Source organism: Staurois parvus, unplaced genomic scaffold, assembly GCF_062004578.1.
Source record: "Staurois parvus isolate SC_StPar_1 unplaced genomic scaffold, SC_StPar_1.0 ptg000708l, whole genome shotgun sequence".
NCBI lineage: Eukaryota > Metazoa > Chordata > Amphibia > Anura > Ranidae > Staurois > Staurois parvus.
In genome coordinates, this window is record NW_028318504.1 from 718,255 (window position 1) to 862,433 (window position 144,179).

Genomic DNA, 144,179 nt, shown 5'->3' on the forward strand with positions numbered 1-144,179 from the left:
GCCATAATCTCCCTTCACTTTAAGCCTTTGTGTAGGACCTTCTTAATGGAGCATTACCCCTCAAGGAGCCGCTGGCTGATGCCTGTCTTCTGATGCTGCCCTGACCTTGCAAGTTTCTCAACCCTTCTGACACTCTAGGTTCAGATATGGTTTATACCAGCCTTTTTCAACCTTTTCAACACAGAGGAACCCTTGAAATAAATTTTCAATCTCTGGGAACCCCTGTTAAAAATTACTATATCTACAACTCATGATACATTAGTGTGGTGGTCAGTAGGAAGAATGCTCCTTAGTCTTGTGGTCATTGGGAAGAATTACCACCTTGCAGATAGCTAAAAAAATCAATGGTGTCAGTGAGAACCTATCTGGGAGGCAGAAATTGATCCTTGCTCAAGGAACCCCTAGCAACCTCTGGAGGAACTCTAGGGTTCCATGGAACCCTGGTTGAGAAACCCTGGTTTAGACAAACAATGTTCACTAAACTGATCATGAATAATAACCAGCACAGAGTAAAAGGTCAATAGACACAAGTTTCAATAACCACAGTCGACCTGCCTATCTCAAAAGTTAACACTTAAGAGGTTACATTCTTTTTACAGCAATATACACAATTCAAAAAGACTATGCAATGGTAACCCAATACAGATAGCAATAAATGAGTCATGTAAGCAGACTGATTATCCACTGTGCATCAATGGTGCCTGTTGGGAGTGCAACACTGGTTTTGGGGAAGAGGCCTAGAAAACCAGCCAGCTCTCTTGCAACCACTGGTGCAAGGCAAAGGAACCAGGTGAATGCCCTTTATATACTGTATATATATATATATATATATATATATATATATATTTATATATACACATATACAGGATACAGGGCTTAAAATTTTGAGTCTAGTCCTACTAGCCAGGCACAAACCTTACTCTCCACCAGTTGCCCCACCCAACCTTGCCCAGGTCCGCCACTAACCCCACCCTCGGCCTGTCCTCCAACCCTGATCCCAGCCCTGCCCCTGACCACGCCCCCTTAAAGCTTATGAAATTACATTTTTCTTTAGAATAAAGAATCCAAAATATAAAAAACTGCAATTATAACATAGCTTTATTATGTCAATTTAAACATAACAGCAATAGCTTAATAGCAATAGGGTGCAATCAAAATATCAAGTTTTACAGCTTTAAACCTGTAGTGAACATTTTGTATTTTTTTTTGTTTATCTCCTGCATCTTTAAAAAGAGACTTTAGTAACTAAAGTCTCTTTTAAAAGATGTAAGTTTAGTTTACAGAACTATAGCATAAGAAAAAGTGCTTATTTTGATGCCAAAAAACATGGAATAATAGTTACTGTAAACATGTTGTATTTTTTATCTCCAGCAGAGACCTTAGAGAAGTGTGGCATTAAGAAAAAAGAGGAGGAGAGCGGACCTCTCCTACACCTGTTCCCCTCAGCTGCGCTGCCAGTGTAATGGCGGTGCCGAAGAAGCCGGAAACCGGAAGTTGGAAACTGGAACTCGGCTTCACAATGAGGCTTGGAGCGCAGGTGCAGCCGCTCCATCATCTGTGCTCGCCGCTCACCACACAAGAATTTCTCCTCGCATTTGGCGAGCGGCTTTTTCAAGCCCTGCATATATATACAGTTCAGTTCAAAATATTAGCAGTGTGTTGAAAAAAGTGAATAAAGCTCAAAATCCTTCTATTAGCTTTTATTTCCATACACACAAATGCATTGGGAACACTACACATTCTTTTTTTTTTTTTTTAAATTTAAATATTTATTCATTTTCCATATAAAATACATATTTCTTCATTACTCTCATATAACATATATAACCATCAGTTATATCCCTTTCTATCTTTATTCCCATTGCCCCCCACCCCCTATCTAATACCCCCACCCACCCAAAACCTACCCCCTCCTAATAATAAAACCACCCACTCTGCATTTCTCCATTACATCGTTTCCTGAGTAAGGGGGACTTTCACATATCCCTCTCTACTGCTTCATATATTTCACCTTGGGCACAAAATCTTCCCATTTTCCCCACCTCCTGTTATATAGCCCCATCTTCTCTTCTTGCATATAATACAATTTCTCCATCCTACATATTTGGTTCACTCTTTCTACCCAATCCTCTTCTCTTGGCACCTCTGAGCTATACCAAAACTTAGGTATCAGCCCCTTTGCCGCATTCAGATAATACCATATACCCGAATCCTTGTATTTGTTCACTGATAGTTCTGTACTATGTAATAGACAACTCTGGGTCCAATCCTTTCTTTATCCCAGAGATTATCCCGATTAAATGAACCATTGTCTCCCAAAACCTTGAATCTTTGGGCACTCCCACCATATGTGATATAACGTACCTATCTTTCCACACCCCCGCCAACACTCTGGTTTTTTTTCCCCACTCATCTTGTATTCAACGTTTGGTGCAATGTGCCATCTTGTTAAACATTTATAGTTTACCTCCACCTCTCTCATGCTTACGTTCTCATGTGTTAGTCTACAAATTTTCCTGTTTGTCTTCATCTAGGGAAAACTACACATTCTATTCCAAATCAAAACGTGAAGAAAAATATATCAAATTTGTGTTGTTCCTCTAAAAAAATTGAAGAAAAGTGAATATTAGACTGTTCAAAAAAATAGCAGTGTTTGTATTCTTCTTTACAAACTCAAACATTTACTATATAAACTGAAAAATGTTTGAAGATTTTGCTTTCCTTTGAATCACTTAATGAATATTTAGTTGTAGTCGCACTGTTTCTGAGAACTGCTGTACATCTGTGTTGCATGGAGTCAACCAACTTCTGGCCCCTGTGAACAGGTATTCCAGCCCAGGATGATTGGACGACATTCCACAGTTCTTCTCTATTTCTTGGTTTTGCCTCAGAAACTGCATTTTTGATGTCACCCCACAAGTTTTCTATTGGATTCATATCCGGGGATTGGGCTGGCCACTCCATAACGTCAATCTTGTTGGTCTGGAACCAAGATGTTGCACGTTTACTGGTGTGTTTGGAGTCGTTGTCTTGTTGGAACACCCATTTCAAGGGCATTTCCTCTTCAGCATAAGGCAGCATGACCTCTTCAAGTATTCTGATGTATTCAAACTGATCCATGATCCCTGGTATGCGATAAATAGGCCCAACACCGTAGTATGAGAAACATCCCCATATCATGATGCTTGCACCACCATGCTTCACTGTCTTCACAGTGTACTGTGGCTTGAATTCAGTGTTTGGGGGTCGTCTGACAAACTGTCTCCGGCCACTAGACCCAAAAAGAACAATCTTACTTTCATCAGTCCACAAAATATTGCGCCATTTCTCTTTAGGCCACTCAAAGTGCTCTTTGACAAATTGTAACCTCTTCAGCACGTCTTTTTTTCAACAGTGGGACTTTGCGGGGGCTTCTTGCAGATAGCTTGGCTTCACATAGGCGTCTTTTAATTGTAACAGTACTCACAGGTAACTTTAGATCTTCTTTGATCTTCCTGGAGCTTATTGTTGGCTGAGTCCTTGCCATCTTGGCTATTCTTCTATCCATTCAAATGGTAGTTTTTCACTTTCTTCCACGTCTTTCAGGTTTTGGTTGCCATTTTAAAGCATTTGCGATCATTTTAGCTGAGCAACCTATCATTTTCTGCACTTCTTTATATGTTTTCCCCTCTCCAATCAACTTTTTAATCAAGGTACGCTGTTCTTCTGAACAATGTCTGGAATGACCCATTTTCCTCAAAATTTCAGAGAGAAATGCACTGTAACCAGCATGTACAACATTTGCTGCCTTTCTTCCTTAAATAAGGGCAATATTTTCCACCTGTTTTTCAAAGAATGAATGACCTCACTAATAGAACTCCACACTGCTATTATTTTGAACATGCCCCTTTCAATTAGTGATTCAATTATACAGAATCAGCAGCATGCATGTCATGACTGTTGGGTCTGTTGGATTTCTATTACTCTACTACATCTGCTAGTAAATTATTTGCCATGTAGAAATATAATGTCTACCAAAAACAGTGATTGATCAGGTTAGTGATGCCTGACTGCTATTATTTTGAACACAACTGTATATATATATATATATATATATATATATATATATACACACATGCAGTAGGTGTCTGTTAGCAGTGTCCTTATTCAACTGATTCAACTGCGCAATGCAAAGGGTGGGCAACTGCCCTCCCACCAATCCCAATTCAGATACTGTCTCTGGCACTGTGTGATGAGCTGAACGAGTCTTTTACACCTCTGCTGGGGAAACGATGGTCGTGCAGCAAGCTGTTAGTGCACTGACAGCCGTGGCAGGTGAAGAAGAAGAGGGCTGTGAGGATCTCTGAACACTCAGCATAACAATCTGCAGTGCATCTGCACAGATGAGTGAGTAGTATGTCACTAGCACGGGCTGGGCCGCTGAATCTCAGTGCAGCTAGGTGCAGAACAGCAACATCCGACTGTCCTCTTTGATTTCCACGGACCAGGAGAGCGAGTCCACCAGATACATTCAAATTTATAGGCTTCCCCATAATCCCTTGTTTATTCAGCTCTGGGATTTGTAACTCAAAAAGTGCCTGTAGAATGCAGGGAGGGTTGGTTGCAGGACTACAGGTCCCAAGATATTCTGCTCTCTGACAGGAAGAACAATTCCCCCTTCTATAGACAAGAAGTGATGTGACTGGATCTCGGTCGTTAGGAGGCAACTAGATATTCTGTGATTCATTTTTGACAATTTTGTTTTATACCTAGCACCCTGCACAGGCACCTCAAAATCTAGCTACAAGCACTAGAGCTCAGATGATTGACTTTAGCTTAGCTCTAGCAACCCTGTTCCAGCTCTGCAGCTTAAATTGTAAACCTTCATGCCATCTGCAGAGCCAGAGTCTTCCCACAAAACCGCATCCAAAGTCGGATCCTCTCCACGGAGCTAGGTGCAGGGACAGTGCCTTCCCAGAGAGCCAGTTCCAGAGCTTTACCATTGAGGATGCTCCAGAGACAGCTCTAACAACCCAATTTCAGCTCTGCTGCTGTTTTGGACCCTAAATTGCAAGCCTTCATGCCATCTCCAGAGCCAGAGCATCCCCACAGAGCCACAGCCAAAGCCAGGGCATATCCGTGGAGCTAACTCTACAGACTGTGCCATTACAGAGAGCCAGCTCCAGAGTTTTACCACCAAGAAGCTCCAGATCTAGAGCCTTCCCACAGAGCACCTCTAGAGCTATCCTTCTCATGAAGCAAGCTTCAGAGCATCACATGGAGATAGTTCCAAAGAATCGCATTGAGCAAGTTCCAGAGGCTTCCCATAGAGAAATATGTGAAGCCAGCTCTAGAGCTAGAGTCTTCCTAAAGAGACTTCAAACAGAGCAAGCTCCAGAGCAGAATCCATCACATAGAACCAGAACCTCACCATGAATAGAGCTCCAGAACTAAAGCCTACCCCAGAAGTCATCTCCTAAGCCAAAGCCTTCCAACAGAGTCAACTCCAGAACCTCAGCCTTCCCATGGAGCCAGTTCTAATCCCAAAGTCTTTCCACAGAGCTAACTCCAGAGCAACTCCCACTAAGCCAAACTGCATTCCATGAGATACAGCATGATATTTCTTGTTTTAAGTGCAGACAGTAAAAACAGAAGGACCACTCTTCCAAAAAAGATGTTTTCACTTACTACTGGATGCTACAGCTCATGAGGGGCTTTGCCATCATGCAAAAAAATTAGTTATCAAAGTAAAAATTGTTGAAAATGAGGAAATGTTTAGGAGTCAAGACAAACTAACCCTAAGACTTGGTAATGCCCTTGGAAATAAGAGACAGTTGGCAGCTATGAAGGATAAACGTGACTGAAGTAGTGTAGTAAGTGCCAAGAACACTAGAAAGAGGCTTCTCTATTTAGCACCCCTAGCAGGTGCTTGTTATAAATATAAACAATCTCTGAAGATACAGGAATGACAGGAAGGGAAGTGCGCAAACCACTTTTTTTTCCCCTCAGGGGAAATTAATTTGCAGGAACGGAAATTAAAGTTCCTGTTAGGAAGCTGGTTGACAAATCAAACATTTCGGCTTCCTTGGACTGTCCTGTGTTTTCCTCTCCTGCTGTTGCACATCTGGATACAGGAATTCCAGAGAGATATATTTATGTAATGTAACAGTGATGTGTACCTAAAGAAATCATATTTGATGGTAGAAACCAAACATAAGATGTTGGTATACAAGTTAGCCTACTAGTCCTGTGCTTTTGACTTTCCTGTTGACCATTGCATAAAGTGACCTGTGCTTTCCACATAGGGGGCAACTGGCCTCTCTCTATTGCTGCTTATACTCAAATTCTCTTTGGCCCTAGTTGCTGCATGGGCCAACTGGACTGATTTGAAATATCTGATAATAATAATATAATAAACTATGTTTTAAATAGCGCCTTTAAGGGTAGCTTCTCAAAGCGCTCTACAAAAAAACAAACAAGAACTAGAAATGTCTAGTACTTGGGGGTGACAATTAGGTGATTCTATGGCTGTGCTCAAGTATGAACATAGTCTAAAGGATTCTAAAGGTCCATCCAGGTTAAGGTTAAGGCATATCCCCCCCCTTCCCAAATAATCCTAGTTATATACTGTAGCTAGTCAAGTTGAAAAAAAGGCACAAGTCCACCTAGTTCAACCAACAAAAAAACCCCCCAAATAATTAGAATGCCTCTATATGCACAATCCTATACCTCCAGTTCATTCAGAAGAAGGCAAAAAACCCCCAATAACATATGACCTTATCTGCTCCAGCAGGGGAAAGCTTAGTGCATATTACCCCCCCCCCCCTCTCCATCCCAAATAATCCTAGTTATATACTATAGCTAGTCAGGTTGAAAAAAGTCCACCTAGTTCAAACAACCTCCCCCCCAATAATTAGAACACCTCTATATGCACAATCCTATACCTCCAGTTCATCCAGAAGAAGGCAAAAAAAACCCAATAACGCATGACCTTATCTGCTCCAGCAGGGGAAAGGTTAGTGCATATTACCCCCCCCCCCCCATCCCAAACAATCCTAGTTATATACTGTAGCTAGTCAGGTTGAAAAAAGGCACAAGTCCACCTTGTTCAAACAACCCCCCCCCCCCCTCAAATAATTAGAACACCTCTATATGCACAATCCTATACCTCCAGTTCATTCAGAAGAAGGCAAAAAAAAACCCAATAACGCATGACCTTATCTGCTCCAGCAGGGGAAAGGTTAGTGCATATTGCCCCCCCCCCCTCCATCCCAAATAATCCTAGTTATATACTGTAGCTAGTCAGGTTGAAAAAAAGCACAAGTCCACCTAGTTCAACCAACAGAAAAAAACCCTGAAGAAATAGAACACCTCCATATGCACAATCCTATACCTTCAGTTCATCCAGAAGAAGGCAAAAAAACCCCCAATAACGCATGACCTAATCTGCTCCAGCAGGGGGAAAAAATTCCTTCCTCATCCCTTATGAGGCAAACAGAAAAATCCTCTCCTGCCATCCTAAATGAATACAATCAACCTCATTAACCAATAGAAATTCACATAATGGCTGTTGGTGGAAGGGGCCAGAGCTCCGCCAATGAAGCTCCTGGTTGGTATTTGCATATTGGTCATCCTGGGCTAAAGGTACATGCTTTCTTTTCTGGGGTCAGCTTTAATTGCTAAGCTTGACTACAAGTAGGCAATCCACACTGGAGTATGAAAGAGTCATTTTCAAGTCAAGCCATCGGTGTGCCTCCACTCTTGTACAGGAAGCAGAGGAAGAGCCTGCCCATATGGTGAAGAGTTTATTTGGAGCTGCTTAGGAAACACATTAGCTGTTTGGCATTAGCATAGGATATCAAGATGTTTAGTTAGAAATCAATCAGCTGGCTTTTGCCTTGTGTTATTATCTCTGTTTGCTTTTCAGTTTATTTTATTTTCAGACCAGTTGGAGGGAAGCTCTGTTATTTGTAGACGTCAATTCACCTGTTTCATGTTTTTTTCCTGTTTGGCATCAATTTAAAGTGAACCTGCCATATCCCTTTTTGAACTGAGTATATGGATAAAAAATATATCACATACCCTCTGCTGCCATCCTCAAGCCTTTCCATTGTTCTTTTAAGTGATGAATGTCCTTACAGTCCATAGAGGAGGTTAGGAGCTGGAAGGGGATGGGGTCAATCTTGACAAATTCAGCAGCCTATTTCTTTGGACCTTCTAATTTGATCGCAATTAATTTGCCTATGTTTGTGTCTAGTATACTTTAAACACTTACCAGCAACTGCAATGCCAGTCAATTAGTGCACCATCTGTCCACTGAGCAACTGATCAATACATTCTAAAGAATACAAGACAGTCATACTTGAATATTTATGTATGATAATATACGGCAGAAAATTTTATTGCACAAGTTGGGACGAGGCAAGCTTCAGATTTACAAGAATCTCTCTGGCCATTTTTTCAAAAATTTATGCCAAACTTTTTAACCAGTTGCCGCCTGGCCTATAGCCAGATGTGAACAGCTCATCCCTCCGGATGGACACCATATGGCATCCTTTCAGGAACGCACATTGCGCATGCCCGCAGGGCCGCACTGCGGCGCAATCTGTCACCGGCCGTGTACCTCGGACACCACCAATGACAGATCTGAGTACCGACCCCGTTGCCAGTACCATGTGACCTGCTGTGACCAATCACAGCAGGTCACATGACATTTGTATACAATGGATGGCTTCCTTTCATTCCATCCATTGTATACAAGTGTATCTAGCTGTGAATTGTCACAGCAATCACATGCACAAGCTGGGCCAATCACAGCCCAGCTGTGTCATGTGATTAGCCGTGGCCAAATCACAGCTAAGCACAAAAAAAAAATACCCTGAATGAATCGATTTCATTCAGGTAAATGCTTGCTTATAGCAAAGTAATTCTTTGTTATAAGCAAATTGTGTAAAAAAAAAAATAAAATACTGATTACATCCCCAAAGTAGTACAATGTTACCATGGTAACATTATACTACATTGGTCATAGTGAAATATGAAAAAAAAATCTTAAAAAAAGAGAAAAAATTTAATAAAAAATTTAAAATATTAAAAAAATAAAATAAAAATAAATGATCATTTCTTTGTTTTTTTCATACTGTCACCAGTCAGTGTCTCTGATCACTGCCATGCCAGTTATATGATGACGCTATACTGCACTGGTGACAGAATGTAAAAAAAAAAAAACTAGTGAAAATCATTTTTTAATTTATTCATTTTCTGAAAAATTATGACAAAAAGATTACAGCTTCAAAAAACTCGCCATGCCTGTTATGAAATATGTTGGACTGTCTACTTTGCAAAAAGGGGTCATTTGGCGGATGTCTGTTCTGTTCTGACATTCTTGGATCTCAAGAAATTAGACTGGCTGTCAGTACTTCAGGATTGAACAATTTTCAGATATATCCCATAGTTTGTGAACTCTATAACTTTCCTACAGACTAAATAATACATTCTAATTTGGGTTATTTTCGCCAAACAAATGTAGCAGAATACATCTTGGCCTAAATTTATGAAGAACAATTATTTATTTGCAAACTTTTATAACAGAAACAAAGAAAAACATGTTTTTTTTTTTCAATATTTTCGGTCTTTTTTTGTTAATTTAGCAAAAAATAAAAACCCCGGCGGTGATTAAATACCACCAAAAGAAAGCTCTAGCTGTGTGAAGAAAATGATAAAATGTTAGTTTGGGTACAGTGTTGTATGACCGCACAATTTTCATTCAAAATGTGAGAGCGCTGAAACCTGAAATTTGGCCTGGGCAGGGAGGGGGTAAAAGTGCCCGGTATGGAAGTGGTTAAAGCCCAACTCAAGTCAAAAAAACTTTCATTCTTATAGTTTAGCCTGGAGTTGGGAAGATCATGATCATGTGATTCTGTGTCCCATTGGGAAAAGCTTCCCTCACTTCCTCCTGTATGTTATTTTTAAAGGCAAATTTGTCTTTATAATTTTTACACAAATTTAACAGAACAAAGCATGACAAATAAAAACAACATGTACGAGTAAGTGAACAGAAAACCCTCACAGGTGTGGCTATGATCCATGTGGATGGATGAAAATGATGCTATACAACAGCAAGAGGGAAGGATCAATAACCCATATTATGGAGATATAGCAAAACATAGTTTCGGGGGGTATCCCTGGGCGAGATGTATGGAACAAAATGAGTAACCTGTCTAACCAAGAGTGTAAACCCAAACTGAGAAAATGAAGGAAAAAAAAAACATAAAAAAAGAGAAAAAGAAGCCAGTGGAGTGGTAAGGATAGTGAATAGTGAAGGGAGAGAAGAGAGGGGGCTGGGAGATGGAAACGGCAAAAAGCAGAATCAAGGTGGTTTCCCACCTGTATCCCACCGGAGTGACCCTGCTGCTCGCATCCTGGCACGGACCGCAGAGCCCAACCGGTGGACAAGCCAAAATGAAAATGAATCGGGGGAGCAAGGCTCAACTCCACTAGGGAACAACAGGGGAACACATATCTCGGAGAGTCGAAGAAGAGGAGAAATGGAGCCAGACCAACCACAGTAACTTATGTTTATCATAGGCATCATTGGCAAATGTCAGCATTTCCTCCATATGCATGATATAATTAAGCACAGAAACCCACATTGGAAGGAGTGGCTGTTTTCCAAAAGAGGGGTATCAATTGGCGGGCCGCACAAACAAAGAAATGCAACAGACTTTTCTTCTGCACTGCTAGTGAGCCTGATAATATAGAGAGGAGAGCAATTTCCAGCGAAGGGGCCAAGGACTCACCATAGATCATGTTATATACAGCAAAGATGTGTCGCCAGAAGGGTTGTATTTGACAACAATCCCACCGAATGTGGAGCTGTGTACCAACAGCTCTATTACAGCGCCAACAGAGATTAGGTGTAGAAGGAAACTATTTTTGTAGGAAGAGGGGGTCCCTGTACCATCGAGAAAGAAACTTATAGTTCTTTTCTTGTGAATAGCAAGAAATAGACGATTCATGAGTGAAGTGGAATGACGTGGACCAATCCTCAGCCGATATGTCTTTACCTAGGTCTCGAGCCCATGCCTTGGTGTAGGGAGGGAGTTCAGAATGAAGAGCATTGTGTAGCACTTTATAGAGGGAAGCTAGGACGTGTCTCTGTGGTTCAGAGAGGGAGCACAGCCGTTCAATCTCAGAAAGTGAACGATGAGTGTTGGAGGAAGAGTGTAAGTGCTTGCAAAATGGGGATAGATGTAAAGTGGTCAACCAATCCCTAGGCTCACCCAGAAGGAGCGGAAGACCCAATTGGGGGCAGATAAAGTCTCGAGCTACAGGCCAAGAGGCGTGTGTAAAGGGTCCAATAGTAAAAAAGCTCAACCCCTGAGGAAGAGTGGGGTTATCAAATAGGGGTGATAAGGGAGAGGGATCAGATGATAAAAGAGCAATGATTATTATTATTATACAGGATTTATATAGCACCAACAGTTTGCCCAGCACTTTACAATATAACGGGAGACAATACAGCAACAACACAGTTCAATATAAAAGGGACAGGAGGACCCTGCTCCTTGGAGCTTACAATCTAGAAGGGAGGGGCTAGTGGTACAAAAGGTAGTAACTGTGGGGGATGGACTGGTTGGAAGAGTAGAAGATTCCATTATTAGCTGAGGGCAGGATAGGCTTCCCTGAAGAGGTAGGTTTTCAGAGATCGCCTAAAAGTGAGCAGGGTAAGCGATAGTCTGATAAATTGGGGTAGAGAGTTCCAGAGGATGGGGGAAGCTCTGGAGAAGTCCTGCAGACAAGCATGGGAGGAGGAGACAAGAGAGCTACAGAGTAGGAGGTCTTGCGAGGAGCGGAGAGTACGGTTTGGGTGGTATTTGGAGACAAGATCGGTGATGTCATTTGGGGCAGAGTTATAAATGGCTTTATATGTTATTGTTAATGTTTTGAATTTTATTTGTTGGGCAATGGGAAGCCAGTGGAGGGTTTAGCCGAGAGGGGTGGCAGATACAGAACAGTTAGCAAGGTGGATGAGTCTGGCAGCAGCATTCATGATGGACTGAAGAGGGGATAGCCTGCGATGAGGTAGGCCAATGAGGAGGGAGTTACAATAGTCAAGGTGAGAAATAACCAGGGAGTGAATAAGTTGCTTAGTGGTTTCCGAGGTTAAGAACGGGTGTATCTTGGAGATGTTGCGGAGGTGAAGTCTACAAGATTTGGACAGTGATTGAATTTTGGACTGAAAGGACAGATGGGAGTCTAGGATTACACCTAGTACCCTGGCATGAGGGGAGGGACTGATGATTGTGTTATTGATCTTGATGGAGAAGTCAGGGGAGGGGGCACAGGCTGGGGGGAATACTAGGAGCTCAGTTTTGGAAAGATTGAGTTTGAGGAAGTGGAGTAACATCCATGCCGATATGTCACTTAGTAGGTGATGCCCTGTTTATACCGCAACCGCATTACAGCTAAAGTCAATGGGGACAGGCCAGGAAAACGCCGATAGTCCCAGTCATACTCCCATGGTAATGCCCAAAGATCAACCTGAGAAAGATCTTGTTCAGTCATACAAGAGGCTTTATGGAAGGGTCTGGGAAACTAATCAAGCATCCGGGCAAGTAACGTGGCTCTGTAATATAGCACAAACTCCGGTAAACCCACCCCCCACCGAGTTTCGGGTAAGTAAGTAACCTGTGTTTTAATCTTGAGAACCCTCGGTGACAAATAAATCTAATCAAAAGGGAGCATAGAGAGAGGAAGAAACTCCTAGAGACAGTGATCGGTACAGTCTGAAAAACGTATAGTAACTTAGGTAAGGTATCCATCTTGAGAGTGTTGAGGCGGCTGAACCAGGGCAGGGCTGAAGAACCCCATGAAGCCAAATCTTTTTGGATACGTGAAAGTAAGGATAAATAATTAAGGGAATATAGAACATTAAGATTGGCCGAAATCATGACCCCCAGGTACGTAATAGCCTTTGGTCGCCATTGAAAGGAGAAATTAGAGCATAGGTTCGCCAGCACATGGGCAGGTAAAGAAATATTTAGGGCCTCCGTTTTAGAGATATTAAGTTTAAAGTTACTGAAGAAATTAAATCTACGAAATTCGTGGAAAAGACTGGGGAGGGAAATAAGTGGCTGTTGAACGTAAACTAGAAGGTTGTCGGCGTATAAGGATCATTTGTGATGTACGGAGGGAGTGTGGATGCACAAGATTGAGTCATTAACTCGTATGGCTCTCGCAAGATGTTCCATTAATAAAACAAAGAGAAGAGGCAAGAAGGGACAACCTTGTCTAGTCCCATTTGATTTAGGGAAGGGCGAAGAAACCGTTGTCTGTTATTTTTAGAGAAATGTGAGGATGAAATTTCCCGAGCGGGCAAAAGCAACAATATAAATTGTACATAATTGCTAACTTTACCCTAACGTTCAGTTCACCCCATGTTTTTCAATGCATGCCAACACATGTACATGGGTGCTGTCAGGGCTCCCGGTAAGATCAGAGATGTGTGAACTGACACAGGGAAACGCAGGCTCAAGTATGGTGTAACAATATAATTTATTAAAGGTTATACACAAATATAAAACGCACAATATAACAAAAACAAACCTCCAACTGATAACGGAATGAACACAGACAAGAGCAGTCAGGGCTGGTGAGGTGAAGTGGTCAGGCAGGCCGGGTCAGGAACCATTGGGCAGACAAGACACAAAGGAGCAGGCTGAAGAGTGGTCAGGAATAGCCGAGGTCAGGACAGGCGGAGTTCGTTATAATCAGAAACAGGATCAGGCAGGAAGTAGACAGGATGCAGGTACAGGGGCTCATGGGAAACATACACCAAGGCACTGACTGCAGGCCTAGCCACTCCTTAAATACACCTCCTGCAATCAGCCTCAGGTGATGACTTGATTGCAGGAGTGAGCTTCTGGCTGCTGAGAGCACCCGCTGGCCAGACCTGGTACTGTAGCCCACACGGCAGGTGAGTCCCACCACCAGTGGTGAGTCCATTCCTGACAGGTGCTAGATTACATTTGGGTGATATTTTATGACAAAGACACAGCATAAGAACAAATGCAAAAATGCACACAAGTGCGCATGGAAAGGTGGGAATCCAGCTTGTAAATAAGTCCTTGGATTCAACTTGCACATCCTATTAGAAATGTACCCGTCTTTGTAATACAGGAGACCAGGGAGTCTACTTTGTCTGTCAGCTTTTGTGCCATTCGTTCTTCCCCATTTTCTTTCTTGGCTTTTGCTTTCCTATCACCCCTCTTGCTTTCCCTCTCTTATGTAAACACTAATATGTAATTAAATAACTAAAGTTCACAATCAAATGCATGTATAAAATGTTTCATTTATCTTGTTCTGAAAATGTGACAGTTTGTTGCATAATACGTTTATTTTCTTCTTTATGAACAGTTCTTTATGAACAAGCATATGTTTAAAGTGAACCTGTGCCCACACTATGTACACTAAAGTGTTTACATTTTCTGAACAATTTGGAAAATCACTTTAAAATAAGCCCTCATTCATCTCTACAGCCACAGACGCTGGGGAGAAATGAATCTTTATATCTGAACTCTGGACACAAAAACTTTCATTTAAATACAGTATATTCTTCAATAGCCCCAAAGGGTATAGACCCACTTTGTGTGCACCAAATGTCTTTACAAACCCAGATATGACCTTGAAAAAGTAGCAGTGATATCATCAATATGCTCTACATAGCCTGTGCAGAGAGGAGAGCTGTGGGAGAGGCCTTGCAGGCTCCACCCACTACAGGCTGCCTGCATAAAACTACAGGAAGGGGCGGAGACAAGACCAGTCCCCAAGCAGCAGTGTCTGGTCTTTATTACAGGAAGCTCCTACACAGAGGTAAAGTTTCACACTGGATTATTGCACCGATCTGAAAGACATACAGAAAACCAAAATAAAAGTAAGAATACACATGCCTCTTGTATTTAGACAATATTTGTTTATCCTGGCGTTCAGCTTTAAAGTCCACAACAGAGGCACTGAAAATGTAAACACACACTAGGTGTTTCTAAGCTGTTAGATACCAACTGACACTTTAGTAGAGTTTTTGTTGTGATCTTTAACCACTGCAATACCAGACACTTTCACCCCCTTCCTGCCCAGGCCAATTTTCAGCTTTCAGTGCTGTTGCTCTTTGAATGACAATTACTCAGTCATGCAACAATGTACCCAAATTTTTATGATTTTGTTCACATAAATAGAGTGGTGGTATTTTGGTGGTATTTGATCACTACGGGTTTTTTATTTCTTACTAAATAAAGAAAAAAACATGTTTTCATTGTTTATGCAAATAAATAATTCTTCATAAACTTGGGCCAAAATGTATGAAGAGTCCACAAACTATGGTATATACAGCATATTTGAAAATCAATCAATCTTGATGTACTGATTTTTTTTGAAGTTGTATTTTTTTCAGTCACACTTTTTAGGAAAACAAAGAAATACATTTTTTTTTCACATACTTTCAGCAATACAGTACAGCATCAGCATATACCTCATGTGGCCGTGATCAGGGACACTGATTGGTGACAGTATGTTTTAATTTTTTTTTCTTCAATGTTTTTTAAATTATTTTTATTTTTTTTATTTTTTACAATTTTTGTCTTACATACTGTGACCAGAGCAGTACAGTGTTACCATACTAACACTGTACTACTCTGGAGAGGTGATCAAGATTTTTTTTTTTTTTACACACTATGACATTATTGATATGATGATCACTGTTATAAGCAACCATTTGTTGTGAATGAATCAATTCATCGAGTATATATTGTTGTGATAGTCTGTGATTGGCCATAGCTAATCATATGGTACAGATGGGCTGTGATTGACCCTGTCTGTACCATGTGATCACTGTGACCAATCATAGCAAGCAATACAATAGTACACAATGAATGGCTATGAATGGAAGACATGCATTGTGTACAATTTCCATATGATCTGCTGTGATTGGTGACAGTGATCACATGGTACCAGCATCAGCCCAGTACACTGATCTGTCATCCGCTGTGTCCGGTGGACACAGTGGGTGACAGATCGCGTCTGTGGGGCACACATGAGGCGTGGTCCTGGGAGGACATCATATGACGTCCACCCAGAATGGCAAAACAGTTAAGGATCTTTGAGAATTAATTAGTTCATAGTACAAACAGCTAGAAAGGTAAGTGGGACTTGTTTTAAAGAATTTGCAAATAGTTTAATGACTATATTCTGGGCACAGATGCACTTTATACATTACATTTTTTATACATGCTTGTTTTGCATTATACGGTTAGTGGACATTGGTGGTCAGTGTAGTACCCCCTTACATCAGCGGTAGATGCCTGCAGTTTAAATCTAGAAAATGCTAATTTTCTGAGCTTCAGTTCCAGATGTCTATCATTATACTGGTCACTGTAAAATACCCTTCATAGTATTGATCAACAAGAACATTGGTGTGCAGAAAAGTTCAAAGAATAAATATCTATGGTCATGTTTCACAATGCATCTGATATAATTTCCTAAGGGGCTGTCCATTAATCAACTGTTGCTTAAATAGTACACTTTGCATCCATTTATCTAGCATCCAAGAGAAAAATAAAGCATTGTTTCTGTTGTTTATGGCTTGAGTGCTGCTTAGATGGTTGGCTTGGCAACCTCCTGCGAATTCTTCTAAAGAGAGATGTGGGGTTCAGATTGTCCCTGCTAAGTGGTTAGAAAAACCATGTCTACCTTTTGGATAAGCTGTCTAATGAATTGTGCAGAGCTATCATGTTAACTACTCCATCCAGGAGTTCATATGACTGGGGACAGCAGCAGATAGGCCGCACAATTAGATGGCCTAGACAGATTTTTTTAGGGTGTAGAATTACATTCCTTGAGTTTCTACTCTCATGATTGGAAAATGCTCCATGCCATTACTTAGATTGTGAGCTCCAAGGAGCAGGGCCCTCCTAACCCACATGGAAGAAAAATATATTTTAAAAATATTCTTCCCAAATATATTGACACATGTTTGAAATGCTACAATTTTGGCCATATTCAATACATTTCAAATTCAATACATTTCAAAATATATTTAAATATATATTTAAATATATACAGTTGCAAGAAAAAGTATGTGAACCCCTTGGGATTACGTGGAGTTTTGCATGAATTGGTCATAAAATGTGCTCTGAACGTCATCTAAGTCACAACAATAGAAGAACACAGTCTGCTGAACATAATACTACACAAACATTAGATGTTGCCATGGTTTAATTGCACATAACATGTAAACATTCACAGTGCAGGGAGGAAAAAGTGTGTGAGGCCCTAGATTAATGACTTCTCCCAGAGCTAACTGGAGCCAGGAGTGAGCCAACCTTGACTCCAATCAGTGTGATGATATTGGATATGTTGCTGACAGCTGTCCTGCCCTTCAAAAACACACACCTGTTTTGGGTTTACTGGTTTCAAGAAGCACTGTCTGATGTGAACCATGCCTCGCAGAAAAGAGCTCTCAGAAGACCTACGATCAAGAATTGTTGACTTGCATGAAGCTGGAAAGGGTTACAAAAGTATCTCCAAAAGCCTTGATGTTCATGTGTCCACGGTAAGACAGACTGTCTACAAATGGAGAAAGTTTAGCACTGTTGCTACTCTCCCTAGGCGTGGTCGTCTTATATTTAAGGTTTGGTGGCTGATGTTTGGCAACTCAAACTTTCAGCTCCCTCCACAGATTTTCAATCGAATTAAGGTCTGGAGACTGGCTAGGCCACTCCAGGACCTTAATGTGCTTCTTCTTGAGCCACTCCTTTGCTGCCTTGGTCTTTTGGGTCCCTGTCATGCTGGAACACCCATCCTCGACCCATTTTCAATGCCCTGGCTAAGGGAAGAAGGTTCTCACCCAAGATTTGACGGTACATTGTCCCGTCCATCGTCCCTTTGATGCGGTGCAGTTGTCATAGGCAGCATTCCTCCTCCTCCAAACACGGCGAGTTGAGTTGAAGCCAAAGAGCTCGATTTTGGCCTCATCTGACCACAATACTTTCAATCAGTCCTCCTCTGCATTATTCAGATGTTCAGTGGCAAACTTCAGATGGGCCTGGACATGTGCTTTCTTGAGCTGAGGGACCTTGCTGGCACTGCAGGATTTCAATCCTTGTCGGTGTAGTGTGTTACCAATTGTTTTCTTGGTGACTGTGGTCCCAGCTGCCTGGAGATCATTGACAAGATCCTCACGTGTAGTTCTGGGATGATTCCTCACTGTTCTCATGATCATTGACACTCCATGAGGTGAGATCTTGCATGGTGTACCAGACCTAGGGACAATGACAGTTGTTTTGTGTTTCTTCCATTTGTGAATGATTGCACCAACTGTTGTCACCTTCTCACCAAGCTGCTTGGCGATAGTTTGGTAGCCCAGTCCAGCCTTGTGTAGGTCTACAATCTTTTCCCTGACATCCTTGGACAGCTCTTTGGTCTTTGCCATGGTGGAGAGTTTGGAATTTGATTGTCCTGTGGACAGCTGTCTTTTATACAGGTAACAAAATGAGATTAGCAGCACTCCCTTTAAGAGACTGCTTTTAATCTCAGCTTGTTACCTGCATGAAAGACACCTGGTAGCCAGAAATTCTGCTGAATGATAGGGGGATCAAATACTTATTTCCCTCATGAACATGCAAATCAGTGCATAATTTGTTTGACATGCATTTCTTTTTATTTTTTTGTTGCTATTCTGTCTCTCAGTGTTACAATACACCTACCATTTGATTTTTAGACTGATCATTTCTTTTTGAGTGGGCAAACATTCAAAATCAGCAGGAGATCAAATACTTATTTCCTTCACTGTATATATATACTGCATGTTGAAATGCATTTTTATATATTACAAAATATATGAAAAATATTTTTAAATATATTCTTCAGATTTTTTTTAACATATAAAGAAGCCATTTTAGGATATATTTTTACATATATTTGTAAATGCATTCCAAAAATGTAGAAATGTATTTTTAAAGACATACAGTATATTTGAAATGTATTTTTAAAAATATGTTTCATATATTTTGTAATAAAAATGCATTTCAACATGCAGTATATATATATATATATTGAAATATATTTTAGAACATATTGATAATGGCCAAAATTGTAGCATTTCAAATATATACAGGTGAAACTCAAAAAATTAGAATATCGTGCAAAAGTTCATTTATTTCAGTAATGAAACTTAAAAGGTGAAACTAATATATGAGATAGACTCATTACATGCAAAGCAAGATAGTTCAAGCCGTGATTTGTCATCATTGTGATGATTATGGCTTACAGCTCATGAAAACCCCAAATCCACAATCTCAGAAAATTAGAATATTGTGAAAAGGTGCAATATTCTCGGCTCAAAGTGTCCCACTCTAATCAGCTAATTAAGCCATAACACCTGCAAAGGGTTCCTGAGCCTTTAAATGGTCTCTCAGTCTGGTTCAGCAGGAATCACAATCATGGGAAAGACTGCTGACCTGACAGTTGTGCAGAAAACCATCATTGACACCCTCCATAAGGAGGGAAAGCCTCAATAGGTAATTGCAAAAGAAGTTGGATGTTCCCAAAGTGCTGTATCAAAGCACATTAAATAGAAAGTTATGTGGAAGGGAAAAGCCTGGAGAGGATTGTCAGGAAAAGGCCATTCAAAAGAGTTGGGGGCTTTCACAAGGAGTGGACTGAGGCTGGAGTCAGTGCATCAAGAGCCACCACACACAGACGGATCCTGGACATGGGCTTCAAATGTTGTATTCCTCTTGTCATGCCACTCCTGAACAACAAACAACATCAGAAGCATCTTACTTGTGCTAAAGAAAAACAGACCTAGTCTGTTGCTCAGTGGTCCAAAGTCCTCTTTTCTGATGAGAGCAACTTTTGCATCTCATTTGGAAACCAAGGACCCAGAGTATGGAGGAAGAATGGAGAGGCACACACTGCAAGATGCTTGAAGTCCAGTGTGATGTTTCCACAGTCTGTGTTGATTTGTGAAGCCATGTGATCTGCTGGTGTTGGTCCACTGTGCTTCATTAAGTCCAGGGTCAACGCAGCCGTCTACCAGGAGATTTTGGAGCACTTCATGCTTCCTTCCGCAGACGAGCTTTATGGGGATGCTGACTTCATTTTCCAGCAGGACTTGGCACCTGCCCACACTGCCAAAAGCACCAAAACCTGGTTCAATGACCATGGGATTACTATGCTTGATTGGGCAGCAAACCTGCCTGACCTGAACCCCATAGAGAATCTATGGGGCATTGCCAAGAGAAAGATGAGAGACATGAGACTGAACAATGCAGAAGAGCTGAAGGCCGCTATTGAAGCATCCTGGTCTTCCATAACACCTCAGCAGTGCCACAGGCTGATAGCTTCCATGCCACGCCGCATTGAGGCAGTAATTGCTGCAAAAGGGGCCCAAACCAAGTACTGAGTACATATGCATGCTTATACTTTTCAGAGGTCCGATATTGTTCTATGTACAATCCTTGTTTTATTGATTGCATGTAATATTCTAATTTTCTGAGATTGTGGATTTGGGGTTTTCATGAGCTGTAAGCCATAATCATCACAATTATGACAAATTACGGCTTGAACTATCTTGCTTTGCATGTAATGAGTCTCATATATTAGTTTCACCTTTTAAGTTGCATTACTGAAATAAATGAACTTTTGCACGATATTCTAATTTTTCGAGTTTCACCTGTATATGTGTGTGTATATATATATATATATATATATATATATACATACATATGTCAATATATTTGTAAAGAATATTTTTAATATATATTTCAAATATATTTTTCTTCTATTTGAGAACCAGGGGCGGACTGACAACTCATGGGGCCCCAGGGCAATAGGGAATCAAACCGCACAAATCCCCAATCAACTGAAGTCACAAAGCTGCAAGTATATAAGAGGATATTGACTCTTAAAAACCGAATTCAAATGGATACTGCGCTAGGTGAACCCTATGTAATATATTGCAGCTTACCAATCAATAGATGTGGTGGCTGCATTCGTTTTCTTTTTTATGTTTTTTCCCTCTGTTTTCACCTGGTGATCTGTCCAGTAACAAACCTCCTGTATTAGAGTACCCCCACTCTGGATGAAGGGGCACACAGGGCATCTTTAGATGTACTAGCAGATTTAGATACACTAACAAATTGAAGTTAAACTACAGCTCACACTGCAGTTTTGTAGCAGTTACAGCAACATTTTATTTCTTCTGGGATAAAGATTTTATATGAATAAATGAAAGCTGATCATTATGGTAAATGATTTGTCTCCATGCACTAACTGCTACATTTATTATTATAGGTACGTGTACAGTTTGTCAATTTATGCAGTGCTTTACATATACAGTATGCTGTACATTCACATCAGTCCCTAACCCTTGAGGGGTGTACAGTCTAGGGTCCCTATCTTACATTCATATACTAGGGTCAATTAGGACAGGAGCCAATTAACCTACCAGCATGTCTTTGGAGTGTGGGAGGAAACTGGAGTACCCAGAGGAAACCCACGCAGGCACAGGAAGAGCATGCAAACTTTAGCCTGGTACTGCCAGGTGGAAGTGCTAACCATTTAGCCACTGTGCTGCCCACATTTGCAGGAGAGCTTGTTCTACTGAAAAACAATATATTTACGGGGCAACTCACCAGGTGCAAATAAAAGAACGAAAGCCTGAAAAAGAAAACCAATGCAGCCATCACATCTAAGAATTGGTAAGCTGCAATATTATAATGTTTGCTTTTGGGTTACATAGTTACATAGTTTCAGTGGCTGAAAAAAGTCAAAAGTCCATCCAGTTCAATAAAAAAAAAAGTTATAATCCTATACCCACAGTTGATCCAGAGGAAGGCAAAAAAACCCCAGCAAAGCATGATCCAATTTGCTCCTGCAGGGAAATAAAATCCTTCCTGATCCCCCGAGAGGCAATCGGATATTCCCTGGATCAACTTTACCTATAAATGTTAGTATCCAGTTATATTCTGTGTATCCAAGAAACAATCCAGGACTTTTTTGAAGCAACCCACTGACCTGGCCAGAACCAACTCTTGAGGGAGTCTATTCCACATTCTCACTGTGAAGAAACCTTTTAAAGATATAGTGTGCCCCCTTGTCCTCTGTGATGACCTCAGGGTGAATGACTCTACACCGAGTTCACTATATGAACCACTAATGTATTTATACATGTTGATCATATCCCCCCTTATGTATTATACATGGAGATCATATCCCGCCTTATGTATTATACATGGTGATCATATCCCCCCTTATGTATTATACATGTTGATCATATACCCCCTTATGTATTATACATGGAGATCATATCCCCCTTATGTATTATACATGGAGATCATATCCCCCCTTATGTATTATACATGGTGATCATATCCCCCCTTATGTATTATACATGGAGATCATATCCCCCCTTATGTATTATACATGGTGATCATATCCCCCCTTATGTATTATACATGGAGATCATATCCCCCCTTATGTATTATACATGGAGATCATATCCCCCCTTATGTATTATACATGGAGATCATATCCCCCCTTATGTATTATACATGGAGATCATATCCCCCCTTATGTATTATACATGGTGATCATATCCCCCCTTATGTATTATACATGGAGATCATATCCCCCCTTATGTATTATACATGGTGATCATATCCCCCCTTATGTATTATACATGGAGATCATATCCCCCCTTATGTATTATACATGGAGATCATATCCCCCCTTATGTATTATACATGGTGATCATATCCCCCCTTATGTATTATACATGGAGATCATATCCCCCTTATGTATTATACATGGAGATCATATCCCCCTTATGTATTATACATGGAGATCATATCCCCCCTTATGTATTATACATGGAGATCATATCCCTCCTTATGTATTATACATGGAGATCATATCCCCCCTTATGTATTATACATGGAGATCATATCCCCCCTTATGTATTATACATGGAGATCATATCCCCCCTTATATATTATACATGGAGATCATATCCCCCGTATGTATTATACATGGTGATCATATCCCCTCTTACGTATTATACATGGTGATCATATCCCCCCTTATGTATTATACATGGAGATCATATCCCCCCTTCTGTATTATACATGCTGATCATATCCCCCCTTATGTATTATACATGGTGATCATATCCCCCCTTATGTATTATACATGGAGATCATATCCCCCTTATGTATTATACATGGTGATCATATTCCCCCTTATGTATTATACATGGAGATCATATCCCCCCTTATGTATTATACATGGAGATCATATCCCCCCTTATGTATTATACATAGAGATCATATCCCCCCTTATGTATTATACATGGAGATCATATCCCCCCTTATGTATTATACATGGAGATCATATCCCCCTTATGTATTATACATGGTGATCATATCCCCCCTTATGTATTATACATGGAGATCATATCCTCCCTTATGTATTATACATGGTGATCATATCCCCCCTTATGTATTATACATGGTGATCATATCCCCCTTATGTATTATACATGGTGATCATATCCCCCCTTATGTATTATACATGGTGATCATATCCCCCTTATGTATTATACATGGTGATCATATCCCCCCTTATGTATTATACATGGTGATCATATCCCCCCTTATGTATTATACATGGTGATCATATTCCCCGTTATGTATTCTACATGGTGAGCATATCCCTCTTATGTATTATACATGGAGATCATATCCCCCCTTATGTATTATACGTGGAGATCATATCCCCCTTATGTATTATACATGGTGATCATATCCCCCCTTATGTATTATACATGGAGATCATATCCTCCCTTATGTATTATACATGGTGATCATATCCCCCCTTATGTATTATACGTGGAGATCATATCCCCCTTATGTATTATACATGGTGATCATATCCCCCCTTATGTATTATACATGGAGATCATATCCCCCCTTATGTATTATACATGGTGATCACATCCCCCCTTATGTATTATACATGGAGATCACATCCCCCCTTATGTATTATACATGGTGATCATATCCCCCTTATGTATTATACATGGAGATCATATCCCCCTTATGTATTATACATGGAGATCATATCCCCCCTTATGTATTATACATGGAGATCACATCCCCCCTTATGTATTATACATGGTGATCATATCCCCCGTTATATATTATACATGGTGATCATATCCCCTCTTATGTATTATACATGGAGATCACATCCCCCCTTATGTATTATACATGGAGATCATATCCCCCTTATGTATTATACATGGAGATCACATCCCCCCTTATGCATTATACATGGAGATCACATCCCCCCTTATGTATTATACATGGTGATCATATCCCCCCTTATGTATTATACATGGAGATCATATCCCCCTTATCTATTATACATGGAGATCATATCCCCCCTTATGTATTATACATGGAGATCATATCCCCCTTATGTATTATACATGGTGATCATATCCCCCCTTATGTATTATACATGGAGATCATATCCCCCCTTATATATTATACATGGAGATCATATCCCCCCCTTGAGAGTGTACCGATCACTCCCTGTGCTCATTCATAACTGAAGCATAGTAAACTGTTCATTCATAACTGAAGCATAGTAAACAGTTTTTTTGGGGGAACTCGTCAGGTTGGCTGTATGGGGCCCCGTGGTTTCTAACAGCAACCCTGCTTATAGCCTACACAGTAAATACATATAGAACATAAATAAATGTGTCTTTGTACAGACAGATTCTAGGCATTATTTTTATAGGTAAAAACTGGGTGGAAAAATCTTATTTCTGTGGGAAACAAGATTTTTTTTTTCGGCTGCCACCTAGACAGTTGTGCCTTTCCAGCAATGATTAAACATTTTTGACAGTAAAGGCCGTAACCTCAGCTAACACTTTTTCTTGGAGGCAGCTGTCTAGGAAAAGAGAGATATTTACAGAATGACAAAGAATTTTCCAGATGGAAACTCAAACAGTTCCCTTGGAGAATGTCTGAAGTGTGGAAAATTGATGCAATCAGAGACGGAGATGCTGGCATGATGAGGTTGGGTCATTGCTGGTTTGTGTGAAAGAAGAAAATAGTGCAAGTAGATGGCCCTGCAAAAATCTAAAGGGATCTATACATTACATTTTATTTTAAATGATCCAACTCCGCCTGGCCAGATTCCAAGTGTAAATTCAAAGGACCTGTAGTATCCTCACACAGGAGCAGCAAAGTGCCTTTTTTTGCTCTCTAACAGGGGTTTCTACACTTTTCTGTACGAGCTGCCACATCATTTATTTTACAAATATTCATGAGCTGAAAAAAAAATAAATGAACATATCACCTTTAAATAGAGTTTTGAGTTTTTGCAATCTGCATAATATGATTTAGAACAACAGAAGAAAAAACTTCACCAAAACAAAACAATGAAATTCCAAATAAACTTGAGCCCATCAGACTCCCCATTAAAGCCTCTTTACATCAAAGTCCAAATCAAAGCCCCTCCTACATTACAGCCCCCTCTTATATAAGAGTCCCCATTAGAGTGGAAGAAAAATATATTTGAAATTAAATATTTTAAAAATATTCTTCCCAAATATATTGCCATATATTTGAAATACCACAATTTAAAAAATATATATTTTTTAAATATATTCTTCAGATTTGTTTTAACATATAAAATGAATTTTAACATATATTTTTACATAGATTTGAAAATGCATTCCAAAAATGTACATTTGTATTTTTAAAGACATACAGTATATTTGAAATGTATTTTAAAAAATACTTTTCATGTATTTTGTAATAAAAACACATTTCAACATGCAGTATATATACAGTATATATATATTGAAATATATTTTGAAATATATTGAATATGGCCAAAACTGTAGTATTTCAAATAAATGGCAATATATAAAATATTTGGGAAGAATATTTTTAGAATATATTTCAAATATAATTTTCTTCCATATGGGCCCCTTACATAAAATTTAAGAGAAATTAGACCCTAAGGTCCCCATACCTCCTTTAGACCCAAAATGTGCTTTCAGGGGCGTCCACTGTCAGCCTGTCATTTTCTTTGTAACTATCTGCATCCATGTGAACATCTTGCTGCAGCTGGCAATAAAATACTGTGTGAATAAGGTCATAACAAGCACTCAGCATAAAAACACAACGGTTCAACCCCTGCTCCAATCTACTAAAATGAGACTCTGAAGCAAGGGAAGCTCAATTCAGTTCTGCAAATAGAAAAAAATAAATGCAGGCAGGAGCAGGGGCGGACTGACAACTCATGGGGCCCCCGGGCAATAGGAGATCATGGGGCCCCTGTGTCCTTGCCCAAACTCAAAAAAGCCTATGAAAAAGGTACCAGGGGCATCTCATGGGCCCCCCTACTGACCCCGGGCCCTCGGGTAGTGCCCGAGTTTCCAAATGGTCAGTCCGCCCCTGGTGATCAGTGCTAATAAAAAGCACTGACACTGTACTAATGGCACTGGGCAGGAAGGGGTTAACATCTGGGGTGATCAAAGGGTTAACTGTGTGCTGTGTTGTGTTTTACTAGGGAGACAAGCTGCTTTGTATTATTCTGCTGTGCAGAGCAATACAAAGCAAGCCTGTTCCTGCTGACAGGGGAGAGATCTGTGTTGTTTACATTCAGACCTCTCCCCTGTAACTGTTCCTCGGCGATCGCCGGGTGCCAGTGGGGAATCTCCCACCAGGAACCGGTGATCAACAGCTGTAGCCACCAATGGTGGTGTGGGTAGGGAGGCTAACTGGGTGGAGTTCTGTGCACACACTGGGGGTGGTTTATTAAAACTGGCGCACAAAGAATCTAGTGCAGCTCTGCATAGTAACCAATCAGTTTCCAGGTTTTAGTCCTCATGCACACGGGTCATTTTGATAACGCTGGTAACATTAGCTGTGTAAAGTCATGTTAAAAACATGAGTTTTCAGCGTTTTTTTTGTGTTTTAGCACTTAGCTGAGTTTTTTGCGTTTAGCTGCATTTGCGTTCTTTAGTGGTTTTTTTATCAAAAAAAAATTTTTTTTTTTTTCCAGAAACGTCGGTTTGTGGTAGTTTACCACGTTTTGCCATGTTTTTCAGCGTTAGAGCGCTCTTACAGCTAAAAAAACTCCCAGAAACCCACTAGTCCTGGGTTTTTTTTCCAGCCAAAAAACGTTGATTACAGTCTATGTGTGTATGGACACATAGGATAACAAGCCTGGGGGTTTATTAGCTGTAGAAAAAAAGTCAAAAGCCAAAAACAGCTTCTGTAAAAATGTCAAGTGTAAATGAGGACTTATTGTCAAAGCTTAACCCCTTTGCGCCGGCACCTCCTGACCCTTTAAGAGTTTCAGAAGCCGGGAGGTGGGCAGGGATTTAGGGTCATGTGACCACCGTGATTCCTTGGCATGGCGGTAACATGATCGGAAAAGGTCCCGATCGCAAGGGGAGTTCGGGACCTTTCCGTGAGTCGCGGACATACGTGCTGGGAGCATGCAGGGCATGCGCTCTCAGCACATATGTATTTTATAATGGCACGCAAATATGCAGCCGCACGGCGTCAAGGCCCAGATGCCGAGAGGCCGCATATTTGCGTGCGATTTGCGTCTAGGGGTTAATTGAACAAGCTGAGGTTAGAATCTGATTGGTTACTATCACTGACAACTCATGGGGCCCCCGGGCAATAGGGGATCATGGGGCCCCTGTGACCTTGCCCAAACTCAAAAAAGCCTATGATAAAAAGGTACCAGGGGCATCTCATGGGGCCCCCTACTGACCCCGAGCCCTCGTGCAGTGCCCGAGTTTCCAAATGGTCAGTCTGCCCCTGGTTACTATGCACAGCTACACTAGATTCTGTAACTCTCCCCCATCATGTAAACTGGGGCCACATCCATCTAATAGGCAAGACACTTGCTAGAATGGTGTAAGTCCACAAACAGCTGGTCAGAGCAAACAGCATTGAATGGTTGAGTCAGCAGGCTGATCAGCAGACAAGGCAAAGACAAACTGATCTTAGGGCCGGTTCACACCAGAACGAGGTGTGGAAAACCCACATTCAAAACGCATTGCAAATGCAATCTACAGAAGGCGTCAATAGTAAGGTAATGACACCCCAAACGCAGGTCACAAATACATTGCGCTTGCCTGCACTGGATTGCAAAGTACGATCCGGTTGCAATGCGTTTCTAAAAGTAGCACATGCACTACTTTTGGGGCAATGCACTGCAGCTTTAGCCCAAAATGAATGGGCTGAGATCGCACCACACAGAACTGCATATGAATTGCACAGGAAAGCACAGCGTGTTCCTGTGCCATTTCTGTGCTGGCATGGTGTGAACCAGCCTTCAAACAAAGTCCATGTGCCAGACAGGTAAATGGACCGATACCTGACAAAAACAAAGATAACCAGCCAATGATCAGGATGAACACAGAGTACAAACTTTTACTAATCAATTTGCAGGACTAACTGATAGAATGAACAAACAGAAGTCAGAAAAACCTGAATCTGGGGCATGAGCAGACAGACTAACCAGTTGATCAGACACAGTTGAATGTCCATCAGTCAACTTAATCACTGCTGATGAGGGCAGGTGTGCAGTTAAGCCGCAATGCTGAATATTAAGGAGGTGGTATAGACCCATTGATGATCATTACAGACACCTGGTCTTTTAAAGTGACCTAGGGGTGGTTGACCTTTCATTTGCCCAAAAACCATTTTGCTTACCTCATTACAGAAGCACTGACACCTTTTGTTTTTTTTTAGGCACTAGGAGAGTTAACTTGCTGGAGACACAAGTAAAGTGAGGTAAAGGAAAACAACTTTTAAACACAGAAGCCTTCTAAATAATTTATTTAAAAACAGGATGCACTCTTGTTTGAATGTTCAGCAGCGTATTAGTCTACATACCTAAGTGGTTATTTTTGGGGTTTGCGGAGTGTTTTCCTGTGTGGAATTTGTTGCTTTTCATGACTTGTTATCTTTTGTAATTTGTATAATTAATGAGTAGGTGTGTGTTTTGTGCTCTTGTTACTTCTGTAAACAGCGATGACTAAGGATTTTTATTTCAAATGCACGCACTGTTTTTATGCTCCGTGGAGTGCAATATGGTTCAATTGCACAGCCATCATGTATGCTGATCATTTCTCTTAATTAGGGAGGAAAGGTCAGTAGACAGTTCCTTATATTGCCTTCAAATATAGGACACACAGTAAATATTAACACAGCATACCTGTTAATACAACATACCTAAAGTGAACATTTTCCATACTAGACAAAGTATCAGGGTCACTTACTTGTACCTGTTGCAGGACAACTGACCCGTCTCATTTTTCATGAGTATATAAGGTGATGACAGATACCATGTGTACAGAACACAGACAGTGCTGATCAGGGGCGGACTGACAACTCATGGGGCCCCCGGGCAATAGGGGATCATGGGGCCCCTGTGTCCTTGCCCACACTCAAAAAAGCCTATAAAAAAGGTACTAGGGGCATTTCATGGGGCCCCCTACTGATACCAGGCCCTCAGGCAGTGCCCGAGTGCTCGAATGGTCAGTCCGCCCCTGGTGCTGATCAGATTTATTACTCTGCAGAATCTGTATATCTTCAGGAGTTTGTATTCCAGCCACAGGATGAACAGAATGATTTTGTCTGTCCAGTCTACCAACCTTTAAGTGCCTCTCTAAGCAAAATAATTTAAAAAAAAAGTGTTTTACATGATTTATATGCATTTCTAGTAGGCTAATTTTTATCAGCTTAAAGTGTAAGTTGACCTTTAGTAACATTTTTCCAAAATCTCCCATGAATTCCATATCTGGCCCTTGATTCCCTTCCTTTCGGCCATTTGCAAGATACATCATATTGCCAAAAGTATTGGGCCAGCCCTCCAAATCATTGGATTCAGGTGTTCCAATCACCTCCATGGCCACAGATGTATAAAATCAGAAATGGTGTCACGCTCCACTACCAATTGCAAAAATGTGAATAAATAAATAACAGTCCAGCTTCGAAAGAGTGCATATCAATATCTCTGCAATTATATTACTGCTGCAAACATGTCCTTATTAAGTCCGTGACCTTGACACTTCTTCTAGTCCTGTGATACGAAATAATAACTCTGCAGTTCACACATCATAAAAAATATTATGCAACTTCACCCTGATGAAGGCACATGACGCGGTGGCGTAACGCGTAGGGGAGAGGCTCTGACGTCACGATGCTTAAAGCAACATACAGCAAGTATTCAACAACATTGGAAAACTTTACTGTGGATTCAAATCTCAACATTTTAATGCGTGTTTAACTTGTAATTAGAGATGAGCGAATCGAAGTATCCGAAGTGGAATTCGAGTCGAATATCGGAAAAATTTCCATTCGTGCCGAATCCGAAAAACAGCCTAATTCGGACGCGCGAATCGAAATTTTTCCGAAAATGGCGGCTGACATGTGCGGCGACGGAGCGGGGATGTCGGGGAAGGCGCGCAGACAAGGCGCGCTGCCCCATAATGCATTCCTCAACGACATGTGATCGCATCAGCCAATCAGCAGCCAGCCAGCCAGCACTGTGTAATGGTCGAGGTATATATAGCGGCCATTTTGGAAATCTTCATTTGCCTGCAGTCATTGAACAGAGGCAGACCGCTCTGTACTAGGGACAGGGACAGAGTTAGGGCCACAGAAACGAGAATTGGGGACAGAGAGAAGTTACTTAGGGACAGAGAACCATTACTCAGGGACACAGACTTGTTAATGAGGGCCACAGAATCGTTATTTAGGGACAAAGAAACGCTAGTTAGGGCCACAGAATTCATACTCAGGGACAGACAGAATTTTCACTCAGTGCCAGAGAATTGTTACTTAGGGCCACAGAAACGTTATTAGGGCCACAGAATTTTTACTCAGGGACAGACAGAATTGTTACTGAGTGCCAGAGAATTGTTACTCAGGGACAGACAGAATTGTTACTGAGTGCCAGAGAATTCTTACTCAGGGCCACAGAATTCATTCTCAGGGACAGACAGAATTGTTACTCAGGGACAGACAGAATTGTTACTGAGTGCCAGAGAATTGTTACTCAGGGACAGACAGAATTGTTACTGAGTGCCAGAGAATTGTTACTCAGGGACAGACAGAATTGTTACTGAGTGCCAGAGAATTGTTACTCAGGGACAGACAGAATTGTTACTGAGTGCCAGAGAATTGTTACTCAGGGACAGACAGAATTGTTACTGAGTGCCAGAGAATTGTTACTCGCACAGACACAGAATTGTTACTCAGGGCCACAGAATTCATACTCAGGGACAGACAGAATTGTTACTGAGTGCCAGAGAATTGTTACTCAGGGACAGACAGAATTGTTACTGAGTGCCAGAGAATTGTTACTCAGGGACAGACAGAATTGTTACTGAGTGCCAGAGAATTGTTACTCGCACAGACACAAAATTGTTACTTGCACAGACACAGAATTGTTACTCGCACAGACACAGAATTGTTACTCAGGGCCACAGAATTCATACTCAGGGACAGACAGAATTGTTACTGAGTGCCAGAGAATTGTTACTCAGGGACAGACAGAATTGTTACTGAGTGCCAGAGAATTGTTACTCGCACAGACACAAAATTGTTACTTGCACAGACACAGAAGTGTTACTCGCACAGACACAGAATTGTTACTCAGGGCCACAGAATTCATACTCAGGGACAGACAGAATTGTTACTGAGTGCCAGAGAATTGTTACTCAGGGACAGACAGAATTGTTACTGAGTGCCAGAGAATTGTTACTCAGGGACAGACAGAATTGTTACTGAGTGCCAGAGAATTGTTACTCGCACAGACACAAAATTGTTACTTGCACAGACACAGAATTGTTACTCGCACAGACACAGAATTGTTACTCAGGGCCACAGAATTCATACTCAGGGACAGACAGAATTGTTACTGAGTGCCAGAGAATTGTTACTCAGGGACAGACAGAATTGTTACTGAGTGCCAGAGAATTGTTACTCAGGGACAGACAGAATTGTTACTGAGTGCCAGAGAATTGTTACTCGCACAGACACAAAATTGTTACTTGCACAGACACAGAATTGTTACTCGCACAGACACAGAATTGTTACTCAGGGCCACAGAATTCATACTCAGGGACAGACAGAATTGTTACTGAGTGCCAGAGAATTGTTACTCAGGGACAGACAGAATTGTTACTGAGTGCCAGAGAATTGTTACTCAGGGACAGACAGAATTGTTACTGAGTGCCAGAGAATTGTTACTCGCACAGACACAAAATTGTTACTTGCACAGACACAGAATTGTTACTCGCACAGACACAGAATTGTTACTCAGGGCCACAGAATTCATACTCAGGGACAGACAGAATTGTTACTGAGTGCCAGAGAATTGTTACTCAGGGACAGACAGAATTGTTACTGAGTGCCAGAGAATTGTTACTCAGGGACAGACAGAATTGTTACTGAGTGCCAGAGAATTGTTACTCGCACAGACACAAAATTGTTACTTGCACAGACACAGAATTGTTACTCGCACAGACACAGAATTGTTACTCAGGGCCACAGAATTCATACTCAGGGACAGACAGAATTGTTACTGAGTGCCAGAGAATTGTTACTCAGGGACAGACAGAATTGTTACTGAGTGCCAGAGAATTGTTACTCAGGGACAGACAGAATTGTTACTGAGTGCCAGAGAATTGTTACTCAGGGACAGACAGAATTGTTACTGAGTGCCAGAGAATTGTTACTTGCACAGACACAAAATTGTTACTTGCACAGACACAGAATTGTTACTCGCACAGACACAGAATTGTTACTCAGGGCCACAGAATTCATACTCAGGGACAGACAGAATTGTTACTGAGTGCCAGAGAATTGTTACTCAGGGACAGACAGAATTGTTACTGAGTGCCAGAGAATTGTTACTCAGGGACAGACAGAATTGTTACTGAGTGCCAGAGAATTGTTACTCGCACAGACACAAAATTGTTACTTGCACAGACACAGAATTGTTACTCGCACAGACACAGAATTGTTACTGAGTGCCAGAGAATTGTTACTCAGGGACAGACAGAATTGTTACTGAGTGCCAGAGAATTGTTACTCAGGGACAGACAGAATTGTTACTGAGTGCCAGAGAATTGTTACTCAGGGACAGACAGAATTGTTACTGAGTGCCAGAGAATTGTTACTCGCACAGACACAAAATTGTTACTTGCACAGACACAGAATTGTTACTCGCACAGACACAGAATTGTTACTCAGGGCCACAGAATTCATACTCAGGGACAGACAGAATTGTTACTGAGTGCCAGAGAATTGTTACTCAGGGACAGACAGAATTGTTACTGAGTGCCAGAGAATTGTTACTCAGGGACAGACAGAATTGTTACTGAGTGCCAGAGAATTGTTACTCAGGGACAGACAGAATTGTTACTGAGTGCCAGAGAATTGTTACTCAGGGACAGACAGAATTGTTACTGAGTGCCAGAGAATTGTTACTCAGGGACAGACAGAATTGTTACTGAGTGCCAGAGAATTGTTACTCGCACAGACACAAAATTGTTACTTGCACAGACACAGAATTGTTACTCGCACAGACACAGAATTGTTACTCAGGGCCACAGAATTCATACTCAGGGACAGACAGAATTGTTACTGAGTGCCAGAGAATTGTTACTCAGGGACAGACAGAATTGTTACTGAGTGCCAGAGAATTGTTACTCGCACAGACACAAAATTGTTACTTGCACAGACACAGAATTGTTACTCGCACAGACACAGAATTGTTACTCAGGGCCACAGAATTCATACTCAGGGACAGACAGAATTGTTACTGAGTGCCAGAGAATTGTTACTCAGGGACAGACAGAATTGTTACTGAGTGCCAGAGAATTGTTACTCAGGGACAGACAGAATTGTTACTGAGTGCCAGAGAATTGTTACTCGCACAGACACAAAATTGTTACTTGCACAGACACAGAATTGTTACTCGCACAGACACAGAATTGTTACTCGCACAGACACAGAATTGTTACTCAGGGCCACAGAATTCATACTCAGGGACAGACAGAATTGTTACTGAGTGCCAGAGAATTGTTACTCAGGGACACCTAATCGTTGAATTAAATAGTATGTCAGACAACATGCAGAGGAGTGGCAGAGGAGGCAATGTTTTAGGAGCGAGCAGACGTGGCAGCAGAGGAAGGGGTCGAGGCAGCAGTATTCGCAGCCAGAGGCCAGTGCTCCCGGTGTCATCCAGCGGTCGTGTCTCCACCGACAACCCTGCCGTCATTGATTGGTTGGCTCGGTCGTCTTCCTCTTCCCAGGTCACCTCTGACACCTACAGCCAACGGTCGGTGGGTACGTCAGACACAACCGTTAGTTGGCATGGCCCGGGACCAAGCCCACTGAAATCACGTGTCCTCTACCTGCCCCTGTCCTTTGCTGTTCCCTCACCAAGCGAAGTATCGCATGCTGTGGGCTCAGCCCCACTGTACAGTGAGGAAGAGCTAACAGAGGGCGGTCAGGAACGGGGGGAGACATCGGCCTTTTCAGCAGCCAAGCGAACAAGTACTGGCGAGGAGAGTGGCTCGGTAGCCGGTCTAGAGACAGGTCTGTCTCCTGACCCAGACGCAGCCGAGGGGGCTAGTAGTGAGGCGGAGACCCTACTTGATGATGAGGAGGTTGATCGCACTTGGCAGCCTCGTCGTCATCAGGCAATTTCTTCCGCATCATCAGGAGAAGAGGGTGGCAGCTTGGCAGCGAGCAAAACAGTCGGTGGGTTGCCCAGGAGACAGCAGCAGGGTCGCATCAGTGTCAGTGGAGCCAAACGTCCACGGAGTAGAGCACCAGCTCCACTGCAGCCTACCACCACGGCCAGTAGTGGTGCCGGTGCGCACGGAGGAAGTAGCAGTCAGCCAGTGAAGAGTAGCGGGGGCAAAGTTTCCTACTCGGTGGTGTGGCAATTTTTCCTCAAGCCGCCCGAGGAAGTAAACGTAGCCGTATGTCGACTATGTGGCCAGAAATGCAAGCGTGGCCAGGGGGCCCATGTTGGGACTACAGCGTTGCGTCAGCATATGCAGCGTCACCATTCGGTGGCCTGGGAAAACCGTGATAAACATACGGCGGTTCTGCCTGCCCCAGCCCCCGCTCCATCACCCGCTCCGTTACTTGCTCCGTCACCCGACGTCGTCAATCGCCCTCTATCAGCCAGTCAAGGCTCCAACACCTCTGCTGAGGGGAGTTGTCGCTCATTGGCATCTTCCGCTCGTTCAGATGCTCCTTCTCCTGCTACTCCTCTTCTCGGATTCCGTCAACAGTCTTTCTTGGAATCCGTATCCAAGAGACAACAGTTTGCGAGCACGCACCCGACGGTGCAAAAGCTGAACGTCCTCCTGTCCAAGTTGCTGGTGCTGCAGTCCCTCCCTTTCCAACTGGTGGACTCAGCACCTTTCCGAGAAATGATGGCTTGTGCCGCGCCGCGGTGGAGAGTGCCAAGCCGTCATTTCTTTGCCCAAAAGGCAGTGCCAGCCCTGCATTCACATGTAGAAGAGATGGTGGGCCAGTCTTTGAGCATGTCGGTCTCTGCCAAAGTGCACGGCAGCGCCGACGTGTGGAGCTGTAACTACGGTCAGGGACAGTACATGTCATTTACGGCCCACTGGGTGAACGTGGTGCCGGCACAGCCGCACCAGCAACTTGGACAGGTCACGACGCTTTTGCCTCCACGTTTGCACGTCCTTGGTCCAGCAAGCATGTCCGCCTCTACCACCTCTTTTTCCGCCGTGTCCTCAGCCGCCACCCCCGTGCCAAGTCCCATTACCCGACCGGCATATCACATGTGCAGGGCGCAACGGTGTCACGCTGTGCTGCACCTGGTATGCCTTGGCGAACGTAGTCACACAGGGGAGGAACTGCTGAGTGTAATGAACAGAGAAATCGACAGATGGCTGTCTCCGCGCAAACTAAAAATCGGAACCATGTTGACTGACAACGGAAAGAACATGGTGTCTGCTCTGCGTCAAGGAAGGTTGTGCCATGCGCCATGCATGGCTCACGTGTTCAATCTGGTTGTCAAGCGGTTCCTAAAATCCACCATCCCACTGCAAGACATCCTTAAAATGTCACGTAAACTGTGCATGCATTTCAGCCATTCCTACACCGCAAAGAACACCCTCCTTGAGCTGCAGCGGCAGAACGGAATTCCACAGCATCGCCTGATCTGCGACGTTGCAACAAGGTGGAATTCAACCCTACACATGTTAGACCGCCTTTACGAGCAGCGAAAGGCCATCACCGATTTCCTGATGTTACAAGCGGATAAAGGTACTCCCCTGTGTAACTTAGATGTCAGCCATTGGCAGCTCATGCGTGACACCTGCCGCTTGCTCAGGCCCTTTGAGGAGGCCACGCTATTCGTGAGTCGGCAGGACTATGGGATGAACGACGTCATTCCTCTGTTGCACGTCCTGGAACAAATGCTGTTAACAATGGCTGGTCAGGGTGCGGTAGACGTGGCGCACAGATCTCAACGCCACATGACCCCTGTGGGGGCAGGACAGGAAGAAGAGGAGGAGGTAGAGGAGGACATTTGTGCTCAGGAATTATTGAGTGAAATGGGTGGTTTTTCCACTCAGCGGACAGGAGTGGAGGAGCAGGAGCATCTGGTAGAGGAGGAGGAGGAGGAGACAGAGGACCCAGACGCACCGTGGCAGTATGCTGTGGAGATGGAGGCAGGGAGTCCCTCGCATTCCTTGGCACAAATGGCCCATAGCATGCTCGGTTGCTTGCGTAGCGACAGCCGAATAATAACCATCAGACAGAGGGATGACTTTTGGCTGTCCACCTTGTTGGACCCTCGCTACCGGTCCAAAATGGTGGCCTTTTTCACACCTGCTGAGAGGGAGGCCAAAATTACGTACTATAAAAACCACCTATGTAGTCAGTTGGTCTCTGCCTTTGTGCGCCAACGTCCATCCTCAGACACTGTGGGCCCTGTGCGCTCGCGTTCCGCTGGCATGGCAGCAGGGGAGGGGTGGGGTGGTAGGAGCAGTGGCAGCTCCACCAGCAGTGGCTGCCTCAGTCTGCAGTCGATGATGAGTAGCTTTCTTCACCAGCGCAGTGAGGAAACTACTAACCAGCCGCAGCAGCAGCAGCAGCATCAGGTGGACCTGGAGCAGGAGCTCAAACAACAGGCTTGGGCCTACTTGGACAGCACCCTGCCAACCGAGGTAGACAATCCCCTTGACTACTGGGCAACGAAACTTGACCTTTGGCCCCAACTAGCTGAATTTGCCCTTGAAAGGCTGTCATGCCCGGCCAGTAGCGTGGCATCGGAGCGCGTGTTTAGTGCGGCAGGAGGTATTGTAACTCCGCGGAGGACACGACTGTCCACCCAAAGTGTGGAGAGACTCACGTTTGTGAAAATGAATCAGGCGTGGATTAGTCTGGATTTCAAACCACCAGTTCCTGACACAACTGACTAAATCCGCCATGAATCATGCCTCAAACATGTGCCACTTTCAGGTCTCCTCACACTGCTGGTGTGTTTAATTTTTTGACATAGGGTGCAGGCAGATTACGGGCCTCACATAGCTGCTGCCAGGCCCCTAATCTGCCATGGGCCCCTATATACCGCCTCCTCATGCTGCTGCCAAGTCTAGAGTCTGTCATGGGTCCCTGTACGGCCTCCCATTGCTGCTGTCTCCATCGCCACACTCTGCTGCCATGTGCCACTTTCAGGTCTCTTCACACTGCTGGTGTGTTAAATTTTTTGACATAGGGTGCAGGCAGATTACGGGCCTCACATAGCTGCTGCCAGGCCCCTAATCTGCCATGGGCCCCTATATACCGCCTCCTCATGCTGCTGCCAAGTCTAGAGTCTCTCATGGGTCCCTGTACGGCCTCCCATTGCTGCTGTCTCCATCGCCACACTCTGCCATGTGCCACTTTCAGGTCTCTTCACACTGCTGGTGTGTTTAATTTTTTGACATAGGGTGCAGGCAGATTACGGGCCTCACATAGCTGCTGCCAGGCCCCTAATCTGCCATGGGCCCCTATATACCGCCTCCTCATGCTGCTGCCAAGTCTAGAGTCTGTCATGGGTCCCTGTACGGCCTCCCATTGCTGCTGTCTCCATCGCCACACTCTGCTGCCATGTGCCACTTTCAGGTCTCTTCACACTGCTGGTGTGTTAAATTTTTTGACATAGGGTGCAGGCAGATTACGGGCCTCACATAGCTGCTGCCAGGCCCCTAATCTGCCATGGGCCCCTATATACCGCCTCCTCATGCTGCTGCCAAGTCTAGAGTCTGTCATGGGTCCCTGTACGGCCTCCCATTGCTGCTGTCTCCATCGCCACACTCTGCCATGTGCCACTTTCAGGTCTCTTCACACTGCTGGTGTGTTTAATTTTTTGACATAGGGTGCAGGCAGATTACGGGCCTCACATAGCTGCTGCCAGGCCCCTAATCTGCCATGGGCCCCTATATACCGCCTCCTCATGCTGCTGCCAAGTCTAGAGTCTGTCATGGGTCCCTGTACGGCCTCCCATTGCTGCTGTCTCCATCGCCACACTCTGCTGCCATGTGCCACTTTCAGGTCTCTTCACACTGCTGGTGTGTTAAATTTTTTGACATAGGGTGCAGGCAGATTACGGGCCTCACATAGCTGCTGCCAGGCCCCTAATCTGCCATGGGCCCCTATATACCGCCTCTTCATGCTGCTGCCAAGTCTAGAGTCTGTCATGGGTCCCTGTACGGCCTCCCATTGCTGCTGTCTCCATCGCCACACTCTGCCATGTGCCACTTTCAGGTCTCTTCACACTGCTGGTGTGTTTAATTTTTTGACATAGGGTGCAGGCAGATTACGGGCCTCACATAGCTGCTGCCAGGCCCCTAATCTGCCATGGGCCCCTATATACCGCCTCCTCATGCTGCTGCCAAGTCTAGAGTCTGTCATGGGTCCCTGTACGGCCTCCCATTGCTGCTGTCTCCATCGCCACACTCTGCTGCCATGTGCCACTTTCAGGTCTCTTCACACTGCTGGTGTGTTAAATTTTTTGACATAGGGTGCAGGCAGATTACGGGCCTCACATAGCTGCTGCCAGGCCCCTAATCTGCCATGGGCCCCTATATACCGCCTCCTCATGCTGCTGCCAAGTCCAGAGTCTCTCATGGGTCCCTGTACGGCCTCCCATTGCTGCTGTCTCCATCGCCACACTCTGCTGCCATGTGCCACTTTCAGGTCTCCTCACACTGCTGGTGTGTTTAATTTTTTGACATAGGGTGCAGGCAGATTACGGGCCTCACATAGCTGCTGCCAGGCCCCTAATCTGCCATGGGCCCCTATATACCGCCTCCTCATGCTGCTGCCAAGTCCAGAGTCTCTCATGGGTCCCTGTACGGCCTCCCATTGCTGCTGTCTCCATCGCCACACTCTGCTGCCATGTGCCACTTTCGGGTCTCTTCACACTGCTGGTGTGTTAAATTTTTTGACATAGGGTGCAGGCAGATTACGGGCCTCACATAGCTGCTGCCAGGCCCCTAATCTGCCATGGGCCCCTATATACCGCCTCCTCATGCTGCTGCCAAGTCCAGAGTCTGTCATGGGTCCCTGTACGGCCTCCCATTGCTGCTGTCTCCATCGCCACACTCTGCCATGTGCCACTTTCAGGTCTCTTCACACTGCTGGTGTGTTTAATTTTTTGACATAGGGTGCAGGCAGATTACGGGCCTCACATAGCTGCTGCCAGGCCCCTAATCTGCCATGGGCCCCTATATACCGCCTCCTCATGCTGCTGCCAAGTCTAGAGTCTGTCATGGGTCCCTGTACGGCCTCCCATTGCTGCTGTCTCCATCGCCACACTCTGCTGCCATGTGCCACTTTCAGGTCTCTTCACACTGCTGGTGTGTTAAATTTTTTGACATAGGGTGCAGGCAGATTACGGGCCTCACATAGCTGCTGCCAGGCCCCTAATCTGCCATGGGCCCCTATATACCGCCTCCTCATGCTGCTGCCAAGTCCAGAGTCTCTCATGGGTCCCTGTACGGCCTCCCATTGCTGCTGTCTCCATCGCCACACTCTGCTGCCATGTGCCACTTTCAGGTCTCCTCACACTGCTGGTGTGTTTAATTTTTTGACATAGGGTGCAGGCAGATTACGGGCCTCACATAGCTGCTGCCAGGCCCCTAATCTGCCATGGGCCCCTATATACCGCCTCCTCATGCTGCTGCCAAGTCCAGAGTCTCTCATGGGTCCCTGTACGGCCTCCCATTGCTGCTGTCTCCATCGCCACACTCTGCTGCCATGTGCCACTTTCAGGTCTCTTCACACTGCTGGTGTGTTAAATTTTTTGACATAGGGTGCAGGCAGATTACGGGCCTCACATAGCTGCTGCCAGGCCCCTAATCTGCCATGGGCCCCTATATACCGCCTCTTCATGCTGCTGCCAAGTCTAGAGTCTGTCATGGGTCCCTGTACGGCCTCCCATTGCTGCTGTCTCCATCGCCACACTCTGCCATGTGCCACTTTCAGGTCTCTTCACACTGCTGGTGTGTTTAATTTTTTGACATAGGGTGCAGGCAGATTACGGGCCTCACATAGCTGCTGCCAGGCCCCTAATCTGCCATGGGCCCCTATATACCGCCTCCTCATGCTGCTGCCAAGTCTAGAGTCTGTCATGGGTCCCTGTACGGCCTCCCATTGCTGCTGTCTCCATCGCCACACTCTGCTGCCATGTGCCACTTTCAGGTCTCTTCACACTGCTGGTGTGTTAAATTTTTTGACATAGGGTGCAGGCAGATTACGGGCCTCACATAGCTGCTGCCAGGCCCCTAATCTGCCATGGGCCCCTATATACCGCCTCCTCATGCTGCTGCCAAGTCCAGAGTCTCTCATGGGTCCCTGTACGGCCTCCCATTGCTGCTGTCTCCATCGCCACACTCTGCTGCCATGTGCCACTTTCAGGTCTCCTCACACTGCTGGTGTGTTTAATTTTTTGACATAGGGTGCAGGCAGATTACGGGCCTCACATAGCTGCTGCCAGGCCCCTAATCTGCCATGGGCCCCTATATACCGCCTCCTCATGCTGCTGCCAAGTCCAGAGTCTCTCATGGGTCCCTGTACGGCCTCCCATTGCTGCTGTCTCCATCGCCACACTCTGCTGCCATGTGCCACTTTCGGGTCTCTTCACACTGCTGGTGTGTTAAATTTTTTGACATAGGGTGCAGGCAGATTACGGGCCTCACATAGCTGCTGCCAGGCCCCTAATCTGCCATGGGCCCCTATATACCGCCTCCTCATGCTGCTGCCAAGTCCAGAGTCTGTCATGGGTCCCTGTACGGCCTCCCATTGCTGCTGTCTCCATCGCCACACTCTGCCATGTGCCACTTTCAGGTCTCTTCACACTGCTGGTGTGTTTAATTTTTTGACATAGGGTGCAGGCAGATTACGGGCCTCACATAGCTGCTGCCAGGCCCCTAATCTGCCATGGGCCCCTATATACCGCCTCCTCATGCTGCTGCCAAGTCTAGAGTCTCTCATGGGTCCCTGTACGGCCTCCCATTGCTGCTGTCTCCATCGCCACACTCTGCTGCCATGTGCCACTTTCAGGTCTCTTCACACTGCTGGTGTGTTAAATTTTTTGACATAGGGTGCAGGCAGATTACGGGCCTCACATAGCTGCTGCCAGGCCCCTAATCTGCCATGGGCCCCTATATACCGCCTCCTCATGCTGCTGCCAAGTCCAGAGTCTCTCATGGGTCCCTGTACGGCCTCCCATTGCTGCTGTCTCCATCGCCACACTCTGCTGCCATGTGCCACTTTCAGGTCTCCTCACACTGCTGGTGTGTTTAATTTTTTGACATAGGGTGCAGGCAGATTACGGGCCTCACATAGCTGCTGCCAGGCCCCTAATCTGCCATGGGCCCCTATATACCGCCTCCTCATGCTGCTGCCAAGTCCAGAGTCTCTCATGGGTCCCTGTACGGCCTCCCATTGCTGCTGTCTCCATCGCCACACTCTGCTGCCATGTGCCACTTTCAGGTCTCTTCACACTGCTGGTGTGTTAAATTTTTTGACATAGGGTGCAGGCAGATTACGGGCCTCACATAGCTGCTGCCAGGCCCCTAATCTGCCATGGGCCCCTATATACCGCCTCCTCATGCTGCTGCCAAGTCCAGAGTCTGTCATGGGTCCCTGTACGGCCTCCCATTGCTGCTGTCTCCATCGCCACACTCTGCCATGTGCCACTTTCAGGTCTCTTCACACTGCTGGTGTGTTTAATTTTTTGACATAGGGTGCAGGCAGATTACGGGCCTCACATAGCTGCTGCCAGGCCCCTAATCTGCCATGGGCCCCTATATACCGCCTCCTCATGCTGCTGCCAAGTCTAGAGTCTCTCATGGGTCCCTGTACGGCCTCCCATTGCTGCTGTCTCCATCGCCACACTCTGCTGCCATGTGCCACTTTCAGGTCTCTTCACACTGCTGGTGTGTTAAATTTTTTGACATAGGGTGCAGGCAGATTACGGGCCTCACATAGCTGCTGCCAGGCCCCTAATCTGCCATGGGCCCCTATATACCGCCTCCTCATGCTGCTGCCAAGTCTAGAGTCTCTCATGGGTCCCTGTACGGCCTCCCATTGCTGCTGTCTCCATCGCCACACTCTGCTGCCATGTGCCACTTTCAGGTCTCTTCACACTGCTGGTGTGTTAAATTTTTTGACATAGGGTGCAGGCAGATTACGGGCCTCACATAGCTGCTGCCAGGCCCCTAATCTGCCATGGGCCCCTATATACCGCCTCCTCATGCTGCTGCCAAGTCCAGAGTCTCTCATGGGTCCCTGTACGGCCTCCCATTGCTGCTGTCTCCATCGCCACACTCTGCTGCCATGTGCCACTTTCAGGTCTCCTCACACTGCTGGTGTGTTTAATTTTTTGACATAGGGTGCAGGCAGATTACGGGCCTCACATAGCTGCTGCCAGGCCCCTAATCTGCCATGGGCCCCTATATACCGCCTCCTCATGCTGCTGCCAAGTCCAGAGTCTCTCATGGGTCCCTGTACGGCCTCCCATTGCTGCTGTCTCCATCGCCACACTCTGCTGCCATGTGCCACTTTCAGGTCTCTTCACACTGCTGGTGTGTTAAATTTTTTGACATAGGGTGCAGGCAGATTACGGGCCTCACATAGCTGCTGCCAGGCCCCTAATCTGCCATGGGCCCCTATATACCGCCTCCTCATGCTGCTGCCAAGTCCAGAGTCTGTCATGGGTCCCTGTACGGCCTCCCATTGCTGCTGTCTCCATCGCCACACTCTGCCATGTGCCACTTTCAGGTCTCTTCACACTGCTGGTGTGTTTAATTTTTTGACATAGGGTGCAGGCAGATTACGGGCCTCACATAGCTGCTGCCAGGCCCCTAATCTGCCATGGGCCCCTATATACCGCCTCCTCATGCTGCTGCCAAGTCTAGAGTCTCTCATGGGTCCCTGTACGGCCTCCCATTGCTGCTGTCTCCATCGCCACACTCTGCCATGTGCCACTTTCAGGTCTCTTCACACTGCTGGTGTGTTTAATTTTTTGACATAGGGTGCAGGCAGATTACGGGCCTCACATAGCTGCTGCCAGGCCCCTAATCTGCCATGGGCCCCTATATACCGCCTCCTCATGCTGCTGCCAAGTCTAGAGTCTGTCATGGGTCCCTGTACGGCCTCCCATTGCTGCTGTCTCCATCGCCACACTCTGCTGCCATGTGCCACTTTCAGGTCTCTTCACACTGCTGGTGTGTTAAATTTTTTGACATAGGGTGCAGGCAGATTACGGGCCTCACATAGCTGCTGCCAGGCCCCTAATCTGCCATGGGCCCCTATATACCGCCTCCTCATGCTGCTGCCAAGTCTAGAGTCTCTCATGGGTCCCTGTACGGCCTCCCATTGCTGCTGTCTCCATCGCCACACTCTGCTGCCATGTGCCACTTTCAGGTCTCTTCACACTGCTGGTGTGTTAAATTTTTTGACATAGGGTGCAGGCAGATTACGGGCCTCACATAGCTGCTGCCAGGCCCCTAATCTGCCATGGGCCCCTATATACCGCCTCCTCATGCTGCTGCCAAGTCTAGAGTCTCTCATGGGTCCCTGTACGGCCTCCCATTGCTGCTGTCTCCATCGCCACACTCTGCCATGTGCCACTTTCAGGTCTCTTCACACTGCTGGTGTGTTTAATTTTTTGACATAGGGTGCAGGCAGATTACGGGCCTCACATAGCTGCTGCCAGGCCCCTAATCTGCCATGGGCCCCTATATACCGCCTCCTCATGCTGCTGCCAAGTCTAGAGTCTGTCATGGGTCCCTGTACGGCCTCCCATTGCTGCTGTCTCCATCGCCACACTCTGCTGCCATGTGCCACTTTCAGGTCTCTTCACACTGCTGGTGTGTTAAATTTTTTGACATAGGGTGCAGGCAGATTACGGGCCTCACATAGCTGCTGCCAGGCCCCTAATCTGCCATGGGCCCCTATATACCGCCTCCTCATGCTGCTGCCAAGTCTAGAGTCTCTCATGGGTCCCTGTACGGCCTCCCATTGCTGCTGTCTCCATCGCCACACTCTGCTGCCATGTGCCACTTTCAGGTCTCTTCACACTGCTGGTGTGTTAAATTTTTTGACATAGGGTGCTGGCAGATTACGGGCCTCCCATTGCTGCTGCCAGACATGTAATCTGCCATGGGCCCCCGTACCGACTCCTCATGCTGTGACGTTGCAACAAGGTGTAATTCAACCCTACATATGTTAGACCGCCTTTACGAACAGCTAAAGGCCATCACAGATTTCCTGATGTTAAAAGCGGATAAAGGTACTCCCTGTGTAACTTAGATGTCAGCCATTGTCAGCTCATGTGTGACACCTGCGCTTGCTCAGGCCCTTTGAGGAGGCCACGCTATTCGTGAGTCGGCAGGACTATGGGATGAATGAGGTCAAATCGGCCATGGGCCCCCGTACCGCCTGTTCACGCTGATGCTGGTCCCACAGTGTGACCTGGGTCCCTGTACGGCCTCCCATTGCTTCCACTCTGCCATGTGCCACTTTGAAATCTCCTCACACTCCTGCGGTTGTCCATTTTGTCATAGGTTGCTGGCAGATTACAGGCCTTCCATAGGTGCCACCAAGCCCCATATCGGCCATGGGCCCCCGTACCGCCTGGTCACGCTGCTGCTGGGCCCACAGTGTGACCTGGGTCCCTGTACCGCCTCCCATTGCTCCCACTCTGCCATGTGCCACTTTCAGGTCTCCTCACGCTCCTGCTGGTTTCCATTTTGTCATAGGTTGCTGTATGGCCTCCCATTGCTGCTGCCTCCACCGCCACACTGTGGCTCCAAACACTGGTTTTGGCCCCGTGACTGGCCAAAGGAGTGAAGTGTGCAGTGATTCTAAGATCGACGGCACTCATCTGCATGTCATACTGACAGACAGTATTATTTCTCTTCCCCAGCAGACTCCAAGGGCATTTAAATTAAAGGTACAGTGTTCTGCACTAATATTAAGTCTCTCTGAAGCCTAGAAACACCCTTTTTTAAGTTAAATTCACAGCGAATTTATTCGACTCGAATCGAATATTGTCCACGAATTCGCCGAATCAGTCGAATCGAATTTTTCATTTCTTCGCTCATCTCTACTTGTAATACATGTGAGTGCACTACTATATTTTTAATAAATTATGTTTTAAAGAGGACAAGGCACTATATTTTTTTATTACATTCCATGGTCATTTACCTATGGAAAACAATCCCTAAGGAAGCAAGGAGACCCCCTAATGGGAAGAAGGATATTCCCGTCCATCCATCCGGATTCAGGAAAATCCATAAGGAGGCGAGGAGACCCCCTGCTGGAAAGAGGGAACACTCCGTCCATCCATCCATCCATCCATCCCAGGGAAAGAGGGTTAACCCATCCATTTACCTCTAAGCCCTATTAAAAGGAAACAAACCTTTTATGACCTCACTTAACGGCGTGGTCATATACACCAAGTGAGAGCACAACCGCTGAAGGTGCATAGTATTTTTTATGATTGGTGAACTGCACAGTTATTATTTCATATCACAGGACTAGAAGAAGTGTCAAGGTCACGGACTTAATAAGGACATGTTTGCAGCAGTAATATAATTGCAGAGATATTGATATGCACTCTTTCGAAGCTGGACTGTTATTTATTTAATAGTGATTAATTTACATTTTTGCAATTGGTAGTGGAGAGCGACACCATTTCTGAATTTATTTTATTCTCTGTGACACAATGGTATGAGTATGTGTAGAGTTTAAGCGAACCACTAATTTTCACAGTTTTTTTTACTATAATTTTATTTTCACTATTGTATTGATTTTACCACAATTTTATTATTGATAATATTTAAATATTTATTAACACTTAGCATATGCCATAGTAGCTCACAAGACCCCACACTTTAGTATCTGTATAAAATCAAGCACCTAGGCATGCAGACTGCTTCTACAAACATTTGTGAAAGAATGGGTCGCTCTCAGGAGCTCAGTGACTCCAAGCGTGGTACTGTGATAGGTTGTCACCTGTGCAATAAGTCCATCTGTGACATTTCCTGGCTACTAAATATTCCACGCTCAACTGTTAGTGGGGTTATAACAAAGTGGAAGCAACTGGGAACACCAGCAACTCAGCCACCAAGTGGTAAGCCACGTAACATGACAGCGTATGCTGAATCGCACAGTGCACAGAAGTCACCAACTGTCTGCAGAGTCAATAGCTAAAGACCTCCAAACTTCGTGCGGACTTCAGATTAGCACAACAACAGTGCGGAGAGAGCTTCATGGAATGGGTTTCCATGGCCGAGCAGCTGCATTCAAGCCTTACATCACCAACTGCAATGCAAAGCGTCAGATGCCGTGGTGTAAAGCACGCCACCACTGGACTCTAGAGCAGTGGAAACGTGTTCTCTGGAGTGACCAATCGTGCTTCTGTGTATGGCAATCCGATGATGGACATGTCTGGGTTTGGCAGTTGCCAGGAGAATGGTACTTGCCTGACTGCATTGTGCCAAGTGTAAAGTTGGTGGAGGAGGGATTATGGTGTGGGGTTCTTTTTCAGGGGTTGGACTTGGCCCCCTAGTTCCAGTGAAGGGAACTCTTAAGGTGCCAGCATACCAAGACATTTTGGACAATTTCTTGCTCCCAACTTTGTGTGGACAGTTTGGGGATGGCCCCTTCCTGTTCCAACATGACTGCACATCAGTGCACAAAGCAAGGTTCATAAAGACATGGATGAGTGAGTTTGGGGTGGAGGAATTTGACTGACCTGCACAGAGTCCTGACCACAACCCCATAGAACACTTTTGGGATGAATTAGAGTGGAGACTGTGAGCCTCATCCAACATCACTGCCTGACCTCACAAATGTGCTTCTGGAAGAATAGTCAAACGTTCCCATAGACACCCTCCTAAACCTTGTGGACGGCCTTCCCAGAAGAGTGGAAGCTGTTATAGCTGTAAAAGGCGGGGCCAACTCAATATGGAACCCTACGAACTAAGACTGGGATGTCATTAAAGTTCATGTGCGTGTAAAGCCAGCTACTCTAAACAGCTAGTGGCCTCTAAGTATGAAGCTGGAACCTTCCCAGTCCCGTTGGTTCACTTCCTACCCCCAGCTTGTAATTGAGTTAAATTTTTTTGGGGGGTGAGCAAGTACCGATATTGGTCAGTACATGCTTCCACTTTGCAATCCTCACCTAGGCAAGGATGATGTTTCTTTGCTCCCTCCTCTCCTGCAGTTTTCTGGGACACATCCTAGGCCCCAGGAGGCTGCAGAGTCATTCACAAAGTGCAATGAGGAGCCGGCTGTGGTTAGTCAGGAAGTCACAGCCGACTCCCATATCCAAGACAGCAGTGCTGGAGACCCTCAGCAGTAAGAAGGACCTGCTATGGAAAGACAGCATTGGCTTCAGGCACTGGTAAGTACAGATGTTTTAAGTCAGCGGCTACAGTATTGGTAGCTGCAAACTTTTAAAAGATAAAAAACTAACTGAAATTTCCCTTTAAGCTGTTAAGGCAGCAGATGGGGATGGGCAGTACTGCTGTCAAAAGTGACTTATTTAGGTGAATCGGGCCCCACTGATAACTCATGGGGCTCCTGGGCAATAGGAGATCATGGGGCCCCTGTGATCTTGCCCAAACTCAAAAAAGCCTATGAAAAAGGTACCAGGGGCATCTCATGGGGCCCCCTACTTTCCCCGGGCCCTCGGGCAGTTTCCAAATGGTCAGTCCGCCCCTGGCCCCAATGCAAGTGCATTTGTAGAGTGGTGGCCTGGCCTTTACAGGGTTAAAACAGGAGGTGCGGAGGCAGCATATCGCCTCACAGTTACATGTCAAATGCCCCTGAAATGTGATCAACTGCGGATTGCTCTTCAGAGGATGACACAAGTGTAAAGGAGCCCTTATACAGATCCACGGCAGTCAGTGCTAATGCAGAGGGAGGTCTAGATAATGTCAAATAGTGCAGCACTACCCAAAAAGTGAGAAATATCACACTCTCTTATAACTTTCAAATATTAACAAATGAAGAGCATACATTGGCAATAAACGTGATCTTCAAACCAACACAGAATTATACACAGGGCTAATCAGTGAGCAAGAAAAAGTCCTTAGTGAAGTAGGATCCAACAGATAGAAGGAGATCTGCAACAGTCACCAATAACACAATCTTCCATGATGGTGTTCTACCTTACAGGGGGATAAAAACACTCCACCCAGCGACACAGAAATCTGCTCACCTTCAATTACGAGCCCTAAACTTAACCATTTCCAGTCCGGGCACTTTCACCTCCTTCCTGTCCAGGCCAATTTTCAGCTTTCAGCGCTATCACACTTTGAATGACAATTGCGCGGTCATGCAACACTGTACCCATATGAATTTTTTAGCATTTTTTTGAGACAGATAAAACTTATTTTGGTGGTATTTATTCACCACTGGGATTTTTATTTTTTTGCTATATAAATGAAAAAGTCCAAACATTTTGAAAAAAAAGTGTTTTTCTTATAAAATTTTGCAAATAAATAATCTTTCTTCATAAATCTTGGACAAAATGTATTCATCTATCTTTTTAGTAAAAAAAAAAAAATAACCCAAATTAGTTTATAACCAAAAATTATAATTTTTCAAAATTTTTTTTACATTTTTATTTTATTTTTTATATTATTATTTATGTTTTTTTAACATACTGTCACCCTAGCAGTACAGTGTCACCATAGTGACAGTGTACTACTTGTGGAGGGTGATGAAGATTTTTTTTTTTTTTTACACTGATTGCTTTTACACCTATAAAGGCTGTAAGAGCAATCATTTCTCCTTCTCTCTGGCTGCATTCTTGCAGCCATTGAGAAATACTGTGTGAGCTGTGATTGGCCACAGCTTGTCACATGGTACAAGGCTGTTGTGAATAGCCTTGTACCATGTGATCTCTGTGATCATTCACAGATTTCACTAGTAGTCAGCAATGATGTCAGGAAATGACATCTTGCTTACTACTCTGCATGTGATCATTGGAGGACACAGCGGGCACCGGATCGCGACGCCATGTGCTCCCAGGGAGCGTGCACAGGCGAGGAGCGGGGAGGATGTTTATATACCTGGGCCGGACGGGAAGTGGTTAATAAGAGTTCAAATAGGCATTCATCCCATAAAGAATCGATCCCAATAGCTCGCTCTCCAGTTATAATTCTCCAACTCTCCTCCCCTGCACATTACATCAAGCAGATATGTGTAGCGCCCTCTTGTGTACATAGTTTGTGAGAATAGTTAGAGGCATGTTGGAAGTCTGGGTGTGAGTCATAGGGTTTACTTCAGGACAGGCTGGAGGGCTGTACAGGTACCTCCCCCTGCTCTAGAAGCTTGGAGACGTTTCTAGAAGCCAGTGGATGGAGACCAGGAGGTGCTGATGTGCATATTCATGGGGTCTGACCAATCCCAGGCAGGAAGTGTTGCAGTGTGGGAGACTGGCCCATAAATATGAGAGCCTGGCCAGCAGGGGAGTCGGGTGGTGATGGAGTACTGATGAGTGCTGTTGTGTAGCCTGGAAGGGGACCCCAGGAGAGGGGGGTTATGCCTCCAGGCTGGAGGTCGGGAGGAAGCTGACAGGGGGAGCTGCACTGTCTTATAGTCCACCAAGGAAGGATAGCCTGTTAGCCTGGAAGGGAACCAGCCCACCAAAAGCCTGAAAGCAGTTCATCCAAAGCTCCAGGAGACAAGGAAAGTGTGAGTACATCTACACCCCCGAGGCCTACAGGAGAGAGGGTGGCTAGGTGCTATACCCAACCAGTTCTCCCTGGGACAGTGCTGAAAGCCTGTTCCAGAACCTCTTGCTTCGGAACACTTTTCAAAAGACAGCCAGGTGGATGGATAGTTCTAGCTGGGTTCATTAGAGGGCACCAAGAGCTCCTCACAGAGACTTTGTTAATGGTCCATGAAGAGACTGCTGCCACACTGGAGGGAGTACAAAGCCCAGGATCCTACATTTTGTGAACTTTGTTCTCATGGTTATTGTTCTAGTCAAGTTGGCCATCCCATCATCCCATATACCCCTAGACCCCATCCAAGTTGGTTATCCCCAAATAAAACAACAAAAACCGGTTACTGAATCTGCATGAAAGTTGGAAAATGCATGTTGCTTCGCTGTGCAGGAAAATAGGGGACCCGGGGCGGACTGACCATTTGGAAACTCGGGCACTGCCCGAGGGCCCAGGGTCAGTAGGGGCCCCATGAGATGCCCCTGATACCTTTTCATAGGCTTTTTTGAGTTTGGGCAAGGACACAGGGGCCCCATGATCCCCTATTGCCTGGGGGCCCCATGAGTTGTCAGTCCGCCCCTGTAGGGGACCCAAACCCAGCAACTCTCAAAGGGATAGCGCTACATATGCATAGAGCAAAGAAACTGATAGCGCTCACTTTATTGAGAAAGCAAAGGCATATATACACTCGAATGATAAAATAGATTCATTAGACTGTAAGCTCTTGTGAGGGGGGCCCTCCTAACCCTCTTGTATATTATTATATTGTAACTGTACTGTCTCTTTAGATTGTAAAATGCTGCAAAAACTGTTATTGCTGTATACATTCTGTATAATAATAATAATAATAATGGCTCTAAAAACCAGCCTACTTTACAGCAAAACTCTGTGTAGTCCAGCTCACACCAAACTCCAATGTACCAAGCGTGATGACGTCAGCAGCAAACAGCTCCTCTCCTATACATGGACTTCCTGAATAAATCGTAAGTAGGTGATGCTTATTTCACCTGTTATGATATGCAGGGGTCATAATGCAGGTGAGCACATTTACATGTCACTGGGGGGAAATGCTCTCCTTTCACTGCATGGGGGATCACCATCATATAAGCATTTTTTATTGGTGACAGGACTGTTGCGGATCTCCTTTGATCTGTTGTATCCTACTTTACTAGGGATTTACATATTTCATACTGTTCACCAGGGGCAGACTGACAACTCATGGGGCCCCCGGGCAATAGGGGATCATGGGGCTCCTGTGTCCTTGTCCAAACTCAAAAAAGCCTATGAAAAAGGTACCAGGGGCATCTCATGGGGCCCCCTACTGACGCCGGGCCCTCGGGCAGTGCCCGAGTTTCCAAATGGTCAGTCCGCCCCTGCTGTTCACTTGTTAACCCCTTGCCCTCCATATTTCACCCCCTTTCCTGACCAGGCCATTTTTTGCGATACTGCACTGCCTTACTTTAACTGACAATTGCACGGTCATGCAACGCTGCACCCAAACAAAATTTATGTCCTTTTTTCTCACAAATAAAGCTTTCTTTCGGTCGTATTTGATCACCTGTGCGTTTTTTTTTTTTTGCGCTATAAACATGTCTGTAAACATGACTCTTTGCTATTAAACATGTCCAGTAAAAAAATCAAATTTCCTCATAAATTTAGGCCGAAATGAATTCTGCTTCATGTCTGTGCTAAAAAAAAACCCAATACGTGTAAATTAATTGGTTTATGTGAACGTTATAGCGTTTACAAATGGCGGTATATATACTGGAATTTTTATTTATTTATTTTTACTAGTAATGGCGGCGATCAGCGACTTATAGCGGGACTGCGGCGGACATTGTGACACTGAGGGGAACTGACTTGGTGTCATGTTTCACATGACTGCCATATTGACTGTCATACGCCTTTAAGTGTTTCTATATTTTGTCTCTGCTCCTCCCTTTCCTTTGGTTTAGTTAATGCCGTATAGATAGCCCCGCCCCTTTCCAAGAAATGCATTGCAGCTCTAGCCTCATGTCATGAAGTAGATCACATTATGATCTTTTGACCTATCGAATGTTCATGTTGTAAGATTCTCTCAGCTTATGGAATAAACTTCACAAGATCTAAAAGATGTCTTATCGATTGAGTCACTGACTGTGGCATCCAACTGAGGTTGAAGTTATCGCTATCTCATCACAACTGTAAGTTACAGAGATCACACTATCAATGCTTAGATTGGAGAGACAGAACACTTGGTGTCACTGATATCCCCAGTGACACCAATACAGTGATCAGTGCTAGTAAAAAGCACTGACACTGTACTAATGGCACTGGGCAGGAATGGGGTTAACATGAGGGGTGATCAAAGGGTTAACTGTGTGCTGTTTTACTATGGGGGCTGTGAATGTTTCACTGTAATCACACTGCTTTGTATGGCTCTGCTATGCAGAGGCATACAAAGCAATGTGCAGGAGCTTACAGGGGAGAGATCTGTAATGTTTACATACAGGTCGCTCCCCCGTTGGAGATATTCACTGGGTGCCGGCGAGTAATCACCGGCCGGGACCGGTGATTGACAGTCGAGCCCAGGAACGGCGGCGCGGGTAGGGCGTGTGCACAGCGCATGCACGCCCCCTACCCGGAACTGCAAAATCACGTATATTTTGTGCACCTGCACCGCCCTGTAGCAGTATTTCTGCCATAGCATGGCATGGAAGCATATAATAATGGAAAGATTTTGGCACTGATAGGACTGGTACGGATCTTCTTTGATCTGATGGATTCTACTTCAATAACCCCTTAACGCCGGTACCTCCCGATCCTTTGAGAAGTTTCTGATACTGGAAGGCTGGGCGGGGTTTATGATCATGTGAGCACCGTGATTGGCTGTCACAGCAATCATATGATCAGAAAGCTCCCAATTGCAAGTAATGATTGGGAGCTTTATGTCAGGCATCGGTACCTGTGCCGGGAGCACGCAGGGTTCGCTCTTTCGGCACAGGCTTGTTTACATTTTGGTTCACAAATACACAGCCACATATTTACGTACTCGTCGGCGTGAAGGGGTTAAGGACTTACCGTATTTTTCGCTCCATAAGACGCACTTTTTGTCTGTGAGTCTTATGGAGCGAATATGGAGTGACCGGCCCGGTATTCCCCCATCGCCGCCATGTTAGAATACCGGGCTGGCCGCTCGGCTCTTCTGTGCAGCTGAACCTGCTCCTTGGTCCTACCTGTTCCTCAGTCCAGCGGTGTCCTCATCACCTCATCTTTAGTGTGGGCACCCGGCTGTGACAGCTTGCGGCTTTACACACGGGTGTCCACTGTGCATGTGCGAGAAGCACTGCACTTTGTGAATGGCCTCATAGTCTTCTGGGACCTGTCGTGTGTCCCAGAAGACTACGAGGAGAGAGGCGATCGCAGCAGAAGTGGGAGAGGGTACCTGTCAAATACGGTCTGCCGTCTCTGGTCATCTCCTGTACTCGGTCTGCCGTCTCTGGTCATCTCCTGTACTGTGTCCGCAGTCTCTGGTCATCTCCTGTACTGTGTCTGCAGTCTCTGGTCATCTCCTGTACTGTGTCCGCAGTCTCCGGTCGTCTCCTGTACTGTGTCCGCAGTCTCCGGTCGTCTCCTGTACTGTGTCCGCAGTCTCCGGTCGTCTCCTGTACTGTGTCCGCAGTCTCCGGTCGTCTCCTGTACTGTGTCCGCAGTCTCCGGTCGTCTCCTGTACTGTGTCCGCAGTCTGTGGTCATCTCCTGTACTATGTCCGCAGTCTGTGGTCATCTCCTGTACTGTGTCCGCAGTCTTTGGTCATCTCCTGTACTGTGTCCGCATTCTCTGGTCATCTCCTGTACTATATCTGCAGTCTCTGGTCCTCTCCTGTACTATGCAGTCTCTGGTCATCTCCTCTACTGTGTCCGCAGTCTCTGGTCATCTCCTGTACTGTGTCCGCAGTCTCTGGTCATCTGCTGTACTGTGTCCGCAGTCTCTGGTCATCTCCTGTACTGTGTCCGCATTCTCTGGTCATCTCCTGTACTATGTCTGCAGTCTCTGGTCCTCTCCTGTACTATGCAGTCTCTGGTCATCTCCTCTACTGTGTCCGCAGTCTCTGTTCATCTCCTGTACTGTGTCCGCAGTCTCTGGTGATCTCCTGTACTATATCCGCAGTCTCTGGTCATCTCCTGTACTGTGTCCGCAGTCTCTGGTCATCTCCTGTACTGTGTCCGCAGTCTCTGGTCATCTCCTGTACTATGTATGCATTCCATTGGTTCAGAATATTTTTTTTCTTGTTTTCCTCCTCTAACCTAGGTGCGTCTTATGAAGCGAAAAATACAGTATTTGTTACTCTTTCTCACTGATTAGTATTGTGTAGAATTCTGTGTTGATTTGTAGATCACATGTATATTGCTAATATATTCTTTTCATTTGTTAATATTTGAAAGTCATAAGAGAGTGTGAGAGTGTTGTGAAATCACTTCTTCTGCTTGTGTTCTCATCCATGATATACAGTAAGTGTTTAGACTGAGCAGATTGACTTTTGCTTGATATTAAAGTATATGTACACCCTCACCTTGTAAAACAACCTATTCAGTTTGAAATAGATACTGTCTCAGCCAAACCATGGTAAAAAAGAATGGCCAACGGGGGGCTGAGAGTAGTCGGGTCCTTCACCAGCAGGAGGTTGACCCAGCTTGGAAATGTTGTCTAACCTTCCTAGGCTTAGGAGAGACCTACAGGAGACCGCTGATGTCTCGCCCTCACCAAGGGGCAGGAGACTCATCCTTCTGAAGATGGAAGAACGTCAAAGCAACATTCAGAGTGGATCTTTCTGGGATACCTTGTGACACGGATCACAGCAAGTAGTGTAGCAATCATGCACACAGAGAAAATTATATTTCCGTAACCATTCAAGCGGAAATTTCATATTTCATATCTAACTGTTCAGCAGAAGATTCTGCGTATTAATCTACTCATGGATAGCATGTTATATCTATCCAGCGTAAGTTATGAACCATAATATAATTTGTGCAGGCTTTGGTCATAGCCTGAGGTCTCCACCTACAACTCCCTCCCCAAAGGAGGCGATTGGTTCTCTGTTTCAGGGAGACACCCTGTGGAGTTGCTTGGAAAACCTAAGCTGAGCTGAGTTAAGTTGAAGAATTCTCCCTTTTTAACATCGGAACCAACTTTGGGAGAAAACGCCCTTTTGCTCAGAAAACGTGAAAGCTGCTTAACCCAAGGCTTTTGGCAAGTACTTTATCTATCTCAATTCCTTTCTGTTATCTCTTTGCTGTGTTATTGTTTTCTGTATATTTATACTGTATATATATATATATATAGATATATATATATCTATATATAGGCTACATCTTTTTCTGTAAATATTTTTATTGCATGCTTTTGACCTTTTAGTAATAATTCGTACTTTCTAAAAGTGTTGAACTGTTTCTAAAGCTCTTTAATGCAAAATAAGCACCCCTGCCTCTGAAGAGCGCTACTGTGTGTGTGTTTTAAACTTTGGTATATCTCTGCCTGTGGTGACAGTGGTATACCGACGCTTATGCAAACATCATAATGTATTTCTGATATTGCCGAATTTGCTCTTTCTCTGTATAAAAAGGATGTGGTGGCAGTGTGAAGGGTTAATTGTGTAATTAACCTGACCCAGTAACAATCGCGCTCAGGCTGCAGGTACATCGATTGTGATCCAATAGCTGGAAAATCGTTGTGCAGGGTGCAGCTCGGCGTGGCATTGTTACGCACGTGACATCGCAGTTTTAGAGTGGCTAGTCCTACGGTCACGAGTTTGGTGAGAAGGTCTGGGGTCTGACGCCGCGACCGTCACAAGTAGGATGCAGAGAATCCCAAGACCGTCAGTCTTGCTTGTGCACCCCTTCTGGACATGGGACTTTTCCAGACCTAGCCGCTATGGCTGCGCCATAGAGGAAGCCCCTCAGTGCTGAGAGCTGTTGCTGTCCTTTTGTTGAGGAAAACTCTGCTTTGTGTTGTTCTTTTGTTTCAAGATCGTATCCTCAGCAAATTCTAGGCATGCCAAAGCTTTTCCCAATAACTATACCAGTTAAGGAGGTAAAACTGTAATACTATAATAATAGGGGGGAGGTAATACTATAATATAATAATAGGGGGGAGGTAATACTATAATATAATAATAGGGGGAGGTAATACTATAATATATTAAAATTGACAGTGCTATATAAGTACCCGAAATAAATAAATAATAATAGGGGGGAGGTAAAATTATACTATAATAATAGGGGGAGGTAAAACTATACTGTAATATTAGGGGGGAGGTAATACTATAATATAATAATGGGGGAGGTAATACTATAATATAATAATGGGGGGGGAGGTAATACTATAATCGGGGGCGGACTGACCATTTGGAAACTCGGGCACCTCCCGAGGGCCCAGGGTCAGTAGGGGGCCCCATGAGATGCCCCTGGTACCTTTTTCATAGGCTTTTTTGAGTTTGGACAAGGACACAGGGGCCCCATGATCCCCTATTGTCCGGGGCCCCCATGAGTTGTCAGTCCGCCCCTGGCTATAATATAATAATAAGGAGCTGGTAATCCAATGCTATACATGTTAGAATGAGAAAGGTGTTTGTAATATTAATGAAGAGGCGGTCCTTCTATGTAATATATCTGAATGCAGAAAGCTGATTGTAATGTTAATGAGGAGGCGGTGCCCAGCCTGCAGGAGGAGGCGGTACTCTGACATACTGTACAGAGAAGGAGGAGGCCAGATGTGTGTGGTAATGGTGATGGATCGCGCAGCTTTCAGGAGGCGGTTACACAATGTTATATCTGTAGGAATAGGGCAAGATTGATTTAATAGTAATGAGGAGGCGGGTGCACACAGCGGCAGGGGGAGGTGTTCTGCGACATAATAATGAGGAGGCGGGTGCATACAGCAGCAGAGGGAAGGTCGTCTGTGACATAATTATAAGGAGGCGGGTGCACACAGCGGCAGGGGGAGGTGGTCTGTGACATAATTAATGAGGAGGCGGGTACACAGAGCGGCAGGGGGAGGTGGTCTGCGACCTAATAATGAGGAGGCTGGTGCACACAACGACAGGGGAGGTGGTCTGTGACATAGTAATGAGGAGGCGGTCATGCAATGTGACGTACTGTCCATGAACAGAAGGATCGCACAGGTTACAGAAGGAGGTTGTTCTAAATGTAGAAAGGAGAGCCATATTAATATTAATAAGGGGGCGTATGCACGGCTATCAGGAGGCGGTGATATCAGTGAGCAGGCGGGGTCGGGTGAACTGGTCCCGTCCTCCCGGTGGGCGGTCCCTCCACACTGATAAACACAGAGCAGGTCGTTGCGGTGTCAGTGACGGCGGATCGGTGATCGGAGCGGACGGTCGGACGGAGACATCCAGGGAGCGGAGCTGTGTTCACCCCGGGGCTCGGAGGAAGGTATTGGTCGGGCTGGCTGTAGACAGGTGCTCTTTGCAGTGCCATCTGCAGTGGGGGATGGCTGTCAGAGGACGTCATGGGGGTCCCTGCAGTGTGGTGGGGGGAGGGGAGCTGATTGCTCCATGAAAACGGGAGGAGGGGGCGGGGAGATCTGACCTGGAATGGGGGAGCTATGCTGGGTTGGGGGGCTGCAGATGCTCCCCATCCCCCTCCATGGACGATGTCCTCCATCAGGCACTGTTCTGATCTGACCTTCTATGGTGGCTGCCCATCTTCTCCATCACATCGCCCCTCACCCGCTACACTGCATGGTGTGCACCCTTCATCTGCCCTCCGCCATACACCGTACAATCATGCTGGCCATACACACAGCAACTTTATGCCCCATCGCCTTGTAGACCAATTTAGTGCCCGATAGAAGATGGAAGAGCTCGTTCTGAGCCCCAAACAGGTATTGGATGCTGGAATTTGTCTTTTTAGATTGTATTAGCCATCAGATTGTTCTGTGTATGGCCGCCATTAGATCCACCAACAGCCTTGCAGTACAGGGGCCCGATTGGAAACACGGTGATTGGATGGGCTAGGTTTGACCTTACATTACATAGATTTGGTAAATCTGAAGTCGATTGCACTGTGTATGATGATCTGCAGACTTTGATCACACTACTGTATGATCGTGTTTCCGCTTGGCACGTGTAGAGAAGATCATTCGTTTCATTGGTGGCCCTACACGCAAAAAGGTAGCCCCCCGACCCAGCGTGGAAACGCACGATGACGGGGCTCTGTGTTCTGCGAGTGCGTTGGGGTGCCGTTAACGATCGCAATTGGCTAAAGATTGGCTCGTTTCTGTATGTCAGAGAAGTGTGTGTGTCAGCGTTCCCGACCCGCGCTACTGCCAACGTAGCCTTACACTGTCTGATCAACTAGGAATTTACGTGACCAATCGGTAACGTTCAGGAGGGATGGAGGTGACCTTCAATTCAATGTCTGTACAATCACTTTTTATTGTTGGCGTCCTCATGTTAAGCTGACCATACACTGTACAACCAGATTGTAGAATCGCCTTTATTGTGGCCCTGCACTGTCCCACGGGCTTGTAGAATCGCCTTTATTGTAGCCACGCGCCGTCCGACCGGCTTGTAAAATCGTCTTTACTGCGGCCCTACGCCGTCCGACCGGATTGTTTAATCGCCTTTACGGTGCCCCGTGCCGTCCGACGGGCTTGTAGAATCGCCTTTACGACGGCCACACGCTGTCCGATGGGCTTATAGAATCGTCTTTTACGGCGGCCCGACAAGATTGTAGAATCGCCTTTATTGCGGCCCCACGCTGTCCGACGTTCTTGTAGAATCGCCTTTATTGCGGCCCCGCGCTGTCCGACGTTCTTGTAGAATCGCCTTTACTGCGGCCCCGCGCCCTCCGACGGGCTTGTAGAATCGCCTTTACGGCGGCCCCGCGCCCTCCGACGGGCTTGTAGAATCGTCCTTTTCCGGCAGCCCCGTGCCCTCCGACGGGCTTGTAGAATCGTCCTTTTCCGGCGGCCCCGCGCCCTCCGACGGGCTTGTAGAATCGCCTTTACTGTGGCCCCGCGCCCTCCGACGGGCTTGTAGAATCGCCTTTACTGTGGCCCCGCGCCCTCCGACGGGCTTGTAGAATCGCCTTTACTGTGGCCCCGCGCCCTCCGACGGGCTTGTAGAATCGTCCTTTTCCGGCGGCCCGCGCCCTCCGACGGGCTTGTAGAATCGTCCTTTTCCGGCGGCCCCGCGCCCTCCGACGGGCTTGTAGAATCGTCCTTTTCCGGCGGCCCCGCGCCCTCCGACGGGCTTGTAGAATCGTCCTTTTCCGGCGGCCCCGCGCCCTCCGACGGGCTTGTAGAATCGTCCTTTTCCGGCGGCCCCGCGCCCTCCGACGGGCTTGTAGAATTGTCCTTTTCCGGCGGCCCCGCGCCCTCCGACGGGCTTGTAGAATTGTCCTTTTCCGGCGGCCCCGCGCCCTCCGACGGGCTTGTAGAATCGTCCTTTTCCGGCGGCCCCGCGCCCTCCGACGGGCTTGTAGAATCGTCCTTTTCCGGCGGCCCCGCGCCCTCCGACGGGCTTGTAGAATCGTCCTTTTCCGGCGGCCCCGCGCCCTCCGACGGGCTTGTAGAATCGTCCTTTTCCGGCGGCCCCGCGCCCTCCGACGGGCTTGTAGAATCGTCCTTTTCCGGCGGCCCCGCGCCCTCCGACGGGCTTGTAGAATCGTCCTTTTCCGGCGGCCCCGCGCCCTCCGACGGGCTCATAGAATCCATGATTTTCACACGATTCCACATGTACACGTTTGTCATGTAAAGGAAGCTCGAGCACCTTTTTTGGGTGTCTCGCTTTGTTAAATGCAGATTACTACACAAGTTGCAGCAAAATCGCTCCATGTTTAGGGCACCATTAACCCCTTGGCACCGGCTGCTCCTGACCTAAGGGGTTTCTGATGGTGGGGGCGTGGTTTAGGGTCATGTGACCGCTGGGATTGCTTGTCACGCGATCGGAAAGCTGGTGAAAAATATGCAAAAAAAAATTCCATAAATTAGCGATTTCCCTCTAGAGTTTTCTAGAAACTGTTACAATGTATCTCCTGATACAGACTTGTTTCCTGTGCTCTTCCACTCCATCTAGTGGCCATAATGAGGTAAATACCTCACTGGTGCCCATCTGTATCATTGGAGGAATTGGCCCAAGGCTAGGTTCACACCTATGCAGTTTGCGTTTGATCAGCTTCTGTGGTGCATTTTGCGGTGCATTTTAAATATGCGTTTTTGCCACTTTTTTGTGTTCTTTGCGTTTTTTTTTTTTTTTTTTCCCCAACTTGTTACTGGGCAGGTTAAAACGCATCAGAACGCCTTACATGCTCTGTAGAGTCTCCATTGAAGTCCATAGAACGAAAAGCGCACCGTGCTGCATTCCCACGCGGTGTGATTTGGGCCCATTCATTTTGTCAATTCCCTGCACCTGCATAAAAGGTGCGGGAAACCTTTTGCCACACCCATGCGATCTGATTCTTGCAACCTGTTGAGGTGTCATTAATTTAACATTTGACACCCATGGCAGATCGAATGACCGGAGGGAGATTTCAATGCAGTGCGGGAAACGCTCAGGGTTCGGCGCATTTTCCCGCACTGCATTTATGTGAACCGGGGCTAAAACAATGTTTCTTGACCAGGGGGCCCTCTGGGTTCACTGGGACCATTTGCCCGGGATCAGTATTGTAAGTTGCCATGGTTGGGGCGGGCCAACTGCCAGCACCATAACAACCTATGGCGCTGAAGAGTCTGGACGAAGTGGTATCGGATCCTGGGGTGATGGCGGCCCGCTCACTCACATGTTGACTCCTGACTCCAGGGCAGGTGGCACGAACTGCCAATTCTGCATCCTCCACTTCCCACCCTTACCATGCTGCTGGAGCCAAAAGGAAGGGCTCTGATGTGGCACGGGGCCGTTCTGATATAGAGGACTCGTGATGGGGGAGGGGGCTCTGATTGGATAAGATGGACTCATTTATAGGGGGACTCGTGATGGGGGGACTCATGTATATAGGCTTCTGATATGAGGGTGATTCTGATGTGAAGGGGTTAATCTGATATGAGGTGACCTCTGGTTGATGAGTGGCAGTTCTGATGTACAGGGGCAACTGATCTAATGGGGAGGCTCTGAATGGATGGTGTGGACTCATTTATAGAGGGACTCCTGTATGAAGGGCCCATGACATGATTGGTTAGGGGTGATTCTGATGTATTGATGGGTAGGCTCTGTGATTGGGGGGGGGGGGGGGGGGGAGGGGTGGTGCTCTGGATGGGCTGGACTCATTTATAGGGGGACTTTGATGTGACGGGGGTGCTTTTGATTGGTTTCGGGCAGCTGATGTGATTTTGGGGGGGAGCTCTGAATGGTGTGGGCCATAATGTGAAGGGGGGGTATATCTATAGCACCCTTCTGATGGTGTTGGGGCAACTCTGGCATAAGGGGGGCCTCTGATTTTTGGGGGTATTTCCGATATGTAAGGGTGATTCTGATGTATTGGGTAGGCTCTGTGATGGGGGGGCTCTGATTGGATGGGCCAGACTCTGATGTAATAGGCAGGCTTTGTGATTGGGGGGGTTCCCTAATTGGATGGGCTGGACTCATTTACAGGGGGACTCTGATGTGATGGGGCCAACTCTGGCATGAGGGTGCTGCTGATTGATTAGCTCTATTGTGATGGGGGGCCCTCTGAATAGGGTAGACACTGATGTTATGGGGGGGCGCTCTGATATAAAGGGGGCTCTGATATGAAGGAGGGCATATGTATATGGCAGGCCTCTGATGGGTTGGGGGTGATGATTACATGAGGGGAGGCCTCTGATTTTTGGGGGTGATTCTGATGTGATTGGGGGGGGGGGGACTCTGACGTGAAGTTAATTTAAAAAAAAAAAATTGAGAAGCCCTGACCTAAAAAAAAACATTAATTTTTTGCCCAAAGGTTAGAGCGAATGTTCATGCAGATTTGCTGGACGAATATAAATGCAGTTTTCTTTTTACTAAATGGACCCCGATGTGTGAATGTGGGCTTACGGGCGCACATGCGGGTTCCATCTTCTCTGGATGTGGGCTGGTGGGCGCACACGCAGGTTCCATCATCTATAGATGTGTGAATGTGGGCTGATGGGCGCACACGCAGGTTCCATCATCTATAGATGTGTGAATGTGGGCTGATGGGCAAACACGCAGGTTCCCTCTTCTCTGGATGTGTGAATGTGGGCTTACGGGCGCACATGCGGGTTCCCTCTTCTCTGGATGTGTGAATGTGGGCGCACACGCAGGTTCCATCATCTATAGATGTGTGAATGTGGGCTGATGGGCGCACACGCAGGTTCCCTCTTCTCTGGATGTGTGAATGTGGGCTGATGGGCGCACACGCAGGTTCCCTCTTCTCTGGATGTGTGAATGTGGGCTGATGGGTGCACATGCAGGTTCCCTCTTCTCTGGATGTGTGAATGTGGGCTGATGGGTGCACATGCAGGTTCCCTCTTCTCTGGATGTGTGAATGTGGGCGCACACGCAGGTTCCATCATCTATAGATGTGTGAATGTGGGCTGATGGGCGCACACGCAGGTTCCATCATCTATAGATGTGTGAATGTGGGTGCACAGGCAGATTCCCTCTTCTCTGGATGTGTGAATGCAGATGAACCTTTTTTTTGAAGGTCTGATCCTTCCTAATGCAGAGATTTGATCCCCTGGTGTATGGTAGCTTCCTATCCATCAGTGGCCATTCCTTCCTTTTTTTTTTTTTTTCTTCTGATCTCCTTTCATTTTTTTCTTGTTTGTGAGTTCGGTTGTCGTATGTGAGTTCGGTTGTCGTATGTGAGTTCGGTTGTCGTATGTGAGTTCGGTTGTCGTATGCGAGTTCGGTTGTCGTATGCGAGTTCGGTTGTCGTATGCGAGTTCGGTTGTCGTATGCGAGTTCGGTTGTCGTATGTGAGTTCGGTTGTCAGATGTGTAAACCACACTCGTGTCTTTGGTAAACTCTGCGCACAAAGCCAGCATTGACTGTATTGCGCTCCAATCCCCTTCCCTGCTTAGCACAAATCCCAGCATAGAAATGGCTCTGCCAGTGACTTTCCGCGACCCTGGAAGCTTGCAATCCGGGAACACTGCGCTTTTCCCTTTGATTGCGTCCAGGCACGGCACGCTGTTGTGTTGTAGGGTCAGAGCCTGTGTGAATGGTGAGACATGGCATTTTAATGTCAGCCTGCAACATCTGCCAAGCCAGGCTGTGTGGATGTAAAGTGCGGCGGTGTAGTGGAACGCAGCGTGTGCTGGCACTCGTACAGAGCGATCGGCAAGCAATTAACAAAGCAATCACAGAACATCTCCGCTGTACATCAAACGGTACCAAACACTGGGAGCTGCAGTAATAAGGCGCATGGCGCCGTCATGAAATGAGGAATGACATTTCTGTGCAGCAGTTAAAGGGATATGTACGCGGCCATGGAGATACTAACGATCCTCTGCGCAGGGTCTTGGCAGAAAGATCCGCCATAATAAACCATGAAATGGTCAGTTCAGTGCTGGCAGTTAGATGGTGAGATCTTCCCATGTCATGACATTTATGAATGTAAATGTGTGCATGTCCAGGCTTCTCTAGGCATGCTCCCATCAATTGCTGAGCTCAGACACGGGGTTTTTCCTGTTTTTGATTTTATGGATCTGCACAGAGCAACAGAGCATTACTGATCTCTATGCACCATGCGCACGAGTCCATAGAAGACAATAGAGCTGCATTCTGTTTAAAACAAAACTGCGTTCACACTTCAGCTGGGCATCGTTAGTTGCTTTTCAGCAGGGTGGATTTGATTTAAAGCAAGTTGATTTAATCATCATTTAAATCCGTAGTTAAAAGGCTCGATTTTTAAATCGTAATTTGTGAAGCACATCTGTCATCTCTGTCCCGTGGCGGTGCCTCCTCTGACTCACCGATGGTCCCATTCATTTTAATGGGATGGCTGGTGATGCGGCAGTGACACGAGGTGAGGGACGTGGCGGCAGCAGGTGAGTCGCTAATAGGCGCTGCCATGATGGATCTAAAATGACAGGTGCTCTTTAAATGTAAGGTATCAAACTCATTCTTAACCACTTCCAGTCCGGACACTTTTACCCCCTTCCTGTCCAGGGCAATTTTCAGCTTTCAGTGCTATCACACTTTGACAATTGCACGGTCATGCAACACTGTACCCATATGAATTTTTTACCATTTTTTTTTTTTTTTTGAGACCGATAAAACTTTATTTTAGTGGTATTTATTCATCACTGGGATTTGTTTTTTTTTTTCCTATGTAAATGTCCAAATTTTTTTTAAAGTGTTTTTCTTATAAAATTTTGCAAATCAATAATATTTCATCATAAATCCTGGCCAAAATTTATTCCGTTATCTTTTTAGTGAAAAAAAAAGCCAAATTAGTTTATAACCAAAAATTATAATTTTTAAACTTTTTTATTTTATTTTTTTTATATTTATTTTTTTTACATAATGTCACCCTAGCAGTACAGTGGTGTCACCATGGTGACAGTGTACTACTTGGGGGTGATGAAGGTGGTTTTTTTTTTTTTTGTTTTTTTACACTGATTGCTTTTACACCCATAAAGGATGTAAAAACAATCATTTCTCTTTCTCCCTGCATTCTTGCAGCCATTGAGAACTACTGATTGAGCTGTGATTGGTCACAGCTTGTCACATGGATGTGGATAGCCTTGTACCATGTGATCTCTGTGATCATTCAGATTTCACATGTAGTAAGCAATGATGTCACAAGTGACATCTTGCTTACTACTTTGCATGTGATCACTGGGCAATCAGCGATCACATGGTCGGGACCTCGTACAGAGGTCCCGTCCGATCGGTGTTTCACTGTGACGAGCATCAGATCATGGTGCTGCGCGCTCTCAGGAAACGCGCACAAGCAGGGTGCGGGGAGGCCGTTTATAAACGGCCACCTGACCCTGCAGTGCCACCGTCTGGCCGTTTGTATACAACGGCCAGACGGGAGGTGGTTAATGGATTTTTTTTTTTTTTTTTTGGGGGGGAGGGGGGCATCATCTTAGGCCCTATACTCATGAGAATATCAGACGAATGATCACCCGTGTGTTTTTTTTTTTTTTTTTTTTTGTTTTTTGTTTAGGCCTGCTAGTCTCACGTGGAAAGTGAAAAGGCTACTAAAGATATGAAAATTCTCCTGTGAAAGAAAGGCATTTCAAAAGCGATGTCCTGTATTGTATTTTTGGATGACTACTGTACTGATTAAATGAAAATCGTATGATCTGGTATCGTACGAGAAACATTTTTGCGCTTGTCCCTTCAGATATTGTCGTGATTGGCTTTCGAGAGCTGTGTACAAACAATCCGATTTTATCAGACGATCTGTCCTCGTACAAAAGTTTTCGTACGATTTTCTTAGTGTTTACAGGGCATACAGCTTGATCTTTAATTTTATGAACCATTCACAAATTGTTTCTGGTTATTTCTGCAGTTAGTGTAGGCTTGTACTTTTTACGCTTGCATTCCAATAGGTATGAATGGGGCTGCCTGTGGCTAGAACTCCCATGTGGGTAGAGATGGCCCTTTAACACTGGTTTATGCCCACGTGAATGAGGCCTTATAGTCATTTCTTCTTGTTTTTATTTTGTGAAAAAAATCCCAACGTTCTGTAGAAGTCCTCAAGTATTGGAACTTACTTGACCACTTGGGTTAGAATTGGCATAGATATCCTAGAAACGTAGAAGACCGATGGCTGAAGACCAAGTGGTCCATTATAGGACAGTCAGATATGTAGACCTAGTCTTGCAATGTCTTTTGGCCCTGATTCTTCCAAATAAGGAATGTTCAAGTGGGGGAGGTAAGTGCTAAAAGCTCTGGTACTTGGTTGAAGTGAACAATCTCTATCAGGTTTCCAAACCTATTCATTTTGTCCCCAAGAATGGTATTTCGGACCTGTGAGATCGTCGTTAGATTGTTGTACTGTCCACCCAAAACTGGGCAGACTGTCAGATCATCCTCCAAATTTATGTAGGTGCCTTTTTAGTTTCGACTGCTTGATTTTCTATGGAGCTCTATGCCATCCAGTGTGTAGTGTGAGAAGATGAAAACTGAACATACACCATGCCCCCCGATTGTAGACTCCACTCTTCTTTTGATCTACCAACAACTATGTAATGTAAGGACTTGCCTGATTGGTTTTTAGGATGGATTTTTAGGTAAGCCCTCAAAATACCTGGTTGTTGGTAAATCTACAGTCGTTTGTAGAGAGATTGTACATTTGAATTGTAGCATTCATGGCTAACTTTAGATATTAGTAGCCACTCTCCAGTTACTTGGTGTTCAGTGATGTCATTGAGCAATTATAGTTTGCCATTGCCTGAGAGGTAGAGTGTAGCACAGGGAAAGATAGGAGTGGTGGACCTCAAATAACATCAGTGGTAATGGTGAACACAGGTTCTGGAACTCCTACAGAATCCACAAACCCCTATGTGGGGCGGTCTTACAGAAATGACTTCCCTTCTAGTTATGAAAGTGTATGGTAGTCGTCCTCCAACTATGATAGGTTTGCTACCTAGCTGGTATTTCACTGGCCATGCTGGTAAATCAACTGTATTTGTGGATCTCATAAGAAGAAACCGCAGAACCACAAAAAGGGCTTCCTGGTAGTCTGGCTGGTGCATTGGTGCCTCCTCTGAGGGCCGGACAATACATTGACTTCTCTTCCTAGGTTCAGTCAGTTCATTGGCCTCTCCTCTGGGGGGGGCCAGCAGGCGCTTGTTGGCGCCTCTCCTCTGGGGGGGGGGGGGGCCAGCAGGCGCTTGTTGGCGCCTCTCCTCTGGGGGGGGGGGGGCCCAGCAGGCGCTTGTTGGCGCCTCTCCTCTGGGGGGGGGGGCCCAGCAGGCGCTTGTTGGCGCCTCTCCTCTGGGGGGGGCCAGCAGGCGCTTGTTGGCGCCTCTCCTCTGGGGGGGGGGGGCCAGCAGGCGCTTGTTGGCGCCTCTCCTCTGGGGGGGGGGGGGCCAGCAGGCGCTTGTTGGCGCCTCTCCTCTGGGGGGGGGGGGGGCCAGCAGGCGCTTGTTGGCGCATCTCGTCTGGGGGGGGGGGGGGGGGCCAGCAGGCGCTTGCTGGCGCCTCTCCTCTGGGGGGGGGGCGGCAGCAGGCGCTTGCTGGCGCTTCTCTGGGGGGGCGGCAGCAGCAGGCGCTTGTTGGCGCCAGATTGGCCTTCCACCCTGTCTTTGCCATAGGCTAATTATTTCTGCTCCCTCTGACCAAAGACTCCTCATCAAACATAGACTGTAAATCAGTCTTATATACTTTTTCATACATCATCTTTGGCATTCAAATCGGATGAGTAAATTGTTTTTGTTCTTTTGAAACATAAGAAAAAAAAATGTGCATCTAAAGTAGAAAACTTTAGAAACCCCATTACATTTTAACTTGTTTTATTTTTGCTTTAGCCAATTCTTACCTGAATAGTTGTCCCTCGTTGGAAGAATTCCCTTTGCTCTTGTTCTAGTGACCACTATAACATTTTGTATTTTCTGTCACTTTCTGCTCTTGTGATATTGGTCACCAGGAAAATGTAGGAGTGCATCCTACCAGTAGGGACACAAATGGAAATAAAAGTTAAATCTAACCCTCATCCAAAACTAAAAAAAAAAAAAAAAATGTTTTACATTTTATTTAATTTTTTTCACACTTTTTTATTTTATTTCTTTTGTATACTTGGTATAGAACAGCGTTTTTCAACCACTGTGCCGCGGCACACTAGTGTGCCATGAGATATTGTCTGGTGTGCCGTGGGAAAAATTGCAATTTCATCCGTAACATGTGGCCTCGGCTCACAAATAGACCAATCATTAGAACAGCAAGGGGCAAACTACGGCCCGTGGGCCGTATACGGCCCGGCGGACCCTTTAATTCGGCCCGCGGAGCGTGATACTGTCAGGATGATCTGTCCCCCTCGACGTATCTGCGCATGTGCCGGAGATCGCCGATCGGCTGCTAATGCCTGAAACTGGCACATGCGCAGATATGTCGAGGGGGACAGATCCTCATAGGAGACAGATTTTCATGCTACACCGGAACGGCGAGAGGAATGCGCGGAGCAAAGGTAAGTGAATTGACACAGGGGGGGCTTGGGGACTTAATATGGGGGATGAATTACTATATGGGGGATGAATTACTATATGGGGGATTAATTACTATGCTTACTATGGGGGAATATTACTATACTTACTATGGATGACACATACACATCATTCATCTACTCTTGGTCCGGCCCCCGGGTCCAATTATAAAATACTTTATTATTTCATAATAAAGTAATTATAAAATAATTTCTTTGTGTTTGATTCCTATTCAAGAGAATTACTTTATATATAGTCAATATAGGCACAGAGGTAAATTTTTTTAACATTTTCTAATGGTGGTGTGCCTCGTGATTTTTTTCATGAAAAAAAGTGTGCCTTTGCACAAAAAAGGTTGAAAAACACTGGTATAGAAGAACAGAGCTAATCTACAAACTGCAGTAACCCATGGCAACCAACCAGAAAATCATATCTTTATCTGATTGTGCTACAGCAAAAACTGAAATGTAAAATGTTACAGGTTATTATGTTTTTGCACATTTTGATTTTTGTATTTCTTAATTCCACACATTTGTTATACTACTGACCCCTCTCTTACTGAATTTATTTGGTTTCCATGGTAACATTAAGCAGAAGGTTCTTTCTGGAATCTTTTATTTCTTGTATAAACTTGAAATCCCTGAAACCAGATCTAATTAAGACAAGGATTGGTCTATGCTCCTAAGACGTTAATGAGCCTTGATTATCAGGAAGGATCCCGTTGGAGCCATTTCGAAGGTCCTTCTGGAGTAGATATTGTTCTGGGTGGTGACGTTGCAATGCTGAGTCAGTCATCCTCTCTTCTTCTCCACTATGATAACGTAGAGTAGAAAGACCGACGTGGCTTCATGTCCTTGTCTAACCCTTCCTGGCATTGGTTCCAATTATGTGGAAGGAGGAAAATCTTTGTAACACCAAAGCTTTATGGCCTTTATCTACCCAAGTGCCTTTTACAAGAACTTGTTAGTAATGCTTTATAGCAGCCTGTATCAGATTTTACCCTTCTGAACTAGCTGTTATTTTCTGAGGTCTGAATCTTATTGGCAGCATTGTTTCAATAACGACTATTCTTAGTATTGGTATTTTTCACTTAGATTTGGTTGATTTTCCACTTTTCTGTTTCAATATTTTTATTAAGAAAGTTTGTTTTTAAGAATATAACAAGCTCAAAATATGCCCTCCCAGGGGCAGAGCAGAACAATAACGGATACAGAGACATCCTCCTGACTTGTATTAGTCAAATAACGAAATGTTCAGTGACATCAAGAAGGGACATCAAAAAGCCGAACCAAATGGCAGAAGTAATCCAACATAATATCGGAAAAAGAAAAGGGAAAAAAAAAAGAGGTTAGAAGAAAAAAAAAATAAAACAGGGAATCCGAAAGAAAACATGAAAGAAGGGAAACTAGAAGGATCACGGATCCGGGCTAGCATAGGCAGCGACTATAGGAAGCCATAACTAGTAGGAGGCAGGGATGGCAAGGAATAACGTATCCAAGGTTCAAAAACCTTAAGGAATCTCGGATGAGAATCGTGAAGCATGCTAGTCATCTGTTCATTGGATTTTCCACTTTTAAAATGTGTGTAAACTTTGTGATCTGTCACTTAGCACTACCACCGTTCTAATTCTACTGCCTTTAGCTAGGGGTCTTTTGTTTTGGATTGTCAGTACTACCGCTACTAAATGACAGATTACCAGCAGGGTACTGTTATTGTAATCGGGCCAGGGATCCTGGGTGACATCAATGATCAAATATAGTCATGATCCCCTGCTGTTCATATGAATTTCATGATCTGTCATTTTTAGCTTCAGTAGCACTACTATTGTTTTAATGCTACACCCACTACAAACAGCAACTGGCTGGGGATCTTTAATTTAGAGTTGTAGTACTACTGCCCCTAAATGACAGATCACCAGTCGGCTACTGTTTGATTCTTGAGTCACGCAGGATCCCTGGTTTTTCAAATAGCCGTCTGTTGATCTGTCACTGACAGTAGTACTACCAATGCACGGGGTAACACAGCGATAAGAACGGTGGTAGTGCTGCTATGGCTAAATTACATCAAATCCATATGAACTGCAGGGGATCATGGGTAACATCATGGGGATCATGCCTATATTTGATCATTGATACCACCCAATATCCCTGTAGTCATGATCCCCATGATGTTGCCATGATTCCCTGCTGTACATATCAATTTCATGATCTGTCTTTTAGCCACAGTAGCACTACCACTGTTCTAATGCTGCTGCTTCTACTAAACAACAGATCCCCATCTGATTTGGAGATCCTTCATTTTGCATTATAATTCAAGCTAAATAACAGATCACCGGCTAACTACTGTTTTGCACACAGGCTCAGGCTTTGATCAAAGCTTGTTATAATCCTATTTGGTCAAAGATGTCACCTATGGTCCCCTGGTGTGAATTTTGTGATCTTATCACGTAGCACTGGCAGTACTGCTGTGCTAGCACCGCTAAATGAAAGATCCCAGGCTTTTTTTTTTTTTTTAATGGTAGCTGACCAGGGTTTGTCATTTAGCCCTGGTTGTGTTACCTCTACTAAAGGATAGATTATGAAATTCCTGAATGCTTAAAAGTGATCAGGTCTTGTCATTGTTCAAAAATAGCGTGTTGTAACAATGCATCTCACTGCCCCTACACATTGTGCCCTGGCTGGTGTAAAAGAGCCTTTAGATCAATGTTTCTCAACTAGGGTTCCTCTAGAGCACAGGTATCAAACTGGTGGCCCTACAGCTGTTTCCAAACTACTAGTCGCATGTGGCATTGCAAGATTGACAGTTGACTCCCAAAGGCAGAGGCATGATGGGACTTGTAAGTTGGCAACAGCTGGAGGGCCGTCAGTTTGACACCCCTGCTCTAGAGATTGCCAGGGGTTCCTTGAGCAATCAGCAATTTCTGCCTCTCAGATGAGTTCCCACTGACCCCAGTAATCTTTTTAGCTATCTGTAAGGGGGTAATTCTTCCCAATGACCATGTGTAAGGAGCATTCTTCTCACTGATCATCACACTGTGTCCTGATTAGATATAGTAATTTTTAGAAGCTGCTCCCTGAGACCGGAAAGTTATTTTAATGGTTCTTCTGTCTCAAAAAGGTTGAGAAGTTGCCTTGGATTGTAAGCTGTAATGGACTGGTCAGGCCCATTGTGTCCTGATCTGTATTGATGTAAGGATATTTTGTTGTATATCCTTTTGTGAAATGCTATGTATGGGTCACAATGGCGCTATATAAATTGGCGATGGTAATTTTCCCTGCCATCTTCCAACCTGAGGAAGAAATGGGGAATTTTAGAGTTGATCGGTTTCTGCCCACAAAAAAAAAAACTTTCCTTGACCTGTCAAAAAATGGACTCCACTAGACCTCTGAAGATATGCTGTGGTATGTGGCATCAAGCTGTCTGTAACACTTTAAGTCCTGTAAGTTGCAAGGTAGAGCCTCCATGGATTGGTCTTCCCACTGTAGATCCTGGTGCCATCTCTTCCCCAGGAAAGTGATGCATATGCACCTCGCCATCCACCTTATGTAAGGGAAAACATGATTTATCAGACCACACCACCTTCTTCCTTTGCTCTGTGGTCCAGTTCTGATGTTCATTCCCATTGTAGGCACGTTTGGCTGTGGACACGGGTCAGCATGGACACCTTGACCAGTCTGTGGCTACACAGCTCCATACACCACAAACTGCGATGTACTGCGTTCTGATGCCTTTCTATCGGAGCCATTTTGAACCTTTTCAGCATTTTGAGCTACAGTAGCTCTTCTATTGGATTGGACTACATGAGACATCCTTTGCTCTTCACATGCATCAGTGAGCCTTGGCTGCCCATGTCCCCATTGCCAGTTCACTAGTTTACCTTCCTTGGGCCTCTTTTGGTTGGTCCTGACTAGTGCAGACCAGAAACGTCCTACAAGAGATGCAGTACTGGAATTGCTTTGACCCAGTCCTCTAGCCATTACAATTTGACCTTTGATAAAGTTGCTCAAATCCTTACACTTGCCCATTTTTCTTCTTTCAAAACACCAACTTCAGGGTGACAACATGTTCGCTTGCTGCCTCATATATCCCACCTATTTTCAGATACCATTGTCCATTATACTAACTTTACCTGCCAGTGGTCATATTGTTATGGCTGATTTGTGTATATGACTGCCAGTTTTGGTCTATATTTTCTATAAAGTTTCTGAAAATGCTAGTTGTTTGGTGGTTGTCGCTCCTGCCTTGCAGCACTGGGGTACTCAGATCAAGTCCCAACTAGTTTGCGATCTGCATGGAGTTTGCATGTTCCCCCTGTGCTTGCGTGTATTTCTTCAGGGTATTCCAGTTTTCTCCCACACTCCACAGATATGCCGGTAGATTCATTGGCTCCTGTCCAAATTGACCCTAGTATATGAATGGGAGTTGGGGACCTTGGATTGTAAGCTCCTTGAGGGCAGGATCTGATGTGAATGTATAATATATAAAGCAGTGCATAAATTGTTGCTGCTATATAAAAATACATAAATTAAACGTTGCAGATCCAAGAGAGTGAATGGAATAAAGTCAGTAATTATTTTGTATACCGAAATCCAAGCGTGACCGGTTCTCTTTTAGAATTACTACTTTTGGTTATAGACAGCATTATTTAATAAAGGTCTCCTATTCTAAAATGCTAATTCTGTTAACTCGTTGCTGTGTTGTGTGTTTTTTTTTTTTTTTTTTTTAAATGGTTGTTTCATGTTTAGCATTCAGCTTAATTCCTTCCATCAGTTTAGGCGTAGGACCTCGTGAACTCTCCCAGAATTCTCTCTATTGTGTACAGACTTGCCCAGAAGACGCAGGGAAACCGTGCTTGGAAATAGTTTGTTCTCGAGGTGTTTGCTTTGTTTCGTAATGAAAATGACGTAATCCTAACCTTTCATTCACATTTTGTACAAATCCTGGGAGGGGTTGTGTAATCCAGTATGAATTTTCATGCTGTGAATCATTGGTTGGGACAATTGTGTTCATTGTTATGATGTATAGAGAACAAGTTCCTATAGTAAAATTCTAGGAATGTAGAAATTTCTGTAGCTTGTAAATCTGTAGATGGGAATGGCTGAGGTAGACATAACGTCATCAGATGCCCAAAGGTATGCTCCAGTCATAGTGACAGGGACAGAGGCTGGGACTAATTTTAAGGACCTGCTCACGTGATCTTTGAGATCTCTTCACATCACAGTGATGCTTTGAGATGGGTTGTCGTGCGTTGTGTAAAAATGCTGATATGCACCAACGCATTGCCCCTACACATCCGCTCCTTCATTGCCCCTACACATCACACACAAGAAACAACGCATCACCCCTTCGCTGCTCCATTACCACTCCTACATATTGCACACCCGCACCAACACCTCACCCCTTCACCTCACACACCAGCACCCAACACTTCACCCCTTCACTGCCCCTTCACATCACAAATCAGCACCAACACATCCCTTCACTGCCCCCACACGTTGCACACCAACACATCCCTTCACTGCCCCCACACGTTGCACACCAACACATCCCTTCACTGCCCCCACACGTTGCACACCAACACATCCCTTCACTGCCCCCACACGTTGCACACCAACACATCCCTTCACTGCCCCCACACGTTGCACACCAACACATCCCTTCACTGCCCCCACACGTTGCACACCAACACATCACGCCTTCACTGCCCCTTCACCTCGCACACCAGCACCGACGCATTGCCCATTCACTGCCCCTTCACCTCGCACACCAGCACAAACGCCTCGTCCCTTCACCTCACACACCAGCACTGAGGTATCACCCATTCACTGCCCCTTCACCTTGCACACTAGCACAAACACCTTGTCACTTCACACACCAGTACCAAAGCTTCACCCCTTCACCTCGCACACTAGCATTGGCACATCACCCATTCACTGCCCCTTCACATCACACACCAGCACCAATGCCTCACCCATTCATTGCCTCTTCACATCACACCAGCACCAACACCTCACCCCTTCCCTGCCCCTACACGTTGCACACCAGCACCAACACATCACCCCTTCTTTGCCTCTACACATTGCTTTCTAGTGTCAGTGCATTACCCCCTCACTGCCCCTACATGTTGCACACCAGGACCAATGCATTGCCCCTTCGCTGCCCCTACATATTGCACACCAGCACAGACCTGTTTTTAGCTTGCAGGCTGATGTGAGCAAACCCAAAGGCCAGGTTTACAGTTATGGCCCAAAGAGCCCCAACTGTCCCCCTTTAATCTAACACAGTGGCCAAAGAGATGTACACATGCCATGGTCATGATTCTTAGTACCACTTTCTAGCCAGACAGGGAGTATAAATTTAAATCTAACCCATGCAAATGAAGCCATCCCACCATCCGCATACAATGCACACGGTGGTGTAAACGTTATAGGGTTAGAACAGCTTGCCAGCCGGCTGTTGAGATCCCCCTGAAATGTGATTTATTTTTTAGCCTCCCTATTACACAGGTGGCCGGGGGATGGTAAAAACAGGATATTGATTCATGTTTTTTATGACCCATCACTTTGCTCCTCTACAAGCAAACATGGTGCTACTTAGTCGTGTACACATTTCTGGAGCCACATTGCTTTGTTTCATTGTGCAGCAATTTTAACTCTGTCCTGCCTGCATTGCGATGTGGTTGCGGCGCGGTCCTCTCCTGACTATTTTATGCTCAGGAGCTGATTTACACTGCTGCTAGTGTGACAGGAGTCTGCAACCTCTTGGCACCGGCAGTATGCATATATGCAGCTGCTTGGTAGGTGGGCGTTAACGCCGAGCAGTTGCATATATGCAGACCTGTTAAGACTACCTACCGTGCTGAGAGTGCACTCCCAGCATGGTAGCCAGCGGGGATCTGTAAGCTCCTGATGCATACTTGCAATCACATGACCCAAATGTCCATCTTCCTCACGGCTTTTAGAAGCCTTGAAGGGCCCGGAGGCTGTCGGTGCCAAAGGGTTAAAGGAGAAGTACAGCCAAAGCTCGTTTTGGCTGTACTTCTGTGGATCACAGGAGTACAGTCCATTCTGCACTTTTGTGTCCCGTTTCCAGCTGACAGTGGGCTAAGGTCAGCTGATGTCACTTAGCCAGTCCAGGCTGGGGAAAGATCCTGCCTATACCCCCTTCCTGACCAGGGCAATTTTCAGCTTTCAGCGCTATCGCACTTCGAATGATAATTGCGCGGTCATGCATCACTGTACCCATATGAATTTTTTACCATTTTTTTGAGACTGATAAAGCTTTATTTTGGTGGTATTTATTTACCGCTGGGATTTTTATTTTATTTGCTATGTAAATGAAAGTTCAAACATTTTGGGAAAAAAAGTGTTTTTCTTATAAAATTTTGCAAATAATATTTCATCATAAATCTTGGCCAAAATGTATTCCGTTATCTTTTTAGTAAAAAAAAAAAGAAATAAGCCAAATTAGTTTATAACCAAAAATTATAATTTTTAAACCTTTTTTTTACATTTTAATTTTATTTTTTTTATATGTGTTCTTTTTACATACTGTCACCCTAGCAGTACAGTGTCACCATGGTGACACTGTACTACTTGTGGAGGGGTGAAGAAGATTTTATTTATTTATTTTTTTTACATCCATATAGGATGTAAAAGCAATCATTTCTTTCTCTCTGCATTCTTGCAGCAATTGAGAACTACTGTGTGAGCTGTGATTGGTCACAGCTTGTCACATGGTACAAGGCTGTTGTGAATAGCCTTGTACCATGTGATCTCTGTGATTATTCACAGGTTTCACACGTAATAAGCAATGATGTCAGAAGTGACATCTTGCTTACTACTTTGCATGTGATCACTGATTGGCCAATCCGTAATCACATGATCAGGACCTCGTACAGAGGTCCCGTCCGATTGGTGTTTCACTGTGTCCGGAGGACACAGCAGGCACCGGTTCGCGCTCCCAGGGAGCGTGCACAAGCAGGGTGTGGGGAGGCCGTTTATAAACGTCCACCCGACCCTGCACTGCCACCGTCCGGCCGTTTATATACAGCTGGCGGATGGGAGGTGGTCAAGTAGAATTTGAATCATGTGACATTGGAAGCCCCCTGGGAGTGTTGGGGCCTATACATGCAAACCTTGTTCAGAACACCGCTCTATTATAGCCATGCACACCTGTCCACACACAGCGGCGTTTAGCCTCATATTCTTGCATGCTGGTAAATGCTCATAAAGACATGTATGAGTGTAAATTCTAATGAAGCTGGAGGAGTGGATAAAGAATTCTATTCTAAACGTTGTACAAGCATATCTAAGTGAGCATAAACACAAGTTCATTTTTTATGCTGAATGTTTCTAAAAACAAGTTCTGGCATAGATCAGATCCAGCTTGGATTTTAATTACACCCAGATTGCACTGAATATGTAGACTATAGTTGGGGTTTACATACAAGTGCGTGATGGATACCGCCTAACACAGCTTTTTTTTTTTTTTTCTTTTTTGGTTTTTTGTTTATACTTTTGGCAAAAAAAAAAGCTCAAATGGTGGTTTACCAGATTTACCAGCACTGGATCAATTTTACAGCTAAACTCCTCTTGAAACCCACTAGTTCTGATATATTTTTTTTTTCCCAGCCTAAAAACACCCCTGCCAAACGCTGATTTAAAGCCTTTGTGTGCATTCACACATAGAATAACATGTTGAGGTGTTTACTGGCTGTAGGGGAAAAAAACCCACCAGGAGCCAACAGCTCTATAGCAGAGTGTGTGTGTGTGTTTCTGGGTAGGGGGTGCCGGAGCCGCATGCACCCTACCCACAATGCCATTTGTGGCTGCGGCTATCAATCACCGGGTCCCAGCCGTTGATTTCCGAGGTCTCTGACAGGGAGAAGTGTGTGTGGTGTGGTTTTTTTTTTTTTAATTTTCTTTAGTTTACGAACAGTTTTGCTCCCTGTCAGCTCAGGCACAGTGAAACACACTGACACTGCCCCATAGTAAAACACACCCAGCACACAGTTAACCCTTTGATCGCCCCTCATGTTAACCCCTTCCTGCCCAGTGCCATTAGTACAGTGTCAATGCTGTTGTGTGTGTGTGTGTGTGTGGGGGGGGGGGGTTTAAGCACTGACCACTGTATTGCTTTCAGTGGGGATGTCAATGACACCAAGTCAGTTCCTCCCAGTGTCAGATTGTCCGCTGCAGTCCTGCTATAAGCTGCTGATCGCTGCCATTACTAGTAAAAAAAAAAAAAAAAAAAAAAATCCCAGTGTATATATACCACCATTTTGTAAATGATATAACTTTCACGTAAACTGATTTAATTTACACGTATTGGGAATTTTTTTTTTTTTTTTTAGCAAAGACATGTAGCAGAATACATTTTGGCCTAAATTTATGTCGAAATTGGATTTTTAAAAAAAAATAAAAAATTTTACTGGACATGTTTAATAGTAAAAAGTGAAAAATATTGTGTTTTTGAGAGAGGGAATTTTTTTTTTTTTTTTAGCGCAAAAAAAACACACAGGCGATCAAATACCACCGAAGGAAAACTCAATTAGTGTGAAAAAAGGACGTCAATTTAATTTGGGTGCCGCGTTGCATGACCGTGCAATTTTGTCAGTGAAAGTAACGCAGCGCCGTTATGCAAAATATGGCCTGGTCAGGAAGGGGGGTAAATCCTCTGGAGGGCAAGGGGTTAATAGTTATGCCCACTTTTGTATTCCTTTCGCTACAGCGCCTTGTTACCACTAGAATAGGACGCTTGTATGCGGCAGGATTGCTAGGCGAACAGGAAGGGGCCACCACATCTAAAGACTAGTAAATTCTTAGGTTTAGATACTTTAACCCCTTCATGACCACAATATGACTTTAGATGTCCAAATGTAAAATGCTCCTTGCCGTGAGACTGTTAATAGACCTTGCAGAAAAGAACTTGGCATGTGCACTTGTGTTTTTCAAGCTCTGCTGTCAATCGCAAAATTAAATCTACAGTTATTGTCAAGTTAAAGCTGAGCGATAGTCTGCAGTACTCGCCTTCCCTTGCTGGTGCTGACGTCTTCTGCTCACCTTCTGGATGCCAGGTCTTCGGCCATGTTGGCTCATGCTGAATACCGCGACTCCCATGCATGTCCTCCAGAGTTCATCCACTGGGCGCGGGCCCTAGGTATGCCGAAGAGATAACATTGAGCTGCACAATCGAAGCTCTTTTTATGAATGACTGGCTGCAAAATTCTGTGTTGCATTCCTCCCCTTGCTTCTGGGCATTGGTATGTCTTATCAGAATGGTTGTGGTCACTAGGCCTCATCCGTATTTGGCTGCTTATCTTTATTTCCTTTTACATGTCTGTAATCAGACAACGTAAGGGTTTCTAAGAACGTTCTAGTGCTACATGTCCGCTAAACAGAAGATAAAGGGGGACCGCAGTGTGCTCTGGCGTCGCAGATAAAAGATTCTAGGAGACAAGCTGTTGTAACGTTTCATGCTTCAATGGAACTTGGCCTTCCAGGAGGCCTGAACACGGCATGGTGTTGCCCCTGGTTCACATATCCGCCTTCCTGCAGTTCGTGTTTTGCGCGGGCACGAGAGCCCATTCATTTGATTGGACTCCCGTGCCCTGGGACATGCAGGAAAGAAGTCCCTGCACTTCTGGAAACGCAGCCCGCACAGGAACCTCGGTTGCGATTTCCAGTGCGGACGGCATGCCATTAGAATTAATGGCACCCACCCGCGGGTCCGCATTCCTCAGTACGGGTGGTACAGATTTTTGTGCGGATCTGCAGCGGCACCACCCGCACATACAGTTGCAAGAAAAAGTGAACCCCTTGGGGTTACGTGGAGTTTTGCATGAATTGGGCATAAAATGTGCTCTGAACGTAATCTAAGTCACAACAATAGAAGAACACAGTCTGCTGAACATAATACTACACAAACATTAGATGTTGCCATGGTTTAATTGCACATAACATGTAAACATTCACAATGCAGGGAGGAAAAAGTATGTGAACCTTTGGACTTAATAACTGGTTGACCCTCCTTTGGCAGCAATAACCTCAACCAAACTTTTCCTGTAGTTGCAGATCAGACCTGCACAATGATCTGGAGTAATTTTGGACCACTCCTCTTCACAAAACTGTTTCAGTGTAGCAATATTCTTGGGATGTCTGGTGTGAATCGCTCTCTTAAGGTCATGCCACAGCATTTCAATCGGGTTGAGGTCAGGACTCTGACTGGGCCACTCCAGAAGTTGTATTCTGTGCTGTTGCAGCCATTGTTTTGTTGAATTAGTTGTATGCTTTGGGTCATTGTCCTGTTGCATCACCCATCCTCTGCGGAGCTTCAGTTGGCGGACAGATGGTCGTACGTTTTCCTGCAAAATGTCTTGATAAACTCTGGAATTCATTTTCCCATCAATGACAACAATCCGTCCAGGCCCTGAGGCAGCAAAGCAGCCCCAAACCATGATGCTCCCTCCGCCATGTTTTACAGTGGGGATGAGGTTTTGATGTTGGTGTGCTGTGCCTTTTTTTCTCCACACATAGTGTTGTGTGTTCTTCCCAAACAACTCAATCTTGGTTTCATCTCTCCACAGTATATTTTGCCAGTAGTGCTGTGGAACATCCAGGTGCTCTTTTGCAAACTTCAAACGTGCTACAATATTCTTTTTGGACAGCAATGGCTTCCTCCGTGGTGTCCTCCCATGTACTCCATTCTTGTTTAATGTTTTCCTTATTGTAGATGTGTCAACAAAAATGTTAGCATGTGCCAGAGATTTCTGTAGGTCTTTAGCTGACACTCTGGGATTCTTCTTTACCTCATGCAGCATTCTGCGCTGTGCTCTTGCAGTCATTTTTACAGGACGACCACGCCTAGGGAGAGTAGCAACAGTGCTAAACTTTCTCCATTTGTAGACAGTCTGTCTTACCGTGGACACATGAACATCAAGGCTTTTGGAGATACTCTTGTAAGCCTTTCCAGCTCCATGCAAGTCAACAATTCTTGATCGCAGGTCTTCTGAGAGCTCTTTTCTGTGAGGCATGGTTCACATCAGACTGCTTCTTGAAACCAGTAAACCCAAAACAGGTGTGTGTTTTTTAAGGGCAGGACAGCTGTCAGCAACACATCCAATATCATCACACTGATTGGAGTCAAGGTTGGCTCACTCCTGGCTCCAATTAGCTCTGGGAGAAGTCATTAAGCTAGGGCCTCACATACTTTTTCCTCCCTGCACTGTGAATGTTTACATGTTATATGCAATTAAACCATGGCAACATCTAATATTTGTGTAGTATTATGTTCAGCAGACTGTGTTCTTCTATTGTTGTGACTTGGATGACGTTCAGAGCACATTTTATGCCCAATTCATGCAAAACTCCACGTAATCCCAAGGGGTTCACATACTTTTTCTTGCAACTGTATATGTGAACCTAGCCTTACAAAGGAAAAGTCACTGAGTCCCCCGTACTTTGTTTTGGGGACCTCTCAGAAATATAGTCCCTTTTGAGTGTTTGGTAGAACATGTCAAGGTGAGTATTGGTAGCTGGGGATGGACCTTCACCAGCTCCTGTCTGGTTTCCATGAAAAATTAAAGTGACTGATCCTCTTTTTAAAGTGGAACTTTAGTCAGAAAATTGAGCGATCCCTTCAGCTGGACCCTTCTGCAGGTATAGCTGTGTAAAACCTTAAGAGTGCCTATACTGGATATACTGTTCCTCTTCTTGCCTCCAGCAAGAAGAGGAACAATGATGGCGGCAATTTATAGCACACGCTAGTTTGTTAGCATGATTATGAATGTGGAATGTATGTTCCTCGCTAAAGAACATAATTTTTTTTTTTCTCAAGTTCTGGGTAAAGTTCCGCTTTAAGAATTTCCTCACGTCCATCATTCAATTCCAGATCTGCCTTTTAATTAAATGTGGTTGGTAATACTGCAAGCAATCCTTTTTGTAGGTGACAACCTCTTAGTAATAGGCTCACCTTCTACAGCATGGCGAGTTTTCTCTTGGTGATCTTGTAGCTAGCATGACATGACCTTGGGGCCGACCGTGTATGTTCAGGGACAAACACTCGCACGCCTGTCATATTGGGATGAGCGGCTGTGTCTGTGCAGCTGCTGCATCCCCATACATGCATCGGCTGCCTGCATGCAGTACCTGGTGGCTCAAGCTGCATAAACACATGGCCCATTCAGTCTACAGGCCTCCAATTACCTGCGTAATTTTTTTTTTTCCATTTTATTTTCTTTTAGGGCTCAAATACACTGCAGCTCCTAAACGTACGATCAGGAGCTGTTCAGCGTGTTTTTTTTTTTTTTTAAATGCACCAAGCTTGCGTTCAGGAGTAAATTTTATCAGTGTTTCAAACATTTGTAAACGCGTGTTAACCACATTTAGAAGCGTTTTTTTTTAACTGTTCCATGTCCAGATGCTGTACAGAGCCTTTTTTCATCAGAAATGCATGCAAAGCATTTTCCATGTATTCAAATGGACCCGGTATACCAGGTTTTGCGTGAAGGAAAAAATGGTAGAATGCGCTGCATTATGCTCATGATGGGATCCAAAGTGAATACAACCAGAAAAGACAGGTCATCTCAACACATACTGCTTCTGCTCTCTATTTCTCTCAAAATGTCTGAAATAGTTAATTTTTTTACCATTTCTCTGCACATTCTGGGCATTTTGGAAGGTCTCCTGAGGTTCTTTTTAAAAACGCTTCTAAACGCAAACGCGGTATGCAAACGCAGCTAAACTGACTTTAACCTACGTTTTCCAGCAGTCAGTTTCCATAATTCAGAAGAGTTTTCCAAACGCCCCGTGTACATGAGCCCTTAGTTGCAGCTCGCACAGCAGGGCCATCCACCTACACCGGCCTGTGAATGGGAAGAATACATCTGTCACCACGCTAGAGGGACTTGCAGATCTCAATGGAGCACAAGCGCTGTTGCACTTTTAGGCCATTGTTTACTTCCTCCAGCCCTATAGCCAAAGGTCCGTACCTCCATATGGACCCAGGGCTGAGGGAAGAGCTTACAGGAGCCTGTGCATTGCACCCAAAATACATCGATCACAGAAATGATCTATTCTTTAGGCTTCAATGCAAAAATGTCATAAACATATTTATTTTATTAAAATGTGTGCATTTATTACTTTATTTTTTTGCATTACGTGGAATGTGCACTATAGACTGATGACTGGGATGTTGAATGGATGTAGGATGAGTGGAAACTAAAATAGCAGCATTCTCCAGCACGGCACTTCGTGTTTGTATAATGAGGCAATCTTCTTGGAAGTGGTGTGTGATTCAATCTGCGTCATGTCCTCTTGTGTGGTTCAGCGGTGATGGCTCAGCAGTATGTTGTAATTCATTAACACTTAGCAGTGTACAAATTTATTATGGCAGAAATCCTTTTGTAATTACAGTCTGAAATGTAAAACGTTAGTAGCACCAAGCAAATGTGTTTTTCTTAAAATCGACTTTTTGATCACAGGCATTCTTTTAAGTGTGTGTGTGTGTGTGTGTGTGTGTGTGTGTGTGTACAGTAATACCTCGGTTAACATAATTTTCAGTTTATGAATGAAAATTCATTGAATATAATGCCTCAGTTTACGGATTTTTTTTTTTTTTTTGCAATACAAAGTGTATATCCGTGCTGATTTTTAAATTCAATTGTTGGCTTTTTTTTTTTTCTTCACTATATATCACAGAATTAGCTGTCGCTTTCCCGGAATTGATGGGAAACTGTTTCTTTTAAGAAACTAAAAGGAAACATTTGTTTCTCATACCGCCGGGAAATAAACTAAAAAAAACTTTCTTTCTTTTAGCTGGGGGAAGTGACAGCTGACTTTCTGAGCTATAGTTAAGGAAAAAAAAAGCGGTAATTGAATTTAAAAACCAGCACCATAATAAAAAAAAAAAAAAAAAATGGTGTGTTGTCCCTCCTCCCATTCATACCAAGCCTGCAGGTCTGGTATGGATTTTGAGGGGAACTCCCACACCAAAACTAAAAACCAAAACTAAAAAAAAAAAAATAAAATAAAAATCCATACCAGACCCTTATCTGAGCATGCAGCCTGGCAGGTCAGGAAGTGTGTGTGTGTGTGTGTGTGTGTGTACCATACCAGGCCACATGCTCTCAACATGGGGGGGGGGGGGATGATTTGGGGCGGGGGGGGACAAAAGCCTCTCCCCCACAACCCTGGCCGGGCGTTGTGGGGGTCTGCGGCAGGGGGCTTATCGGAATCTGGAAGCCCCCCTTCACAAGGCGGCCCCCAGATCCCAGACCCCCCCCCCATGTGAATGAATATGGGGTGCATGGTACCCCTACTCGTTCACAAAAAAAACAAAAGTGTGAAAAAAGGCCATACACTGTCTTTGACAAGTCCTTTATTAAAAGAAAACTCAAATGTCCCCCGCAGTAGATCCAACGTCAATCATGATGCCTGCCGTCACTGCCACCGCCCCGCCCCTTACATATTTAAGAACTGTCAAACCACCAGAGCAGGCAGACGGCTGGAAGGATGAGCTACTCTTAAGAGCTGTAATTCCTAAACCCTTCCTCTAATTTGGATGTACATACCCTCAAATTAAACCTGAGAGTGTGCAATTTCAGTCCATATCCATTATATAACTATAGCTTGGATATGTTTTAATAAATACCTGAGAAATTAAAACTGTGCCTGTCTCCAAATATATTTGGACCTAAGTGTGTGTGTGTGTGTGTACATTAATGTACTCAGTCTCACTAGACCATTGATCTAAAATAAACAGAGGGCGATTCGGAAAACTTTTTCAACCCTTTTTAGGTCTTGACAGTATTTGCGACGACAGACACACACACGATAAATGCAGGTCATTGCTAATGCACATAGGAAACAATTTATTTTTCTGTGTGCTCCTTTTGTGCCTCTACACTGGTGCTGAGTGTGGAAAATTTCAGTGTTTGCATTTTCTGTAATTCCCTGGATGGCACTGCATGTCGCTGTGCAGTGACCTGAATGAAAAGTGAATGTAGCCTGCCATACTAGAAAGTCCTATGCCAAATTCCTGAAATGCATGCAAAAAATTCAGGTTGCTCCTTTTGTGGGAATTTTTGTTTTACATTTTTGTGCTAGGACTCCGACAAATACCCCGCTGATACGAAAAGGTATTGAAGCCCTCTTCCATGTTGGGAGTAAGTAATGTAAGTATGGTGTCGTAGACAAAACTTTGATTCGAAAATTTCTGTCTCCAGCAGCTCTGTAGGGGATTCATATTCACCTTGCCAACCATTACATGAATCTGTCGCAAGCTGCACCATATGTCGCACAGACCTAGAGACAGATTTCTAATGAGCTCCTATGAAATTCAATGGATTCCAGGGAAAGTCTCTGCACTTCAGCGGTTGTCTGATATGTAAAGCCTTGAATCCAGCCCCCTTTATCATAGCACAGCCTGTTCTCAGAAAATCTGTTACTGCGGTGTTTTTAGCCCTTCCCCACGTTTTTGTGCCCCATTATTGCAGCAAGTACATGCATCTCCATCTCCAGGATTGTGAGAACCCCTTCCTCTCTACTGCATCTGAATCATGCCAAGTCTTTCTGCTTCCTAAGCCCTCTGATTATAGGAGGCTGTCCGGGTGGGTTAATAAGAGCCTTTGCTTCATCTCTGTGTGTAGAACAAGAGCGCGAAGGCTCCTTTCACAACAAAATTAATTTGTTTTCCTTCTGTGAAACGCTGTGCCTGCTCCTTTCTTCCTCTCGTTGTTGTACTTGACATCCTCTGCCAAGTAGGCTGCGTTTATTTCTGGAGCATCGGCAGTTTTATGCAGCTTTTTACAGTCTCTGATAACAAAGTAAACTGTTGAGGGAAACATTCTGTGGAAAGAACCTATTTTGAAATTCTAAAGCTGCCGATATGCAATTTCTTACCAGAAAATAAGATTTGATTGAGTCATTGGACCATGCATGAGATGACCGCTACATCTTAAAGGACATATCACACATTTTGCATGTGTTGGAGGGGTAATGCTCTACGTATAGACTGTAATAGCCTTGTGTTGGAGTCGTGTCATGTTGGAGATGAACATGTTGGTCATGGAGATGTATGTAGAAGACTGTAAGAATTGTTATGATCATGTCCTGTGGTTGGTCATGTTGGGGGTCTAGTGTTCTATGAATAGTGTAATAGAATTGTATTCTGATTACGTCCAGTGATTGGTCATGTTGGTGTAGTGCTCTACATATAGATTGTAATAGAATTGTATTCTGATTACGTCTGTTGGTTGTTCATGGTGGAGGTGTAGTGCTCTACATATAGAATTGTATTCGGATTACGTCCAGTGGTTGGTCATGTTGGTGTAGTGCTCTACATATAGATTGTAATAGAAGTGTATTCTGACTACGTCCAGTGGTTGGTCATGTTGGAGGTGTAGTGCTCTGCATATAGAACTGTATTCTGATTACGTCCAGTAGTTGGTCATGTTGGAGGTGTAGAGCCCTACATATATAGATTGTAATACAATTGCATTCTGATCACGTCCAGTGGTTGTCCATGTTGGAAGGGTAGTGCTCTGCATATAGATTGTAATAGAATTGTATTATGATTATGTCCAGTGGTTGGACATGGGTGTAGTACTCTATAGAATTGTAATCTGATTACGTCCAGTGGTTGGTCATGTTGGAGGTGTAGTGCTCTACATATAGAATTGTATTCTGATTACGTCCAGTGGTTGGTCATGTTGGAGTTGTAGTGATCTACATATAGAATTGCTTTCTGATCACGTCCAGTGGTTGGTCATGTTGGAGGTGTAATGCTCTGCATATAGATTATAATAGAATTGTATTCTGATTATGTCTAGTGGTCGGTCATGTTGGGGTTGCAGTGCTCTACCATATATACTGTATATTTATCATCAAATTATACTTTTGGTTTTGTATTCTCTGAAAGGAATGGTACTGGAAGGTGGGTAAGGGGTGGAACAAAAGGACCATGCTCGGAGGTGGGTAGGGGGCGAAAACAAGAAGTAACTCCGTAGGGGGGAGTTCCTGATATAGATATATATAGATAGAGATATATATATATATATATATATATATATATATTTTAGAATAAAATTTAAGCATGTGTGTTACTGTATTTTTATACTGTTATCTTGACCAGTGGTTGAGCCAACCGATGTTTGAGGTGTATAGTGTTCTATGTATGAAGTGTAATAGCATTGTATTATGTTTGTGTGCCAGGTGAGTTTGGGTATTGTGGAAGGTGTCCTATTCTATGCACAGAGCATAGTATGTAGCTCATAATCTGATCATGTCCTTTGGTCAGGCCATATTGGCGATGTGATGACCTATCCATTTATCTACATTTTGTTCTGTTGTGACGTTGAGCTGTATTTTATACTTGCTGTATGTGTATTAGTTTTGGATCGCCTTTTTTTAGAGTAGAATGGAGACCTAGTTTGTACCTTCAACATATATACTAAAAGGTTGTAACTGAGATTCCATGCTTTCAATGGACCATATCATAATGGTTTCATTGGTTCCCCTTTGCTGAATAACAGGGCTCAATACTACAAAATGTTACTGTATGCATTGGTTATATCTTATGTCATTGACAGCTCTATTTTAATAGTGGTGGCCTTCAACTTCCTCAAGAAGGAGCTCTTATGACAGTCAATTCAATCCATTCTTTGAAAGCACTTTTCTATGTTGGTGCACTATAAATAACCTGGTTAGTGATGCAACTTAGTCTTTGGTGTACGCATATTGGCTGGTTAGGTTGGTCATTCTGGGCTAATGTCCAAAACCTGAATATTACATGCAATTTTACTGTTCATCAGAAGCTTGCCATACTGTCCACATTAACGTGCTGGCATCAGATGAACATCAGTCATTTATTCTTTGGTCATTTTGAGAAGTTTGATTAAATTGATATGTTTCCAGTCAGTGATCATGGGGGGAGCCCTCCCGTATGGCTCTTGTGTTCTGCCACTAGGGGGCTGCGGGGGGTCTTCCCAGCGGGCAGAACACAATGATAGTAGTAATCACATGTAGAAAAATCCAACAGGCTGGTTGTACCAAAGTTGATAGCTGTATTGACTTTGGTAAAATAAGTCGGGCAGTTCAGCAGGGAGATTTGATCCATGGCTGGCTGGCTTTAGGTTTAGTCCTTCTTCCTCCTCCCCCCCAGATTATTTGAATGTCTGTCTTCTTTCCCCCACAGGTCAACTAAAAAGAGAGCTAGGACGGCATGCAAAGTTGTGAAATATCTTCAGACAGCACTGATGATCCTCTTAGTAGTGGCCCACGGAGAAACCGACAACCGCGAATAGTAATTATAGGTGCGGGGCTTGCGGGCCTGTCTGCTGCAAAATATCTCCTTGACAGAGGATTCACGGATGTCACCATCCTTGAGGCATCTGATCGGATAGGAGGCAGAGTACAAAGTATAAAACTTGGTGAGTGTCTATACCTTTTTTGCATTCTTTTTTTGAATGATTGTATCCAACATGCAGGAAGCATAAAACGAGAGCCTAGAATGTACTTAATTATCATTTTTCAAAAATTTTCGATGGTCACCTTTTTATAATGGTGCAGTTACTTATTTTTATGGAAATTTGTGGTTTAAGTTAGTTTTTTGGTCACATTTCCATATTTTTTTTTTTTTTTGTAGACCACGCTACTTTTGAACTGGGAGCTACTTGGATCCATGGGTCAAATGGCAACCCCATCTATCATCTAGCAGAAGACAATGGCCTGTTGGAGGAAACCACCGATGGAGAGAGAAGTGTTGGTCGCATCAGCCTTTACTCCAAGAATGGAGTGGCACACTACCTCACCAGCAGTGGCCAGAGGATCCCGAAAGATTTGGTTGAAGAATTCAGTGATCTTTATAACGAGGTGAGTTGTAGAGCAGATAGTATAGCTATTGAGTGAGTTTTCAACCTCCGTGGTTATGAGACCATACTTTCAAAAGGTTACAGGTCCCAGAATTGAACATGTATAGTATACAAGGAAATCCAATTTCACATGGTTGTACAACACACCGTATGATGCCTGCTTTTACCTTTTTAAGATGCTCCCTCACTGCCCTGACCCACTGCTGTAGACCCCTGCAAAGGCCTGAACTTCCAGGTACCTGGCAAACCTAAGCTAACCTCTCCCACCCTCCATACAGTTCTGGTTCCTGGGCAACATATCCCAAGTCCTGGTTTGTGCCTAAACCTATCTAAATTCCTGCATTTAGAAAACCTGCTTATGCATTCTGTGCATAAAGGTAAAAAAACCTTCAGTATGCAGCTTTCCCTGCAGCCCTCCAATACTTACGCGGGCCTGATTGTGGTCCAGCGATGTGCACAAGAGCGGCTGCTCTGCCTCCTCATTGGCTAAGGCCGCAGTGCGATCCATTGGCTGTCAATCAGGAGGGGGCAGGACCAAGCCCCGTTCTGTGTCTTATTGCATGTACGCCGCTTGCTATGGGGGCACTCCGAGACGAAGAGGAGCCAGTAGCATTGGCAGGGGACATGAGAAGATGATTGAGGCTGCTGTGTGCAAAACCATTGCATGGAGCAGGAAGGTATAACATGCTTGTTCTGTGTGGTGTGTTGGGGTTTTTTTTTTTTTTTTTTTTTTTTTAATTCATCTTTTATCACTTTGAGGCCTCATTCACACAGGCGCACCTATGTGTATACCCCTGCAAAGGGCCATCTTTGCTCACACAGAATGCACAAGTGTTTGTGCAGTCCCATTACTGTCTGTTGGGGTGCAGCAGCTGCTTGGACACAGTCATTGGTCCCAATTTGACAGCCGTGCGGGTAGATCTCACCGAATGCACACTTCATTTGGGGACACACATCAGCACACACATGGCTGTCAAACTGGGACACCTGTGCAACCCGTGCAGGCAAAGGTGGCCCTATATGCCTGTGTGAATGTGGCCTAAGGCCTTGGGAACACTTGCAGTTGTGGGGCAGTAAAAAGCATATCTAAACCCAAAAACAAAAGTGTGTGTGTGTGATTTCAGGTCCTTTTTTATATAGCGCTGTCAATTTATTCAGTGCTTTACATATATATTGTACATTCACATCAGACCCTCAAGGGGCATACAATCTAAGGTCCCTTCATACATAACATTCATATATACACATACTAGGGCCAATTTAGACTGGATCCAATTAACCTACCAGAATGTCTTTGGAGTGTGGGAGGACACCAGAGTACCTGGAGGAAACCCGCACAGGCAGGAGCTGCTGTGGTTAGGATTCGAACCAACAACCCTAGTACTACCAGGTAGAAGTGCTAACCATTTAGCCACTGTGCTGGTTTTGTTTTATCTTCCCATCTGGTGATCTGGCCAGAAGATGCGTCCTGTGCTTGTTCACACTAGCATTTGGGTGGCATCTAAACCCCACGGTTTACCCGCAAACCCCCCCCCCCTCCCCTTCTGCCACGTGCAAAAGCGATTGAGCATTAGTACAGCTGCTCGGATCACTTTTTACTTTTGTAGAGAATCGCTGCCTGGAAAAAATTGCTCTCAGGATCTCCAGTTGCAGCCATGGCCCCGATATCACCATCACTTCCATAGGACATGTGTGTGTACATACACCGGTTGGGAATTTGCCAAAACTGTGTAATATAGGCAGACCTAAACCATTCATTGCACCCTTTTAAAATCAGTCAGACCCTTAGTTGATGGTAGGCCTAAAGGAGATGGTATGATCACATTGTATATAGTGTATGGTCACCATTAATGGCAGGCTGAACACGTAATAAAACTGTGAAGGAGGATTCGAAAAAACAGACTTCTGTGATAATGCTACTGATCGTGCATCCTATGTCTTTTTTTGGCCTTTTAGTATGCCTAGAAGTTGATGCAAAGATGCATTTTCAAATACAAGCAATCTGTCTCTCAACAATAACCCCAAGAGCTGTGGGTTATGACATGGCTGCTGTGGATTTAGAAGACCCACCTATACATAAGCATGCAAATCTTGCTTGGGGACCAGAGAGCACCACAGTAAGGGTGAAAGCATGTATAGGTGAAGTCACTTGCCCGGAATTTCCCATCAAGGACTATATTTCTGAAGATTATAAATGATGTGCTTTTAGGTTCATTTATTGGCCTTTTATCATAGAAGCTGGTGTAGCCCCTTGGGATTTTCCAGTTTGGATAATTGTAAAATCTAATAAGAGATGAGGCTCTGTGTAGGCCATAATTTATTACTAATGCAGTCCCAATGATTAATGAGCCCTCAAAGTCCCCTTGTTACGGCAGAGGGGATGATTTACAATTAGCATGCATGCGCATAGCGGGCACAGGTCACCCATTGATATTCAGGGCACGAGTCGCGGTAAATTACTCTATAGACAAGGATGTAACTGACTCCAAGTCGGGAGACAAATGCGGGAGCAGCTTGTGGTGTTTTTAGGAAAAGTCTACTGAAATGTCTAGCTATTAATCAGTAAGTGCCTTGTTTTTAAAAGCCAACAAATCTGTTACTGCAGAATAAGTGCACCCCTGTGATAAAACATGTGTTTTGGAGCTTTTTGTATCTGGTTGGTCTAGTTGTGCCAGCAACCCTAAAGTCATCATGCCATTGACATGCGTGGGACCCCCCTCCCCATTGACAAAGTCAATTGCTTAATTGACTTCTGTTGAGGGGACAGGTTGGAAAACTTTTTGATTAGAGGCTGCAGCCAATCAGCTGGAGCAAATGGTCAGTATTTCTTCATTCACCTATTTTCTGTGAATTGCTGAACAAAATAGAAAAGCTAACCATGTATGGGTAGCTTTGGTTGTGCAAGTTCTTATCCTTGCTAGGCAAGAGCGCAAAGGTAGTTTTAGGATGGTTTCTTTGATTTAACTCCATTTTCAGACTCCTGCAGATCCTTGTATCCAAAAGGTGTAGATTTGAACTGTTAAGACCCTTGATGATCCCCAGTACAGCTCTGAGGACAAGAATAAAGAAATATGTGAAAGGTTATGATGCATAAATATCCACATTCTGTTCTGTGATCCCACCTCTGTGACTAAGCCCCAGGGGTGGGGTGAAACAATTGGGAGGAGCGAAAGCTGAGGCTGCTCTTCACTTTCACTTCAGATCGGGCATATGGTTTGCGGCTCTTCCATACAACCTGTATGTGAAAGTCTGCATTTGGAAATGTGCTTGATTAGCCTCCATATGTTGGTAGTTAAGGTGTACAAAAGTGCAATTCCCCTTAGCTCCATGCAAAGCTTCCTTTGCATAAAATGGATATCATTGAATATGCCTATAAAACATAATTACATGTAACTCCCCTTTTATTAGATGCTGATCATCCGCTCTAACGGCCTACTTTTTAACATTGGTTCTTAAGCAGCTCATACAGTAAGTGAGAAGATTTAGGTACTGGCTCTCCAGTCTGCACCTTTTGGGATTGATGGTTTTTGGAGATTTATGTACCAAAGCTCTGATGGTTGTGTTTTGGGGTGAGGTGTTAGCCTTAAATCGGGGGTCCTCATACAATGGGCCAGTTCACTGTCCTGTGGATTTTAGGGGGACCAGACTGTGGTCAGTGAAAGTAAAAAAAAAAAAAAAACAACAACAAAAAGCCCCCAGGGTTGGATATTAGTGGTAGTTAAAATTTAAAAAACAAAAATTACCTAACACAAGTGGTAAGCAGGAGGTGGGTATAATACCCCGTGGGAGCAATGGTGTCCCATTTCTGGTGTCAGTGGGAGCAATGGTGCCCCATCTTTATCACCAGTAAAACTTCTGCCATAGTGTGTTTAGGTGGGGCTGTGGTGGCAGAAGGGCATTCAGGGTCCCCAAGGTAAATTCCCCCCACCCCCCTGCTGTTTCCTCTCTGATCAACCTGATTGTCTCCCTGTGAATACATCACTAGGAAAGAAGAAACAAATGAGGAGGTAGGTGAGCTTACTTGCCTGTGCTCTACTGCCTGAATGGCTCTCCACAGCTGTGCTCCATTGTTGGTGTCGATGGGAGGAAATCTGCCTTATTGTTGGTGTCATTGTTGGCGAGAAGTTCTGCCCCATTGGTATCAATGGAAGGATTTGTCAAAACTTGTCATTGTGAGCAATAGTGCCCCAAGGACTGCCGTTTGGAGACCACTGACATAGTGATAACTTCTAGCTAAGAAATACCCTCGGACTCTGGCTAAACCGCCTTTTAGCATTGAGGGCAAAGGTCAAGATTCTAGTCCGATATCTAGAAAAGGTATCTTGTGGTCGTACCCAGTGTGTGCTTCAAATATTTTCTCACTAGATTTCCTCCTTTTTTATATATTGCTGCAATCTGATGAGTCTGCAGTAAGTGTTAGATTTAGATCTCGGAAATGTGTTGAGATTAAAGGTGACACTACTCTTTTTGGTTGTGACGAGCACAAGTGATCTAGCAAGCTTTGCGGAATGTTCATATGCGGATATCCGTGGTGCTGAAATTTTTCAGAAGCTGAGAGCAAATGCACCAAGGCAAAAAGAGGCCACTGTTAGCTGCCATAAGATTTGACCCGGACTGTGATGGATGTCTGTAAGTAGGTTACTATGCCTGTTATCTGGATATGAACACAGAAAATTTGTCTAAACCATTTTACCTTCTGATCCTCCTAGGTTTTTTTTTCCTTTTTATAAAAAAAACAAAACCATGTTTTTTGACCTTGCTTGCCGTATAAATTCCTCCACATGACACGTGAGATTCTTGCTGCGGAATGATTTCAGTGGAGGGATGGCTCGCTGTACTTGGCTGGCCTGAGCTTACATGTTCGACAAATGTACTTTTCTGTTCACCTAACAGATCAGCCCTGAGGGTAGTGAGGTGGAAGCGGAGACAGCTCGCTCTCACCAGCCTAAGATTTCACAAATCCCTGCCGCTCTATTCCCAGCCACAGCTATTTCCATATAGATTTACCCATTCATCATCTTATCAGAGCCTTGTGTGTTTTTTTTATTTCTTTTCTTTCCTTTCTTTCCTTTTCCTTTCCTTTTTTTTCTTTCCCTTCTTTTTTTTTTTTTTTTTTTCTTTCCCTTTTTCGTAAGTTAACTCCTTTTTAATATGTTTTAAAATGTATGTACATGGTGGAAGCTATTTTGCTTATTACATGCACAGTCTGTTTCCTGCTTTGCAATACATTGGTTGTGCTTTATTGCTTCTTCTCCCAATGCAAGTTTGTCAGTCAACTCATTGGGAAAAAAATATTTGGTCTGTTTTTGGCTAATTGTATTATCTCAACAATGGTTAGAGGAACTATAGTCCCCTATACTACAACCCCTCCCTTCCCTTGGCACCTTTATTGATCTGGCACCTGCACAGATGTGCCAAATAGCTCTGCCCAGCCAAACCATCCAGACACAGGTTTTTTTGCGCATGCGCAAAGAACCATTGGGTTTTGTGACTTTATCCCCACACCATCTTCACGCATGCATGGGAAAGCTGCACATGCACAGCTGTGCCATGGGACTCTTTTGGCATCCGAAGCATGTGCAAAATCTGGGTTGGATGGGGGGAGGGAACCTTAGATGGATATATAAGCAAAAAAAAAGTGAAGGTCCTCTTCAATAAATGAGAGTAATTGTAACCTGCAAATCAATACTGTCTCTAATTGCTAACCCCCTTCCAGCCCCCTCCTGGTAGCCTTGAACTGGGAGGTGGGACAGACTTTCCAATCACTTGACTGTGACCGTGATCATGAGCTCATCCTGCGAAACCGAGACCAGGAGCTGTCAGTGTGCTGTGAGTGTGCTCTAAGCACAGAAATCCTGGCCCCTATGGATGCATATGTATGGCCATTTTTAAAGTGGAATCAAACTTAAAATTGTGAAAAACAGCTGATAGGCGTGGTTTTTATAACACCAGAGACCCCAGTGGTCTCTTCTGTCTCAAATGCTTCTTTTCTGTTGGTAGTAATGTACACTGAGCCACTTAGTACATTTTAGGGCACCGCTCTGTGCCATGATGAAGTGACTCCCGTGCACATGCATGGGAGTGATGCCATAATGACCCAGTCATTCAAGCTGCCAAAAAAAAGCAAGCTGAGATTGGAGACTGGGGGAAGATGGAAGCACCAGGGACCAGCTGAAATGTTGACATTGCAGCGCTGGAGGGCATTATTTGACCGGTAAAGCTGCCATTATGTGCTGATATGCAGTGCATATTACCACCTTATGGCATAAACCTCCTAGGGGCCCCTTTAAAAAAAAAAAAAAAAAAAAAAAAAAATTGGACAGTTTAATTTTGCTTTAAGGTCCACCCTCCCTGATGCTGCACATGTTACGTGGTCACTGATATAAAAATATGGAAAAGCAAGCTAGAGTCACAAAGAAAATACTACACTTTTTGAATACCTAGCAGCCAATCACTAGGCCTGAGCACGGTCACATGACTGGGGGGATGATGTTGCCACTCACTAACACCACTGGTCTTCTGTCTAAATTGGCTGTATTATCTGCATACCCTTTAAGTAGGGACTTTATGGGCTACAGTAAGGTACAGACTGAGGTGAAGGGTATGTGGGCCCCTTGTATAGTTACTCAAAGTATACTGGTACTATAAATACGGAATAATATAACCAATAGTCAATGTATTAACAAATTAATTGCAGCATGATCTGTACATGCATCTTAATGGTATAGCAAAAAAACTCAATAATAAACGCACGTAAGTGGCAGCAAAGTCCATATGGAGGCAGAAGCTGGTGCATGAAGAAAAAAGCCTGATCCAGAAAGACTATCAACTTTCGCCCCCCAAAAAAATTGGCCTCTGACCAGAAGGTTTGACCGCTCAAAGGATCGGCCAAAACACGCAGTAGAGTATATCCAACTGATCTAGCACGAGATCCTCCATGCAGGCTGCTCCCGGTATGATCAGACCCTTCCTCAGATTATAGATATTGAGTAGCAAATGTCAAATCGGAGCTGTCCCCCAAAGCATTTCTTCTCCAAAACTAGATATTGCCAGTCTTCTGTCTGCTTTGAAGGCTATAACAGTAAGTACAGCAGCACAACATACCAGTAGGTACACGTCAGGTCCTCGCATGGGTTGAACTGTTGGCGGTGTGGTTTGGTGTTTAGATTGGATTCCCATCAGAGCTTTATCTGTATGATGTCTGTACAGTGTGCTCTTCCTGGGTTAATTTTGGGTTTCCTCCAGATTCTCAGATTTCCTCCCACAATCTGTCCTGTGCAGGCAGCTTCTTCTGTCTCTGATGATCAACAAATAACTTTTTTTTTTTTTTCTCTCTTCTTTAGGTCTATAACCTGACTCAGGAGTTTTTTCAGTATGGAAAACCAGTTAACGCAGAAAGTCAAAACAGCGTGGGTGTCTTTACCCGGGACGTGGTGCGGAAACGCATCAAGGACGATCCTGATGACTCGGAGACCACAAAGAGGCTCAAGCTGGCCATGATACAGCAATATTTAAAAGTAAGCGTGTGTGGTGGTGGTTTTTTTTTTGTTTTTTTTTCCGTTTTTTTTTTCCCCATGATCGATATTGTGTACCTAGAGTATAGCTGTACTGGTATAGTGGACCTAGGCTTTTAAATGTTGTATTGCAGCTAGTAACGAAGGTGAAATAAAACAGACTATGCTAAATTGGCATCTATGAACCATTGGTTAGTTTTTTTAATCCATCCAATATTTCTTTCAATTTGAAGGGGTACTTTTTTTTTTTCTTCTTTGACTGGACTAGGTAGAGATTTTGATGTCCTGGCCCTACCTTTCCACCTCATCCAGTCAGAGAATGCTTTGCATTCTTGTTCAGTCTGTTTATTGGCACTTACAAAGACATGGAACAAAAACTCTAACTGTTAGAATACAGAAAACCAACAAGAAAAGGTACAAGGTGGTCCACATCAGTGGACCTTCGTGGCCAGTAGATGACACGGGTGATGACAATTGAATGCTTTGCATTTATTGCGAAAATGCAAAGTGTTCTCCGAATGGTTCAGTTGCCGGACAGTCAACCCCCATGTTCACAATACAGCAGGACAGCTGCCCAGCACAGGACCTGAAAGATAGTGGAGTTCACTGTAACAGCGGTGCCTACAACAGTGATTTCCAGCTTCCACTGGGATCTCAAGTCTTGGGTAGCACATTGAATACAAAGTGCATTTAACATCCAATTTTTTTTGCAATTTATTCTGAACAGTACAAGCTGTCTCTAGAGGCCTTATGATTTTGGTAGAGAATGCACCTGTCTTCAAGGTCCCAAGCAATAAGCTGGTGGAAGCCCTTTCTAGAGCTTTGATCTCTCTAGTTGGTCCTGTCTTTTTACCCAGTCCTGGCTGTGACTTTTTATTTCTCACTTCTCTCGTGTCAGTACATATACATTGGGCACTTTAGCTAAAGTGCTGGACTGCAGATGTCTGCATGGCCTTCAGGGGACAACCTCTTTTTCAAACCAACTCTAGATGGCATTCTCAAAGATTTACTGATGGCTTTCACAGTGAAAAAAGCCGAAGGAACAGACTGGAGTCTTCTCCCTTATTGCTGGGCACTATTCATTTAATCTCCCCACTCGTTCAGCCTCCAGTTTGAGACCCTCCTACCACCCAATTGTGGCTCTTAGTCCAGCAGCGCTCTCTGTCAAAGCCTCAGACATGCCTTCCTTGGCATTGAGGTACACAAACCCCCCCCCCCCCAATTCCAGAGTGGGTGGATGTTTATTAACCATGAGAGTTCTTGACCTGATAGTCTTTTTGAGGAAATTCTATTTGCCCAGTTTTACTCCAGACCCCTTTAACGTAACATTCTGTCATTGTGGGACTGGTCGATCTGGTCTCTGCACAGATTGATTGTTTGTTTGTCACCAACAAGCTTGGTCATTCAAGAAACCAGCTGTTGAGTAGGAAGTCCTTCCTTCCTGTCTTTTTTTTTTTTTTTTTTTTTTTTTTTTTTTTTGGAGGATTCCTTTGACGGATTCCAGCTTGTCTGGTTGGGGAGTCCTGAGCACCCTGTCAGTGCAGGAGGTTTGATCTTTTGGAGTCTCTTCTTTCAGGCAACATCCTGGAACTTAGGATGCTTTTGGGTGTCTTCGGAGCATTGGACCATCCTATTGGAGGTTTATCCGATCCAGATTCAGTCAGACAACACCTCAGAGGTGGAATTCCTCACTTAACAGAGAGGCTGAAGTTATGCTATGGCAAGAGTGGTTGATTGTATTGTGTCCTAAACAGAACTTCACGTTCTGCCTTCGGTAGTACATTGACTTCAAAGAGCATTAACATCCAGTCTGTCCTTTGCAATTTATTCTGAACAGTACAAGCTGCCTCTTGAATTCTTCATGTTCTGCCTTGTTGGCCATGTACATTCCAGACATAAACAATTGGCAGGCTGATTTCCTCAGCTGGTAGCATGAATCCAGGTGATTGTCTAAACTGGTGGCCTTATCCTGCAATTTTGTTGCATTCGAAGAAGGTAGTGATGAGGACCAGGATTTCCTTCATGCTTATGGTAGTTTTTGCCTCACCTCAGTCAGGACATTTTATTAATTTATTTTCATACCTCTGTTCAGTTCCAATTAACCAAAAAATTGGTTGGTGCTGTGAAAGACTTCCTCACTGCAAAAGTTAAAGACTTAATTTCCATATTTTCATCCTGGATGGACCCCTGAAACGCCTTGAAACAAACAACTGACAAACTCAAAAGAAATGCTCACCCTTTTTATTGCTGGCTATGTCCCAATGTAGGATGTCTTGTTTTAGTGATCATTGTCGCTAGGACATTAAGACCCAATGTTATTCAGGAACCCGCCCTAAAAATTGCATGTGGCCATTGACTATACATAGAGCAAACTCCATGTCAGTTAGCTAGGGTTCACATCTACTTTTAAATGTAGAGAACATAAGTACATAGGGGGGGTAAAAAAAACAGAACATTTTTATTCATTCTTTTGCACTGACCTAATAAGAATATTTTCCTTTTTGCCTTGTTGTGCCTTTCTTTTTTTTTTTTTTTTTTTTTTTTTTTTTTAGCCTGAGCCCATTCATTTTGTGTACTCTGTACTTCTGGCTAAGCGATATTTGTTATTTAATTTTCTTCATTTCAGCTTATGATAAAGCAGTTTAGCGGAGTGTAAGTGTATATAATTACTCTACTGGATGCACATTGTTTGTGTGGAGTTTTTCTTTTTTTTTCTGTGTATTTTTTTTGGGGGGGGGTTTCACTGCTCCAGCAACGCACGTTTGAATATTTCATGATGCCTTTTGGCTTGCTGATCCATTACTATATGCTTAGCTCAACACAGTATGTCTAATTTCACAAATATCTGTGTTCTGTGCACTGTCAGGTTTGTTCATGGCCTTTTTTGACTTTTTTTTTTTTTTTCTCTCAAGTCCTTATTTCTAAGTTACGTCTACTGGGTTAATTCACCGTCTACATTGTGTAGTTCTAAATGAGGAAAACTTAAAAAAAAAAAAAAAAAAAAAAAACATGCAGACTTGTATTTTCTTGTAATGTACTGTTCTGTGTTTATTTCTTACGCATTCAAGTGTGTAAAAGTATGAAACTCCTCCACCCTTCATTCTACATGGTTTCCCTTGGATTTTCACTTCGGTGCTGATCTAAATCTCATCCCACAATGTTATGCAAGAGCATCAGCAACTTATTCAAAAGATGACTGCACCTTCAGCTTAAATATTACAAAAATTATTTTGCACTAGTAAATATAAGAATATATCCGTGAAACAAAAAAAATATATATACATGAATAATAATTAAATGAGGAAAAGTTCAAATAAATAGTCCACACTTAAGAATATATGTAACACAAAAAATGTGCACAAAATTATCTAAATGTGACAACCACCACCAAAAAACTAAATAAACTCACCAGAGCTATAAAACAAAAACATGTATTGCTCTGGGAGCGATAATATAATGGTAAGTCATTCGTAGATAAATCTTCAAGAAATGATATTCTGCAGAACCCCGATCCACATAGACCAATTTCAGATGGAGCAAAATACTTTCAAATTATCATTAAGGAAATCCACTTCTCCAAAAAAGCCACCCTTAATCGTATCCAAGGAAGAAGATGCCAGACACTCGGAAGAAACAAAAGAACTTCATGGTGCAGTATTATTAAAAACCAACTTCCTTTATTAGGTACTCATTGCACTTAACTCAGGAGGTGTCCCAGCCGACACCAGCGTCAACAGCATACAGCAATCACAGAAAATGGACTCAGCTACTCAGCACATGCGCAGTAGCTCGTAGACAAACGTAATGACGTCACATCAATCAAGCTCCTCCCTACGCATTTCGTCATCGACGTCCTCACGGAGCGGATGGATGTGAGACGTCGCAACTTCAATATGCACTGCACAGGGAACGATCAGCTGGCATCAATGGGGAATCAAGCGGACAAGCCGCCCCATGGATGACAGATATCCGCAGATGGTACACAGTATATATAATCTATTTAAACATCATAAAAGGTAAAAAAGAGAATATATTAAGGGAAAATTATAATTAAATAACCAAATAAAATAAATATACAATTAAAGGGCCAATTACCCTCCAAAACCATCTCAAATACTCATAAGAAAAATTTAAAGGGCCAGTTATATATTAAAACAAAAATAAAGGGGAACTCTAATAATACAACAAAAATGTACAAAAAATATAAAATTAAAATGAAGTCACAAAAATATCACTGTTAACAGGCAAGTATATAAAATTAAAAATTTGTGAGAAAACAATTTCCAAATTGTTAATGAAATTTCCAAAAAAGAGACTTTTGGACTTATGAGTTAAATTCTTTGCAGCCTTATGGGTTAAATGTTGATATAGATTTAAATTGTTTTCTCACAAATTTTTAATTTTATATACTTGCCTGTTAACTTTATTTTATATTTTTTTGTGTATTTTTTGTACGTTTTTGTTGTATTATTAGAGTTCCCCTATTATTAGAGTTGTCCGCTTGATTCCCCATTGATGCCAGCTGATCGTTCCCTGTGCAGTGCATATTGAAGTTGCGACGTCTCACATCCATCCGCTCCGTGAGGACGTCTATGACGAAACGCGTAGGGCGGAGCTTGATTGATGTGACGTCATTACGTTTGTCTACAGGCTACTGCGCATGTGCTGAGTAGCTGAGTCCATTTTCTGTGATTGCTGTATGCTGTTGACGCTGGTGTCGGCTGGGACACCTCCTGAGTTAAGTGCAATGAGTACCTAATAAAGGAAGTTGGTTTTTAATAATACTGCACCATGAAGTTCTTTTGTTTCTTCCGAGTGTCTGGCATCTTCTTCCTTGGATACGATTAAGGGTGGCTTTTTTGGAGAAGTGGATTTCCTTGATGATAATTTGAAAGTATTTTGCTCCATCTGAAATTGGTCTATGTGGATCGGGGTTCTGCAGAATATCATTTCTTGAAGATTTTATCTACGAATGACTTACCATTATATTATCGCTCCCAGAGCAATACATGTTTTTGTTTTATAGCTCTGGTGAGTTTATTTAGTTTTTTGGTGGTGGTTGTCACATTTAGATAATTTTGTGCACATTTTTTGTGTTACATATATTCTTAAGTGTGGACTATTTATTTGAACTTTTCCTCATTTAATTATTATTCATGTATATATATTTTTTTTTGTTTCACGGATATATTCTTATATTTACTAGCGCAAAATAATTTTTGTAATAATTGTTACACTTTATGGTGGATTTTTGCAGCTGGTATATCCTAATAAGTGATTTATATATAATTTTTCCTCTTTCCATAGGCGCCATTATATATATTTTTTTCTACCTTTAGCTTAAAGCCCACCTCTGGGTTGGGAACTTCACAGGGAATATTTCTGGCTCAATAAATGTTTTTATTGAGGTTGTACAAACAGTACATCATGTAACCTAACAACACAAGGGTGAACACACATTATGACAAATGTTAAATGTAGAGTGATTACAGGGTGGAGCACTCAAGACCCAAAAATGGGGCCCCTTACATGGAAGGCCTCAAGGTTTATGCTCAAACAGTAAGGTGTCATGTTTACAGGACCTTGTAAAGTAATGAGAGAATGCATAAAGATCAGAAACAATGGTGTGAAGGTGTGTTTTCATATATACACACAGAGCAAGGGGGTAAAAAAAGAGGATGGGGGAGTAAGTTGCACATAGTCCAGAAAGGAAAAGCCAGAAGGACAGAAGAAGAATGGGAAAAAGGTGGGGGGGTGGGGGGGGGGGGGAGGGAAAGTCTCAAAATGCCTCTGCGAACCTAGGCAGACCTATCTCATGCCCCAGCATAGGGGAAAGCATCAAAGGTGCATTGCCCTGTGGTCAGGTTGCCATTAATATATCCATGGGGCCCAGATTTTCAGGAATCTCATGTTTTTGTCTTCAAATATTAATTTCTCATTACCATTGTGCCATTCAGACGGGTTTTAACTCCCTGGAAATTTTGCAAAGGAGTTTTCCAATAGTGGCAGATGGTTGGTTTAGTAGCCGTAAAAATAAAGTCAATAAGTTTAGCCTGTTTCTCAAGTACCACCTGAATAGGTTTAACAGGGCCTCCAGCTGGGTCCTTTTTTAATAAATTTAAAATGAAGAATCATGTTTATTTGCACGAACACCTTAATCCACAGCCTCCATACCCTCGGGCAGATTCACCATATATGCGCCATTGTTTTCTCCTGTCCATAGTTCCAGAATCCGGGGGGAGCCTCTGGAGAAAAGTTTAGAAATGCAAGCATGGGTCATGTACCAGTGCATAAGGACCTCATAGGAATTGTTCAAAACCACTATATTTCTGGAGCTGGTGGATGTAGAGGACCAAAATTCCTTCAAATCCTCCTCCAGGATATAGTAATGAGATGCGACTCAATGGATCACTTTCTTTTTCTGCTGTCCCGTTTTTTGGAAAGTGCAGGCCAGTGCAACACTTGTGTGATAATGTCTAAACTGTATATAATGGAAGATTCCTTGCAATGGCTGCTCAAACTTTTTCCCAGAACTATTCGAAAGGTTTAATCCCATTGGAATTGAGAAGAGTATAGGCATCTGTAAAACTTTTTCTGGATCCACTAGTGGAATCTAGAAGGGGTCTCAAAACCTGGTAGAAACATTGGACAATGAACCAGGTTTAAAAGTAGAAAATGAGGTAAATACAACTTCTTTCATTTGTAACCCTAAGGGAATGGGGCAATCAGCGGAGGTGGGAGCCAGAGCAGAGAAGTTAATGCTGTGGCATTAGTCCATCCCATCTCAAAACTCATAGGGGTTTCAGTGGTAGTATGTTAGGTGGGTCAGCGGGGCCAGTTTTGCTGGCGACAGGGGACCCCCAAGCTTCTGCTGTGTCTATGCGGAGAAAGGGTCTGTCTATTAATCCTGGGTCTGGTTGTGTTAACAGGAAATATTTCATTGACCCATTTCCTTGAGAGCTATACAAAACTAGTGGCTGATTTAAACCCACCACTCTGCATCCAGAATGGAAATGTAACCTTGTTCAGTCCTGCTGTGACAAGCAGGAAAGAGCAGGTGTACCAAAAAACCTAGATTTGACTTTTTTTTTTTGCTCAAATCATATTTCAAGCATGAGCGAAGAAGAGCTAATGCCAAATAATTGGGAATTTATGTGAATGGAGTGGAATTGGGAGCCACTAGCAGGTGCTGGCTTATCAGGAGTGAACAATATTGAGCTGGAGGTTGCCATTTCTGACCTGCTCTCCTTTTACCATTGGCCCGTCACGATTGCCAGTGGCCTCACTAACCAATAGTAAAGGAGCGAGTTGGCTTCACACAGTGACCAGGATGCTATTTTCATTGGAGTACTACCAATTTGGTGGGGTCCAGGGCCACTCTACAAAGGCTCTACAATGATGTGTAGACACTTGTTGGTGCCTGGAGTAGAAAGCAAGTGTTAGTTTGAGTTTAGTCAACTATCTCAGTTTTCAGCCTGTGGACAATTAAACATTTAATTACACCTGTCAATCTCCACATGGCCCATTTCTTAAGTAATGCTTGACTACATCACTTGCACTTAATGGGCTTTTGTTGCAGCACCCTGAGTAGACATGAAGTGTTACATTTGAAGGAAATGGCCAGTATGATGCTTGAATGTTTCTAGTTATGTCTGTATATTCCTCTCCACATGTTGTTGTTGTTGTTGTTTGAACATTCTTGGTTATGAATCTCACATTTTTATTCCCAGGTGGAAAGTTGCGAGAGCAGTTCACACAGTATGGATGAAGTGTCACTCAGCGAGTTTGGGGAGTGGACAGAAATTCCTGGTGCCCATCACGTCATTCCCTGTGGCTTCATTAAGATTGTGGAACTCTTGTCGTCCTCCATCCCACAGTCTGTCATCCAACTGCGCAAACCTGTCAAAAGCATCCACTGGAATCGTTCCATCTGCAAGCGCATTGAGGGGGTGGCTGACCACAACAACGACCAGATGGAGGACAAGGGCTATCCCGTCTTTGTTGAATGCGAAGACTACGAGTTCATCCCTGCCGATCATGTGATAGTTACGATTTCACTGGGAGTCTTGAAGAAATTCCACGAGACACTGTTTCACCCACGCCTTCCAGAAGACAAAATCTTGGCCATCGAGAAGCTAGGGATCAGCACCACCGATAAGATCTTCCTAGAATTCGAAGAGCCATTCTGGAGCCCAGAGTGTAACAGCATCCAGTTCGTCTGGGAGGATGAGGCAGAAAGTGAGAGCCTGACATATCCAGAGGACTTGTGGTATAAGAAGATCTGCAGCTTCGATGTGTTGTACCCTCCAGAGCGATACGGTTATGTGCTTAGCGGTTGGATCTGTGGGGAGGAGGCATTGATCATGGAGAAGTGTGACGACGAGACTGTTGCCGAAACCTGCACTGAACTGTTGAGAAAATTTACAGGTCAGTACTCCATGTTAAAACAAAGGTATTAAACCAAAAAAAAAGTCTTGTCAAAAACATCAGGTATAGATTTTTGTTTTGGTTAGCGGAGTAGCCGGTTCAATTTTCATATTGAACTCTGCAGTGGATAGATCTCCCTTCATAATTCCATACTCTTCTTCTCAACCAAGTTTGAGGCTGTCCTGTCACAATTGGGGTATCTTCTGTGGTTCTGCTCCTCTTGTTCCACGCTTCCTAATGTGGATCTGCTCCTCTTGTTCCACGCTTCATAATGTGGATCTGCTCCTCTTGTTCCACTCTTCCTAATGTGGATCTGCTCCTCTTGTTCCACGCTTCCTAATGTGGATCTGCTCCTCTTGTTCCACGCTTCCTAATGTGGATCTGCTCCTCTTGTTCCACGCTTCCTAATGTGGATCTGCTCCTCTTGTTCCACGCTTCCTAATGTGGATCTGCTCCTCTTGTTCCACGCTTCCTAATGTGGATCTGCTCCTCTTGTTCCACGCTTCCTAATGTGGATCTGCTCCTCTTGTTCCACGCTTCCTAATGTGGATCTGCTCCTCTTGTTCCACGCTTCCTAATGTGGATCTGCTCCTCTTGTTCCACGCTTCCTAATGTGGATCTGCTCCTCTTGTTCCACGCTTCCTAATGTGGATCATGTTTAATTTTTATATCTGTAAAAGTTTTCATTGACTATCTTTTAACATGGGTAGATGCCTTGCACATCACCTGTCACCCACATATAATACCGCCTAATATCTGTTTCAGTGATTTGACCTTTCAGCTATGTAATTCAAAGCACGGACACCTCTCCCACACCAAAGTAGTTGAATTGTGTAAATTCATGATTGGATTTAAGCCAATTCCACCTTTGTAATTTTCCACCACCACTTTAAAACCCCCCCCACAAATATTTTTTAAACCAAATTTTGTTATATACACCATTTTTCCTAAGGTCTTTGGTCCAGCCATGTGATGCTCAGGGACCTCTTCTCTTCTTGAGCAGTGGGAAAGTCCTGAATACTGCAGAAAATGGTGCCTTGTAGTGAAATAGCATCAATCTCTGAAGCCTTCTCCTGTGAAACCCAGGGTCCTTGGCTCATAATGGGTTGTCACTGGGCTTCAATTGATCAAGAAGATGGCTGGACTGCAGGAGAAGACTTTTGGGACTTCATTATTAACTGCTGAGATTTACATTTTCAATTGAGTCACACATCAATGCCTATGGCTGATCTACTCTGATTACCTGCTGTGGACACAATTTTTTTTACTTTTTTTTTATTTTACAAAAATGAAAGGTAAAACATTTGTGTATAGATATACATACCCTCCCTCCCTTTTTTTTTCTTATAACATTTGTATAAGTGATCACATAACCTCTGTTCTTAGCTGAATAAGGAGCTCAGAGCTTGGGAGGAGAAACAGCAGGACACTGATCTTCCCAGTGATATCTGTGCAGGGGTGGGGTGTCATCAGAAGTCTGATCATTGCAGGAGAGCAGACTATGCTCCCAGCACAGCCAGCAAACTAACCATGCTGTACTCTCAAGCCTAGTGTGGCCAGTTTTTAATAGAGAGTGGGAGGACTGGCAGGCACACAAAGGAAGTGAAACAAAGAAGTGTGTGTGTGTGTGTGTGTTAGTACATGGTACAGCAGGCACATATCAGGAAAATGAAATGTTGGGCTTACGTATTCTTTAAAGGACATATATAACGCAGTCTGTCATAGTATTCACGCAACGGTTATTCACACCTAAAAATTAAAAACTGGCACTTTCAGATGCCCGCCCATTCCTCCATGTCTGGTCTTGTTCCCCAGGGAGTTTGTATGCAAATTTGAACACTTCTGTTGGTTTCAGGAGTCAGCCTATGCTTCTACTAATGACCCATCACTATATTGATAGGCCTCACTCTGTATGGAGACATTTAATTTTCTGTAGCAATGCGGCCGCAGGAACAGACATGTTTGGCTTACAAAAGGTACCTATATTCTTAGAGAAAAAATAAACGGGGGCTTCGGTGGCATAGTCTGTTATGTCACATATGTGATCTGCCAAGTCCTTGGTGCCCTCTGTTCTCCAGCGAGCTGCCTGTGCCGTGTAATACAATCTGTCTTCTAGAAATGTTTACAAGTACAGTTTAAGTTTCCGCTTGTCCACATGAAGGTCAGGATAGTAGTGATTAGGATAACTGACATTATTAATGAGGGTTTCTATTTTATTGAGCTGGATGCTTTTAAAGTGCCACACATAGCTAATTGTATGACAACATAAACTTAAAGCTGAACTCTGGGATAAACAAATACGAGTTCTATGTATTCTTTCTTGGATTGCTTTGTGTATTCCAGATCTGTGTAGGAGCTTCCTGTAATAAAGACCGGTCACTACTGCTTGTGCAGAGTGACTGGTCTGGTCTCCACCCCTCCTGTGCTTTTGCTGGTGGGTGGAGCCTGCTGGGCTTTCCTACAGCTTTGCAGGTCATATACAGCACAATGTTGCTTCTACTTTTTACAAGGTAATAACTGGGTTTGCAAAGACATTTGGTGCATACATTGAATTTTATATCTTTTGTGGCTCTCAAGGAATATGTGAATGTTTTTGTGCCCAGAACTCTGCTTTTAAAGTGGTAATAAACTCAAATTTTTTTTTTTTTCTACCTACAGTAAAGCTTACCTGTCAGTAAAATGAATATCTTCTAAACGTGCACAGTTTAGGAGATGGTCTGCCGAGCAGCAGGCGGTGACGTCACCGGTGCATGCACTCTGATGGAACTGCATACTTGTGCCGGTCCGCCACCGAGACTCGCACGGAGTGACGTCATCGTGGCTCGGCCAGTCAGCTAACTGGAGCTCGCAGACCCAGGGGGGTCTTAGTTTACTACTGCTTTAAAGGTGAACCATAATGGACTAGTGCTTTTTACTAGTGCCCCAAAAAATGTCCTAGGACTAGGTCCATTAGTAATAAACGTTTCAGGATAGCAAAATGGGAGCTGCTGTTTTTTGTGGGATATTTTTTTTTTTTTTTTTTTTTTTTTTTTTTTTTTTTTGAGGGGCAAGTTGTAGGACCCTTGCCGGGTCACTGACCTGGAACAAGCTTTCAGGCAGCGAAGTGCCAAGAATCATGACTTGTTCCAGGTCACTGATGAAGGTATGGAAACCAGAAGGACAAGTGCCTGAAACATTGCCTTAAAAAAAGAGAAAAAAAATTAATATCTCAGCACGAATATTCCATATGTGCTGTGCTTAACCCCTTGCCTATCGGGCATTTTTACTCCCTTCCTGCCCAGGCCAATTTTCAGCTTTCAGCGCTGTCACACTTTGACAATTTCACCCATATGAAATTTTTTTAATCATTTTTTTCGCACATAGATTTCTTTTGGTGGTATTTAATCACCACTGGGGGTTTTATATTTTTTTTTTTTGTACTGTAAATGTAAAAAAGGTAAAAATTTTGAAAAAAGTGCTTTTTATTATAAAATTTAGCACAGATAATTTTTCTCATTCAGCGTAAGTACTTAAGAGGCGGCATTGATAACGAGGCACTGATGATGCACTGATATGCAGCAATGATGGGCACTGACTGGTGACACTGCTGGGTGGCACTGATAATCAGGGCACGGATTATTGTTGCATATCTCCCCTGTCACATTTGCCGGTTATCAGCAGTACTCTCCTCACACTGACAGCTGATAACCGGTGACTGTAATTTCCTTGTGATCTGCTGTGTCACTGGACACAGCTGATCACTTAGTAAAAGGCCGCTGTGATTGGCCTTTTACCTTCTCACGTGATCAACTGTGTCCATAGGACACATCGATCACCGACGGCGCTGAGTGCACACTGCTGGGGGGGCGCAGGGGTCACGTCCACCTTCCCAGAACTGGACAACCGCGCTGTAGCTGTCTTTCAGCTATAGCACAGTTGGGAAGCAGTTAGTCATTGTAAACCCTTACATATACCCAGTGAAGTGACTGACCTCAGGTGATACGGAGATGAAACAAAGTCCTGCGTACGTTGTACCTGTTTATCTGTAGTGTTCTCTTCTCTGTCCGTTCAAAGTGCCTAATTTTAAATCTTGTCTAACAGTTCATCAAAGGGGGGGGGAAGAGCTGAAATTACACACTGCACAGCTTGGTGAGGAGCGCTGTGAGAGCTGATTGGCAGTAGGAGACACACCCCCAACTTCCCCTTTCCCCAGCACACAGGAACAGAACTGAGGCTGTCAATCTGCTGGAGGTCCCTCCCCTGTCATTTTTTTATTTTAGTGTCAGGAAAGCTTTTCAGAAGTGATTCATGCTGATAGCAGAGGAATGAGGTACCAGACAGAAATGACACTTCGTGCTCTTAACTGAGACGAGGGATATGCTTTGTTCATATTTCTTGTCTTTAATACATGGAAAGTTGAAAATTGAATTTAATATCTACACAGAGCAGGTAAGTATAACATGTTTGTAGACGTCACTTTTTTTTTTTTTTTTTTAAATATGTCAAGGACAAAGGGTGTGTGTGTGTGTGTGTGTGTGTGTGTGTGTGTGTGTGTGTGTGTGTGTGTGTGTGTGTGTGTGTGTGTGTGTGTGTATATATATATATCTCATTTATTTATTTTTTATCCTTTTCAGGTTATTTTCAACCATGTGATCATTGTTCAGATCTCATTAGACTGCAAATAATTGTCATATGTTCAAAACAAGGATCCTGATGGATTTTGCTTTGACTTGTTTAGGTTTCTTCTATTGCTAGAAATTTGCAGACCGTGGGGTAGATTTACTAAAACTGGAGCACTCCATGGGAGCCAATCCGCTTCTAACTTCAGCTTGTTCAATGAAGCTTTTGCAATAAAACCTGGAAGCTGATTGGTTTCTATGCAGACCTGCATCAGATTTTGCACTCTCCAGTTTTAGCAAATAAACCCCAGTATTTCCAGTGAGCTGTCATCCGTTCAATTTTTCAGTAACCATTGGCATGACTTGAGGTCCATAATATAAAGATCACAGCCCCACCCCCTTCCTGGCCCTGGTTCGAGGTCTGTGACCTTGCTCTTTGAATGATTTATTATAATATTTCAAAATGTAGCTTCAGGGAAATGTGCAGTGAGCGTGATATGTGGGCAGAAATTGCTGACCTCCTTTTTAGATGCTGGAGTGAATGCCCATAGAGCTAACGGTACCACTGCATTTCAGTCCCAGTTTTCGGGGAGCCGTATCTTAGGAAAGGCAGTAAGTGTTAACACATTAAACTTGCTTCTCAGGCTAGGTTTACAGTAGCAGCTATCACTGCGTTTTGGGAGGTGATGTCTTCCGCACCTCCCTGTTTTTAACTCTGTAAATGCCGCACCAATGCACTGCAACCCGCGGTTGTGGGGCGGTTGCCGCACAGCCCATTTCGGATTGAATAGGTCGTGTTCAGCAATGGTACTGCCCACCAGATGCAGGTGGGGATCGCAGCCTTGGAGCTAGTCTTGAAACCGTTTGATACCACACCATACACATCCCATTTACAAAAAAGTACTTTTATCTACGTATATTATTATTATTATACAGGATTTATATAGCACCAACAGTTTGCTCAGCGCTTTACAATATAACACGGTCACCTTCAAAAAAGTCCCCTTGCACCGCAATACAGCGCTCCCAGCCAGGGGCGGACTGACCATTTGAAAACTCTGGCACTGCCCGAGGGCCCGGGGTCAGTAGGGGGCAGGGGCGGACTGACAACTCATGGGGCCCCCGGTCAATAGGGGATCATGGGGCCCCTGTGTCCTTGCCCAAACTCCAAAAAGCCTATGAAAAAGGTACCAGGGGCATCTCATGGGGCTCCCTACTGACCCCGGGCCCTTGGGCAGTGCCCGAGTTTCCAAATGGTCAGTCCGCTCCTGGTAGGGGGCCCCCTGAGATGCCCCTGGTACCTTTTTTCATGGGCTTTTTTGAGTTTGGGTAAGGACACAGGGGCCCCATGATCCCCTATTGCCTGGGGGCCCCATGAGTTGTCAGTCCGCCCCTGCTCCCAGCATTCCTGCACCTTCTGCTATTCACCCTGAATCTCTGCACACCCAACGTTAGAGGTGATTTATTCTTCCAAAGTAAATACACCTTTGTACACTGGTACCGACTAGTATTCCAGTGTCTCTCATTTTCTCTCCTTCACTCTGCTAATGTGACCCCAGTGCTGACGGAGAGGGGCAGGGGAGGGCCAAACAAGGATGATGTGCAGGCACCCCATGTCCTCATCAACTGATGTGATTGGTTAAGATGATGGCAGCTAGAAGATCATAAAAGTGCACAATGAAAACCTGTGGCCATGTACTAAAAGGCAGGATTGATCCACCTGCTGGCTTGTATACAATTCTTGGGCATTTTGCCAAGGCACCCCTGAAGAAGCCTGAAGGCACCCTGGTTGAGAGGCTGGCCTTTCCTGTATAACACACCTACAATGGCAGCAATGTTGTGAACTGTTCTCTATTTATTATTATTATACCGGATTTATATATCGCCAACAGTTTGCTCAGCGCTTTACAATATAAAGGGAGACCATACAGTTCAATACAAGAGGGTTTCGAGGGCCCTGCTCCTTGGAGCTTACAATCTAAGAAGGAGGGGCTGGTGGTACAAAAGGTAATAACTGTGGGAAATGGTACAAAAAGTAATAACTGTGGGGGATGGATTGGTAGAAGGAATAGACTTCAGTTATTAGCAGAAGACAGGATAGGCTTCCCTGAAGAGGTTTTCAGAGATCGCCTAAAAGTGGGCAGAGTAGGCGATAGTCTGATAGATTGGGGTAGAGCGTTCCAGAGGATGGGGGAGGCTCTGGAGAAGTCCTGGAGATGAGCATGGGAGGAGGCGCCAAGGGAGCTAGAGAGCAGGAGGTCATGCGAGGAGCAGAGAGGACGGTTTGGGTGATATTTGGAGACAAGATATCATCATGCACAAGTTGCCGAATGGTTTCAAGAGTTGAGTTCGTCAAAGGTCTTCCTGATCTCTAGTTGTCTTTTAGTAATGTTCTTCCCCACTTGAAGTGCACGTGCCACTCAAAACATTGCAGCATCGCCTTAAACTTGTTGAATCATGTCTAACACCTCTGTGGCAGATTTACCCAGTTTCACACTTGCTCATTGTTCTAACTAGTCCATGATGAAATAACAGATGTGGTAATGCATGTTGTCAAAATGGCACCAGTTACACAGCTCCTGATGTACACAGGACTGTCTTTTTTTTTTTTTTTTCCTTTTCTTTTAGCACACTGACTTATGAAGGTCGGTGCTCCCTGTGACTGTCCCTTGTGCTGCCATCTGTTGGCATGTTACAAAACTAGTCTCAAAACATTTTGATACCACCCTCTGCTGCATTTGTAGCTTAAAAGGAGGCCATAATAACGTGATTTTAAATGTATGTTTTTACTGTCCCACACGGCAAGTGTAAGTGAGCCTTTTGAAACTATTCATACACGATTTTTACCACGTGCTGAACAAGTGAAAATCAATCACAGCGTGGATGGAGGAATCTCCCCTGACAGGCGTTGTATTTAGGCAATGGTAGCACCTACTGCTGCCTGGAAACCTGAGCAGTGGCCGCACCTGATAGGATGCCGTGAGTGTTCGGTCGAGAATTTTTATGGCAATTTTAAATCCAATTTTTTTGAGCAACCCACAGCTCAGATTTCAGCAAGAAACTGATACAATCCGAGCCATCCTGGCAAGCCTTAGTCCTTTCCCTCCTTTATATTTCCTTGAGCTCTCCTTTGTAACAATGTATAACTGTTCTCTGGATCATCAAGATATAAAGACTTGTTCTGACTTCACCACCGCCCCCCCCCCCGCACATCCATTCACTGGGAGGACCACTGTGCTGTTTCTTCTCCAGCTCTCTAAGATCCATATACAGCTAAGAACAGAGACAATCTGATCACTTAAAGGTTATAAATGCTTTTTTTATTTATTTCAGGTACTTTATATAGCGCCGTCCATTTACACAGCGCTTTACACACACAATAAATATATATATATATATATATATATATATATATATATATATATATATATATATATATATATATATATATATATATATATATATATTCACATCAGTCCCTAACCCTCAAGGGGTGTACAATCTAAGGTCCCAAACTCACATTCATTCATACATACACATACTAGGGACAATTTAGACAGGAGCCAGTTAACTTACTATCATGGCTTTGGAGTGTTGGAGGAAACCGGAGGAAACCTACACAGGCACAGTTATAACACAAATGTGTTTCTATTTTAAACTGAATGGGTTGTTTTACAAGGTGAGGGTTCACATAGGCTTTAATGTTTGAGCAACATAACTGACACGTGGTGGTAAAATATGACCGCTTACTAAAAAGGTACAGGTGTATGATTTTTGTGGGGTGTGTTGTGTGTGTGTTGTGTTTTTTTTTTTTTGTTTTTTGTTTTTTTCTTGGAATGTTTTGTTTTTGGCATATGAGGATGCCTGCAGTATGCTTGGAAATCAAAATGACACATTTACTTTCAGAAATTGTTTTACGCTTCTTTTTTTCACCTAAAACCATTGCACTTTACAGCCAGGTTGTATTGTTCATGTTACACATTTTATTATCTGCTTTTTTGATTTTTTTTTTTTTTTTTGACAGGGAATCCAAACATTCCAAAACCTCGACGTATCCTGAGGTCCTTCTGGGGCAGTAACCCGCACTTCCTTGGCTCCTATTCCTACACGCAGGTGGGCTCCAGCGGGGCAGATGTGGAGAAGTTGGTCAAGCCACTGCCTTATACAGAGAGCTCCAAAACTGCTGTAAGTACCCAGGCAAGGGCTGCCTACCTTACAAATCTCTCTCATTCTGTCAATGTACTGTATAATGCTGAAACAGCACTCTGGCACAACCACTTACTGTGTCCCTATTATACATAGTAGATAGACATATATTGAACACATTACATGAACATTAACATCCCCCCCCCCCCCCCCCCCCGCATCTCCTGGAAGAGAGATTGAAATATACCTGCTAAGAGAAATACAGGGGCTTCTTCTGAAAATTCTACATGTTGGGCTGTACATGGCTTCAGTATACAGGTGTACCTCGGTTTATGAATTTAATGAGTTCTCCGGGACATTTCGTATTGTGAGAAACTCGTAAACCGAATTGCGGTTTCTCATAGGAATGCATTGAAAACCAATTAATCCGTTCCGGAGGTCAGAAAAAAGTAAAAAGAAAAGGAAAAATAAAAGTCTCACTATAAATCAGTGCAGGTTTTTAAATTTAATTACCAGGTTTTTTTTTTTTTTTTTTCCCTTCACTATAGCTCAGAGAACTTGCTGTCACTCCCCCCCCCCCCCCCCCCCCAGCTAAAAAGTTTCCTTTTTTCGTTTATTTCCCCAATTTAAAAGAAAAAATGTTTCCTTTTAGTTTGTTTCCTGAGATAAAAAACAAAGTATCCTTTTAGCTCCGGGGAAAGTGACAGTTAATTCTGTGAGCTATAGTGAAGTAAAAAAAAAAGCAACCATTGCATTTAAAAATCGGCACCGACATACACTTCGTATTGCGAGAAATTCGTAAACCGAGGCATTATTTCCAATGGATTTTCATTTGTAAACCGAAAATTACATTAACTGAGGCGTTCATAAACCGAGGTACACCTGTATGTTATACACCTGGAACAGGAATGCAGCATCGGAGCCAAATTCTTCATCTCTACCTGTTCATGGTCAATGTCATATAAAGACGTTGTCACAAAGGTGGCCTCTCATGACACACCCTACATATGGGTGTAACAAACATGCTTGCATTCCCCAACCCATCATCTTCAAACCGCTTTCATCCTCCTTACCTGAATCACGAGGTGCTTCTCCCTGGACTGATGGGGATATGTGAATGGTAAGACTACAAATCCTATCTTCCACAGCAGCAGAGGGACTTGTAGTCCACTGGCACTGCACTTGTAGTCCATTGTTTACTTCTTCTAGCCCCATAGCAGAAGGTCCATACCTCTGTACAGACATGGGGCTGAGATGTAAACCATTCTGGAGCCTGCACATCGTACATGCAATGCACTGATTGCAGTTCTATGCAAAAATGTAATAAAAAAAAAAAATATAGCATTTATTTTTTTTTTTTTACCTGTTCATATGACTTCTTTCCTGGATCATGCCCCGGGGGGGTCAGGCTGTGCCAAGATCTCACTGGCTGTGTACCTGGGACATAGCCCTTGACAGATCTGTGTACTGGCCCATTGCCAGTACCATGTGACCTGCTGTAATCAGTCACAGCAGGTCACATGACAATTGTAGATAATGGATGGCTTCCTTTCTTCCCATTCATTGTAATATAATTGTCACTAGCTCTGATTGGCCACAGTGATCAAATGTACAGACTGGGCCAGTCACAGCCCATCGGTGTCATGTGATTAGCTGTGGCTAATCGCAACAAAAAACCTGAATGAATCGATTTTTCATTCAGTCAAGTGCTCGCTTATAGCAAAGAATTTTTTTGCTATAAGCAATCATAATGTGTAGTGTGAAAAAAAAAAAAAAGTTTAATTTCTTTTTCCAAAAAATTACAACTTCAAAAAAGTTTGCCATGCCTCTTACTAAATACCTCATGTCTACTTGGCAAAAAGGGTTTTTTTTGGGGATATCTGTACTGTCCTGACATTTTTGGGCCTCAAGAAATTAGACTGTCTGTCAGTACTTCAGGATTAATCAGTTTTCAGATATATAAAATAGTTTGAACTCAACTTTCCTACAGACTAAAACACTGTTTTGAATTATTTTTGCCAAAGAAATTTAGCAGAATACATATCGGTCTAAATTTATGAAGAACAGTTATTTGCATACAGAAACAAATGTGTTTTTTGCCTTTTCGTTAATTTAGCAAAAAATTAAAACCGCAGTGGTGATTTAATACCACCAAAAAAAAAGCTCTAGTGTGAACAAAATGCTAAAAATGTAGTTTGAATGACAATTGTGCGGTCATGCAACACTGTACCCAAAGTGTCAGAGCGCTGAAAGATGAAAATTTGGCCTGGGCAGGAAGGGGGTGAAAGTGCACAGTACTGAAGTGGTTAATTGTATTATACTTTCCAGCACACATGCGTCAAAGGACTTTGCCTGGCCTTCGGGTCCTGGCTGAGCCTTTCGGTGCCTATGTACATGCACAATACATTTGCCACGTGTGTGCACAGATGGGGAACGCATGCATGGGAAACCCCATGTGTATTCAGACGGTCAGGAAAACTGCACGTGCAGCTGTGTCATGAGCGTGCTTGCACAGGGGATACGTGGAACACCTGGGCACTATGGCCCATACATGGATGTATGCTGTATTCATGCATGTGTGAACAAGGCTTAAGGGTCATTATATTAAATGACCTTTAAAATTCTAAAAGTTAAACTCTTAAAAGTGCTGTGCTCATGAAAACACAATATAATGAAGAAAATACTAGAATCCAGTCCACTGTATACAAAAAAATTAAATATATAAAAGTCCGCCATTCAGTGAAGCGTGAGAACAAATTATTTGAGATATATATCTCTCTATCTCTCTCAGGAAGGAAGGGCAGTTCTTCACATTTATAGACATCACACCACAGTGTTCATCCACTGCATGCTCATTAGAACATGCTTACCTGAGCAAATTGACCCTCTCTATTTAATAGTCCTAATATTTGTATACAGGAGATCCTCCATGGTAAGGTGTAGTACTCGTCACATATAGATCTCTATAGATCACCCTCCAATTCTCCAAAATGTTCCAAAAGAAAAAATGTTCCAAAAAGAAAACCAAGAGTGCCACATGGTGTGAAACCATATGGATAAGTTTTTATTAAAAAGCCAAAATATTCACAAGTATGGACATGTAGTTCGTATATAAAATAAAGGCAGTCCTGGGGATCAAATGATCCACTTCTTTACTCCCCAAGATGCATGATGACATCACAAACTTGGCTTACCCTACGCGTTTCATCATAAATGGTCTTCTGGTGCAAGGTAGCCATATTTAGTCACCATGCAGCATTTATCAAGAATGGTCACAGGGAAGCCAGAAGTGAGGCAAAAACCCCTAAATATCCGAGTCTCGCTTGGAGATGAACAGGGAATCTAGCGTCTCAAGATGGCAAATCAAACCGTTAAATCAATGTATAGCCCAAGAAGGCCACACACTGAACTGAGCCATCTAGTGGTCAAAAAAGAGGAGACAGAAGAAACTGTTCAAAACTGAATACTTCTGTTCATGCACAAGTCTAGTTGGGACTGGTTTATCCCTAGCCAAAACCTATTTTTTGTTTCGGATACAGTAGGAAATCGTTAAAACATCTGTCGGTATTTTTTATTTTTTTCTGTCCCTGGCAGGTTTCCTTTCACTTTCTGTCCTATTGCCACAACAGGAAGTAAGAGTTATTCTCCAAAGTGAGGGGAAATCCTACCTTTAAACAGGTGTCCCCATTGGAATATTTCCCCTCGCCTCCTGTTCTGGTGCCAACTGTAATACTTTTGCTGTCCCACCACTCTATCTCGCTGACGGTAATCACCAGGACAACTAGGGTGCCTTTCTCCACCATGTATACAGACCACAGTATAACCTGACAGGGGTTCTAATCCCAGCTCTCCAAAAACGTCAAACTCCTCCAAAACTACAGAAAAAATATATTCCGTATTTTTCGCTCCATAAGACTCACCTGACCATAAGACGCACCTAGGTTTTAGAGGCGAAAAACAAGAAAAAAAAATATTCTGAACCAATGGAGTGCTGACACAGTACAGGGGATGACCAGAGACTGCGGACACAGTGCAGGAGATGACCAGAGACTGCGGACACAGTGCAGGAGGTGACCAGAGACTGCGGACACAGTGCAGGAGGTGACCAGAGACTGCGGACACAGTGCAGGAGGTGACCAGAGACTGCGGACACAGTGCAGGAGGTGACCAGAGACTGCGGACACAGTGCAGGAGATGACCAGAGACTGCGGACACAGTGCAGGAGGTGACCAGAGACTGCGGACACAGTGCAGGAGGTGACCAGAGACTGCGGACACAGTGCAGGAGATGACCAGAGACTGCGGACACAGTGCAGGGGATGACCAGGGACTGCGGACACAGTGCAGGGGATGACCAGAGACTGCGGACACAGTGCAGGGGATGACCAGAGACTGCGGACACAGTGCAGGGGATGACCAGAGACTGCGGACACAGTGCAGGGGATGACCAGAGACTGCGGACACAGTGCAGGGGATGACCAGAGACTGCGGACACAGTGCAGGGGATGACCAGAGACTGCGGACACAGTGCAGGGGATGACCAGAGACTGCGGACACAGTGCAGGGGATGACCAGAGACTGCGGACACAGTGCAGGGGATGACCAGAGACTGCGGACACAGTGCAGGGGATGACCAGAGACTGCGGACACAGTGCAGGGGATGACCAGAGACTGCTGACCTTTGGGGAGGGAGGGGGAGCGGGTACCTGAATTTGACAGGTACCCGCTCCCACTTCCGCGGAGTTGTCCTTCCCTCATCTTCCCGGGCCGGCTTCTGTGACAGCCGGGTGCCCACTGCGCATGCGCGAGAAGCGCTGCGCTTTGTGAATGGCCCGGCGCCTTCTGGGACCTGTCATGTGTCCCAGAAGACACCGGATCATTCACAAAGCACAGCGCATGCGCAGTGGGCACCCGGCTGTCGCAGAAGCCAGCGCGGGAAGACTGTGCAGTGCTGGAGCGAGGAACAGGTAAGGCCCTGCAGGAGAGAACAGCTGAGCGGCCGGCCCGGTATTCTGACATGGTGGCAGAAATACCGGACCGGCCGCTTTATATTCGCTCCATAAGACGCACTGACATTTTCCCCCCTTTTTTGGGGGGAAAAAAGTGCGTCTTATGGAGCGAAAAATACGGTACTTATCTAGTTTTTTATATTATATTTTTATTTAAGTTTTTATTTAGTTTTTTATTATAATAATTCTATTTTATATTCTAATACCGGTACTGATATGATGACGCCTAAACTTTTCTCCAGCCCATGCAGGTGATGTTTTCTGGAGAGGCCACCCATCGAAAGTATTACTCCACCACCCACGGTGCTTTGCTCTCTGGCCAGAGGGAGGCGGCCCACCTTGCCGAAATGTACCAAGATCTCCTGCCATGCAAAAACTGAGCGAGCTCCAGTGATTAAAGAACCACGTCACTTGTGACTCCTGCCAGTGTGTGTTTTTATCTTTGTCATTTCCTTCTTTTTTTTTTTAATCTAGATAGTAGAAGAATTTTTATCTTTGTAAGAAAAATCCTAACCGTTTTACATCACGAGAGGTCTGTAGCAGAATCATGTACTGTATTGTTAACGGGGGAAGGTGCTCCGCAGTCCTTTTCATGTTTTTTGTTGGTTACTGTATGCACACTTGGTGCCTTTTTTTGAATTCTTTTTCTCTGTATTGTAAGTGCCTTCTATGACAAATACTACAAAAACATTCAATAAAAGAATATCAGGTCGAACAGCTGTGTGCCTCTCCGCGACATAAGGCTGTGTTTGTTTGCCATGTCTCCTTTTTAGCTGTATAGGTATTGATTAGACTTTTTACAGATTTTTTTTTTTTTTTTTCTTGTATACCAATGTACTTGCCATTGACGTAACGTAGATAGATCTGGTTAATGTGTGTTCATGTGCTACTGGTCTTAAGTCTTGTTCTAAGTGTTGTGTGTGATTTTATATATTTACAAAGGGCAGCTATATTTGCTCATTATGTATGCATGCTATGCTTACTAATCTCTAGTGGCTCCGGTCATATGGGGTAGCCATTGTATGTCTTCATAGCATCCTTGACTTGTACAGTCAGCGGTTGAATGATCCTAGATCTTAGTTGAAAAATCTATATTGTTCCTTGGGGATATTAAATGGCACCATGAGTGTCCACATAGGGCTTCAACATACATGAAAGCCTCCTGTTTATTCCTCCGTTTTATAGTAGAATGTCCATGTTGTGGACGTGCTATAGGGCCAAAAGCACGTGGACAACCTACAACTTGAGTTCAGGTGTTTCCAGTGATTTGATACTGATAATACAGCATAGAAAGGCATTTTAGACCAGTGTTTAATGGAACCCTAGGGTTCCTTCAGAGATTGCTAGAGGTTCCTTGAGCAATATGCGATTTCTGCCTCTCAGATGAGTAACCACTGACACCATTGATCTTTTAGCTATTTGTAAGGGGGGGATTATTCCCATTGACCAAAAATTCAAAACATTCTTCCCATTGACCATCGTACTGATTTACTGTGAGCTGTAAATATATTTACCCAGCAGGGGTTCCCTGGAGACAAAAAGTTATATCAAGGGTTCCTCCATGTTAGAATTGTTGTGAATGGCTGTTGTAGACAATAGTGGGCTTCTGACTTGTAACAGTTTGGGGAAGGTCCTTTTTCTGTTCCAGCTTGACACTGCCTCTGTGTACAAAACCAGCTCCATAGAGACAGTTTGGTGGATTTGGCTTGGAGGAACTTAAGTGGCCTTCAGAGCCCCGACCTCAACCCTACTTGAACAACTTTTGTGTTGAGGTGGGTCACCAGTTGTGAGTCAAGTCTTCTCATCCAACACCTGAACGGCCACAAATTGGGATGGGATTTCCAGCAAGCTCCCTATAGATGTTGATGGTCAGGTGTATGGGCCATATAGTTTAGATTTTTACCACGAGTATAAACCACCATATACTCGTTGGAGGGCTTATCTAATGTGATCACTGCAGTTCAACATGATTGCAAGCTGATTTCATGGCCTAATCTATAGGCGTGCATTGCTGGGAATGTCTATAAACATGGATCAGAAATGATCATGGCACAGGAAATGTCATCACATGAAAATAATATTTAGGTGAATAATACAAAAACTACAAATACAGCAAAGCTTGCCTTTTTGTGCTGCCACTGCCATAGTCTTTGAAAAAAAAACAGTGACTGATTTGAAGTTCTAGCAAGGTGGACCATGTCTAGGAATATCATTGCAGTTTTCAAGGGTGACCACCGTAAACTGTAACCTTTTAAAATTCTAAAAATTAGTCAAAGGAAGATATGAAGAGGTTTCAGCTGCAAAAGTGAAAATGCATTTTACGGCCTCATGTACACTGTTTTGTGTTTTTTTTTTTTGTTAAATGTTTCTAGGGGCATCTGGCATATTTCTCCCCCCCCTGTGAGAAGACCTCTAAAAGCTGATTGGAGGGAAGTAACATACCTCCCTTCCACACAGCTTACAGCAACAGAGCTGAGGTCAATCTGCTGGAGGTCCCTCCCCCTGCCACCATTTTTCTCAGTGTCAGAAAAATTTGTCAGAAGTGATTCATGCTGATTTGCAGAGGAATGCAGCAGCAGACAGAAATGACACTTAGTTCTCTTAACTGAGACAAGTACACACTAGAAGGATATGCTTTGTTCATATTTCATGTCTGAGGGTTACAACCACTTTAACGCGCAAGAACCGAAACGGCTCTAAAAGTGCAGATTTAGGCCAGCCATAGATGGATTGAATCCCAGACAGTTCAGCAGGGACTGAACAAAATTAAATGTAATATATTGCACCTTACCTGTTCTTTGACATTTGCTGAATATGTACTTGAAAAAAAGAAAACAAATGCAATCACATTGTCTAATACCTGTTGATCTTGTCAGAAATGCAGTGTCCTTCTCATCAATTAAACAAATCTCAAACCATTTTATCTTCCATCTAATTAATCTAGTGTAAACTACAAATACCCCCAATTCCTTTTTAAAGGGGATGAAGAGAGGACATATTTGTAGTCCAAATCAGTAGAGCAGCCTAGAGTGACAGTGCTGCTTCTCCAAAGATATAGTGGAGTGAGTATTGTCATCCTAGGTCAGGAAGTATTACTGGTAGAATTTCAAGGTAAAAATACTGGTAAGCTGTAATATATTCAATTTATATTTTTGGGTTTACATATGCTACATAAGTGCAGTCTACCTTGTGTGCTCTGAGAGCCATACTATCATGTGCCAAAGCACATAGACCACTAGTGTTATCAACATTCCCCATCAGAATCCCAGTGTTGTGTTTTGTGTTTTTTTTTATTTTTTTTTTGCCCCCCATTTGTATTTTTCATTCAAATAAACCAACTCAAAAGATGAGTCAAAAACAAATCTTCAGTTTCTCTGATTTTGCTCTTTTTCAAAATAAAATGACTTAAAATCTATCTGCTCCTGATATGATCTGTCTGATGTTGAGAATGTTGGTAAACTGCCGTAATTAGTTGAACACCTATTATTATTATTATTATTTATTTTTTTAGAGGTCTTTTGCAGTGCAGCGTTGCCTTGGGGTTCTTATCTCCTTATTTTATTTAAAAAAAAAAAAAACATTTGGCTGAATATGAGCAGATAATATTGCCCTGAAACACTTCAGAATTCATCCTGCTGCTTTTGTCAGTCACATCAATAAATACAAGAGAACCAGTTCCATTGGCAGCCATACATGTCCACGCCATGACACTACCACCACCATGCTTCACTGATGAGGAGGTATGCTTAGGATCATGAGCAGTTCCTTTCCTTCTCCATACTCTTCTCTTCCCATCACTCTGGTACAAGTTGATCTTGGTCTCATCTGTCCATAGGATGTTGTTCCAGAACTGTACCAAACTAAATCTAAAAAAGCCTTCAAACGCTAATCTGGCCTTCCTGTTTTTGAGGCTCACCAATGGTTTCCATCTTGTGGTGAACCCTCTGTATTCACACTGGTGAAGTCTTCTCTTGATTGTTGACTTTGACACACATACACCTACCTCCTGGAGAGTGTTCTTGATCTGGCCAACTGTTGTGAAGGGTGTTTTCTTCACCAGGGAAAGAATTCTTCGGTCATCCACCACAGTTGTTTTCCGTGGTCTTCTGGGTCTTTTGGTGTTGCTGAGCTCACCGGTGCGTTCCTTCTTTTTAAGAATGTTCCAAACAGTTGTTTTGGCCACGCCTAATGTTTTTGCTATCTCTCTGATGGGTTTGTTTTGTTTTTTCAGCGTAATGATGGCTTGCTTCACTGATAGTGAGAGCTCTTTGGATCTCATCTTGAGAGTTGACAGCAACAGATTCCAAATGCAAATAGCACACTTGAAATGAACTCTGGACCTTTTATCTGCTCATTGTAATAATGAGGGAATAACACACACCTGGCCATGGAACAGCTGAGAAGCCAATTGTCCCATTACTTTAGGTCCCTCAAGTGGGAGGCACATATGCGAACTGTTGTAATTCCTACACCGTTCACCTGATTTGGATGTAAATACCCTCAAACTAAAGCTGACAGTCTGCAGTTAAAGCACATCTTGTTCGTTTCATTTCAAATCCATTGTGGTGGTGTATAGAGCCAAAAATGTTAGAATTGTATCGATGTCCTAGTATTTATGGACCTGACTGTATAAGTAGTAGCTCGGTGTTAAAGCCCATGTCCATTCTGCTACATATTTGTATACAGCTGGTGGCAGCAATTTAATGCCCAGTTGAACCTTTTAATTTTAATAGGGCAGGGGGGGTTCAGTTACCGTGGCCTAAAAAGTAAAGTTTTTTTTTTTAAATATATTGTTTTATGTTCTAACACTATATCAAGTTGCTCTGTACTGGCCGTACACTGGAGATCCAGAATGCTCTTCTCTGACACACCCAGAAATATGCTTTGATCACCACTGCTGCTCCAAGCTACATGAGGTTGTTGATTGGAGGAATGTGCAGGGGGTGTGTCGCATCGAGAACCAGACTGCTGCACTTGGATCTCAAGGGTACCTTCTAGCACAGGCTGGCTTAGTATAGCAGTAAAGCACTAGAACTTTTAATCATTTAAAAAACAACCTTTTTAAGAAAGCCTGACCAAATTCAACTGTTTTTAAAATGTAAAGGTTCAATTGGGTTTAAAAAAAAAAAAAAAAAAAGTTTATTAAAGTATTTCTCACAAAAAAATACTAGAATTGTAATTTTCTTGTAGGTATGGGAGAATTTCACTGAAGTGGTGCACTCAGGTCTTTTAGCATTAAAGAAATGACTGGCATGAATAGCTATTGTGTGACCTGGTCAGATGTTTATCATCCATTATGAAGGATAATGGCTTTTATAGCATACTAACAGCTTTACTTCTACAGTATAAGACAAATAGAGCAAGTTTGCAGATATCACCCCATTGTCTTTTTTTTTTTTCTCCCCCCCTCTTTTGAGAGCTGCCCTCCATAGTTTGGTTGGATTTGCTCCCATCTGCATTAGGCCCTGCATGTGATCTCCCAGATCTTTGCCCTTGGCATGTGAGGCGTTACATAAAATAAGCACTTCTAGTATCCCTGTGGAGTTGCGCACTTTTAAGACCTTTGATTGGCCACACAGGGTTATATCAGATTCTCTCCTAGCAGAGCTGTCAGAGTGCTTGACATTTCCAGCCAGGTTTTCATTGTGTTTGACACCTGCAAACTGATTTAAAGAGAAACTATAATGGGTTTTTTCATTCATTTCTTTTCAGGTTTTGAGGGGTTTTTTTTTCTCTTCTGCTGCTACTCTTCTACATAAAGTATTTTTTTTAGAAATGCATAACAAAGGATTTCCAAAGCACTATGGAGTGGAACAAACACAGAACTATTTTTGCATTTCCTTTTCTCTGGTACAAAGTCAAAATCCCTGACTTGCTTTAGACTCATTGGGCTTTTTCAGTGAGGATAAAAATTAAAATAGCTGAATATTTGAAAGGGCCCCTAGAGCTCCATCTGCTGGCTGATTTTTAAAAATTCTGGTCATGACTATGTGAGCCCATAGGATTTGTATCACGCACATAGGTTGCAGTGCACCGCAATGTGCAACCACTATGGCAGGGGTATCCAAACTATGGCCCTCCAGGTGTTGAGGAACTGCAAGTACCATGAGGCCTTGCAAGACTCTGACATCCACAGGCAAGACACCCAGAGGCATGATGGGACTTGTAGTACTTCAACAGCTGGAGGGCCATAGTTTGGACATCCCTGCACTATGGGTTGTGCTACAAAAATTGTGCATGTCCATTTTTTTTTTTTTCTATCCATAGTGCTGTGTTGGCAGCCTATCCATAGGATGTAATACATGTCACCAAACTGCAATGGATTGGAAAGGTGTAAATGAAACAACCACTCTACATTCCATTCAAGGCATATCCTATATACGGTGTAACCAAATTACGTATGGTTCCTGTCATCCATCAACCATGTGTGTGGAGCAACAAAACTCCTTTTGTAATTTTCTAACAGAGTGATAGACTCTTCCTCTTCTTTTTAGAAAGGTGACTGTGCCATGAATTTAGTGACATTCCATTAGGTTAAACCTAAAGAATATTTGTAGTAAACATGCTTTTTTTTTTTTTTAAAACTCTTCGCTTATAATTAGCATGCAAAGTATTTCAAAATTGAAATTGATTTCTTGAATTTTGCTACCCCTGGGAGTGCTAAGCAGAAATCTTAATGAAGAAATGTCTGGACTGTAGCTTTGTATGTATATGTCTCTTCAGTTGTATTCAGCACCTGCCACTTCTGTGGTTCAGCTCTCTGGGCACCTTGACTGATGTTCTTGAAAGCCTTTTTCCACATAATTTTTTGGCAAATGCTTATGAAGTAGGTTGCCAGGTCTTTCCTTAACCCTCTCAAATTGCTTGGGATTAGATAATACATACTAGGGCCAATTTAGACACGAGCCAATTGACCTACCAAGGAAAGTGGAGTACCCTCACACAAAAAAAAGAGAAAACTTTATGCAGATAGGTTTCTGAACAAAGTACTCCTTTGCTGCCAGACATATGTGCTAACCACTAAGTCAATGTGCTGCCCACAACTAGCTATAGCAAGCATTTAATAGGCATTCTCTGGGCATCTAGCAAGCTTTGGTAAGCATTTACTAAGCTCTAAGACACGATTTGGCCAATCTCAAAAATGCTTAGAAAATACTAGTATTCTTCAGACTAGAGTTTAAAAAAAAATGTGACTGTGTAACTTATGACCAAGTCTCTACTATGAATTTCTTTGAAAAGGCTCACAGAGGATGTAAAGTGGTTGTAAAGGCTGAAGGTTGGTAAAAAAAAACCACCTGTGTGCAGCAGTGTCCTCAGCCCCCTCAATACTTACCCGAGCCTCATTGTGATCCAGCCTCGGCTGTTCCGGGTCTCTGCCACCTTATTGGCTGAGACAGCAAGCGGGAGCCATTGGTTCCAAAGAGAGAGAGAGAGGGGGTGGAGCCATGCCCCAGCTCCGTGTGTGAATGGACACACAGAGCAGAGGGTGCCCCCATACCAAGAGACTTGTGGTGGGGGCACCCAACAGGAGGGAGAGGCCAGGAGCCTGCAAGGGACCTGAGAAGAGGAGGATCTGGGCTGCTTTATGCAAAATCACTGCACATAGCAGGTAAGTATAGGCATTTTTGTTATTTTACGGAACAAAAACCCTTTAGAATCACTTTAATGTTTCCTAAGTTAAAGCCGATCTCTGGCCACATGATAAAACAGTAATGCTTGGGGTTGGATGCTAGCCTGTTGACCAAGGCAAGTATAGCCAGCCATAGAACCCTGTTTAAGGAAATGATAGATTGGTGGGGGGAGGGCTATCATATATTCTGTGCCACCACCACTACGGTTGCAACTTTAGCAGAAGAGCAGAGCCACCATAGGCAGAGTGAACCACCATTTAAAAAAATGGTCTTCTGTGTCCTCAGAAAATTCTGCTTACATACAAAGAAAATAACTGGAAGAAATAGAAAGTTACCCTCTTGGTATTTCAGAATAAAGTATTACTGTCCCTTGAACAAATCAAGGCAGGCTCTGCATGCATTGGCATTGATGTGGAAAATGTCTTCAATCTGCATGAATGATTTTTTTTAATCCATTGTGAAAGATGGCATTTTTAGTTGTTATACTGTAACCTGCCTACAAGAAATAAAGTGGCCGTGTGCATTAAATATTAATATTGCTTTAAAATGTCAGCTGTGTATGAATGATTTAACACCTAATTAAAAAAAAAATCCAGCTTTATCTTTAAAGTGACCCAGTCTGTCTGTCAAAAATACCTAAACAACGCCTCCCTACAATAGAGGGGCTCTTATACTCACTTCAGTAGCAGCCTGTATATCCTATCAATCTTCTGTTCCAGCTGTATCCTCCGTAAGTCTCTTTGACATTTGACAATTCCATGAGTGTGGGATGTCTGTGTCCTTACTGTAGGCCATAACTCCAACCCAGGTGCCACTTCATGGCCCAGCAGTAACGTAGGGGTTGGAGGATGGAACCATGGCGCATGGTGGTGGACACAATCGACACTCCTGGAAATTCTAAATAATAAACAGTCTGACATAGGCTGGTACAGACGTAAGGTAAGCGACATGGGCCATCAGAAAATTCTGACCATCTGAAATTGCTAGCTGCCTGGCTGTCTCTTTTTCTGGGTCACAGAACCAGGCAGGCAGCTAGTGAAGTCTGGACTGCACAATTGTTCTGGGTCATTAACGTCATATTGAAACCAGGTCAGTGTGACAACCAGGTCATACACATTTTCATGGAATATCAACAAGACTTGCAGTGAAATAAATCTATGCATGGCCAGTTTTAGAGGTGACCCCTGCTGCCATTAAAAATAACATGGAAATTTGCTTTTGCTAGACTTCAATGGAACTGCCCAGGTTCAATTTGCCGAGGGTTCTGTAAATACTGTTTAAAATTTGAAGAACCCAAAGCTGGCAGCAATTATTAGAATATCATGCCCATTTATAGGGCTAATAGCCAAGGTAAGAAAAAAAAAAGTCATGGGAAACTTAGCACTGCCATTCGGGACATGAATGAACAGTGTGTACATGCTTTTTTATATAGCAGTAATAGCCCTTGTTGCATCAAATCAAAAATGAACCTAAAAAAAACCAATAGCATAAATGTGTCATAAATGCTCTTCAGAATCCCCTAAAAAGCCAGGGAAATTTGCTAAACAGGATGGTTTGCTTTGAGGATTGCCAATTTCTTTGGACTTCAAACATTCATTCCAAATAAACTTAAGGCCATTTTATGACTTGTTTGGATGGGCAAATGCAATGTGTTTTTAGGTGCATTTTCCATGCTTTTGAGATCAGCTTGAGATGTTTTTGAGTTCCATCTGGCCTCCTTCATAGAGGCATTAGACTTGCAGTTCACCTTCTTCTAACCTGCAATTGGCATCCTTCTATGCTGCAATCCACTTTGGCACTACCGTCAACTCTTATGGAGGGAAAAGCATTTCTAAAGAAAACAAAAGTATTCAAACTCTCCCTTTCAAATGAGGAGAAAGTAAACATCATATGATAGTTCCAAGTCAGATCAATTCCAAGGCAATTTTAATTTTTTGGAGTAGTCAAACTCAGAAACAGTGAGATGGTGTTGAACTTTCAATGGTAATTCTGAAGAAAATCAAGGTAATACTTAGATAGTTAAGTCTAAAGACACATCCAAACTGTAGTCATTGAGTGTATGATGGCAACCGCAGCAGTACATCACTGACACGTCATCAGAAGTGTGTTTATTGGCCTTGAGGAAAATGGCCAGTATGAGGTAGGCTCAGTGGCAAGACCATCTGTGGAAGCCGGCTGTTAGAAGGCAGTGGCCATGGGCCCCCACTGATAGGCACTGTTTACTTGGTTTGTTGAATCACCTATGCTACTTTATGTATGTAGTCATCCTTTAAATCATTATTATCAAGTTTCCCCACTCACCAACTGGTCCAAAGGAAACCAGAACAAAACCCACAGGGTACCATAACCCAATTCTGCCCTAATGGGGGTGGGGGGTCATTTATTTGTGACCCTGCAGAAGCAGTCTAATCAATTTCCTCAATCAAAATATCCCCATATTATCTTCTTGCAATAGAAGTGACATATAGATTGGCCCCTGGACTGACTTTTGCCCAGGCCCAACAGAAGTTTTTCACTTGTTCCATCTTATAGCACATCCATATTCTGTGCTTTCTGCCATTAAACAGTTCCATCCGTTCAGTTCTCCAGCCTATTTGTGGGGAAGATTTGAAGCTTTAAATGTTTCTATTTTTAATCCTGGTGCTAGCGGGTTTTAGGGTTATTTTGTGAACTGACAGCGGCAGATTATACTACAATTATGTTATTGCTCTGTTTCATAATAACAGTGTTTTCAGTTTTCCTAAAATAGAATCGTCTGTATAAACTGGCAAATGACCCTGTAGCACTGGAATATTACTATGACATATCCATAAAACCGTCTAGGTTTAAACTAACTTCTAATTTTACAAAAACAAAGAACGCCACAAATCACTGGTTATATGTAAGGTGACCGCATGATATCACCCCAGCGCTATTTTCAAAATCAGTGAAAGGAAAGGGAAAATTCATTTTTTAGTCTCCAGCCTCTAACAGCCATAGGTCTCTGGAAGAGTTATCTATTGTCTTTAAAGCAAACCTGTCATATAAATTAAAATGAACCTACCATCCTCTGCTAGGGACCTCTGAGGTCTCCTACCATTCCAATTTCTGCTGCCATCAAAATCTTGGTCTTTCCATGTATAGTGTAACACCTGAAGGTGGCCGCTGTAATTCAACCAGTTTGTTCCCATGATTAGTACAGAGGCAGCCAGGCACACAGCTACATTTCAATCATACTGGCTCAATGATTCGTCTAGAACAGTGTTTCTTAACCTTCTTCCAGTCAAGGCACCCTTTAACCTCTTCATGCCGGCCGCACACAAATGTGCGGCCTCCCGGCGTCTGGGCCTAGAGGCTGAGCGGCCGCACATTTGTGTTCAGGTAAGAAAAAAACATATGTGCTGAGAGCGTGCGCCCTGCGTGCTCCAAGCACACATGTCTGCTACTCACGGAAAGGTCCCGGTCTGCTCTTTCGATCGGGACCTTTCCTGATCATGTGACCTCCGTGACGACACGTCATGGCGGTCACATGATCCCGAAACCCTGCCCCGCCTCCCAGCTTCTGAAACTCTTAAAGGGCCAGGAGGAGCAGGCGGGAAGGGGTTACAATTATGGACAGTCCTAAGGCACCCTTTAAAATTATGGACAGTCTTGAGGCACCTCATTCTAAACACTGGTACTGAGTAGGATTCCAATGTTTTGTTCTCCCTCAGTTTTTCTCCATCACTGAGCTAATGGGACCCCAGCACTGATGGAGAGAGGCAGGGGAGGGTCAAACTAGGATGGTGTGCAGACAACTGACATCCTCCTTATCAACTGATGATGTCATTGGTTGTCAGGAAGCCAGCAGCTAGAAGGTCGTAATGGTGCACAATGAAAACCTGTGGCTTTGTGCAACTACAATGCAAGCTTGTTCCATCTGCTGGCTTGTATATAAGTTTTGGGTAATTTTTAGAAATTTTGCCAAGGTACCCTTGAAACCTCAAGGCACGAAAGGCTGGTCTAGAGGATGTCTTTTAGGTGTTTTATTATTCAGGAACTTGAATGAGGTGTAGGGTAGTATGGGATATTTCAGATTCACTAAATACACTGCTCAATAAAATTAAAGGAACACTTTTTAATCAGAGGAAAGCATCAAGTCAGTTAAACTCCTGGGATATTGATCTGGTCAGTTAAGTAGCAAAGGGGGTTGTTAATCAGTTTCAGCTGCTTTGGTGTTAATGAAATTAACAACAGGTGCACTAGATGGGCAACAATGAGACGGCTCCCAAAACAGGAATGGTTTTACAGGTGGAGGCCACTGACAGTTTTTTCCTACTCATTTCTTCTGACTGTTTTGCACTAGTTTTGCATTTGGCTAGGGTCAGTGTCACTACTGGTAGCATGAGTCAATACCTGGACCCAACAGAGGTTGCTCAGGCAGTCCAACTCCTCCAGGATGGCACATCAATACGTGCCATTGCCAGAAAGTTTGCTGTGTCTCCCAGCACAGTCTCAAAAGCATGGAGAACATTCCAGGAGACAGGCAGTTACTATAGGATAGCTGGACAGGACCATAGAAAGTCCTTATCCCATCAGCAGGGCCGGTATCTGCTCCTTTGTACAAGGAGGAACAGGATGAGCACTGCCAGAGCCCTACAAAATGACCTCCAGCAAGCCACTGGTTTGAATGTCTTTGACCAAACAATCAGAAACAGACTTCATGAGTGTGGCTTGAGGACTCTATGTCTTCTAGTGGGCCCTGTGCTCACTGCCCAGCATCATAGAGCTCGATTAGCATTTGCCATTGAACACCAGAATTGGCAAGCCCTCCACTCGCACCCTGTGCATTTCACAGATGAGAGCAGGTTCACCCTGAGCACACGTGGAAGATGTGAAAGGGTCTGGAGAAGCCGTGGAGAACATTATGCTGCCTATAACATCATTCAGTGGTGGGTCATTGATAGTCTGGGGAGGCATATCCATGGAGGGACGCAAAGACCTCTACAGGCTAGACAATGGCACCCTGACTGCCGTTAGGTATCGGGATGAAATTCTTGGACCCATTGACAGACTCTACGCTAGTGCAGTGGGTCCTGGGTTTCTCCTGGTGCATGTCAATGCCCAGCCTCATGTGGCGAGAGTATGCAGGCAGTTCCTAGAGGATGAAGGATTTGATACCACTGAATGGACCCCACACTCGACTGACCTAAATCCAGTAGAACACCTCTGGGATATCATGTGTTGGTCCACCTGACGATGCCAGGTTGCACCTCAGACTGTCCAGGAGCTCGTCCAGCCAGAAGCCAAATTCCTGAGAAGGTGGACGGGGGAGGAGCATAAACATGGCGCTGTGAGCAGCATGAGCTCCAGACGCCAGACTGTCAGGGCTCCCAGGTATGACCAGAGGTGTGTGACTGAAGCAGGGAAACGCAGACCTCAGATATGTTATAAACAATATAATTTATTAACACTAACAGTACAAACATAAATGCAGTGCAATACTAAACATAATACGGTGCAAACAAACCAAACCAAACCACCCACAGATAACAGTGTATACAAGCAAGCGTCGTCAGGCAGGCCGGGTCAATATCAATTGGGCAGGTAGGTACAGGGGGAGCAAGCGGAGAATGGTCGGGGTCACAGGCCAGGTTCAGCAGGTAGCAAGCAGCATAGTACAGAGGGTCAGGCAGAGGGATGGTCCAGGTCACAAGCCAGGGATCAGAACAGGTAGCAAGCAGCGTAGTACAGAGGGTCAGACAGAGGGATGGTCAGGGTCACAAGCCAGGATCAGAGCAGGAGAAGTCAGCAAAGGAACAGAAACAGGATGCAGGACAGATACAGGGCCCAGGACAAACACAACACCAAGGCAGAGTCTGCAAGTCTGGCCATCCCTTAAATACACCAGTATCATCAGTTCCAGGTGTTAGCTGGCTGAAAGGTTGAGTCTCTGATTGCTGGGAGCACCCGCTGGCCAGCCCTGGTACTGCAGATCAAAAGGCAGGTGAGTCCCACCATTGCTGGCCAGTCCATTCCTAACAGTACCCCCCCTCAAGGAGCGGCCTCAGGACGCTCCAAACAGTCCTAGCTGGGCAAAATGTTCCACCGCCCGGGTCTGGCAACTGGCGGGATATCAAAGACTGGCACACCGGGCAGGACTCCGGGCAGCGGCACACCGGGCTGGACTCCGGGCAGAGGCACATCGAGCAGAGGCACACCGGGCAGAGGCACACCGGGCAGGACTCCGGGCAGAGGCACATCGGGCAGAGGCACATCGGGCAGGACTCCGGGCAGAGGCACATCGGGCAGAGGCACATCGGGCAGGACTCCGGGCAGAGGCACATCGGGCAGGACTCCGGGCAGAGGCACATCGGGCAGGACTCCGGGCAGAGGCACATCGGATTACCAGGCGAAGCAGCAGGCAGCGGGCCACCAGGCGGAGCAGCAGGCACCGGGCCCCCGGGCGGAGCAGCAGGCACCGGGCCCCCGGGCGGGGCGACGGGCACCGGGCCCCCAGGCGGGGCGACGGGCATCGGGCCCCCAGGCGGGGCGACGGGCATCGGGCCCCCAGGCGGGGCGACGGGCATCGTGCCCCCAGGCGGGGCGGCGGGCGCCGGACCCCCAGGCGGAGCGACAGGTCTCGGGCCCTCAGGCGGAGCGGCGGGCGCCGGACCTCCAGGCGGAGCGACAGGTCTCGGGCCCTCAGGCGGAGCGGCGGGCGCCGGACCTCCAGGCGGAGCGACAGGTCTCGGGCCCTCAGGCGGAGCGGCGGGCGCCGGACCTCCAGATGGAGCGACAGGTCTCGGGCCCTCAGGCGGAGCGGCGGGCGCCGGACCCCCAGGAGGAGCGACAGGTCTCGGGCCCTCAGGCGGAGCGGCGGGCGCCGGACCCCCAGGTGGAGCGACAGGTCTCGGGCCCTCAGGCGGAGCGGCAGGCGCCGGACCCCCAGGCGGAGCGGCAGGTCTCAGGCCCTCAGGCGGAGCGGCGGGCGCCGGACCCCCAGGAGGAGCGACAGGTCTCGGGCCCTCAGGCGGAGCGGCGGGCGCCGGACCCCCAGATGGAGCGACAGGTCTCGGGCCCTCAGGCGGAGCGGCGGGCGCCGGACCCCCAGGTGGAGCGACAGGTCTCGGGCCCTCAGGCGGAGCGGCGGGCGCCGGACCCCCAGGAGGAGCGACAGGTCTCGGGCCCTCAAGCGGAGCGGCGGGCGCCGGACCCCCAGGAGGAGCGACAGGTCTCGGGCCCTCAAGCGGAGTGGCAGGTGCCGGACCCCCAGGCGGAGCGACAGGTCTCGGGCCCTCAGGCGGAGCGACAGGTCTCGGGCCCCCAGGCGGGGCGGCGGGCGCCGGATCCCCAGGCGGAGCGGCGGGCGCTGGACCCCCAAGCGGAGCAACAGGTCTCGGGCCCCCAGGCGGAGCGGCGGGCACCGAGACACCAGGCACGACAGTGGGCTCCGAGTCAACTGGTATGACCGCAGGCACTGGGTCAGACATTGGATGGTCTGGCTGGACAGCGGGCATCGGGTCACCAGGCATCAGGTCATTTGGCTCGACAGCGGGCACCGCGTCATCTGGCAAGGCAGTGGGCTCCGAGTCAACTGGTATGACCGCGGGCACTGGGTCAGACATTGGATCGTCTGACCGGACAGCGGGCATCGGGTCACCAGGCATCAGGTCATTTGGCTCGACAGCGGGCACCGCGTCATCTGGCAAGGCAGTAGTCTCCGAGTCAACAGGCACGACAGTGGGCACCGGGTCATCAGGTACCGGATTGTCTGGCTCGACAGCGGGCATCGGGTCATCAGGTATGACAGGGGACACTAGGTCACCAGGCATCAGGTCATTTGGCTTGCCAGCGGGCACCGCGTCATCTGGCAAGGCAGTGGGCACCGAGTCACCAGGTACGACAGCGGGCTCTGAGTCAATTGGCACGACAGCGGGCACCGGATCAGGTACCGGATCAACAGCGGGCATCGAGTCAACTGGCCTAATAGGATCGTCAGGCTGGATCAGTTCATCATGCTGGGTAGAGGCATTAGGCCGAGTAGAGGCATCAGGCCGAGTAGAGGCATCAGGCCGAGTAGAGGCATCAGGCCGAGTACAGGCATCAGGCCGAGTAGAGGCTTCAGGCCGCGTAGAGGATTCAGGCCGCGTAGAGGCTTCAGGCCGAGGAGAGGCTTCAGGCCGAGGAGAGGCTTCAGGCCGAGTACAGGCATCAGGCCGAGTACAGGCATCAGGCCGAACCACGGAAGGCAGGCTCACCGGTTTGGATACTGGCAGGATGGTATTGGTTGGAAAGAATTTTCGCTTTTTTCTGGTTTTAACTACTGGAGCACTGCAAGTAAACGCAGGTCTGCAAACGAATGGAGCAGCTGGAGACAGAGAAGAACTGGAGGATGGAACAGGAGAGGGAGCAGTTGCTACAGAGGGCTTTTTTACAGGGTTAAAGGCAGGATAGGTGCAGCGAGTGGGAACAGGGTACTGACATGCGGTAGATAGCCAAGTATACTGGGCTGTAACTGGAGGAGCTGGTGGGAATACAGGAGTAGAGTTAGAAGCAGGACTGGGTCTTTGTAAGCTGACTGAGGCTGGGTGCAACAAATCTGTCCATGTCTGCAGTAGGGGTTGAACAAAGCTGAGCTTACACAAAGCCTGTCTGGTCAATGACTGCACTGCGTTTATACAATCTCTCAGTGTCTGTGGTGAACATGTGGAATAACGCTCCAGAAAGTAACCCACATCATCCTCTAATAACCACACCAGGGACTCTACCTGGTCTGCACTAAATGGTGGCAAAAATTCATCCCTGCATTCGGGGGAACCAGATGAAACCAACTCTGCACAAACCTCAATCAATGGCTGCACCTCAGAGAACACTGTGCCCTGATCTACTAGAACATGAGCGAGCCGTATACATTCTAGCAATTCATCCCGGGTATACTCCTTCAGAGTTTGATAAGCATACTCCCTGTCATCAAACACTAGCAGATATAAATACTCAACCTCATCAAGATCCATCCTTCCCATCAACAAGCCAAGATGGCTTCCCTGTGCAGCCACTTCTGGTCAGGATTGGCCTTGGTGTAATGTCAGGGCTCCCAGGTATGACCAGAGGTGTGTGACTGAAGCAGGGAAACGCAGACCTCAGATATGTTATAAACAATATAATTTATTAACACTAACAGTACAAACATAAATGCAGTGCAATACTAAACATAATACGGTGCAAACAAACCAAACCAAACCACCCACAGATAACAGTGTATACAAGCAAGCGTCGTCAGGCAGGCCGGGTCAATATCAATTGGGCAGGTAGGTACAGGGGGAGCAAGCGGAGAATGGTCGGGGTCACAGGCCAGGTTCAGCAGGTAGCAAGCAGCATAGTACAGAGGGTCAGGCAGAGGGATGGTCCGGGTCACAAGCCAGGGATCAGAACAGGTAGCAAGCAGCGTAGTACAGAGGGTCAGACAGAGGGATGGTCAGGGTCACAAGCCAGGATCAGAGCAGGAGAAGTCAGCAAAGGAACAGAAACAGGATGCAGGACAGATACAGGGCCCAGGCCAAACACAACACCAAGGCAGAGTCTGCAAGTCTGGCCATCCCTTAAATACACCAGTATCATCAGTTCCAGGTGTTAGCTGGCTGAAAGGTTGAGTCTCTGATTGCTGGGAGCACCCGCTGGCCAGCCCTGGTACTGCAGATCACAAGGCAGCTGAGTCCCACCATTATTGGTGAATTCATTCCTGAGAGAGGGTGTGTTGCACTTGTCTGCTGAGCTCCAGAAAGGCCCGAGAAGCCTGGGGCTAAAGTGCCCTGCCCAGCCCAGGCAGGATGGCGGATCCTGGGCCTGGGTCCAGCGGGGAGAAGGCCCTGGAGGGGCCTAGTACCGGCCTCTCTTTTCCACCAGTAGAGGACCTGGGAATGGCCCCTAGGAAGGGGGAAGTTTATTCTGCCTACCGGGACCGTGTGGCCGCTCGGGCCAGGTTAATAGAGAAGGAGGAAGCCAAGCTCCAGAAGCTGACTCTGGAGCTAAAGAAGCTCCGGTCATCCTACGACCGTGTATGGTCTACTAAGCGGCAGGCCATGAAACCGGACCTGGAGGCGCTGGAACTTCGTGTGTCACAGCAGGGGAGGTATGTGGCGGCGCTGCAGCGCCAGAGCGGCGTCCTAAGCGAGAAGTATCTGAATGAAGCGAGATTTAAGGCTGCAAGAAGCCGCAGTGTTGCGGCGATGCGGGGTCCGGTGGAGGAGGCCTCTTCGGTGGAGGAATTGTCGGGGGAGTTGCTGGTGGAAGGCGAGCAGGGGCAGGTTGAGCCCACAGCACCCTCAGAGGAAATGGCATCTATCATGGAAGACAGCGTGGTGGCAGGATCATCAGAGTCCCTCCCCCCTGGGCAGCTGCCTGTGGATTGGGGGACCCAGGTGGAGGAGGAGGAGATAGTGGGCGGATTGCAGTTCCTGGCAGAGGCGGTTGCAGAGCTGCGTGGAGCCGACTTCAGGTTTACGTCCGAGGACTCAGAGGAAGAAGCTGAAAGTGATGTCATCCCCCGCAAGCCGGCTAAGCCGGTGGTGAAAGAGCATGCTGCCTTTGTCATGCTGCAACGCATCCCCAAGGACGTGTTGGCAAAGGCAGGGGAGCCACTGGAAGGGGAGAAGGACTCTGCTGATTGTGTTGGTGAGATGGTTCTGGACACTGGGGTAGCGGGTATAATGCCTGCAAAATTGTCTGAGCTGCAGGTTAGCCCTACAGTCCTGGCTAAGGGTGTTTCCCCTCCGGTGGTGGTCCCACTGGGCCCCGCCCCTTTGGGGGGCATAGTGGCCTCTGGTGTGCAACCAGCAGGTCCCCCGGTTTCTCCTCAGGGGGCTCCAAGTTCTCAGGTCCAGGCTCCTGCGGGTCCGGCTCAGGTGGGTTCTCCTGCTGGTATGGGTGGTCCCCAGCCCCGGGCTCCCCCAGGTCATGGCTCATCAGCATCTGCCCCTTCAGTTGCTGCTGCTGGTGTGGCGGCTTCCCCTGGTCATGCCCCCTTGATGTTGAGTGCCCCTGGGGCTGGATCGGGGCTCAGTTACTCTGCTGCAGTTAGGGGAGGTCAGGGGTCAGTGGGATCGGCCCGGGCAAGGGCAGGTAACCTACCCACTTCCGCCGCAAGGCGAAATGTTGTTCAGTTGAAATGGTCAGGGGAGGGCCCCCCCCTTAGCAGGAGAGAGGTCATAGACCGCATATTAGAAATGGGCTTCCATGCCGCAGATATTTTTGCGTTTATTGCTCCAGTTGGTACTGGAGAATATGACGTGTCCTTCATGCGGCCAGAATTGTTGGACCTCTTTTGGCAGAGGTATGAGGCCACCTTTGTCACCAGCCCTAGGTGGGTGGGCCTAACCCCGAGGCTCGTCTCTCGCCAGTCCCTGATTAAAAAAATAACGGTGCTGGTGAGAAATGAATCCATCCCTGCATCAGATATTGTGGTCTGGCTAAGCAGATATGGGGATGTGATGGGGCCCCTTGGGAAGATCAAGGATGAGAGGGGAATATGGACAGGTGGGTGGACGACCACCGTCCGCTTAAAGGTGGTTGGAAATGTGCTCCAGCACATTCCCTCTTCCGCTTTTCTAGGGAAGGACCGCCTGATAATTTTTTATGCGGGTCAGCCGAGGGTCTGCCACCGGTGTGGGGGCAAGGGGCATTTTGCGGCCACCTGCCCCGTCATTAGATGTTCCCTGTGTCAGGAAATAGGACACCTGGCCAGGGACTGCAATGTTGTCCGATGCAATCTCTGCGGGGAGCTTGGGCATTCATACAACCAGTGCCCGGAGGCCCTCCACAACCTTCCGGTGGGGGAGCTTGAAGCAGAGTTGGATCGGGTAGATGCTGAAGAGGCGGAGGCGGCATTGGAGAGAGCGGCTTCGGTTGCTGTGGCGGCCCTTGTGAGGGAAGGGGAGGTTTCTGTGGCCCCTCCTGTCTCTGTCCCCCCTGTTTCGTCTACCCCTTTGGAGTCCCCTGTTGTTCCCCCTTGTGTGCCGGTTCCTCCTCCCAGGACTAAGAAACAGCTGAGGGAGGCTGCTAAAGGGGCCGGGATGGTTGAGGCTAGGTCTAGTCCCTCAGTGTCTGCTCCCCCCTTGCTCTTGCCGCTGCGGCGGAGTAGGAGGCCCGGTAGGGAGTCCCGTGAGTCCCAAGGTTCTGCTCCGGTAGGGGCTCGGGTGGAGGAGGGGTGGTCCCTGGTGGGTAGGCGGAGTAAGCCAGTTTTGTCCTCAGCAGGGTCGGTGTCCTCTTTAGAGGCGGGGGAGGTGGCCCTGGGGAATAGGTTTGGGGCTTTGTCGGGGGAGGAGGAGGGGTCAAGTGATCCCGCTTCCCCGATGGAGGACGAGGATGCTGGGGGGTCTCTTAAGAGAGTGAGGGACCCTGCCAAGAAAGTCAAGAGGAGGATTAAGAAACGTCCCTCTCAATTATCTTAATGCCAGTTCCCGCTCCGATAAAGGTGGCAACCATTAATGTTGCCAGCATAAAGTCTGTAAGTGCTAGAGAAACAGCCTTATTTTTGATCAGTGGGATGGAAGCTGATATTTTCTTTTTGCAGGAGACCAGGTTGCCCACCTTGGCTGATGTCCATCTGGCCAAGCGTGAGTGGAGGCGTGGGCCCTCCTACTGGTCTCTTGCGGCTGAGCTTTACAGCGGAGTTGCGGTGCTTTTTACCGGCATGGTAACGTGTCGGCGGATAATTGAGGTAGAGATCGGAAGATGTCTGATTCTGGATGTTCTCGTAAGGGGGCATGAGCTCCGTCTCATTAATATCTATGGCCCACAGTCCAAGTGGGACAGGAAGAACCTCTTTGCGAGGATTAAACCTTACCTCTTTACATCCCGGCTGGTAGTCTTTGGAGGTGATTTTAACACCATTACTAGGCCCAAGGACAGGAGAGGCTTCACTGACGGGCTGGGATATGATAGCAATTTTCTAAATGCTATAGTCAGGGAGGCAGGTCTGGTTGACGCTTGGATTCAAAGTGTCCCAGACGGCACGGGTTTCACCTTTAGGAGAGGTAATAGCCAGAGTAGGATAGACAGGTTTTTTTTGAAGGAGAACTCTGCCTTCTCGGCACCTGAGTGTCAGGCGGTGGAGTTTTCCGATCACCTTATGCTATCTGTCACCTTGAATATTTCAGACACGCCGCTGAGAGGAAGGGGCATCTGGAGGATGAATTCGTCTCTGCTGGAGGACGAGGAGGTGAGACGATCTTTCGAGGAGTTCTTTCAGGCGCAGGAGACGGTGCTGGATTTCTGCGGCAGTAAGTCTGAGTGGTGGGAGCTCACCAAAGTGCGGATCAGCAGGTTTTTCAAGGCTATTGGTAAGAGACGGCAGTTTAAACAGTATAACGCCTACCAGCGGTTGCGGAGGAAGCTCGACCGCCTTGTTTCTAGCGGTGGAGATTCGGGGGCAATCTCGGAGGTGAAGCTTCTCCTTAGGGAACTCCAGTATGATCGGCGTGCCTCTTTGGTTCTGGAGAGGGATTATGGGAAATACCACTCGCCTGACCCTTTCCAGAATTGCAAACAGAGTGCAGCAGTTAAGACGATCTCTGCTCTGAGGGATAGTACAGGGTCCCTGGCTAAATCCAGGTCAGGGATTCTGGAGGTCTCCAGGTCCTTTTATGCGGATTTACTGAGTGAGAAACACCTTGACCGGACAGGGATGTCGAGCTTTTTGGAATCCACGCCTGGTCTGGACAGTGATGTCCCTCTGGCGAGTTTGACTGGGGAGATTACTGCAGAAGAGGTGTCCAGAGCGATTGATAGTCTGGCCATTAAAAAGACTCCTGGACCAGACGGTCTGACTGCCGAATTTTTTAAGGCTTTTAAATCCCGCCTGGCACCTCGTCTCGCGGAAGTGTATAACAGCTGTCTGGATGAGGGATCTCTCCCTCCTTCCATGAGACAGTCTGCAGTTATTCTCCTGTCAAAGGGTAAAGATCCTTCGGCTATTGAGAACTGGCGCCCCATCAGCCTCCTCAATGTCGATAGAAAGGTTCTGGCGAAGATCTTGTTCTGGCGCTTGTCGTCAGTGGCAGACAGTTTGCTTTCTCGTCAGCAGCATTGCTCGGTCCGGGGCAGGAGTACCTTCACAGCGGTGTTAGCTGTCCGGGAGGCTCTGGAGCGATGTAAGGCTGAAGGATGGGGAAAGTACTTGCTGGCGGTGGATCAGGCAAAGGCCTTTGATCGAGTTGATCACAAGTACCTCTGGCATCTCCTGGACCGGTATGGTTTGGAGGGGAGGTTCATCGGCTGGTTGAAGACATTGTACCAAGGGGCGGAGAGCTTCATGTTGGTGAATGGTTGGGTTGGGCAGCCCTTTGAGGTTGGATCTGGGGTGCGCCAGGGGTGCCCGCTGAGTCCCTTGCTCTATGCCTTTGCCATTGACCCCTTCGTCAGGAGGCTAGATGGCGGGGCGGTGAGTGGGGTGCTGGTGGGTGCCACTGGAGATCCGCCTTTGAGAGTTGTGGCTTATGCTGATGACGTTTCTGTTTTCATTTCTGGACCGGAGGAGGCGCAGGAGGTGGTTTCAGTAATGGATCAGTATGCCGAGGCATCAGGTTCCAAGGTCAATCAGGACAAATGTGAAGTTCTCTGGATGGGTAGGGAGGGTGAGAGCTTCTCACTCCCGGACGCCTTACCGGTGCCTCGGCCGAACATCAAAGTGTTGGGCATCAATTTTGGCTCTGCTGATTACAGCAAGCAAAATTGGGAATCCAAGCTGTCGGATGCCGAGGTCAAAGTGAGATGTTGGAAGGGGTGGCGGCTCTCCTTGAGGGAAAGGGTTGATTTGATCAAGACTTTCCTGCTCCCAGTCTTTTTGTACGTCAGCTTCGTTTGCCTCTTGCCAGAATCGCTCTATACGAGGATCTATAGCTGTTTCTTCCAGATGTTATGGGGGAATCGGCTGAACCTCGTCAAGAGGGACGTGACTTACTCATCCAGGCGGGAGGGTGGCCTAGGTATGGTCAACCCGGTGGTCTTTTTCTCTCTGATGTTCTTGAAACATAACTTTGGTAATATGCTGGCAGAGAGACCGCCTGCATGGGTAGGACTGTTCCGGATCTGGTTTGGACCCTTTCTGCACAGTTGGGAGAGTGGTGGGCCAGTGAGAAGCCTGCGGGTCAAGCATGGTAAGCTCCCGGCTTATGTGGCCCTGTGCCTGAAGTTACTCCGGCGGTGGCATGTGACTGCGGAGGAGGTCCGGTCCCTCCCCAGGAGGCTCCTGGGTGAGAGGATTGTGGCATCTGCTTTCCATGCGCCGCTGGCCTTGAGAGATTGCCCGGGCCATGTTATGAGGGAGGGTTTGCGGTTGATAAATCTGGAGCGGATCCCCCTGAAGTTGCGGGACCAGGCCTGGCTCGCCTTCCATGGCAGGCTCTACGTGAGGGGTAACCTGAAGTACCGTCCTGCGGATGACCGTGGTTGTCCGAGGTCGGAGTGTGGGGGTGAAGTGGAGACTATGGACCACTTCTTGCTTCAGTGCCCCTTTAACGTAGAGGTGTATAAACAGGTGGGAGGGGCTCTGGGTGTTCCTTTCCTCCATCGCATGTCGTATGCGGAGTGGGTGTACGGAGCATTCGAGAGTCGCATGGGTTTTAATTTGGACACCCTGTTTTTAGTCAGCTTAGTTGTCCGTTATTACACTTGGATGGCACGGTGTCAGGTCTCCATTCGGCAGAAGGTCCTCCCTGTTCAGGTGGTGGCGAGTGACATCCTTGGTGAGGTGGGGAAAATTCGGGGTCTTGAGAAAGACAGGCTGCGACGCAGAGCTTGGATGGAGGCGTGGAGGAACATCAAGCCTGTTGCTGCGGTCTGTTGATCTCGGGTGGTGGGATCTGTCCCTAGTTTCTGCCTTCAGCACTCCCTAGATTTTTGCGTTCGGATCTTTTTGGTAGCCTTTTGCATGGTAGGTTGTAGGGGTCAGACGTGGAAGATTTGCGGGTTCCTTAGCCCTCCCCTGTGGTGTATATAATAGTATGGTTAGGTCCTTTGTATATGGTTTAGGCCATATAGGCCGTAAGCAGCAGGTTTGAATATGGAAATTGCATATGGTTTATGTTTTTGTCTGAGCCATAAAGGCTCTTAGTCATGTGGTCTCGGCCATAAAGGCCTTGTACTGTAAATATTGTATATAGTTTCCGTTTTTTTTTCCTTTCAGGTTATGGACTTTTATTTATGAGCCGTTCAGGCTATGTTTGAGTTTTGTTTTTGTTTTTTTTTTTTTGTTTTTTTTCCCCAGGGACTGTTGGGACATTTTAGTTTCCTTTCTGTTGAGTTTTGTATTTATTTATTTATTTATTTATATTTATACTTTTATGCATAAGTCTGATGGATATGTATGACATCAATACATAATAAAAAATCTCCATTCCTAACACAGACAATCTCTAACATCCCGTGAAACCCGGTGGGAGCGGAGTGGACAGGAGAGCCGTAGCAGCATTGGGTCTGGGTGCTGAGCTGGTCTCGGAGGTAGCGGTCCGGTCCAGTGCCATTGGGAGAGATGGTGGGGCGGTGAGGATCGGCAGTGATCCGGGAGCAGGAGGCGGCAACAGTAGAGGAGATGTGGACAGTGAGAGCGTCCCAGTGACATCCATGTGACCACCCATGTGATTTACCAGGTGACAGCCAATGTGATGAAAGGTGGCAATTTTGAATAAGTGACAGGCAAGTTCAAAACTTCAGAAGAGTGATGTGGCTTTACAGCTGAAGAAGAGGCAGAATATAAAACATTTTTTTATTAAAGACCTGGCTAGCAGCCTTGGGAGACCCTGAGACACCCCAGATGTTAAAGAAACAGACCCTTCGTTCATTTCTTTAACCTATCTAACCCCATCAGGAGTCGGGCTCGGCGGAAACAGCTGGGATGGTGTGCGCCCTATGAAGACGAGATCCGAATCTATCAATATGAAAGGGGTTGGCTGTGAGTAACGGCAGGACTTTCTCTATTGTGATTCATCTGGTGTTAATGTTATAGTCTAAATGCACTTCTGAGTATTTAGGGGGTTAGAGGACTGTATTCGGGGGGTTCTCAGTGATTCTCAGTGGTGGTGGAATCAGATAGATCACTCCTGCTCCCAAAGTATTTTATAGGAGGGAAAGTCTCTCAGGGGGACAGATAATAAAGCAGCCGTGTATTACAATAAATTCAGTGGCAAAGCATAAGAGATGAGGAGCAAATCCGTCAAAGGGGGGGGGGGAGTAAAAACCCCCCAAGCATGTGCGAATACTAGCACAATAAGGAAATACCTACCTCTGCAGGAGAAAAGCCCATAGAAATTAACCCCTGAGAAACAACAGGAGAGAACTAGGAAAGGGGTGGGAGACCATGCAAGAATGTCACTGGGAACACAAGACACGCACCAGACTTATGACCCGACAAGTGCGGAAAGTACAACGGATCAAAGTGTTATGGAGCAACAAGGAGCTACATCACAAACACTAACAAAAGCCGATATGGCAGATATGTTTGCAAAATTGGAGGTATCTATGAAAAATGAATTGTTGGCAAAACGTAAAGATCTGGGTCGAAAATTGGTCGAGGGGAAAATGGAAGCACAGGAGCTCTGGATCACTAAACTTGAGACGCAGATAGAAAATACGCAAAGAGAACAGAGAAAGCTTGCATTTAAATTAGAAGACCAAGAAAATAGAGAAAGAATAAACAATGTAAGGATCCGCGGCTTACCAGAAGACTGTCCAGGAGCTCAGTGATGCCCTGGTCCAGATCTGGGAGAAAAATACCCCAGGACACCATCCATCGTCTCATTAGGAGCATGCCCCGACATTGTCAGGCATGCATACAAGCACATGGGGGCCATACAAACTACTGAGGACCATTTTGATTTGCTGCAATGAAATTTCAGCAAAATGGACTAGCCTGCTGCATCACTTTTTCACTTTGATTTTCTGGAGTGTCCTTGAATTCAGTCCTCTGTAGGTTGATAGTTTTAATTTTAATCAAACGATGGGGCATCCTTACATTCCTAACACATTACCCCGTCCATATCAGTATAGATATCCAGCATTATATTTTCCCCATTGAGATCTGATGTGTTTTCAAAGTGTTCCTTTCATTTTTTTGAGCAGTGTATGTATAAGAGTAGAGATGAGCGAATTATTCAAAAATTCGGTTCGGCTGATTCGCCGAATTCGCCGAAAAAATTCGCTTCGAGCCGAATATATTCGCTGCGAATTTAACTTATAAAAAGGGTGTTTCTAGGCTTCAGAGAGCCTTTATATTAGTGCAGAACACTGTACCTTTAATTTAAATGCCCTTGGAGTCTGCTGGGGAAGAGAAATAATACTGCCAGTCAGTATGACATGCAGATGAGTGCCGTCGATCTTAGAATCACCGCACACTTCACTCATTTGGGCAGTCACGGGGCCAAAACCAGAGTGTGGAGCCACAGTGTGGCGGTGGAGGCAGCAGCAATGGGAGGCCATACAGCACCCTATGACAAAATGGAACCCACCAGCAGTGTGAGGAGACCTGAAAGTGGCACATGGCAGAGTGTGGCGATGGA

General features: G+C 45.0%; 1 protein-coding gene across 1 annotated transcript; it reads left to right on the forward strand.

The window, feature by feature from the left end:
• Positions 1-57,656: 57,656 nt before the first annotated feature.
• Positions 57,657-118,754, forward strand: SMOX (spermine oxidase). Its single transcript, XM_089653355.1, has 7 exons — positions 57,657-57,807; positions 87,671-87,905; positions 88,121-88,347; positions 95,690-95,863; positions 103,591-104,287; positions 112,910-113,070; positions 118,282-118,754. The coding sequence occupies exons 2-7, from the start codon at positions 87,698-87,700 to the stop codon at positions 118,417-118,419; spliced, it is 1,605 nt and encodes a 534-aa protein (XP_089509481.1). The 5' UTR covers positions 57,657-57,807; positions 87,671-87,697; the 3' UTR covers positions 118,420-118,754.
• The last annotated feature ends 25,425 nt before the right edge of the window (positions 118,755-144,179 follow it).

Bases quoted from the DNA above. Each gene is read 5' to 3' on its own strand.
- SMOX (XM_089653355.1), top strand. From the start codon at position 87,698: ATGCAAAGTTGTGAAATATCTTCAGACAGCACTGATGATCCTCTTAGT. The intron at 87,906-88,120 runs GTGAGTGTCTAT...TTTTTTTTGTAG, and splicing joins AGTACAAAGTATAAAACTTG to ACCACGCTACTTTTGAACTG. The intron at 104,288-112,909 runs GTCAGTACTCCA...TTTTTTTGACAG, and splicing joins ACTGTTGAGAAAATTTACAG to GGAATCCAAACATTCCAAAA.